At 41.6% G+C, this 119,422-nt stretch overlaps 1 protein-coding gene across 2 annotated transcripts; it reads left to right on the top strand.

The window, feature by feature from the left end:
- Positions 1-37,867: 37,867 nt before the first annotated feature.
- cblb (Cbl proto-oncogene B, E3 ubiquitin protein ligase) lies at positions 37,868-117,512 on the top strand. 2 transcript variants are annotated; one of them, XM_058412679.1, is made up of 19 exons: positions 37,868-38,279; positions 38,765-38,942; positions 40,203-40,453; positions 76,044-76,190; positions 83,049-83,205; positions 86,417-86,538; positions 97,092-97,229; positions 99,559-99,646; positions 99,783-99,914; positions 103,010-103,210; positions 104,082-104,267; positions 104,959-105,324; positions 106,645-106,739; positions 109,540-109,680; positions 111,009-111,070; positions 112,213-112,320; positions 112,843-113,004; positions 113,744-113,857; positions 114,769-117,512. In XM_058412679.1, the coding sequence occupies exons 1-19, from the start codon at positions 38,257-38,259 to the stop codon at positions 115,020-115,022; spliced, it is 2,925 nt and encodes a 974-aa protein (XP_058268662.1). In that variant the 5' UTR covers positions 37,868-38,256; the 3' UTR covers positions 115,023-117,512. The 2 variants fall into 2 exon arrangements, with proteins under 2 accessions (XP_058268662.1, XP_058268663.1); XM_058412680.1 differs by having other exon boundaries at positions 37,869-38,165.
- Positions 117,513-119,422: the final 1,910 nt, after the last annotated feature.

Genomic DNA, 119,422 nt, shown 5'->3' with positions numbered 1-119,422 from the left:
ATCTCTCTTTTTTTGTTATTTTGAGTTGCCATTTCGTGTAGAAGACAAACAATAGCAACTTGCTGGCTCACTTTAAACTGTGTGTTCAGTTTAATTTGTCCTTTATGTTGGAGTTAAGTGCTTCTATTAAAATTATGTAAGTCAGAGATTATAAGCCAAATTTCCGATGTACATAATACAGACTGGTCACAAAATACTTGGCAACAGAAAAGTGGGTGAAAAACAATCACTAGCACAGGTTTGTGGAATAAGCAGTTTGTGTCTCGGCTGTAAGGTTTGCCTGATAGACAAAGTTAGGAGATGTTATTAATAGCAATATGGCAGGATTTTGAGAAAGCGTTTACCAGCCTCTATTCTCCTGCCTACTTATACCGATTTTCACAATTTGTTTTTTACCTATATTTCCATGATGAAGTGACACATTTACTAGTGTGCACTACTTGCATCAAGTAAGCATGCATTCTTGTCATTGGTAGGTGGTACGTGAATAAAGGAAATGGTGACCTTTTGTTGAACCTGAGCAAAATACAGAACAGCAAATTGGAAAATGATCACACATCTCTGCTTACAGCATGTCAGGCATGAATAAAGACACAGCAAACACATTGGGTTTTATTTAGCAAGCTGGATACAAACAGATTCAGTCGTAAATCACTCATTTAAACAATAAATTCTGTGCTCATGCCATTTTGGAAAGAATGTTCATATCCTACTAATGCTCGTGAGTGTTTTGTGTGAATTGTGCTTAAGATGACTATTCATATTCACCGATCAGCCAAAACATTATGACCACCTGCCTAATATTGTGTTGGTTCCCCTTTTGCGGTCAAAACAGCCCTGACCTGTCAAGGCATGGACTCTGCTAGATCCCTGAAGGTGTGCTGTGGTATCTGGCACCAAGATGTTAGCAGCAGATCCTTTAAATCCTGTAAGTTGCTCCATGTTTGGACTTGTTTGTCCAGCACATCCCACAGATGCTGGATTGGATTGAGATCTGGGGAATTTGGAGGCCAAGTCAACACCTTAGACTGATTGTTGTGCTCATCAAACCATTCCTGAACCATTTCTGCTTTGTGGCACGGCGCATTATCCTGCTGAAAGAGGCCGCAGCCATCAGGGAATACCGTTTCCATGAAAGGGGGTACGTGGTCTGCAACAATGCTTAGGTAGGTGGTACGTGTCAAAGTAACATCCACATGGATGGCAGGACCCAAGGTTTCCCAGCAGAACATTGCTCAAAGCATGACACTGCCTCTAACAGCTTGCTTTCTTCCCATAGTGCATCCTGGTGCCATGTGTTCCCCAGGTAAGAGACGCACACGCACGTGATGCAAAAGAAAATGTGATTTATCAGATCAGGCCACCATCTTCCAGTTCTGATGCTTACGTGCCCATTGTTGGCTCTTTCACCGGTGTACAGGGGTCAGCTTTGGCACCCTGACTGGTCTGCAGCTATGCAGCCCCATATGCAACAAACTGTGATGCACTGTATATTCTGTCACCTTTCTATCAGAACCAGCATTAACTTCTTCAGCAATTTGAGCAACAGTAGCTCGTCTGTTGGATTGGATCACACGGGCCAGCCTTCACTCCCCACGTGCATCAATAAGCCTTGGCCACCCATGACCCTGTCTCTGGTTCACCTCTCTTTCTTCCTTGGACCACTTTTGATAGATACTGACCACTGCAGAACGGGAACACCCCACAAGAGCTGCAGTTTTGGAGATGCTCTGATCCAGTTGTCTGTCCGCCATCACATTTGGCCCTTGTCAAACTCGTTCAAATCCTTACGCTTGTCCATTTTTCCTGCTTCTAACACATCAACTTTGAGGACAAAATGTTCAATTGCTGCCTAATATATCCCACCCACTAACAGGTGCCATGATGAGGAGATCATCAGTCTTATTCACTTCACCTGGCAGTGCTCATAATGTTTTGCCTGATTGATGTATGAACATGTATATAGTATTATTATATGTTGTTAGGTGAAAGTTAGGTGTTTCATATTAATGGCATTATCTAAAGAAAATTTAAATATGAAAAATAAAATAGAGAAACCAAGCCAACACAAAACCATTCAGATAAGATAAATAACAGGTATAAAAACACTTCATTAAGAGCCAGCACTCCGTCACCAATAGCTGACGAAACAGAAATATCTCAAGCTGCGTGTAATGTGCCGTATACTTCTTATTGTGCTGTGTAGAAGAAAATGACCTCCTCTAGGATCTCTGGTTTCCTTTCACTGCTGAAAAAATGCTAAGAAAAATGACCTCACGTGTGAATTCATTTATAAAATCATATGTGATATTATAGCAAACAGCTGAGTTGTGAAATACCTGAACAAGTACGGCAAGTGCTTTATGATGAATGATCACACACCAAATTTGCAAGATCTTGAAACCATTACGAAGTAAAAAAAATTTTTGTTACCCCAGTCTTACTGGTGAATCTTGATTGGAGAGATGACGTCAAGCAAAAAGAAATAAGGCAGTTTTGAAGGTCTTCCATCTTAGATGCAGAATGGTTTACTCAGCAGCAGTGTTTGAGACAGAAGAATCAGATAAGCATCTCTGGCCATATGTATCAGCTATCTTTAGTTTTCTATTAAGGAAACAGCTTATTAATGATCTGTGAACTAATAAGGAATGAGTTATGTGAACCACCTATGAAATGTGTTGCCATTTTACAGCACAACATCCATCCTATGGAAACATGTACAGGTTACATGTACAGCCATCAGCTAGCTAAATGTAGCTGTCTAGCTAGTGAGATGTTTTGATTTTGAGTTCAGCAGTATGAAGGCTCTGTAGAAAATATCTAGAAAATTTCTAAATGCTGCAACAGTCTGTTATTTAGGTTAATGTGTTAGGGGCACCTTTGACAGAAATATCTATTTAGAAACATGTATTAAGACATGTTAGCTAGCTAGCTAGCTAGCTGATAAACCTTACAAGCAACTGAGATTTGGCAAAGTTAGCCCACCAGCTAATGTTACATTTCTTTATATTTGTTGTTGTTCATTTCAGTTATAGCTCGCTTTGTCTACACCGATCAGGCATAACATAAGAGCACTATGAATAAGACTGATGATCTCCTCATGGCACCTGTTAGTGGGTGGGATATATTAGGCAGCAAGTGAACATTTTGTCCTCAAAGTTGATGTGAAGGAAGGGACAGTGGTGAACCGGCGACAGGGTCATGATCGGCCAAGGCTCATTGATGCACGTGGGGAGCGAAGGCTGGCCCGTGTGATCCGATCCAACAGACGAGCTACTGTTGCTCAGATTGCTGAAGAAGTTAATGCTGGTTCTGATAGAAAGGTGTCAGAATACACGGTGCATTGCAGTTTGTTGCATATGGGGCTGCATAGCCACAGACCAGTCAGGGTCCCCATGGTGACCTCTGTACACTGCTAAAAGCGCCAAATTAAGCGCCAGAAAGAAAATGAACACTTTCAGGTTAGTTGTGTCAGATAGTCAGTAACATGGAAAATGAATTTTCAAGTAGTTTTTCACCAGAAAAATGATTAACTCTTAACTCAAATAAACTAGCAGCAATACTTTTACTCATGCTAGTTATATTATGTACTATTATCGCTAATGAATGGTGTCGAAAGCGGAGAACGGTTTCTGACACTGTAATGTTGCTAATATTTTCGTTTTAATTCAGCTGTAAGGGTGCAAGAAGAGAAGATACTCTCTCACATTTGTGGAATCTTTTGACCTTCACTACTTGAAGATGAATCTATAGTCCGGGATCTGTCGAGCACATCAGAAAGCCGGGGCTTAAAAGAGAACATGTGCACTGATTAGGATTACAGAGTACAGAGGCTATCAAGGCAAATGGTTGATAGAGAGCAAAGCGTGACTGGATTTGTTTACTTTAAGAGAAAAGAACTTCTCAGGAAGCGGAAGGTGTAAAGAAATCAGGGAGGAGAAGTAGGTTTGTAGAATGGGAACTGAGCTTACGTTGGATTGAAACATGTAGAGGGGAGTTTTTTTTACGGCTTGACAACAGGAGGATAGTTAAATGAATGTAAAAGCATTCAAATATGTGTGTGGGAAGGTGAAATAAACTGAAATCAGGTGTGTTGGCCCTCTGACAAATTTCATTGTGGTTTTAAATCCATGTAGCTGGTCATGTATTTTTTTTCCTGTTGTTATATAAGCATTATGTATATTTACATATATATATAATGCATATACACTGATCAGGCATAACATTATGTCCACCTGCCCCTTTTGCTGCCAAAACAGCCCTGACCCATCAAGGCATGGACTCCACTAGATCCCTGAAGGTGTGCTGTGGTATCAAACTCGTTGTTGTGCTCATCAAACCATTCCTGAAACATTTTTGCTTTGTGGCACGGCACATTATCCTGCTGAAAGAGGCCACAGCCATCAGGGAATAGCGTTGCCCATCTTTCCTGCTTCTAACACATCAACTTTGAGGACAAAATGTTCCCTTGCTGTTTAATATATCCCACCCACTAAAAGGTGCCATGATGAGGAAGATCATCAGTTTTTTAACTTCACCTCTCAGTACTCATAATGTTATGGCTGATCTGCGTATAACTATGTACAACACTTTGGTCAGTTTATGTTGCTGATAACAACAAGAGCACAAACCTTTCATTATATGATTCATCCTAACAGAACTGGTGTAACTCAGTCAGGTCTGTGGGCCTCCTTGCTTAGACCACAGATGATCAATGGGCTTCCTGTGAGTATTCTGTGATGGTCAGTCCAATACTGTCACTCTGTAATCTTTTAAGCCTTTTTGTAACTTCATTGGGGGACACTGTGTCTTAGTGGTTAGCATGTTTGCCTCACACCTTCATGGTTGGTGGTTTGATTCATGCCTCTGCTATGTGTATGGAGGTTGCATGTTCTCCCTGTGCCTCAGGGGCTTCCTCCATGTACTCTGGTTTTCACCCCTTTCCAAAGACATGCATTGCGGGTTGATTGGCATCTCTAAATTGTTCGTACCGTGTGAACGTCTGTGTGATGGTGCCTTGTAATAAACTGGCATCCTGTCCAGGGTGTACCCTGCCTTCTTCCCTTCAACCCAGTAGGATTAAGCGGTGTTGAGAATGGTTGGATGGATGACAAACTTAGGAAGGATGCTTAGGATCATTATCCTGCTGTAAGATCCAGATATGACTGAGTTTTAACGTTTTTTCTACTTAACATTTGTTTTTGATTTGTGGCCCTGACAGTTCCTCAGCCTTATATCAATCAAGAGCTGTGATATGGAATCATAATCCTAATGGTCTCATCTCAGGTCTCAAAAAGATGCCGCTGTAAACTGCAGTTTGTTCTTTTATCATTTGTTAAGAGCATGCTTCTGAATGGCATTTTCCAATCTGCTGGACATTTTTTTTTAAAGACTATTTGCATTTCTTGCTATTCTGAGAATTAAAAAAAAAAAACAGTCCCTGAAAGGCATTCCTCTATTCATTTTTAAGGGCATCAAAAATCTCGATACAGTCATCCCTAATAAATATGGATAGAGAACTCTGGGCAATAAAATGCTTTGTTAGGTTTATTGAGCAAAACAATTAACTGGACAGGTACACTGGAAACATCCATAAAATTACTACTTGCACCTTTAGAGTGCCATTTGTTTATGCAGATGTTTATTTCCTCCACATTTTCCCCCAGCCCTGAATTATATATAGAGTATTATGTACCCTGAATCATGCAAAACCTTTGTCCAAAAAACATCCATTAGAAACGTATAGACGCTCAATCAAGCTTGACAGTGCAACTCTTTCCATCCCGGAGATACTACATAAAATTCCATGTTCACAACTAATGAAACTTAACAAAACGAAAACTTCTGAAAAAATTTAGATATGTGTGATAATTTTTCGTAACATCCTAAGAATTTCACCGATCATGAGAACGTCATAGACCATGCCATGGCCAGAGTTATTAACACTATTAGATGGTAGACTAGATGCTCTGACTTCTACAGAATCCGCCTCTAGGACAGAGAGAATCCCTTTTTATCATCCTATCAGAAATAAAAAGCTCCCAGATGATTCTGATACTACTTTCATTTTTAAGGAACCTCCACTCGTTTCCTACAGACAGGATAAAAACGTCAAAGGCGTACTTGTCAAGAGTGAATTAAATCAGCCTATGAGTAACTGCTCTGCTTCTGCATGCAGCCATGCATGTTCCACTTGCAAATCTATTGTCACAGCTATCAAAATCACAGGCCCTGAAAGATTAGACTTTGTCACCCATCACATCTCATGCATCGCTGCAGGAACTTGGTTATTGTCTTCCATGTAATAAGTTCAATCAGCTGTACACCGAAGGGAAAAAAAAGGAGACTGGATGATCTTTTCTTTCCTTTACTTTTTCGCAGTTTGTGTGACTTGTTGCTGATATGGGAGCAAGGAAGTGAAGTAAAAGAGAAAAAGAGATCAACTACGCTCTCAGAAACCCATGAAATGAATGTCATGTCTTTTCTAAACAGAAACATATACAGATACCCAGAGGTTGAATCTGAGGTGTAGGATCCTGCTGGTTTGGCTGGTTATTTAAGTTGAAGTATCCTTCTTGTGGTAGTTGTGGGGCAGTGGTAGCTTAAGTGGTTAAGGATCTGTGTTGTTTATCAGAAGATCAGGGTTCAAACACCAGTACTGCCAAGCTCCACTGTTGGGCAATTGAGCAAGGCCCTTAACCCTCTCTGCTCCAGGGGTGCTGTATCATAGCTGCCCCTGCACTCTGACCCCAACTTTCTCAGCTGGGATATGTGAAGAAAAGAATTCCACTGTGCTGTAATGTATGTGTGGTGATAATAAAGGTTTCTTCTTCTCTTCTTGTAAGATCGAGCCATTTTTTCCTGATTTCTGTCATTAACCAGGTGTTTCTAACGTTTGCTGCTCAGTGGACGTGGTTTGTGAAACACATGAATCTGACTGTCTTGCAGCAGCTTTCATGCCATGTCCAAATTTATTCTGATTTCCCATTCTGATGTTTGATTTGAACCAAACAGGACGTTTCACGGAAGTGTCCTTCATCAGCTTCATCAACATCTTATAGTGTTAATAACGCTGGCCATGGTATGGTCTATGATGTTCTCATGATCGGTGAAATTCTTAGGACGTTACAAACATTATCACACATACCTGGAAATTTTTCAGAAGACGTTTTTGTCGCATTTAAGTCTCATTAGATGTGAATAAGGAATTTTATGTAGTATCTGGGATGGGAAGAGTTGCACTGTCAAGCTGTTAGGATTGAGAATCTGTACATTTTTAATGGATGTTGGATGACGATTAAGAATTTTTGGACAAAGATTTTGCATGATTCAGGGTACATAATACTTTATATATAATTCAGGGCTGGAGGGAAATGTGGAGAAGGAGTAAATAAACATCTGCATAAACATATGGCACTCCAAATGTGCAAGTAGTAATTTCATGGATGTTTCCAGTGTACCTAAGGAATAATACAGATACATGTCCAGTTAATTGTTTTGCTCAATAAGCCCAACAAAGCAAGGCCCCATTTTATTGCCCAAAACATTCAAGCTAAAGGTGTTAAAACAGATCATCTTTCTCTGTCCATATTTATTAGTGATGACTGTATAGAGATTTTTGATGCCCTTTTTAATTCGCAGAATAGCAAGAAATGCTAATAGTCTTTAACAAATAATAACTGGGGGGAAAAAAATTGGAAAATGTCATTCAGTAACAGATACTATGTAATGAATGATAAACGAACAAACTGCAGTTTACAGCAGCATCTTTTTGTGACAAGTAACTGTTAAGGAGGCAAGTGGGTAAAAATGAGGTAAAACGGTACTTGGAGTAAATTACTGTGTGCAAATTACTGACTATTGAGCAACCTGGTGACTAGTTTCTGGATCTTCAGGCCCACATGCTTTGCACCTTCTGCCATAAATAATAATACACAAGAAAACAGTGCATGTACTTCCAGATGTGTGTCCCCTTACTGCTGTAAATAAAGTACTGATCGTCCTCTATTGTCAGAAGTTCTGATGATTTTTTGGGCCATGCTCCTTCCCCTGTCTGCAGAGCAGTTGTAAACTCAGTGTGTGGTGCCTTTCTCCCGAAAGGAGAGACTCCATGTACAAGTTTGTGAACACTGTTCATGAAGAACATCACTGCATTCTGCATAGCACCATAATGAAATTTTTTCCCCAAACCAAGACTTTTATACTTATTTTTATTATCAGGAGACAATTGCTTTCATATGCGCTTGAATCCAATAATCCTAGTTTGTTACAAATAACTCTATCTATAAAAAATCCATTAAATGAAATCAAATGGTAACACATGTTCTTTATAATAGGAATAAGACAACAGTGCAAAGTGTCTCTCAACCTGAAAATAAGTATTGGAGGCAGCCTACATTGAGCTACAACAGATATAACAGATATAACATTATGAGCACTGTCAGGTGAAGCATCTCCAAAATTGAAGAGGTGAAGTGAATTTCTCTGATGATCTCCTCATCATGGCACCTGTTAGTGGGTGGGATATAGTAGGCAGCAAGTGAACATTTTGTCCTCAAAGTTGTTGTTAGAAGCAGGAAAAATGGACAAGAGTAAGGATTTGATGAAGGGCCAAATTGTGATGGCTAGACCACTGGATCAGAGCATCTCCAAAACTGCAGCTCTTGTGGGGTGTTCCCGGTCTGCAGTGGTCAGTATCTATCAACAGTGGTGAATCGGCGACAGGGTCATGGGCGGCTCAAGGCTGGCCCATGTGATATGATCCAACAGACGAGCTACTGTTGATCAAATTGCTGAAGAAGTTAATGCTGGTTCTGATAGAAAGGTGTCAGAATACACAGTGAATGATGGGTCAGGGCTGACCACCTTGTTTATATGCACACTGATGTTCATGTCAGTTGTTGACCTGGATGGTGATGTTTTCTGTTGTCTGTGTGTGTGTGTGTGTATTATTATATATTCTACTTTCTAGCATATAGAATTCATGCTAATTCCCGATGGTAATTTCTTGACTGAAATAAGCCACCATTTTGTACAAAACACTAGAGTCAGGAATTCAAATTTCTTTGGAGTACACAAGAATAATATCAGGCCTGTGTGATCTCAGGCTTCATGTGCAGCCTCTGGACTTACAGAATGGTGGCACTATTGACCAGTCTGGGGAGTAATGAAGACTTAAATGTATGGCATACAAAATTACTCAAGAAAATCATAGCCTACAAACACACTTGTCAGGTTGTATAGTACACATTTACAATATTTTACAGCACACAGAGTATTTCTAGTATATTAAATGAACCCCTTGAACTATGACAGCTCTTGGCAGTGACAATAAAACTTGAATCCAGCTTTGCATTTAAATTTGGGATTATCTTTGGCATGTTTACTTTGTTGTTAGGGGCCTTTGTGAGAAGGAACCTTTTTCTAACCCCTCCCTTCCTAATTGAATTAATTACTGAGTGTTGTATTAGCGGTCACACCTTTGTTAAGCATTATCACACTGATTAGAAATGGGATTTTCTTCTTTGACAGGCTTTTGTATAAAAAGTGTGACCTCGGGTTGTCATCCTAAAGCAAACACGGGGCCATCATTTGGTACCGGGCCGCAAAGAAACAATAAACTTATAACTTTTTATATATGACTTAAAATTATATGTATTTTATTTTTTTTTAAATTGCCACCTCTGCCCATGCATTACTCCCACATTTGACACAGTCATGAGTTTTTCCATACATCAGTAAGTCTGCAAGCTAACCCATGCTAAAATGACCCAAAGCAAATGTCATTACAGAGCTCCCCATCAATCAATAATCCCCCGCCCCAGTGGTTAGAATGCTAGACCCTTTAGCAAGACCCTTAACCTCAACTGATTAGTTGTATAAATGAGATATATGTAAGTAACTCTGGATAAAAGCATCTGCCAAATGCCTTAAATGTAAGAGTATGATTTGGGAAAGATAAAGAAAGAGTGCAACGGCAAGATATATTAGAACACATGTTTTCAAACATTTTAAAATGGATATAAAGAGTATAGCAAGTAATGGAATACTCTGTGTAAACTCTTTGTACCTTTTGGCATTAGTATCAGAACAGGGTTAGAAAACAAATTTAAACCCTATACTTTCCAGATAACCTGGAAAGAAGCTGTGACCGGTTTGTTTACAGCTTTTTAGCTTTGAGGGGGAGCGGTTGTGGTATCTTAGTGGCCAAGGCGTTGGATTACTTATTCGAAGGTTGTAAGCTTAAATCCCAGGTCCACCAAGCTGCCACTGCTTGGCCCTTGAGCAAGGCCCTTAAACCTCAATTGCTCAGCTGTATAAAATGAGTCGCCCTGGATAAGGGAAACCAGCCAAATGCTGTAAATGTAAATCTTTATTTTCTAGGAGTATGCAGATCAGTGCAAAAATCTTCTCTTTGCCTTTAGATTGGAAGAGCAGGAAACTGAAGAGGTCCTTCATCTCCGCCTGATTCAGGGAGACCCCATGTGGTGCATCTACGCCGTCAATGCTGAGAGAGCTGATGTGTTCTTCACCTCAGTGAAAGGTACTCACGGGTGTGTTGGCACTCTCTAGTGTGGGCTTCTGAAACAGGCTTTCAGGGCTGCTCCACTCTACAGCCCCCTACTGGTTCATCTGGGTAATTGCGCCTGCTTGAGCATAGTGGTCATTTTGAGGAACTGACAATCTAAGCTATGAAATAGATACTGTACATTCTGTACATGCAGAAGGGAAAATTCATTGCGCCATTCAATTTTGGACATTGAGAAACATGGGGAGAGCATGCAAAACTAAAGATCACCCTCTGAGACCCTGGAGCTATGAGGTATCAATGCTACCTGCTGAACCACCGTGCTAATATACCAATTAGCATAAAATGACATGCTGAGCAAAACATCAATTAAGCATATAAAATGATCCATATTAGAGCAGCTTGTTATTCAAGACCCTTTCAGAATCTCCAGACAGATAAAGATAAAGATAAAGATAAAGCGAAGCAGCTAAAGGAAAAAAAGTGTAAAGAAGCAATATAGGAGAAGAAGAGAAGGATTTGACACAGTTAAAAAAGCACTGCAAGAGGTGAATGTATCTGTGTGTCTGTGTGTGATTGGTTGGCTGGGGATTTCTAGGTTAGTGCTCTAGGCTCAGAAAGCTCTGAGACGGTGAAAGATAGAGAGCGGGAGAGTGAGATGACAGAGCGTCATGGCTCTTATAGGCTACAGAGATAATCCATATAAGCCATCCTCAGACAACTAAACCCCAGAGCAAGGATGTATATAACTGGGTATACTGGAATACTGGGACACCACTTAAAATGTGCCTCATCCTGCCTGATAGTTATTATAACTGCATGATAATGACTCGGACTAAATGACTCCGTGATTCCCTCATTGTGCCAAATCTCTCTGGCATGTCCCTTAGGCCAAGTAACGGATGGAGCAGGCACACCAGGAGTGGCATGCCTCATTAGCGTGAAAAAGAGAGGATTACATGTTAATTGTCTTAGTGCGATAAAAAGCAGGCTAATTTAGCAGAGGGGAGAAGGGTCAATTTTCCGGGTTCATACGATGCTGCATTTTCTGTTAATGAGCGAAGTGGAGCCTTTGCACAGGAACATCATCAATCACAGCAGGATGCTGCTGGCATTTGGAGTCAGTATTTCATTTCTGTCTCTTTCTCTCCCTTCATCTCTTCATCTGTCTTTCTCTCTCTTGTCACCATCTCCCGTGCACTCATTTATTTCAACTAATGAGCTACAAGTCAGGATGTCAGTAACAGTAACAGCGAACAACACTGTGTTTAAAGCAGGGCTTAAGCAGCATCAGAGCAATACTGACACTTTATTATTAGAAGGGTATTAGGGGTTGACTTATTATTTTCAATTTATTTTACATGTGAAAACAAGCTTGGGCTGATGAGCTACCAGCAGAAACCCAGATTGAGCTGGTCAAACTGGTAAACAACTCATGTTTATTTATGCTGCTAGACATGTTCTTAATTAGCGCTATTAAAGCTGAACAGTCAATCATAAAATCTCAAATATTTTTTATTAAATTAACCATCCAATTAGGAAGCTGAAAAAACAAATTCCCAGCTGGAGAAGATGGTCTACCAGTTTGACAAGCTCGGCTTGCCTTTTGAAAGTTACCAAGTTGTTATCAATGTTACCGAGTGAAGCAATCTTGAATATAGGGAACTTATCTAAAATTTCTCATTATAACATGATTATGTAACTATTTACTAGTTTCTTATTCTATAATTTTGCTTCTTTCTCGAAATAAATGCTGGATATAATCTAATGGGAAATGGAAATATTAGCTAAAAGGATTGAGATTTGGGTCAGAGCACAGGGTCAGAGCACAGGGTCAGTAGAGAGGGTTAAAAATCTTGCTCAAGGGCCTAACAGAGGCAGCTTGGCAGTGCTGGAGCTTGAACCCTGAACTTCCGATCAACAACCCAACTTAAAATCAGTCGACCCAAACCTTCATTAAAATGTGATTAGAATATAAGCATTTTGTTATATTAAGGGCTAAGCATTCGTGGGTTGAATCCAGAGCTCAGGTTACTGTCTATGTGGAATTTCTGTGCACGTTTTTCCCTTGGCTCTGTGGGTTTCCTATTGGTTTCCTCACCTCCCAAAAACATACCTGACCAGGATAAAGCTGTTCCTGAAGAATAAATGAATGATGATGACCTACTCATAGCCAAAGCTACACTATATTGCTAAAAGTTTTGGGACACCCCTCCAAATCATTGAATTCAGGTGTTGTTTTTCAGGTGTTGGGCTCGGCCCTTTAGTTCCAGTGAAAGGAACTCTTAATGCTTCAGCTTCATACCAAGACATTTTGGACAATTTCATGCTCCCAGCTTTGTGGGAACTGTTTGGGGATGACCCCTTCCTGTTCCAGCATGACTGCTCAGTGAACAAAGCAAGGTCCATAAAGACATGGATGAGTGAGTTTGGTGTGGAGGAACTTAACTGAGTCCTGACCTCAACCTGATAGGACACCTTTGGGATGAATTAGAGTGGAGATTGTGACCCAGGCCTTCTCATTCGACATCAGTGCTTGACCTCACAAATGTGCTTCTTTTAGAGGAATGGTCAAAAAGTCCCATAAACACACTCCTAAACCTTGTGGAAAGCCTTCCCAGAAGAGTTGTAGCTGTTATAGCTGCAAAGGGAGGGCCAACTCCATATTAATTTCATGTATGCATGTAAAGGCAGACATCCCAGTTTTGGCCTGGCTTGTAGTCTCCACTCTAATTCATCCCAAAGGTGTTGAGGTTGAGGTCAGGACTCTGTGCAGGCCAGTCAAGTTCCTCCACACCAAACTCACTCATCCATGTCTTTATGACCTTGCTTTGTGCACTGGTGAATTCACTAAATTCAATGATTTGGAGGGGTGTCCCAAAACTTTTGGCAATTTAGTGTAACTATTGGCTACTCTGAATACACATGAACAAGAACATGCGAGTGTGTGAATGTGTATGCACTATCGCTTCAGCGCAAGATGTGGCCAAGCTTCCCGCAGAGTAAACTATCACAAGCCGACCGCAAATCTGACCCGGCTGCCCTGCTGCAAGCGACACCAGTGTGTAATGAGAAGATATACAGCTTATGCATAAAAGGTTTTGTCCACAAGGAGGCAGTAGGCACCAGGTTTTGAGTAATCACAGGCTTAGATCAAGCAAGATTTCCAGCATATATACACTTTAGGTGAAATGCAGTGTAAGATTGAGAACCTGTCACATTTACTCACTTTAAGGATTTTTCAAGCAAAGTTTAGATTCTGGTGAAAGCAGGAATGCATGCCATATGACATTTAGCTCAAATGCACCAATGCACCTGCATTCTCTCTCTCTCTCTCTCTCTCTCTCTCTCTCTGTGTGAGATGGATGTCCCGGCAGGCAGGCTGGAACAGTGAGCGCCCCAGGCCTGATGGAAATGGAGAGATAATATGTTTAGCATCAGATCTTATGGGGAGGAAGAGCTGCATCAGGCCAATTCGATTAGACATTTCCTAAACAATCCCATTGATCAGAGTCATTATCTTAACTCTGATTTATGTTAACCAACAGGAAGCCATTACGTTAGATCAGTGGTGTGTGCCCAGTGAGATTTGGCACTGTCTCATATCCTATTCCTGATGATGAAAAGACAGTGAGCACATGAACAAGGCTATAGGGATGGCTTGATCAGCTCACCCCTGTGTTGTCAGGTAGCAATTGAAGACCACAGTTACAGCAGCAATAGAGAATTATAAAAATATATAACATATATATAAAATATATATGATTAAAAACTACTGTCACTCAAATGGTACACATAGATTTTTTTTTTAGAATGTTTAATGTCTACTTATTTCTAGGCTTATTTCTAGGTTCTGCATCACATCTTAACCCAAAGGTAGGACCTGTATTACATACGCCATATTAAAGGTGGCGTCTTCTGTCATCTTTAAGATTAATAAGAATATATTTTTTTAATATTTGATATTTAATTCTGCTCATAGGTCAGGATGGTGGTTACTATCTATGCAGTGTTTCTACATGTTCTCTTACTGTCAGCATGGATTTCCTGCAGGTTCTCCAGTTTCCATCTTTTCTCAAAAACATGTCAGTAGGTGGACTGACTGGAATAAATTACCCGTAGCTGTGAATGAGAGTGTGAATGTGTATATGCAATGATGGAATAGTGTCCTGTCCAGGGTCTACTCCCACCTAATACTATGTTCACACGTACAGTGATTTTATTGCCAGTCGCTGTATTTTGAAGTCTCCAGTAGGCGTTGCTACTACTGGTTGCTATAGTAATAACATTTATTAGTCAGTGGTGCAACCAGCATTCAAAAACAATTTTCTTGCCACTAACATGTAACATTCTGAAGGAAGAGTTTGTATATAAAAATCACCAGTGTATACCTGCATCATATACTATGAGATGGAGGAGAAGGAGTGTGTGCTCTTTGCCACATTCACTCTACTGTCTTCACTCCTACTGGTAGTCGCTGCACCAAGTCGCTTCATATTTGCATAAATTTAAACTTTTCTCTAGTTTGTTGCGTCACTGGACACGCCCACATTCAGTCGCCAACCGTCGCCAGAAGTCACTAGGTTTCTTTGAAAATGAATGGCCTCCAATCGCTTGTGTGCACGACCCTTCACAACCCAGTCTTCCCAAGATAGGATCCAGCTCCAGCGCCACCCTGATCGTGATAAAGCTGTTACTGAGATTGACTGAGTGAGTTCTCTTCACATTCCAGAAACTGTCAATAAAATATCTGCTCCTAGAATAATCACCAACCTCGGCGGCTGTCACAGGCCGTGCAAACAGAAGAAAGACAAATGGCCAGCAACAATCTACTAGGAGGCAATGAGGCGTCTATAGTTGCCTTGTCAGTCATGTTACCTGCATGTTTAGGAATGAACTCTTTTTGCACTAGCATACAGATGCAGTAACCTTGCAAGCTATATTGTGGGTGTGGCTATAGGGGAAACAATAAAGGAAGAAGGAGATTTATTTAATTAATTATGACATTGATTGCAATTGCACTGTTTTGAGGTATTCCCTATATACTGTGTATATATATACCGATCAGGTATAACATTCTGAGCAGTGCCAGATGAAGTGGATAACTCTGATGGTCTCCTTATCATGGCACCTGTTAGTGGGTGGGATATATTAGGCAGCAAGTGAACATTTTGTCCTCAAAGTTGTTGTTAGAAGCAGGAAAAATGGGCAAGAGTAAGGATTTGATGAAGGGCCAAATTGAGATGGTTAGACCACTGGATCAGAGCATCTCCAAAACTGCAGCTCTTGTGGGGTGTTCCTGGTCTGCAGTGGTCAGTATCTATCAACAGTGGTGAATCGGCGACAGGGTCATGGGTGGCTCAAGGCTGGCCCATGTGATATGATCCAACAGACGAGCTACTGTTGATCAAATTCCTGAAGAAGTTAATGCTGGTTCTGCTAGAAAGGTGTCAGAATACACAGTGAATGATGGGTCAGGGCTGTTTTGGCAGCAAAAGGGCAGGTGGTCGTAAGCACAGCATATTTTGAGGTGATCACTGTTATACACCTTGGATGGTGGTGCACTGCCTTACAGTTCTAAAATCCTTGGTTTCTGCCTTTGTGGAGTTTCACAAGTTCCAGCATCTGGAACTAGGGTGTATTCCTGCTTCGTGACCAGTGTTCACTATGACCCTGTCACCCTCCAAAATGAGAACTTCCTCTGGAGCATTTAAATATTTCCTCAAGTACCATTAAGCTGCCTGCTCTGTGTGTCGTGTATGCACATGTGTTTTCAGATAACGATCCAAGCCCTAGATTTGGTTGCAAATCATCTCCTTACAAGAGCAACTGATACAACAGCTGTTTTTGTTTTCCAACATTATAATTATTGCAGTGTGTAATTTCACTTCAAGTATCAGTCATTGTTCATGCCTGCATTTGTAAGTTTCATTTAAGCAGTTGACAAAAGGCTAATGCAAAAATTAGACCATACTGTCAACTCTAGCATTATTGGCATTCTTCATGTAATAAAATTAAAACGATTAAAGATAAATGAATAATGCATATAAATTAGTTACATTTAAGGCTTAAACATATGGTGGTGCTGTGTAGTTTAATATTAATATATGTTTTCAAACAAATGAGGTTTTTGCTTCTTGACTTCTGGGGGGTTAACTGGCACGAATAAATCAGGCGATGCACAGAATAAATCAGCATTTGAACAATTGTTAAAATGCATGGTCCTCATTCATAACTCTACAATTTAAATTCTATTTTCAGTGATCAGCAAGAAAGAAAATTAATAAACTGGCATAAACTGATGTTTAACTAGATGTTTTGCAATAGCAATTTAGTTTTCTAGTTATTTTTGCCCCAAGTGGTCGAAATGGGAACTGCAACAAATGCTAAAAAAGGCCCACTGGGGCAAGAATTCAGCTGGCCCATGTTTAGTGGAGGAGCAGAAAACAGTACAGTTGAAACAGGGCATATTTACTATACAATGTACAATGTACAGAAGCATATACAGAAAGGAAATTAATGAATGGATCATGTCTGCACATCAGAAATCCATGTGCACCATGGTGACTTTATTTCCCTCGCAAAAGCTACCTAAAAGGAAGAAAAATAGGTCTAGCTTCAGGTCTTTTGTGTGGTATTGGACTGGAAATGTTACTGAAACCTGCTGACCCTAGTTAATGATATTAGCTCTTCTATGTGCTCCTCGAGAAACACACCTGCTGCATCAAACATCTTAAACCTCTATAAATTCACTAGATAGTAGTCTCTGGCATAGTATATGTGTGATAGGCTCTCAAATTTAGCTTGAGGCCATTGCCAGAGGTTCACATGGTTCAAGAGCTTTACTTCTGTTGAAGATACATAAAAAGAGGTTTAGGAAACGTTGTAGCTTTCAGAACCATGTATACATGATAGACAATGTTGACATTTCACCATGACAAGGGTTTTCCCAGGCCACCGCACATGTATTCAGACAAACTTCTGGAATTTTTGTGGGCCCCTAGAATTCTGTGTTATGATATGTTATGGTAGAGTAACGTGAAAACTGGCATGTTTTAGTGCGGTGAGAGAATATCCTGGGGGAGAGGAAAAAGTGTGTGGGTGTAAGATGACCATTCATGCTGGCAGCTCTGGGGTCAGTTGGTCTGTGAGACTTCACATTTGGTGTGTGTGTGTGTGTGTTTGTGTGTTGGTTGAGTCACCAAGTCATTACTCACTGTGGCCAGCTTTGATGGCTGACATGTCTGGGACGGGTGATGTGCACAGGAAATGCAGCCTGGAGGAGCCTTTGTTGTCCCACAGCAAGTGGGCAGGCTGAATCATGTTTAACTGTAGAGGAATCCCCTTACACACACACACACACACACTACACTACACAGTATACACCTTAGATTCTACTGAATATCAGCAATGTTTGAGTCAGACGCAGATGTGGGATCTACATCCTGTGATTCTAGAAATCTAGGCCCACTTACTCACAACACACACACACACACACATTGTTGCCTTAGTATCTTTTTGAGAACCTTTCTAATATAATTATTAATTATTTAAATATTCATTAACTATTACTACTACACCTAAATCTAGCCCTAATTGCCCACCACAAACACAGACACACACAAACACATATATACACACAATATTCTAATGGACAACACAGAATACATGGAATGGCATAATATTGTGACCAGAAATGCAGCAAAACGCAGTAATTTGTATTTAAATCCGTGGCCCATAATGGACAGTACATTATATATTATATATTTTGTCCAAGCTTTAGGTAATAATATTACTGATGTGTAATGGCATTTCCTCTGGGTTCGATCCTGAGATTGGGTTACTATCTGTCTAGAGTCACACAACACCTCCTCTGGGTTCTCCGGTTTCCTCCCATCTCGCTACTAGGTGTGAATAAGCATGTAATCCTATAATCCCTGGTAATCTCAGCATTTCTAGGATTCACTGTAACCCTGACCACACTTTACAACAGACTGACTGAACAAATTCCATTCTCATTTAGATCTAATTCGTGAACTACATGCTGTATGTTCACAAACACGTGAAACGTCCACTAAGCATTTCAAAACCCATGAATAAGAAATGGTAGCACTGTTAGCGCGGCTGAGGAGAACGAGCGCACGCTCTTTTGTTCAGTATGACCTCCTGACACCCTTAAAGATATCTGATGCTTCAGGCAACACCTACAGCTTTAACCAGACAACACGCAGTTTCTGCCGTTTCCCATCAGTGCAGTCTGTTACGATCTTACTAGACTCGTAAATTAAAAAGGTTCTCAAGAGAAGAGATGCATTTCAAGTGAAGGGGAAAAATTACAGATCAGCAGATAAACGAAACAGAAGGACAGAGACAGCACGTTGAAACTCTTTCGACTGAAGATCATATTTTTCCTTAACACATCACTTGGGGCTTCAGACAGATTAATAACCCATTAAATCTTTAAAATTAGTATGCGCTAATAAATTTCACGCACTAATTGCTGGATTCTGCAGGAATGTGTCAGATTGTACTGCGGAATGAAATTAAACTACTGAAGTGTGACTGGAAGAAAATGTCCCGGCGTATTTACCCTACATGCCCATTCTGAGACATATTTATCCCTCATATTCAGTCACTGCTATACTCTAATGCCCCATAGATGGCAATATTGTAAAAGTGAGTGAAATCATATTCACACACGTACACAAATACACAGATCGCAGTGTGTGCGCAAGAGAAACTATTTAGCAGATTAAACTAATGTGTTCTTGACTTTTCATAGGAAAACTACTCCTTCGCTGTAGAAGTGTTAAACTCTGGAAAGTAGTTTCTTAATGTGGCAGGTTTCTTTAGACATTTCTTTTCTTTCTTTTTTTTTCTTTCTTGTGAATAAAAGGCTGAGTGGGTGAGAGGGAAAGAGAGCAGTGATATCTGATCGCAGAAGACAGTTATCGGTCAGCTTCTGGTCTTCTGTCTTTCATTTCCCTCCCCCATTTTCTAATTACCTGCCTCTTTTCCATGTCACAGGCCTGCTTTCATCTTCGCAAAGGGTCAGGGGTCGTGTGTTGTAATCCTGAGCTGGATGTATGTTCCTGTCTTCTTTGCTCTGTGTATGTAAGTGTGTGTGTGTGTGTGTGAGAAAGAGAGAGAGAGAGAGAGAGAGGTAGATATGAAGGCAGTATCTGCGGTTTGTTGGCAACCGCCATCTCCCCTTTCAGCCTTGCAGCACTCGAGTCTTTGGCCACTCAGCAAAAATGGCAGAAAAATGTCACCTTGTGGAAATTCTGACGAATCACAATGACTCAGGCAGATTCCCAGGGCTGTTATTGGGCCTTGATCAAGACCAGGATGAGCAGGAAAAGAGAAAAGATTATGACTGATCTGTTTCCATCAAAATCCCTTTTATAAGCTTCCTTATATGCTTTTAGAGTATGATGAATGTGACGTGCTTAAATCCTCCTGCAGTGCTCTTGCTCTTGCTGGAGCCATTATTATTTCTTTTGCAGAACTCTGCGATACTGTTTCCTGTGTAGGAGCCTGGTCTGAAACTTGCATTTTATGGATCAATAAACTGTAACCATAACCAAACGTCCATTGTGTCCCTTCAGCTCTAATGTAACAGTCTACTTCCTCATCTGCTGCATTGATGAGCGTTTGCACGATGAAAGCATCATCATTTACACCATGATGCATGGAAAAGGGCTGCGTGATGATTATTTATTTTTTTGTACAACAATCACAATTGAGTTCTTGGAGCTATTACACAGTTTACACAGTCAGCTGAATGATGGGTTTAATCACTTGCTAGCACTCGGTCTATAAATATTGTCAACTTGTGTCCACTGTCAATAAAATAAAATGACAGCATAGGAAAATATCTTGAATATAATCAAATATGTCTAGTATTTTCTATTATAGGGATGCAGGAAACCACAGGTAGGATTCTAAGTAATATTTATAGCATGGATTTAGCTAACTCCAGACTGTACAGTCATTTTCAGTATGTACTGCTGCACAGTTAAATTCCTATGATAGATGAGGGTCTGGTGATTTTACTACACACACACACACACACACACTTGGGCAAGAGGCCAAGGTCACCTTCGATACAAAAAACATGAAAACACATGTTCAGTGTTAATCAACACAACGGATGGCCAGGGTCAGATACAGTAGCCAAGAGGAAATCCAGCTGAATGGCACAGTCTGATTTCACAACACTGAGCTTTAGGGCCAGGGGTATTTTTAAAAATGCAAGGAAAATTTCCACTCATCCCATTTCCTGTAGTGAAAACATAACCTATTTTAATAGCGCTTCTTCTTTTTTTTTTCCAAAGCTTCTAAATGTAGAGCTCATGGCCTCGTGGCAGAGTGCCTCCCGGCCTCTATCATCTAATTATTCTTATTTTCTAGATGGAAGGAGAGAGCCAAGGGAAATTTTTAAATGGGCCCCTTTTGACATTTGGGCATAACCTCAATAACAGAAGTGAAATGAGTGTACAAGATAGTGAATGAAGTGTTTATTGTAATGCATTCGCAATTAATTGTGTGTGTAGAAAATAAACAAAGCCGATCGTACAGCAAGCCTTGATTTCATTACACTGTACAGTCTGATTACATTACTAGACTACCACAGGATAAAGCGTAGTATTTTAAGTCAGACTTCTATTTATCGCTAGAATTTAGTAGTCTTTAAACACGACTGATAAACGTTTACTTCCACATAAATGAAAAAGATATTTTATTGCTATTATTGGATTGTTGATACATGTGGCACGATATGCTAAAAACAAAAAACAGACCTGAATTTAGCTACAGCCTTGCACAGGAGTCAATAGACTGCTTGTGGGCCTCAGTATTGATAGAGACCCTGTAAGATAATCACTTTAATCCACTGAAGTTAAATGTCAGATATCGCAATCTCCATCAAACCTCTCAGGAAACCCCTCTAAAAGGGCGCCATCTTGTTAGCACAGGTTTGTTCAATAATGTGTGTGGTTTCATGATGGAAGAAGAGTATTAGCTCTCAGCAAGCCAAGAGTAACTGAGTAGAAAAGGAAAAGAGGAAGAGGTATAGTAGTAAATGTTGTGTGGAGATAAGTATAGATGATAATAATTAATAGTTTAGCTTTCTTGTCAGAATTTGTTTTTTTGCCAACAGTTCCCCAGGTTGTCTTGTTTACTCAGATCAGTAGAGTGTGTTTAGTATTACAAAAAAATGAGTTAAAAGCTAAAACATTTTAATAATAATAATAAAAAATAACAGTACTAGTTTGCTAGTTTTCCTCAGTGGCTAGTCAACTTGCTATCACTAGCCTTATTTGTTCGCTATCGCTATCATGGACTAGAGATACATTACAATAGCACTAAATGTGCTAATAATTAGTAGCATCATATGTGACTGATATATATATATATATATATGTCTGATGTCGTCAAACTTCAGAAAGGGGGAAAAATGTGATCTCGGTGACTTTGGTTATAGCATAGTGTTTTAGAAACCGATGATCATCTGGGGATTTTTGTGAAAACGGTTTGAACAGTTCTACCGGCAGAAAAGTCTGGTCTTTTTTCTAGCACAGTTTCACTGAGTTTGTGTCCACTGTAGACTCAGATTTATGTTTTTGTCTGACAGATGTAGAACCCAATGTGGTCTTATGTTGTTGTGTGTTTTTAGATGCTTTTCTGCTCACTACGGTTTGTAACGAGTGATACTAGAGACTTCCTGTCTGCTTGGACCAGTCTGGACATTCTTCTCTGACATCTCTCATCAACATGTTTCTGCCTGCAGATGTGTCTTTCGCTGGATGTTTCTTATTTATTTTTATTGTTATTTTGAACACCATTCTATGTAAATTCATCAGTTCCAGCAACGAAAACTGCAGGAGATCAGCAGTTTCTGAAAAGTACTGCAGCCCATCTGGCACCAACACTCCTACCACAGTGAAAGTTATAGAGATCACATTCCCTCCCCCCGTTCTGATGTAAGCTTGTACCGAAGTTCTTGATCTGTATCTTCATGATTTTATGCATAGTGCTTTCAACACTACTGACAATTATTACTATTATTAATACAAGAATTGGAACATAATGGAAATGAAAAATCTGTCACAGGCCACCAGCATTTTTATTGCTCCGTGTCTCAGAAAGTGCCAGAATGATCCTTTTTATTGCAGTGACTATATCTCACTCTAAAGCATAGTCATAATTTATGCTGTGGGCCTTGGAGACTTGTCACCACCACTTTTTGTAAAGTGGAGCTGCTGAAATGTTTATATATAAGAGGTTATGCCAGAAAATGATAAAAAACGGTTTCTAGAAATATTAATTTTGCCCTTTTCATGCTATGGGTGTTGTTTGTAATAAAACAGCTCTTCTGTGATAAAAAAAAAACCCCTTACGTTCAGACAGCAATAAATTAACAGTATGTGCAAGGTTTCTCTTCTTGCATTACATACTTGGGACATATACAGCAACAAGTTCTCATAAATCTATTTGCAGAAATCCACAATCATGATACTGTTGCATTTGTGAATAAGACTGTCATTATAATGGCCAAGTGAATCAACCTAACTTTTTTTTTTCTCCTAACATACTCCTAGATCACAACACTGTGGATGATGTAAAACAGTGCAACTAAAATTTCAAAGAATTTGAACTCCCTCCATCATGCTTTTTTGAAAAAGCTGTGGATTTAATGACGCTTTTACATGAAAGACACGTGAAAAGGCTTTTCAGAAACACTTTCTGCTTGATCACATGCATCATCATCATCATCATCATCATCAGTTTTATCCCACAGGCCCTTTTCAAAAGAACATGTTGCCCATGCTCTGAAAAAAATATGGTGCGTAAAAAATTGACTTCCTGTTTGAGTTCTTTACTGACACAAGGAGGTGTTAACGGCCAATCGATCTATAACTGACACTGTTCTCAGAGCTATGTATAGCATAAAGTGTACAGTATATTCATATCATATAATATATGGTCCAGGGGCAGAGCATGTGAGGCTGAAGCAGGGTTTAGTGCTGTCTGATTACAACTATTTTTAAAATGTATTACTTGACACACCGTATTAGATGAGCCCAATGAAAATCTTGGCCGGATTTTAAAACAGACTGCGATGACGTGTTTTCCATGACAGATTATATGATGAAAAGCCTCTAATGATAGACCACGATTAAAGAAAATGACTACATTCTGCTTACATCATCATTTAGCGTAATTCGGACTTGTGCAGAAAACGCTGCTGCATAAACATTCTTGCCGCTTCTGTATTCGTAGCTGTCCTGTGAGTTTTGGGTAATCTCATGCCATCTTCCTTGCGGTGGCTTTTAGCTCTGGCGCTGTCAGAATTTGCTTGTCAAATGTTTTTTGTTAAAATGGCACTAAATCTGTCGTGAATTTTCTCCTCTCTGGCTACTATAATCCCTGCTTTTATGTTCTGCTTTAAGTTTGTTTAAGAGTCTCTGACCCTGGCCCTGTTCTGTGATTAGTCGTTTCTCCCATTGTGTTCACCTGTGCTGGGTTTAGTTCCTGATTAATCTTTAATTTCTTGTGTATTTAAACCCTGCTGTTTCACTATCTCGCTGATGTTTTTGTATCTTAATGTGCTTTTGTTTCCCGTATTGCTAGTTACTTCCTGGTTTTAAACCTTCGCCTGCCTTGTCATCTTTGATTACGGATTATTCTGGTCGGATACATTGTACAATGGCTCACCTGTGTGTGACAGGTGATAACACTTTCACATTGCACTACTACAACATATAAAATTTTGCATTTTATATTTTTGTGTGTGTGTGCGTGTTGTGTCTTGTAAAACCCTGGCTTAAGTCCAGATTCACGTGAATTTATTAGTATAGATTTACATCTAAACAATGCACATAAGTTACTTTGCTGTAAAAGCAATTTCCATTTCAAATTAGTTACCTGCTGCACCCATGACGCAGCAAACAAACATAGTGAGAAACCTTTGTCTCTTTGCAAACTACAGCACCATGCACCAACCAAACATCTCCGGCGCAGTACAGCATTACGTTCTCTTCCATTGCCTCTGTAAACCCCTGATTGCTCACTTTTACCATGACCTATTAGTTTGCCATTAAGTTAAAGAAATAAATGATATAAGGACAAATTAAAAGAGTCAAGGCCAACACTTTCCATCAACCATCTGAGTAACAAGCCAGGTTTTTGATGTGGTCTGGGGATGTGTTCTGCTCTGTCAAGCAGACGTTCGTAATACCACCATCTCCTAAAATTTCTCAGCACTCCCTGTTCCATTAGACTAAACTCCACAGAAGTCGTCAGCGCCAGGATTGCTCACAACCGAAGCCACCTAAAAGCTCCCCGTTTCCCACTAGCCTTATTAATCATCCCTGGCTTAGCCAAATATTACACTCTTTGTGTATCACGTGTTCCCAGAGTCTGTTTGGACGACTGACACTTTGTTTAAAAAGAATATACTTATTAATGTTTAATGTGTGTTGCGGTGATTATAAGTGGAGAGCTGTGCCGTTTTCATGACATTTTCATTACGGCTGAAGAAACGAGAAGAGATTTGGCTGCGCTTGGAAAGTTTGGTGCAGAATGCGTGGTTAAGTGTAGGTGGAGAGAGAGAGAGAGAGAGAGAGAGAGAGAGAGAGTGTTAAGGCGACAGGCATGAAAAAAGGAGCTGTCAGAACCAAATAACACCCACATCCCACCCAGTCTCTGCACTTTACAGAAATGCAGACATAGCACAGATGAAACGATATGACAAAAAAACGGCATTTAATCTACAGATATTCTAATCAGCTAATCAAATGAATACAAACCCAAAGAGAATCAGTCGTTTTATTAAATACTAGCTTGAAACATATGTAGATCTCTGCAAAGATGCTATGCTGCTTTATACTTTATTTCATGGTTTTTATTTATATTTAGATTCCATGTTTCTGTCTGAAGACTGTGCAGTATTTCTCCAGACTATGGTTCCAACCATCCAAACTTTTCCATGCCACAGACCGCCCCCAGTGTCTGACCCCCTTCCTTTTGGCCTTACGGAACAATGCATCATTCAGCGGGAGCACGCTAGCTTCGTCTGGCCAGCGCAACATTGTTCTTCTGGAAAATCCGGAAAGCGCACATGCCACTCTGAGATTTTAAAGTTTTTTTTCCTTTTAACCTCACCTTTCTCCCCATCCCCATATCTCTAGGTGCTGATGTGGCACCTGTACATGTTCCAGAGAAGGAACATTAAACATCTGTTTCCCGGGTACACGTTCCCTGACACTAATCCTAATATCACCATACTCCTGGATATTTTTCCAATGTCTTTTCCGATAGTGCCTCTTACATCAGCGTAAAGAATGGACATCTCACACACCATTTGAGCAACTGACCAGATCTTCCATTTTATGCTTGCGGTCAATGGTGCCAGAAATTAACTTCAGGGAGAATACATGTTAAATGAAATCGCTGCATGATCTGTACAAATAAATTGAAGCATGCACTGTGCTCGGGGTATTTCGAGTGGATGCCAGACAGTAGCAGAAGCACGAGCTACCATCAACCAGTCCTGCCATATTAATAACGTTAACAGGCCTATGAAATAAAATGTCTGACAGTTCTGACACTTACACTGAAAATCCTTATAAGTAATATGCTGGTCATAGTGGAAAATGACATCTTACTTCTTTCTCTCTTGCTGCGGTAGACCTTCAGTATTTTACTGGCTGTCACTTTGATCACTTTGTTCCCTAGGCTCAGAGTCTGGCCAGCTGGCTAGTAGGTTTCAGCCAGTAATGGAAAAAAGGCATGATGCTGATTGGCTGATCCTGTTTCTTACCATAGCAGCTGGTATACAATTAAATGTGATGAAACAAAGCAAGGGAAGTGTCCATTTTGCATCTGGTGTGCCTAAATACAGACATTTATGTACAGAGCTATAGCCCAATTATTGTGCAAACATGTCATTTGATGTGTATATGTCTTTTATATAACATTAACCACCCACCTATAAGCACCTGGAAAGTTTGAAAACCTGAAATCCAGCCCCAGCTACATGTTTACATGTCCTCTTTGTCCATAGTGCTGTTTCTTTTTAAAAAGGTGTGCAGTTTCTGGCTATTCTGAAACTAGAGAAATTGCACTGAGCAGTGAGCCATATTGGGATATTTTGTTTGGTGTAAATTTGGTGATGTTAGGATCTTTTGGTAGGTTGAATCCAGGGTGTATTCAAGTATTCAATAACATTCGTATGAGTCAACAGTGCAGATTCATATTCAAATCTTATTTGTCACATACACAACCATAAACAATTCAACATGTAGAGAAATGCAAGAATAAAAGTAGAATAAAAAAGAGGGACTCAAGCTTGAGGAAGTGATGACCCACTGAAGGGGTGTGCATGTGTTTTTCTGATAGGAAACTCAAATTTTAAAGGAAAAGCTTGGTGGAATGATGTCCTTTCATCTGCAAAGCACTTTCATGGCAGGAAATAAACATCTGCCATTCAACATTTATGTAGCGGAGGTTTGTCACTGATAAAGATTCAGCGTTCAAAGAAATACAGGAGTTGTGATGTAGGATTAAAAAAGATAGACATTGTCATTTCTTTCTACAGCCTGTGTCATGACAGGCGTTTTTGCGTTTCTGAGGAATTATTCATTCATTCCCTGTACACCGATCTGAGCGTGCTTATATTCTGAACTGAATTCTTTCAAGGCTACAATAAAAAGTAGCTGTTGCTTACCGAAACACATTCAGTTATTCAGAAGTGCCACTCTGAGGGGAAAAAATGCCTGTGTTGCTGTTGATGACCTTCCTCGGCTAATTCAGAACACAATCGCTGGTGTTTCAAATCAAGACATAGAGAAAAGGGACAGAAACCTTACTAGCCTTGGGTCCCTCTTTCATCTCATACACAGCTTTTCTAAATCATCCCTTCCCCATAAAGTACGAGTTAACGTAGCAATGCTGATGTGAGGTCGCTGTGGGACTTTCATGTCGCCAATCCATGGCTGACTTTTAGTTCAAAGCTCGTTCTTCTGCCTTCTTTTTCGGGGAACTTACTTCTATATAATGAAAACCAGGACCCCTCATTTTCAGCCTCACTCTGTTACATGCCTTTGTAGTTAAACCCAGACTGATCTTATGTATATATTTTTTTGCAATAAAATGAACTTGTTAAAGTTAATTAACAGAGGATCGGTTAATTAATAGTATAAGGTCCATTAGCAATGCCAAGTAATGCATAGCGAAATCATAGCAGGACTCATGTGTGACTTCATATGATCAGTCACTGCTTCAGGCAGGTTTTTTGCACGATATTTATATTATCGTATATTTATCCAGTTACAGGAATTGTGAATGACCTGCATGATATTTTTCATGTCTTTATTGCGAACAATGAGGAATTAATAATAGTCCAGGCTATGTAAACCCGTGTACTTAATAACTGGTAGAGCAGCAATAACCTGCAACAACCTGCATTTCATTATAATCTGAATTTTCTATCTTTCCTCCAGGAAACAAATTTCAGCTCATCCTTGCATGAAACGACTCATTGGAAATCATTTACTGATTTACTCCTGATCATTATCTCATTGTGCAGTCAAACATTTATTGATCTCTATGTGATGGACCACTACTGTGACATTTTCATGAAGGTTTCATGAATTTGTTGTTCCTTGGATTATTTGAAGCCTTCCAAACCCTGAGGCATTAAAGCAGCTTCACACTTTAATGCTCTCTCCACCATGCTTCACAGATGGAAAGAGGTCATTCGAAGTGCTTCCAAACTTTTCCTTCAGACTATATTCGCCCCAGATCTTTAGATGCCTACGGGGGGGGTGGCTGTTTATTGACAGGAATCTGATCGGTTGAAATGAATGTCAGATTTTTTTGTTTATGCTGTTTTGTTCTAAAAGTAGTAAAAGGGATCTTGTTAGTAAAGGGATCTTGTTAACGTTGCATCCTGTCACAGACATACACATACACATACACACATCAACAACCTTAAAATCCCAGTGGGGTTTGGAGAACGTCAATTATACCATCAGATTAGAGTTCTAGATGTCTGTCAGATTTAAGCCGTGATTTGCAGGGTGGGGTCAAGCAAGTGTCAGGTTTCACAACAAAGCCAGAGGCCATGTTTGGGAATGCCGGAATAAAGCGCTGCTTCCTTTTAAGGCTGACAAAGACACACGACCGACAAGCCCCCACTACCCCTCCTGCTCCTGCTCCTGCTCCTCCTCCTCCTCTTCACAAGACGTTTTTTCCTGAGAGCTCACATTCCTCTGGCTTCTGATTCAGAAAGGATTAAATACGAAACCAATGATGCAAGGGCCTGCAGTCTGCACATCCTCTCAGTATCAGTACCATTTCCTCTGGCCCTAAGGACAGGAGGAACCGGAGGTTAAAGCGTAGTTAAAGCCTTGAATAGTATAAGCCCTGACTACTGTTAACACTTTATACAGATCAGGGTCATGGTGGATCTGAAGCCTATTCAAGGAACACAGAGAATAAGGCAGGAAAACAATCTGAATTGAACACCAGTCCATTGCTGAGTGCCATGCACACATAGGGGCAACTTCACATAGCCAATCCACCTCTTGATATGTGTTTGGGAGGTAGGAGGAAACTGGTGGAAAAATATATGGGCATGGGGGCAAAATGTACAACACAGACTCGGGATAAAATCGGGTATCCTGGTGCTGGGAGGTTTCAAGGTTGCTCACTGCCCTGACCAAGTGTTGGCACAGTTTCTGCTATTAATTTTTCACAGGGTCTTTAACAGTCCTTTTATGTCATGTCTCCCTCTTCCTCTGGGTGATTTATATAAGTTTTATGTGAGCTATGATCTTTAAACGAACCCTTTTTCAACCTCAGGCTTTGTGCTTGTGACAGAATACTGATTCACAAAGGCATTTTTCACGAACTTATATACATTAACGCCTGCTGATCATCGCTGAGAAAGATTACTGCACTGACAAGCTCCGGAAGATAAAGGTGCAGAAAGGGGGGAGGCCGAGAAAGAGAGAGGGAATATGTAATCTGTGTGTGTGTGTGTGTTGCCTCAAAACCAGCTGCAGCTCAGATTAACTGTGGTGTGGCTTTTCTTTTCGGCTGGATTGTTTCTCATCTTCAGCAGCTTCCTCTCTGACAACTCTTAAGCATTATCAGAGTGCCACACACTTTTCCGAACTCTTTATATAGCCCCGTTGCCATGGCCGTCGCTCTGGATACGTAATGGAGGGAACAAGAGTGAGCGAGGGCAGTATAAGAAAGACTAAATGTGTGAGTGAAAGCATCTGAGAGAAAAAAATTCCCTCATGCCTTTTTTTTTTTTTTATCTAATATTAAAAGGCCATATCCATTACTGTGCATGCTTTAGAGCAAATGCACATAGATTGCTTTAAGGGGAAGCAAGTTGTACCATGACTGCTGATTGTGGCCTCAGGAAACTCTATTGTCATGGTGAATACAGCAGGGTAGTGGTCAGACTCCCCTCTCCGGGCCTGTAGGCTGTATGGCCGGATATTTGTGTTTGTTTGCTGGCCTTTTGTTTACTCAGCAGCACCCGCACATACATGCCTACCATAGCGTGGGACCCTTTCAGAACCACAATAAAAGAAAAATGTAGATCCAACCTATATTACATCCTCTATGTCATGAAGAAAAAAAAATTCTGTTATTAAGGTTGGTTAAGACGTCTGGGAAGCTGGGTAGAGAGAAGCACAGCACTCTTAGTATAGTGCTTAGTATACAGCCTAGGATGAAGGATGAGTTGGACACCTTCCAGATGTTTGATAGAATGCTGAATGGACACAGAGAGAGGTAGTATTATCCACTTCTCGCCCCAGTGCTATTCTCTGTAGGGATTAACACTAATTCACCAAACACATCCAATCATGTTACCTCATATTCCTACTCCTCAACTTGGGTTTCTTTCTTTTTAATTGTTATTAATACATCCTTTTGAGAGAGTTTGTGAAAATGTTTTTCAACACAGATCCTTTATTATTATTATTATTATTATTATTATTATTATTATTATTATTATTATTGTTTTATTTTTAAATTAGTTAATTAATTTATTAATTAATTTATTTATTTATTTATTTACTTACTTACTTACTTACTTACTTATTTTTTAGCAATAGAGGTCTTACCGGAAAATCTTATTACTGAATACATGATGTTTTCTTGAGTCATAACATATTACTGTATATCATGTTCCAATATGCAAATTCACCTATTTTACCCCGTGTTAGGGGGGAAGGGGGTGAGCATGTGTCACATAAATGGGGCTTTTTTACATGAAAAACATTTTCATATTAATACAATATGCAGTATGTATATCAGTATGTATGTATATCAGTATATATATACACATATATATATATATATATATATATATATATATATATATATGTGTGTGTATATATATACATACATATATATATATATATATATATGTGTATATATATACATATATATATATATATATATATATATATATATATATATATATATATATATATATATATATGTATACTGATATGTATATCCTAATAAATTCAATAAATTTTATTTATATAAAAAAGAAACAGAATAGGTTTGAACGCAACCACGTTTTGTGTAACTTTAAATGCAAAAAAACACAAATATAAATCAGCAAGATTTTTCTGAAGCCATTTTGTGAAATCGGCAAAACTTTCTGTTTTGAGATGTTTTGAGAAACTTTTTTTTTAACTGCATTTCCCCAGAGCTTGTGGTTCATCCCCCAACTCCACTGATACCTATCTGCCCTACTTATGTTATATGAGAAATGTTTTTAAACCTTGTTAGATTAATAATAATAATAATAATAATAATAATTATTATTATTATTATTATTATTATTATTATTATTATTATAAAAATCAATGTTGTTGTTTCTTAAAAAAATATTTTTAATAATACATTTCATGCTTCAATACAAATGCTTGCTAATAAAGATGACTTTAACCTATTACTTTATTACTTAGTAATATTTATTTCTTTATTTTTAATTACATTTTTTAATTTTAATTTATTTTTTAATTTTTAATTACACTGTAATAGATTAGATTAGATTAGATTCAACTTTATTGTCACCAATAACCAATATATACCATCGTTTTGTTTTTAATAGAAACCTTGACCAAAACTTCTCATTAAATTTTCACCCGTTCTATGCGTTTTTGTTGTTTGGTTAACCTTTAGTGAATGTAAACTGATGTACTTAGCTGGCGTCATGGAATGTTATTTATCATATGATTGTTATTTATGCCTGTCACTCGCTTCCAAAAATACGATCAGCTCATTTCCATGACCGGTTGGTAAGTCGGAATCATAACGCACTCATGCTATCAGTCAGGTTATCATGTGCTTGTGCATCATGGATAAAAAGGCAGAAAGAGGCAGCTGATTCTGCAGTCTTAAATTAGTAAGCAAGTGTAATGGCGCAGAACAAGAAGCTAAAAAATGCAAGGTGGGTGTTTTTCTGTTTTTGAAACTTGTCGACCCACCACTAACCAAATTCAACCTAGTGTGCATTTTTTTTTATTTCTAAACAACACCAAACTGCTATAGATGAGCAGAGCAAAGCACAGCAAGCAAAGGCTGTAAGTTCAAGACGGTTGTCTTTGAAGTGGTTTGGATAATTAGGCAAACTTTTTTCACTGATATCAGTATTTATGCTGTTATATGCAGTCGAAAGGATATGATGTACTTTTGAAGACAGCAACTTTTTAAACTGTTTGTCATAAGATTGCAATCACTCATTCAAGATTCAAAGCGATTTTTTGTCATGTGCACAGTGAGGAAAACAAGTTTCCCTGTACAATGAAATTTATTCTTTGCTATAAAACTATGCTGCAGAACTAGAAATATAGACTATGTAAAAAATAAAAAAATATAGACTGTGTATATCTGTGCAAAACAATAGTACAGGAACATGTGCAAGCTACTTGATAATAATAGCAGCAGTAACATTAATAAATGTCCAAAATGAGAAAGAGCGATTTAATCCAACTAATCTATGAGATGAAACTAGTCTATGACCTCTGACTACCTGTTTAAAAGTCTAAAGTCCCTTAATCTGGAAGTCAAAATAAAACAGCAGCAAGCAAGCTCAGGGTTTGTCCTCTGGATCACTGAAGCATTCCGACACCAGCAGCCTCTTCACTTTGCGGGCTGCAAAGACCAACCCAGCGAGCAATGAGGGGGTATAAGCACCCGAGGACCCTGGACCCTCAGATTAAAAGAATGATACTCTACCGACTGAGCTATCCGGGCTCAATGGTATAAGCATCGTTGTTATCATACCAAATAGCTTTCTGATCTAATTCAAGACTGCTGAAACCCTTTGAGTCTAGTTACTGTGTCTACATTCTAGGACCTTTCCCCTCCCTGTTCTCTTGCCGGCTCAACCCTCTGTGTTGTCGGGTGACAAGTTCAAATGAATCACTTTTTCTGTCTTGCAGGTTTAATTACGCCTTGCTGTTTGCTATTCGGAGTCATTTTTCAAACTCGCGCTTACTGCTTTGTCTTAGTCAGGGGCGCAGTGTATCCAGAGTCTGTCCTAGGTGGCTCTGTGTGGACAGCCTGGAGATACATGGGATTGCTGTGGATAGAACCACTTGGAGACCATGGCGGTGGCTTTGAAATGCTCTGTTGCTGTGGTCAGTTTCGCGCTCGAGTCTCCATCATTGAAGATTTGATTGCTTCTGCAGGAACTTGACTGAATTCAGAAACTACACTGATGCTGCACAAAAGCTCCTGGTTACACAACTGTGTAGTAATATGTGGTGTTGTTCTTTCGGCTGCTCCCTGTTTGGGGTCGCCACAGCAGATCATTTGGTCCATATGTTTCGATTTGGCACAGGTTTTACCCCGGATGCCCTTCCTGACGCAACCCTCCCATTTAATCAGGGCTTGGGACTGGCACTGGGAGCGCCAACAGGAGGCGTATATGCTATATAAAAAAAGTAACTATATATTATATAGTGTACAGTTATAGAAAAGAACATAATTAGAATCACACTATTCGGTGTCACCCAGATGAGCCTGGTTCCTCTCAAGGTTTCTTCCTCTTATCATCTCAAGGAGTTTTTCCTTGCCACATTAATGGCAAGGAATTATATGACTGGGTAATTATAGCATGGCCAATCCAGCTATGAGCATGGTGACCAGAGAACTGGACAGAAATCCACACTGACATGAGGAGAACATGCATAGAAACTGCAGCTGTGAGACGGCAGTACTGCCCATTGCCACCCACATTATTCATTAAGCATAAGCGATTCACTAGCTACACTGAAACTAATAGATAATGAGTGAGGAATGAAGTTTGGACCTGCTGACAGGTTCTGTACACAACTTACTAGCAGAAAAAAAAAATCTTCTGTAGGACAACGTTTATAGGGAAAGTGCTGACATGTTGCCTGAAAGTTTCCGTGTATTACCAGAAAACACGTGTCGCTCGGTAGATCTTGAATCATCACAAACATTGAGCTTTTTTTTTTCGCAGTAACAGGAATTCAGTTTGGCGAAACATGTCATAGGAATGATGCTTTCTAAACTCTGCAAAGCTTCACTCTAAAAAAGCTCTATTGACATTGTTTGCATACCCAATGCATACTCAGAGTGGTTCCCAAACAGACAAATAGCCTCAAACTTCCTGTCAAATGCTTTAAAAGCACCATTTGCCCCTGTTAAACACTGAGCTTAGTCATTGCAGCTACACATGACTCATAGCAATGTCAGCGATACTGATCATCACATTTCAGAGTACAGCTGAAGCCTCGCTTCTTCTCCATGCACCATGCAGGGGCAAGAAAAGTGGTTAAATTCTTACATTTCAACCATCTTTTAAATAGTCCAGCATATACATGCAACATTAAATCCTGCTTGTATGAGAGATGTGAAACTTTTGTGGTTTATCTAGATCAACACATTTACCACAGCTCTTATTCCTCACTCGTTTACTGTAACATGGCAGCAGCATTTACCTTAAAAGTCCTGCAGAATGCAAAACCACACCTAGAGACCTTTATGCTCTTTATCTGTGATTTTCTCTCTCTCTCTCTCTCTCTCTCTCTCTCTCTTCATCTCTCTCTCTGAGCCTTTACAATATGCTTGACCTCTGCAAGAAAAGGGGAAGGAGCATCACATGCCAGTGGAGAAGAAACATACGCATTCTGCTGATTATCTCGTCATTATATAGCAAATCAGCAGTTCCTAACTATCTCAAATCAGCAGTTCTTTCTGACCTCTCTGCCTCTTTTGTTCCTTATGGATTTCCTTCCTTAATAATATTTGTAGTTCTGTTAAGCTTTGCAGCAGCGCAACTCCTTTTGTATATAACACAAAACCCAAAGCAAGCCAAGCCTCACACCTTCTCAGTCAATCTCTCTCTCTCTCTCTCTCTCTCTCTCTATTCTTTCTTTGATGAAAGCCATGCACACAAGGCCCCGGAGCACATGGATCCGTTGGTGTGCTTGAATGTGAGGGCGGAGAGCTTGAGTTAGTTTAATAAGATCAGATGACCTACTGGTCAAGTCCTGTGAGGCTTCGGTTCAATGCCAGCATCATGACTGTTACATGGATGTATACAAAGCTCACTGTACCGACTGAGGATTCAAACTGAAATCACTCATGAATTCGATGAGTAACAAATATTGTGGCTTCAAATATTCCAAATTATCCATCAAGTCAGAGAAGCTGGATATGAACCAAATGATCTGCTAGCAGTATTTCGAAACAAGCCATGACTATGTTCAACATGGCTCTGATTTTGGATGAATCAGGGCTCTTGTGGCCAAAAGTGTTGCACAGTATCAAGGCTGATGATGTATTGGCAAACATACCACCTGAGGTATAAGGTGAACCTTAAAGGTGTGTTTTATTATCTGCATACTTGAGACCGACCTTTCTGGTTAACTTAATGCTGTAAAAGGCTCCAATAAATAGCCAAATTTTAGTGTACGCATTTAATCAATGACTGATTGTGAAATAAAGCTGTACTAAGGGAATCTGTGAAATTTATTTAACGGGCTGAAGAAAGTATTTTTTAGTCAAGGAATTATATTCCGAGGATTTTTCAACCTAATGGGTCGATAGTGATATATCATCCTTTATAAGAACCACTCTCGCACCACGATGTATTTGACGACATGTTTCCATAGACTTGAAATGTTAAAATGTTTTTAGTCACGTTTGTTCTGTCTGTGATAAACTTCTCTATTTCATAAACCGCTGTGTTGATGTGCAGGAATAGTGTGGCAATAGACAAATTGAAAATAAATGTTATGTCTTGGCATGAGAACCTGAGCAGGAGAAAAGAGGAATTAACATTACAGTGAGTTTGGAAGCATTTCTCTCAAATGCACCCTCGTTTACAAAGTAGCTTGCCCTGCTGAAATAAAAAACATGGAATTTCTAATGGTTTTCTCGTTGGAAATCATCAGCTGTTATCCATTTTACCAAATGTTTTCCATTATGTAGTGTGTTTTAAGCCATATTCCCTTGTATAACATGTTTGTTGCTGTTCATCATTAAATAAAATCATTATCATCAAACAAAAAAATCATTGTAGAAACTTATTAGAATCTGGATCCTTAATGATGCCCTAATGGTCCTTACTGGTGTCCAGTAGATAACATGACAGCAATAGGAAGCACAAAATTACCAGGCCCTTAAGGACTGGTACAGTTTCAATTAAAACCAATAAATTTCAATTTACAGCATTAAAACCATTACAATTTGGAGGGAAGCAGATGTAGTTGCTAAGATAATAAACATTGTTGAAGAACAATTATTAGTTTGATCCTGATACCAAAAAAATAATAAATAAAGTGCACAAAGTGCAAAATGACAATTGTGTGAATTCTCTTCCTGTCATTTAAGAGATCTCGTTAAATGTATATGGAACATTATGAAGATACACAAAGCTTAGAAGGAAAATAGCAGAGATTACTGGTGCCTTTTGTGTATGTACACCGATCAGGCATAACATTATGAACACTTACAGGTGAAGTGATTAAGACTGATGATCTTCTCATCATGGCACCTGTTAGTGGGTGGGATATATTAGGTAGCAAGTGAACATTTTGTCCTCAATGTTGATGTGTTAGAAGCAGGAAAAATGGGCAAGTGTAAGGATTTGAGCTTTGAGCTAGACCACTGGATCAGAGCATCTCCAAAACTGCAGCTCTTGTGGGGTGTTCCCGGGCTGCAGTGGTCGGTATCTATTAAAAGTGGTCCTACGAAGGAACAGTGGTGAACCGGTGACAGGGTCATGGATGGCCCAAGACTCATTGATGCACGTGGGGAGTGAAGGCTGCTCCATGTGATCTGATCCAATAGACGAGTTGCTGTTGCTGAAATTTCTGAAGAAGTTAATGCTAGTTCTGAGAGAAAGCTGTCATGTGCATGATAGGTCAGCAAAAGTGGACCAAACACAATATTAGGCACCTGATCAGTGTATGTAAAGTTAACTTGCTTGACTCATGAGCCAATGTCCCCTAAGACAACAAATACAGGACAAGGACTAGGGCTTGGTCTTTTTAAAGACTTTTCTACACAATACAGGCTACCTCATCAGATTTTTTGCATAATTGTATTAAGAACTGAACTGAGGGCATGAAGCCTTTATTATCACCACACATGCATTACAGCACAGTGGAATTCTATTCTTCTTATATCCCAGTTTAGGATCTTGGGGTCAGAGCATAGGGGCAGCTATGATACAGTGCCCCTGGAGCAGAGAGGGCTGAGGGCCTTGCTCAGTTGCCCAACACTGGTGGTGCTGGGTCTTGAACCCCAATTCTGCGATCAACAACACAGACCCTTAACCACTTGAGACCCCACTGCCCTTATCTCCCTTTGCTTACCCAGATAATACTATTTCTATTTTTATTCTCCTTTTTCATTTCCTTTTATGACTTTTTATGATACTCAAAAAGCATTTCACTGAACAAGAGGGAAAAAGATAAATAATTCAAAATCTGATTTTGCAATGATTATCAAGCCTATTCCGAGTAAGACACCCATCAATCAAGGTCAGTTATTTGTTAATGCGAACGTATGTTAAATCTGACTCATCAGTTAATTAATCTCCTGTGTCGTCTGAAGACACGCAACATCATTTGTTTCCACTGGAAAAATGATCTACATATCCACGCACACAACCACCCATTTCATTAGTCATGGTATGAATATTAAACATATGCTTTATTACCCGGCTGCGATTGGCTAGAAATGAGCTTTACATTTCCATAATCCCACCCACCCTGGCGTAGCTCCGCCCCGTGCTGGTGTTGGGAGGGAGCGGAGCGGGACGCAGCCCGTGCACGGCTTTTAAAGCGTACTGATTTGGTAACGAGCTGTGTTAGCTAACCTCCATATCGAGAAAAAACAGGATTTAAACTACCTTTTTTTTATTTATAAAATTTCTATTTAGGAAGGATTTCCGGAATAATGTGGTTTGCTGACACGACAGTGGGATAGATGTGTTCGCGTTGTTTTTGTCGCCTTTTTATTTAGTCGCTTGGGGATCTCTGTGCTCCAGGAACTCGGGAAGTCTGCTCTGACATTCCCTCTCTCCTGCTCTTCCTCTGCTTTTGCCGCAGTAAGTCTGGAGTTTATGGGAAGAACCCTGAAAACACAATGTACCAGTTCAGGAACAGTGAACGCGCCCCTGCTAGTCGTTTCGCGCACAGATGTTGCTGAAGGTTGCGTCGAGGTTTGGTGGTGTTTTTTATAAATACTGAAACACAAGCAAAGCTGGAAGTTTAACATCGTAAAGCAAAAGTCTTCTCAATGTCATGACTGTTAAGAAAGCTGAAAGGGGGGGGGGAGAAGGAATGAAACTTTTATTGTGTATTTACATGCATATTTACAACATATGTGTTATATTGTACGGTATTACCGAAAGTAGCGTTTAGATGAGATACAAAGTTTGTGTAGCTGGTTAGTTAAGAAAAGTGGTGTTTTTTTTGTAGCCCAGTGTTCCTCTGAAGTCAGAGGAAATCGTCCTAGTACTAAAACACGATACAGTGTGTCAAAATAGTGGCGTATATGTGCGTTTTTTTGTTGCCGGACCTTGTTATTTAGTAGTGTGTGTGTGTGTGTGTTTTCGGATCTAGCCAGTGTGTAGCTCGCCCCTTTTTATTATGATGAAGCAGCTAGTCCCTTTCCTTGCGCTAAAAGCTTTTCCCTCTTTTACAGTGAGGAGGAAATGGCAACCGCACTCGGTGGCCGGAGTGTGGGCGCGCGCGCCCCGAACCCCAGGAAAGGGCGCATTTTGGGAATAATCGACGCCATTCACGACGCGGTGGGACCCCCGAAACAGGCCGCGGCTGACCGGCGAGCTGTTGAAAAAACATGGAAACTCATGGACAAAGTGGTAAAAGCGTGTGGCTCGTGCTTCCGGCTCCACTCACGATGACGCAATGCCTTTTTAATCCTCCCCTAACTAAACCCAAAGTAGTTTACACAGTCGCCAGCTAGTATCCTATTTCCATCCCAGTAGCGGTTAAACGCCGCAAATAAATCATAAACTAATCCTAAAAAGTCCAAATTCCGACCTCAGGAAATTTTTTTCCATAAGCTAAAAACAAAAAAAGGCGCAAAACAGTCCAATCTGGCAACACAAGCCCTCATAAGAGGTTCGTGGATGTAGTTTAGCACAGCCTATCAATAAACAAATGCCTTCTCGAAGTAGGATTATTGCGTAAGTCTAGAAAGCCTGGAATTTCAAGGCAAATTAAAGCATGATTTGGAAAACTGTTGTTTCAGTAACTTAGAAAGAAGACATATTGTGGATATGACAGCAACAGCGTTTAAGACAGTCGTGCACGTCACATTTATTCAGTAAAGTAGTCTGAACCTTGTGATTAAAGTCCAACATTCTTCTCTACATAAGGAGCTATATGCAATACGCTCAGAAAGAAAAGTGTGTCTTTTTCCCCGTTGCTGGCGAAACTCATCGTTTCTACCTTGGAATGAAACCTTCCACCTTGCGCTAAAATAACTTTTAAAGGTAGATTATTGGGCCGCATCCCAATTCACCTAGTTATACTGTGCACTAAAAGTTACGAAGGTAAAGTAGTGAAAGAGTAAAGGGGAGACGTCCTGTAAGGGGGTGAGATCGGTGTTGCCTAGTTACGCACACTGTCGCTATGAGCAACCTCCTCCTTGCGTGTCAGCTTTTCTTCATTTGTTAATCCTTATATCATTTTATACTATTTAATTTACCATTCCCTTGATTTATTTTTCCACCTTTCCTGAGGAGATGGGTAATATCAACATATTAAGTAGCTGAAGGATCCATATTTTGAAAATCTACCTGTGATAGCAGGTTATCCGGGTGATTTTGTGATACTATGATTTGGGACACACACTAATTCTAATCTTGGGTACTGTTTAATACAGTTACTAGGCAAACTGGGATGCAGCATATGTTCACGGTTCCAGTTGAAAGATTGAGTGTGACTTCCTTTTGTGCAAACTTTTGCTAAGCCTGGTGGAATGTGCGCATGCTGAATGTTTTAAGCTTAAGATTAACCATTTAATGTGTAGCTTTTTCCCTAGCTGTTGTCACTGAGGTGTGAACACACATGATGTGAATCAGATGCCCCAAAATCAGATTGTGCTTTTCTTCTAGGTGAGGCTGTGTCAGAATCCCAGGCTGCAGCTGAAAAACAGCCCTCCTTACATCCTGGATATCCTGCCAGACACGTACCAGCACCTGAGGATGATCCTGTGCAAATACGAGGAGAACCAGAAGCTCGCACAGCTCAGCGAGAACGACTACTTTAAAGTCTACATCGACAGCCTGATGAAGAAATCGAAAAGGGCAATCCGTCTCTTTAAAGAGGGCAAGGAGAGGATGTATGAGGAGCAGTCCCAGGACAGGTAAGCTCTCAGCTTGGCATCTTTTTCCCCCTCCCTCATGCGTGAACGTTAACGGAAACAAAGTTTTACCCCTCGGATTCATTTCAGCTGGCTTGAATACTAAGAGGATTGTTCTCAGACCGTGGTGTGTGTGTGTATGCAGTTGTGTTTGGACAGTCTCATACGCTTTGCACTTCCTCTTTGGGTTGAGTGTTTTGATGCTGACATATACCTGGGTGTTAACGTGGGTTTCATATCTAATACCTGGATGATCCTGTTCCTTTTTTGCTGGTGCCTCCAGGAGGAAGGAGGTTAAAACGGGGTCAGATCATGTGACTTATTCTCATTCTATACGTTAACTGTGCTCTGGTGTTTAATGCTAGTGTGAAGAATGGTTAATTACCTTCACAATCCAGGTCTGATGTCCAAAGAAAATCCACACTGAATTTGTTTTTCTGGTTTTTGGATGTATATAGGATCAGGGGTCAAAAGGCACTTCCTTCCCAGAGCTCATGCTCCTTGATAAGAAGGTTTTCTTTGAAGGAAGTCATTCTTTTATTCCTCTTATGAAGTGAATTATGGCTTATTTGTGCACTTTGCATTGTTGAGGAGAGTTTATAGATCTGTAAGGATTATTGTTTTACACAGAAAAGCATTTAACTCATTTAAACTTCTGGATAGTTTTATAGGCTTCTGTTTTCATTATGAGCTCTTTAACCATGCAGAACAAGGTCGCTTAGCCATTTTTCTGAAAAGCCAACCCCCAGAGCAGCTGAAAGGAAGAAAGCTTGTCAGAATCGTCACTGCTCTCGCAGCTCACCCAAACCTGACAAACCATTTCTGTAACCCGAAAGGCAGAATCTGTTTTTTTTTTTGTTTTGTTTTGTTTTGTTTTGTTGTTTATTTTTGGTAGTCAGCCGTAATTTCCAGTATCTGTTTTAAAGAACAGCGTCCTATTTAGAGTTGTTCTTCATTTTGGCCCTGTTTGGAAAAAGTCCTCAGACGTTGCCAGGAAACACTGGCATTTTTGGTTGTTGGTTCATTTCCCAGTATTTTCTCCGTGTGGATGTTTGATGAGGATTGTGGAAAAGCTCTTGGCAGAGGTGTTACAATGTGGGTGAATTGACAGCTCCGATCCTTCACCCTGACCTCACAGTCCTCAGTGTGTGCGTGTGTTTGTGCGTGTGTGTTTGTGCGTGTGTGTGTGGGGGGGGGGGGGTCTGAGATGATGGAGAAAACAGGCTTGCGGGTGAGTGTGTTTAAAGTGATGGTAAGAAAGAAAGAAAAAAAAACAGGCATGTGTGTTGGGGTTGAGGAAGAGGAGCATTTGCTAGCCTGAGGTCCCTGGCTGACAGGCTGTCAAGACAAACTGCTGTACTCGGTATCTGTGACACTCAGCGTGTTCACAGCAGAGGTTTTTGCTGAAGGTCTGTCACTCTTGCAGTGTGTGTGTGTGTGTGTGTGTGTGTGTGTGTTAACCCCCCCACCCGAAGTGGGAGATGCAGTCCGCTGCCCTCCAGGCCTCACTGCACAAAGGGAACGCCTCCCACTGGAGACAAAAGAAGATGAGAGGACAGTAGACACACATGCTCTTTACCATGTCTGTACTTAAGGAGAAAATTAAAAATCTGGCAATTTAAGTGAGGAGATGATGCGGCACTGCCACCTTCTTCCTCCATGCACCATATTCTTTTATTCCTATGTTGTTAGCTGTCAGCTCTTTGTATCCACTTCTGTCCATCTGGCTTGCGTATAATTCATTGTGAAGCATACTTTGATTTGCTATATGAATGAAAATTATTAGTAAGAGCAACGACGCTGCGCTGGAACGCATCACCAATGCTGCAGAGGCCCTCGCATGTGCTTTTGTAATTACGCTACACCTCCTGATCCCAACCATGTGTGTGTGTGCGCGTGTGTGTGTGTGCTGTAAATATCATTCCTGCCATGCAGCCTCACAGTCATTTCATTCGGAGAAACGGTGAAACAGCAACAGACAGCGGGGAAACGTTCGTAGTTCTCTGCATACACATAGCAACCCTTGTGTTTTACACAGACTCTAACTTTTACAAGTTGGGGGAAATGAATAGGTTTCAGAAAAATGTAATGTTTTATTCACAAAAACTTTTCCACATGATAGTGACAGCTAGTTCTTTGTGAACACACACGGGGAGTCATCTCTCCCACTCATGATGAACTCGTGTTCACACGTCGGAACGTTTCTCACGTATGTAACTGCTCCACTTTTTGTAAACCCGTTCCTTTACATGATCTTCGCGATGAAACTACATCATGGCGTTTACAAGTGGACTTCATTTCAGTGTACTACTCGGTGTATTTGTATTTATGTCACTGCATATGCACTGAAATTGTCCCAGGCATATTAGTAACCTGTCATTTATTTTAGAAAAATATCAAATAAAATCCGATTTAATGTCATTTGCACTCGCCAAGTAGCTTCCTGCCCTGGAGAGTGTTTCATTAATCCTACCTAATGCTAATTAATTTTATAGTAGCCTAGTTTCTATGCACAGACGAGTGAAATGAGGCGCATGAGCACGGATTGTGTTGGTTTGTTTTTTTTAGCTTTTTACAATCAACCCAAAGGAAACGTGATTATTTTATGCTAAGAGAGGTGCCGGTTTGTTTTTTTCTGTCTCAGTGTTTGATGCGATCAGTCTCACAGTGTGTTAGCTATTATTGGCTGATGTTTCACACGCCTGTCTGACTGAGACGGTTTACATACATTAGCAAAAAACGAGTCCTAAAACAGAGCGCCGATCGAACAGCGCTCACAGCTAGAGACTGATGAAGACAGCCGGATTTATCGGATAAACACGTAGCTTTCAGGATTACGCGCAATTCTCAGTTCATGCTTGGTTTTTCATCCCCCTCCCCATTCCCCAGTGACTTCTCTTTGTCATTCCGGTTCTAATCTGGGCACTGCATAGGAAAGACACGTCTCTGCTGATGTCAGGGGCAGCACACCGACTACAAGACTCGACAGGAAACGTACTAATCCAGTTTGCCGCTGCCCACTTCAGCTCAGTTCCATGAATTAAATCTGACTTTTGACTTTTAATCAGCATCGGGCGCACACTGATATCTATCAAGTTTAGTTTGTCAAGCCGGACGTGCAAACACGTAGGTAAGAGCAAAGTTGTTAGACTCAGGAAAACAAGCTTGTTTACTTGCTCGTAGTAGCTTGCTGTGAAGAATGTGCTGAGGAATGCATAAAGGTCGCTGTGGCTTTGAGGTGAGCTCGGCTGAGAGAAGCCGAATATTCAGAGATACAAAAGTTCATCCTTACACTTGAGCTCATGCAGTCGAACGATTGCTATCTCTGTCTTTCTTAAAAGCCAAACCTCAGGGAATTGGCTCTGTTTTGCACCTGGGTCACAGATATACACTTGAGGGCAGATAATGGATGGACCGACCTGTCCAGGTCCTCACTCTGTCAGCAGGTCAAGCGCAGAGGGAGGATGGGATTAGAAGATCTGCCACCAAGATGGCTAATGTACAGTGGTACATCCATTTCAGCCGGCTTTGCTGTGAATTTCACCTGCTTCACTTAAGACTGATTAGATATGTGCTCGCTGAGGCCCTGTACGTCTTTTGTGAAAGATTTTTTTTTTTTTCTTCCGTTGTTCCTTTAAATAAGTTCTCTGTGAGGTTGAAAAGTAGATGACGGTTGAAATAATTTTTTGTAGGTACTTTTGCAGACAACAGCTTTGAAATACACGCTCAACATACAACGCTTCACGGCTGATCATAGCATTTCGTCGGCTTGTCTGTGCGAGTGGGCGTGTGTTAAGTGAGCTCGAGGCAGGCTCGGGCCCTGTCAGCGCAGATAAACACGGTGCAGCGGCTGGTTAGAGCCACCCGCCTCCTAGCTCTCAACCATCTGCTGTGAGTAAACAGTAAAGGTTTGGACACGTTGCAAAACTCTGTGCATCATCGTCATCATCATCACCCACCACCTCGCAGCATACACCGACTCAAGCACATTAAACCGTGGAGGAGGATTGACCCGAGGTTCATACTGATGTAGTTATTATGGTGGCTTAATAACTAGATGTCGCAGCCGATTATGTAAAAACGTATGAAAGCCCAGTCTGCTGTTAGAAGGGTGTTAGAAGTGTCCACTTATACTACACAGAGTCACAGTGGAGCCGGGAGCCTGTCCCAGGGGATTTGGGGCACGAGGCAGGGGACACCGTGTAGGGGGCGCCAATCCGTAGCAGGGCACACACTTACTCACTCACACACACTTACACTCTCACACTTAGACACACTCGTACACATTCACGCACACTCACTCTCTCATACACTTGCACACACTTACATTCATTCATTCAGTCACTCACTCACACACGCACACATTTACACTCACTCGCTCACACACGTACACACTCACTCGCACACTTACACTTGCACTCGTACATGCTTTATACACTTACACACTCACACTCGCACAGTACCCCGTGGAAACCCCCGAAGCCCACCGAGAACACGCAGGTTCGGCCCCGATGATTTATTCTTTCTTTTTATTCTTTTTCCAACCCCCCCCCCCCCCAATAATTTGAAATAATTATGCATGATTTTATTTTAACAACTATTACTTCTAGTAAAAAGGAAAAAAAGATATTTACTGAGTAAATAAAGAAAAGTTTCGGCGTTCAGTGGTTTATTTTATACAGGGTGTCCTGTTAATTAGAGATGTTATTCACTCAAATTAATTAAAAATAAATAAATAAATAAGTCCAAAAAAATAAACACAATAATGAGGCACTTGCAGCAAACTCACCCTTATTTCCTGTTTTGTTAACTGTTTTGTTCAGCAATCGGTGATCTCTGTTGTAGCCTTTTATTGAACAATGCAACGTAATTTCAGTTAATTCATAGCAGATAATCAGTAATAATAATAATAATAATACAAAAAGACTCCTAACTGCTCTTTTACTACTAGTACATCCATTTTTTCTTAGTATGTGTGTGTGCTTGAGTAAAAAAAAAAATATTTCCAAATTTATGCTGTAAAATAAAAATAAAAAAAATTATTTTTGTTAATTTAAATATTTAATGTATAAATATTAATTATAAAATAAATATTATTACAAATTATTATTAGCGTGCTAAAACATTACAGTTTCCACTCGACAGTAACACTACAGCCAGGTTTTCAACCTCGGGAGCAGGCAGAGCTTTACACAACCGTTCCTAATTAACTGAATTATTCTGCTAAGGAGCAATTAGTGCACAGCCAACTACTCCCATTCGCCTCCGAGGAACTGGGATTGCATTATTGAAATAGTTTTCTTGCTATTATGCATGCAAACACCCCAGCCATTTCAGCCTCAGGATTTGAGAGTGTGTGTAGGACGACGTTGCGTTTTCTTCTGCTGAACAGGACTAGGAGCTAGGTGTACGGAAATGTGAAGGGATCAGGAAAGCGTTATGAGAACCGATTAAGAGACAATTCGAAATTTTTTTTCGTGGTTTAAACAAGTGTCACATTTACCACAGGATCAAAAATCTGACCCCGCCTTTTTTTTTTTTTTTTTTTTCTTTTTTAATTTCCCATTGTCTGTGAACATTCATTTTAATTATTTGTACGTTTTTTTTTTTTTTTTTTTTTTTTAGCCTTTCTTCTCTTCCTTTTCTGTCTGACTCAATGCTGAATATGAAACGAAAGTGCAGATAGGACTGGAAAAAGAAAGTGGTGGATGTGAAACCATACATATAAGGTGCTTGGAGAGATGTGCCTTTTTTTTTCTTTTTTTTTTTTTCCTTTTCCTTTTCCTCTGACCTTGAGAAACAAAGAGTCGAAAGGGACGAGAGCACAATAACTAAATGTCATAGACCTGAATGCTGTTGAATAAGGAGTACACACTGATCTGAACGGCTTGTTAGCGGTCACACACGCAGTGTGAACTCGTACCATGATCGTACAGCATCAGAGTGTTCATTGTGAAACCTTATTACTAGAATTAATTTTAAATCCCTGACATTTATGTTGACTAGAATGCATCAGTAATGATACTAGTATCTGTCCAATATCATGCTCGTTTACTCATAGCTGTACAATCGCTATGAAAGCAAAGTCAATGCCCTCGTGATACTTTGTGACGAGCTTAGTGTAGTGTCATGCAAATGAAATGACTGAGAGAGAGAGAGAGAGAGAGATAAAGAATACTTTATTAATCCTCTAGAGGAAACCTGGTGTCTCAATACAAGAGCAACAATGAGGAGACTTTAAAAAGCGCACAATAAACTCAGAGAGAATAAAAAATATATTCATAGAAATACCTCCACTTCTGTACAGGTTAACTGGAGTTAAATGTATTACAGGTTGTCAGGTTTAATTCTGTGCGTGCAAAAAAAAAAAAGTACAGACGTCATAAGCCATGTATAATGTTGGCATGTGTGTGTAAGACTGTGCAGCAGCTCTATGTAAATAAGTTGTCGTGCAATATTCAGTGTAGTAGCTGGGCATGCAAAATCAGGAGAGAAGTCTATCGTCTCCAGTGTCCACAAAGCACTCACTTGCTGTAGAGTCGGATAGCGTTGGAAAAGAATGACTTAAACTATGTTGGCAAAAGTTTTGGGACACCCCTCCATATCATTGAATTCAGGGGTTGGGCTCGGACCCTTAGTTCCAGTGAAAGGAACTCTTAATGCTTCAGCTTCATACCAAGACATTTTGGACAATTTCATGCTCCCAACTTTGTGGGAACAGTTTGGGGATGACCCCTTCCTGTTCCAACATGACTGCACACCAGTGCACAAAGCAAGGTCCATAAAGACATGGATGAGTGAGTTTGGTGTGGAGGAACTTCACAGAGTCCTGACCTCAACCTGATAGAACGCCATTGGGATGAATTAGAGCGGAGACTGCGAGCCAGACCTTCTCGTCCAACATCAGTGCCTGACCTCACATATCTAGAGGAATGGTCAAAAATTCCCATAAACACTCCTAAACCTTGTGGAAAGCCTTCCCTGAACAGTTGTTATAGCTGAAAAGTGTGAGCTAACTCCATTTTTAAATTCAATGTGCATGTAAAGGCAGATGTCCCAAAACGTTTGGCAATATAGTGTATCTTAACCGGATATGTACGCACCATACTGTGTGGCTAAATATTCGTGGACATCTGAGCATCGCCCATACGAGTTACTTCCTCAAAAAGTCGGAAGCACACAATTCTATAGGATTTGCATGTTATATCTGAGCTTCATCATTTTTCTTCCCTGGAACTAATAGGATTGAACCTGTTCCAGCATAATGGTGTCTCTGTACACAAAGCAAGCGTGCCAAGGCTGGAGTGGAAGAGCTCTGACCTCAACCCCAATAAACACATTAACATATACTTGCAATAAAACCCTGCAACCCTTTTCAATTTCACGTACCTAACGTCGCTAGCAAATGCATTTAGTTTAAAAACAAATGACTGAAGATATAAAGAACGGGCCTAGTAGCATGTGTGTGGGGCCCCTATTTATTTCACGGCCCCTATTTAGACTGGTGCAAACAGAAACAAAGCTGCATAAAATGTTCCATGCCTCCCCTGATTGCTTGATACTCAGAAGGTTATGTATTTCTGTATCGTTATCGGTGATGTATTTATACTCTGTGGTGAAAAAATGTCCGGATCCACCCTTTTTTTTTTTTTTTTTTTTTCCAGGGAGCTAAACTGCTCTGATTGTTGCTCATTTGAGTTATTTACAGACTAAAGTCCCAATGCCTCCAAAGTTAATGACCTCAGAAGGGATGAAAGGAAAGTATGTCCTTCTTCATCTATGGGCCTGTGTCCCAAATGGGCCCTCTCACTCCTATTTACCCTTCTCCACCCCCACCCCCTTCACACAACCCCACCCCCCCATTACAGCTGCATTTAACACACACACACACACCAGCTAAGTGAAGTTCAAACGACACCGGAGCAGGGGCCCGGTGACCAGATGTTCCAGTCTATAAGGGGCTCTGCCCTGTCCTATTTTTCGCCTTTCTTTGTCTCTGAAGGTTTTCAGTCATCCAGATCATGTTGAACATAGTGTCTTAGTGACCGGAGTTGTGTTTCAGACATCAAAGCTGTTTCAGCATTCGAGTTCAACACTTCTTCAGTTCAACCGAATGGATGGAAAATCAGTTGAAACGCTGTCTGTGATTAACACTCGGGGCATCGTGAGACCAGTGTGACACCAGGCTCTGGAGCTGTGAATTAACATAAAACCGCCCGGGTAAACATGTCAGAACGGAATTATCAGTGTGTCATAAGTGGCGTCTCCGAGACAACTTGTTTTCACCGATCACAACGTGTACAATATGTCCTTAAAAGGGGGGGCCCTTTCGAATTCCTAAAATAATTCTCTCTCTTCACTTTACATGTTTGTTTCCTGTTTAACTAATTCTATAATTAACATTTAGTTAACTTACGATCAGCTGACACACATGACGAATTCTCTTTGCTGTCTACTCTTTCTAAATGTTACTCTCCACTTCCTGTTTGAACAGTGAAAAAAACAAAACATTACACGTTTCGACTCGTTTAGAAAGATAGAAAATTCATGTAAATTTTCTTGAGTCTATAAGAGAGCAGAATTAGCTGCGTTCTTGCAGGGTGGGAAGACTGGCTGCTTGGTTTCTTGCTTCTCACTATTAGTCCAGCGTGGTTCTAGAAAATGTGGGCGGCTGTAGGACATAAATTGAGAATAAAAGCAGCTGTATACTTCAGTCATAAGTCAAAGTTTCCATCTATCACACTGAAGGCTTCTTTTGGTTTGACCATCTGCCGAAACATCTTAAAGGTTTTTATTTAGAAACCTACACGAGAAGGTTTTGTCTTCAGCAAAGCAGAACCAATTTGTGAAAAGTCTTTATATTTAAGAAGAAGTTGCTGGTTTTTCTAGCGCTCTTCACACTACTACGGGTGCAGAATGGGTTTTCCGAATGGCTGCGAGTTAGTTTGTTGAGGTCTCAAAACAAAAGTTGTGATTCAAGCATGAAGCGTGTCTTTAACCGAACCTTGCTCTTTTTGGTGGTTTTGAATTGAACTCTGGTGTTTTCCTCTGTGATGTGGCTCCTTTGTGCAGGTGAAAACCCAGCAGTTACACCCCAGTGTGGACCAGCGCAGCCCCCGAGATCGTCTAAGCGAGGTGGTGTTGGGCTGGCCCCAAGTAAACCCTAGAGTGATTTGGGTCGCGGCAAAAAAAAAAAATTTAATGCACGAATCGGACCCGGCCTACAGGAAGTGAAGCAAACCTTGCAGCGTTTTTCTGTAGATGGAAGCTGCTAAGTGAGCCATCTATGGGGATCTGCTAGTGCTAGTGCTGTGAACCAAAACCAAACCAACTTTTAGTCAAGCCAAACGAATCTAGTGCCCTGATTTAGGACTCTTAGGAGTTTGCTTTACATATTATTGCTCTTTTAACCCTCACATTTCCATTTTGACTGTTCATGCTGTGTAATATCTGCTTATAAAAAAAAAAAAGCCTGAGTGATGATGCTGATCAGGTATTAGACATGAGGAACTGGGTGTGTTCTCGTTATCCTTTAGACCTCAGTGCAGGCTCAGATCTGAGCGTGGGGGTCAAAGATCAGCAGGTGAAAGCCGCTCTGATATCTGAGTCTCTTTACAATATTAGAGCAAGTTGCTCCTTGCTCTCGGCCGGAGGTTAAGTGTTCTGGGAACAGAGAGAGTAAACGCAGGGAGGGGGAAAAACCCAGTTACATCCTGTTCATGTGCTTCCTTTCTACTTATACCCTCTTATTATCACCACACACTTGCTCTCAGAGGCACAAACATACAAACCCAAGCGCGCGCACACACACACACACACACACACACGCATCATATCCTTAAATCAGCTATACAGCATTGCTCAGTCCTCTTAGGGCCACCTATCACCTGAAACACAGACACGTAAACGCACACAGACTCACAAACACACGCGTCCGTCCACTTTAAGTCACATATACAAAGATATACTCGCTACTCTGCTTTTCCGACAAATATCCCCACGAGTAAACTCAGGTCCTGCCATTTCCCCAAACAGCCGGGGTGGGGGAGGTTTCTCCTCGGCTGAGGTCATGTGGAAAAGCCATGGCATCAAACCCCGAACGCATGCAGTCTCACAAACTTGGCTGAATACACAGTGCAGCACTTTCCTAATCACAGAGGGGCTTTTATTTGTCTCTGCGTTAAACATCACAACATCTGGTTTCCTCGTTGCGTAGTTTCAGGGTCAAGTCGTGTCTCTAATGTTCTTAAGTTTTGACTCGCAGCAGTGAGAATACGCAGCAGTGTGTCTGATACCGGCGTTCCACCCGGACACCCGTCTGTCCCGGAGCGTCTCTGCTGCTTCTCGCTAGCGTCAGTGGAGCAGGTGAGGCATCAAGTCTGATTTGGATTGCCAAGGGCAAAAATCAATAATAATCATGGCAGCCAGAGCTTGAAGTATAAAATTATATTTGAGACAGAGAAAAGGGAAGGGGGTGAAGAAAAGGGGTCTTTGTATTTTTTTTTTTTTTTTTTTTTTTAAATTAGCTCACTATTTCATGTCAGTGCTTGTGATGTAGGTTGGCTCAGTTCCTGCTGGCAGATGTGCATGTCAGAGTGGGAGTGTTTTTTAAGAAGCGGGGGGCGTGAAGATCGTCTGGAGATGTTTTGTCCGTAAGTGATGTGCCTTTGTGGCCCTGGTCCATTGGGAGTCTGGCTGACATGGTTGATTCATTGTGTGTGTGTGTGTGTGTGTGTGTGTGTGTGTGTGTGTGTCTATGAACACGTCTGTGCGCCTACTTTTATGCCTTCAGGCTCCTATGGCCCCCTCAATAACCACATGAAGCACGCACACACATACACACACGTCAGTCCCAAGTGTGTAGGCTGAACCACATGCACGAACACACACATACACACACATACACACACACACACACACTTACACAATCAGCAAGGCTCAGCTGAGCAACTCTCAGGGCTGTGGATTAAAAAAAACAGAGACGGAGCAGAGCAGTTAATCATGCAGATGATGGACAGAATCACATATTCGCACCCTATTCTCATGCATCATGCCCACCCTGCTTATAAAAGCACTCCTTTGCTTTCCAGTTACAGTCTGGACGTATCTCGTCATGCGCTGTGGGAAAGTCTGGCGATGAATAGGTGATGATGCAAGTACTGTGGAAACCAGCCTTTTGCGATCCTGCTACAACCACATACGAGATAGTTTGTGCACACACCAGAGAGTGACACTGAGTTCTCCACAGCCTCTGAGCAGGGAGAAATTCTGCTGAACACATGACTGTCACATCAGCCTAACTGTTGCTTGTCACTCAAAATGAAAGTTAGGGCACCAACTGTGAGGTGTGATGTTCACCTCCCATACTGCTAAACCACACAAACACAAACGCAGCACATATGTCTTCCTATCCTTACGAGGACCTTCCAATGAATATGCACCTATATCTAAGCCTAAACTTAACCTTAGTATCTAAATAGAAATCATGTGACTCAAAGATAATGAAATAAAAAAGCAGTTCTAGTTTAGTAAAAGTTGTTTCTATGCTAGTTTGAACAATAGGATTTAAAAACGGCACGCGTACACATGCATGAAAAAGTAAAGTACTAAAATGACCTCATGCCCCCAAACTGTTCTATTTCCTGTTGCAGCTATTGACGATCTAAAATGTGCCTGTGTGTGTTTATCTTTAGATTCATCAAAATCCTTTGTGAGGCCTGTACGATTTTGTCTCTAATTAGCCAGCTATATGCCACAGATGCATTTACTTAAGCTACAGTGCGGAAGTGCTCGCGCTCACCCCTCCCTTTTTCTGATAGAGGGAGAGAGATCCTGGAGTAGATCCTTAAGCAGCTCCACTCTGCTGGAGCACATATCGATCTGGGAGCGGCACGCCATAAACAGTTTCATTACCGGAACTGAGAGAATGGAGGAAGAGAAACGGGAGGAGAGATCAGCTCCTCTCACTTTTTTTCTAAGACTCGAATCTCCTCACAGCAGGACGAGTCGGAGAAGAGAAAGACTCCCTGCTTTAGCCCTCATGTTTGGCCCACATGTTTGCTCCAGGCACTGTCTGGCTATAGAGCTGGGCCCTGTAAAAATAATCTTTCTAAAGGCTGTGGCAGTGTGCCAGCTCAAGAAGTCAGTAGATATGTCGCAGACCGATTTTGCATATTCATTTATTCATCTCGATCATCTGCATGTCAAATTACAGGCTTTACACACAGCAAACCTGCTCTCTCAACTCGGATCTCGGCAGCCGCAAGACGGTTGTGGAAAACAAAGTCGCTCAATGCAAACGTGAATCTGCTCGGCACAACAGTGCTTACCTGCACAGGACGTAGCTGGCAGTGAAACTACTATTAACGTGCAAGTTATTCATTGTATAAGGTTCAAGAGATGTATTGTCATATGGAAATGGTCGGTTACACAAGACAATGAGATTCTTACGCTGAGACTCCTCCAGCAACCATAAATTAAACAGGACATAAAGAAGATACAAAATAGGAGGAAGGAGACATGGAGAGAAAATATGGTCCATATTTGTATCTTCTTCTTCTTCTTTCGGCTTTTCCCTTCAGGGGTCGCCACAGCGAATCATCTCCCTCCACCTATCCCTATCTTCTGCGTCCCACTAGATGGTCCATATTTGTATGAGGGTGAGAAATGTGTGCATTAAAACTCATGATCGTTAGATAGCATTGTTTCGCACGGGTACACGTCTTACTGCGTCTCTCTTAATCTATCAGCTGTTTCAGACTGTAGGAAGTGGAGTGGTGTGAAGATGATAAATAGATCTTTATCCTCATACAACGATGAGAGCAGAGACCTGCTGGCTTTCTTTTATTAATTTAGACAGCTAAAGCTTGTACTCAGAAAATCTGTACTCAGAAATGTAGTTTCTGATAGTTGCTGATTTGTCAACAGATGTTTCATTTTCAGACAAGTGTGACAGTATTGTTTTAGAGGCCTTTATAGGTTTTATGGGTATTATAGATTTATATTAAAGTGCTGAATACATTTTCACAGATCTGATGTAACTGAGGGAAGGTAGGAAGGCTGCTGAGGGAACTGGAAGTGTTGGAAAGAGTAGTAGTATGCTTCACATAATCCATTGTTTAATGAGAAGAAATGATTTCTTATACATGTACATACTAGGAACTGGCACTGCTGGCCAAAGAGGCCTGTTTTTTGGCATTTGTTGCAGTATTAATACATTATACACACGATCAGGCATAACATTATGAGCAGTGACGGGTGAAGTGAATAAGACTGATGATCTCCTCATCATGGCACCTGTTAGTGGGTGGGATATATTAGGCAGCAAGTGAACATTTTGGCCTCAAAGTTGATGTGTTAGAAGCAGGAAAAATGGACAAGCGTAAGGATTTGAGCGAGTTTGACCATAAGGGCCAGATTGTGATGGCTGGACCACTGGATCAGAGCATCTCTAAAACTGCAGCTCTTGTGGGGTGTTCCCAGTCTGCAGTGGTCAGTATCTATCAAAAGTGGTCCAAGGAAGGAACAGTGGTGAACCAAGTGGTGACCAAGGCTCATTGATGCACGCGGGGAGCTAGCTCTGGCCTGTGTGATCCGATCCAACAGTAGGTAATGCTGGTCCTGATAGAAAGGTGTCAGAATACACAGTGTGTGACGGGTCAGGGCTGTTTTGGCAGCAAAAGGGGAACCAACAAAATATTAGGCGGGTGGTCATAATGTTATGCTGGCTCGGTGTATAATATAATATGTAATATAATGCAATATAATATAATTACCCTTTTTAATGTAGATATCAGAAGAGCCCTCTACCATTATATTGTTTCTTTACCATAACATCCGTGTGTGAGGCCTCATGCATCTCATTGTGGAGGTGTTCGTACACAATCATGAGAACAGAGTGCAGCTGCTGCCGCTGTAACCGACTCCTTTTTATTTCTGCTTCCTAAAGCGATCAGTGCACAATCAGCCTGCGTTAACAGCACCGTGCCAGGAAACAGGATGCAGCCCTAACAAAGTTATCCATCCCTTTGTTTACTGCTCGCTGTAAATGAACACAAGGCTCTCGCTATATGTTTGCAGTAGACCTGTACCGTGTTTTGGTTTTTTTTTTTTTGTTTTTTTTTTTAATTGGAAACATATTAAGTCTCATATTAAGAGACACATCCTGTCATGTGATTGAGACCGTTCAGTTCTTTATATGCCGTGCTTGTTTTTCTGTGTTTGTTGATCATGGCAATGCTAGCTGGTTTTGTACTAGAACAGTCACTTCTTTGTAAAGCGAGCCGTATTAACCTCACGGAGCTGGAAATAATGATGCAGTTGACCAAATTGCTTCACAAGATCAAAACTGTAAAATATTTTTAACCATGTGGGGATATTTGGTAGATATAAAAAGGTGTTCATACTCATATACAAACACACACACACACACACACATACACAAGTTATTCTGCATGGCATGCAGAAAGTAGTTTCCTCCCAGTGAAATCTTACACACACCTCTCTCTGAGCGTGTGCAGATTTTATCGCCATGGACACTGACACTTGTACAGGAAGTAACCATGTCGCAGTGTCCTTCACACGACTGTGATGTCACTCTGCTTCCTCGACTTCCTGGCATAAGTGTGTGTGTGTGTCTGAGCTCTGTCTGAGACCACAACCCACCGACTCAGCCTTTTTTTTCCCCTCCCTCCTTATTTGCGAATATCAGATTCGATTACGTTCTTCGCAGGGTGATGACCTCAGTCAGTGCTGGCTTTAGGCGCTTATAACATAAACATAAAGGCTATGTAGTGAAAATTTGGACACGATCCTAGCGCATGAGTAGCGGTGAAACAGGGTCAGGGAAAACCCTTTGTTCTCTGGATATTTTCCAACACACACACAGGAAGTGTGTCATTGGTCAAACATTGCTGATGTTGGGGGCAGGAGATGATGATGATGATGATGATGATAATGATGATCACCGGGAAAAGTGATGCTACATATTGCACAGATGAGAAAATATGACAGAAAATAAAAGACTTTCCTCTAGAGTGCTCTCCTCTGATCCACTGAATAGACAACATCCGTCTCCAGCAACCTTGTGCAGAGTTTCATCATCGAAGACAGCTTTCCCCAAATGCACGTAGTGTCACTGCCTCGCAACTCCAGGATCCCCCGTTCGATCCTGAGCTCGGGTTACTGACTGCGTGCAGTTTCACATGTACTCAGTGTGTGTGTGTGTGGATGGGTTTCCACTGGTTTAATCCTACCTCCTAAAAACGCTACTCTGCATTTCCCCTAGGTATTTCCCAGCATCTGGCTCTGGATCCACTGCAAACCTGCCCTGAATGAAGCACTCATTCAAGATGATTCATTTAATATTTCAGATATTTTACAGTCCTTGCCAGTGTCTAGTTATTTCTCATTTTCTAACAGTCTAAATAAGTGGCGGGCAAACCCCAACCCCAAGAATTAATCGGGACAACTGTGTGTCCCGAAGAACACTGCTTGATTTTACCACAGAAAACTTTACCACTGACAATGTAGGAGTAAAACTTTGTCATTGCTAGCTAAAAGACAAAAGAGTTTGGTCTTTTATGCATTTGCCAGAGATGTGGTGCTTTGCCAAATTGGGCTTTGGAAAAAAGGTTGCGGGTGAAAAGAGGAAGTCCGTGGGTGGCAATTTTTTGGGTTGGTTCAAAAAATAGTCCTCTATGTTTTAAAAAAAAAAAAAAAAAAAAAAAAAAAAAGCTCTTGCAAATAAACGCACAAAGTTTATCTAAGATATATAGAACCTACAACTTGCTGAATGATATAGTGTATATTGGATATGATTGGGATAGGGAGAAGTGGTTTGTGGAAGCAAATTGCCAAGAAATGTGTGCACACCACAGTGACCTTGTATTTTAATGCACAGACAAAAAAAAAAAAAAATCTGCGTCTTAGTCAGCTCCCTAGTTTAACATTCAGGGCACTGATCAGGGAGTCGGCCATTTTAAGCGATGTTTTAATCAAGAAAACCCTTACAGTGCACCACAGAAACCAGCGAGCGTTGATGCCCACCATGTTCCCTTACTGGAAATGATGTTAAATTTTCTGAACATTGTGCCGGTTGAACTCTCAGCCAACATCACCTAGTTTGAGTCATTAAGTGTTCAGTGGTTTTTAGAAAATCCACTAGCATGAAGTGCTTTGTGACATATAAAGCAAATGCAAATAATGTTTTTTTTTATGAGGCGATTGTGTAGTCATGCCATCAGAAACTGAGTCATGAATCCCAGTGTGTAATGAACCAGGGCCCAGTTCCCAAACTTCCAATGTCTGGGCTAGCTTCTGGTCTTTTTGAGAGTTTTGGAGAATTTTACAGACACCTGGCAACCCTGGTTATCATTGTCATTTGAAGAGAATTATAGGCTCATACAAAGAGCACAGATCATTTCCAGCAGCTAACTTCTTAACGTTTAGTCTGGACACCTCCTTTCAGGCAACTAACTTCTGATCTATTAGTTAACGTCCTGACTATGTTACAAATCCTGATCCAGCATTATAAATCGTTTCTGACTATATGTTGATATGTGGAGTGTTTGTTAACCACAGAGGCCATGTTTGCTTAGGCTAGTCTTCATAATCAGATACTGAGGCTAGGGTGATAACATGGTGTCATAGGGGATGGGCCATATGCCTCTCCTTCAGCTAATTTCCCACGAGCTGTGACTCTTCTGACAGCAATCAGGTTCACACGCAGAGAGCGTCAGTAACGCAAGACATCTGTTAAGGAAGTGAGTGAGTGAGGGCTGTTCATGCACAGTGAGTAAAGTTGTATGAGATACGTGATGGGAATGAAGGAGTGAGAGAGGCTCAAGGAATGAAGAGATGAGCGACTCCTAGCAGTAAACTGTTACTCAGAGAACAACCAGCTTTTACCCATGACACAGTCGGGGATCACCCAGGAAGCCCCGATTACGCATTTACTTATACAAAGGCAAACGCACAGCTGTATGGCATCTATGAAGCAGCTCCCAACCCACATCCACCCCCACTCTCTCCCCACCATCATCCTTCTTAAGTGCTCATGCTGGAAAGCTTTGCCCTGTGGTTTCCCTTCTCCTGTCTCGTTCAGATCATGCACTCGTTAAGAATTTACGGTTCTCTTACGTGTTAAGCACCACATGGACAAGTGCCAGACTCACAAAAGCGTTTGGCTGCAGGTGCGCCGGCAGTGCACTACAGGAAATTCAGCTCAGCAGATCAGCACAGTTTCCTGTACATCCCCTCCTCTCATTTCTTTAGGAGTCTGGAGTCCATGTGCTAGGCCGTGACGGAGCGGAAGTGAGCATTGTTGTTGAGGCAGCAGTTCTGGTGATAATGTATCCTTTGTATGTTCCAAGCAGTGCTGGAGAGCGCGTCTGCTCTGTGTGGGCGGCATCGAGCCTGTTCTATTGGAGGGTTTTGGAAGTGAAGCAGATACAAATGACTGACTTAAATGCATTTCTGAGCTGGTAATGCGTTCAGAGTCTTTTCATTCCTATGCTCATCTTTACGAAATGGTCTACTAGTTTATTCTGAGCTTGCTCCAATACACTATGTACATAACAATGCTTAATTTGGTTAGCAATGAGTGAAACAAAATAATGCAGAGGTGATTAATTCTTTGTCTGGCTCATAGTCCTGTGTGCTCACTACACATATGGCTAAACTAATGTAACAAGGTATTTGTGAGTTATCTAGTTACTCTGTTAATATATTAATTCTTTCTCATGTCCTGTTAAAGTGTAGTGTAGTTCACTAATAGTTTCAGCTATGAGCTGCAGTCTCTCAGTACAGTTCAAGCAAAAAATATTATACGAGTCCGGCTAGCGTCTTTATTATCTCTCAATATGTTTCACTGTGAAGAGATTTATTGTGCTATTTTTATCAGGGTTTTTTACATCTTTGCAGAAAATCAATCTACCGACAGACAGATTGTGGCCTGGCTGATGAGTGTAGTACAGCAGGGAGCAGGATTAGGAAGTGTGGCTGTGTCACACTGCTGTGAAGTTTGCATTCGGTATGTTTAAGGGGATATACAGGAAACTATGAATAAAAAAACTATCCCGACTTGAAAGCTGTTTTTCCCAGGCACCCAGGTTGACAATTTGTCCAAACCATTTTTTTTTGTAGTACTCTTATCGCGGTTAAAAGGGCCCTGGAGGCTCAGTGGTAGGTTTCTCGACCTACCATGCGGAAGCCCCGGGTTCGATTCCCAGTCAGTGGTCAAACCCCAGCCACTGGATGCAGTGCCAGTCCCAAGCCCGGATAAAAATGGGAGGCTTGCGTCAGGAAAGGCATCCGGGGTAAAACCTGTGCCAAGTTGATATGCAGACCGGTTGGTCCGCTGTGGCGACCCCTCACACATGTACGGAGCAGCAACAACTCTTCTTGCAGTTAATGCTACCAGTCGTGCCATTGTGCTTTGTGGTAAAGATTCTAGCTACATATTTAACGCTGATGTTCTGAAAGGTAGCAGCTGACATTTAAAGTGGTATTGTTGTGCGTGTTAACTGTTATGTTACTGGTGTGGGAATGTCCTGGGCTGCTTTTAGGTTACAAGACATGGTAGATATTTAACATGGAAGAAAGCTTGTATTATAAAAAACTACCAAACTGTATAACTGGCCTTGTTACCATATTAACTTATTGTAACTTCAGTGTTATTTAGTAAGTCTGTTTATACATTACACAATAAACTTTCAAATGCCTCTGCAGCTCAGCTCCATTCAAACTTTAGCCAGGTTTAGAGGTAACTATTGTAAAGGCAGGCTTGCTTTAATTATTTTCCAACTCTGCTTTTCTATTGTGCTGTAAAACCCTTGTGTGTGTGTGTGTGTGTGTGTACCTTCATGGTCCCGAGCAGATTTATGGGCGGAATGTGTTGTATAAAACATAGAGCACTGCTGCTACACAAACATGATCGCGCACTTTCTATTGTATTTTATTGTGTATTTGGTTCATGTGAGCTGATGCCGTCCTGGATTCGAGGAGTTGACAGAAGGCTGTGAATATCATTTCCAGTTAATTTCCTGCAGCGCTTCCTCTCTCTGTGGGAGGGTGAAGAATCACACTGTCTGTTCCCAGTGAATTAGGGATTATACCTTCTCTCTCTCTCTCTCTCTCTCTCTCTCTCTCTCTCCCCCTCCCTAATGCACATCCGCCTGCTGCTATATTATTCCTGTTTGCTGGGGTGGAAAAAGTGCAGATGTGACAGGACCTGGCAAAGCCGTCAAGGAAACGATGATGATAGAGCGGTGATGAAGCAACGAGCACCTTTCTTTTGGTCATCAGTGTGAAACCTGACTTGCTGATTGACACTTTATTATTAGGGAGTGTCTCATGCGTGCACTCAGGCACCGATAAGGCTGCTCTGTATGCATTTCATGTAATATTAATAACAATAATCATAATACTGCTGGTGACAATTTGATAAGTATAGACATTTAAAACGCTTCATATCTAAACATATTTCCAAAAAAGCCAGATGTAATAAATGCTGAGACTCTATCCAAGGGAGATGCAACGATATGAAAGTTCATGCTTGAATATTTTAGCTTGTAAGAAATTACAGACTGCCTCTAATCAGATTCTACACTAAAAGTCGGTGTTCAAACAAGCTCCTCCCCCAAAAAGGCTTCTTTATTATTATTATTATTATTATTATTATTATTATTATTAGGACAATCATTAATATGTGGATAATTCCACATGAAGTGAGAGCAGCATGGACATCAAGAGCCATCCCCGAACAAAAGGGTACGTGACCCTAATCACCGGTGATTCAGAACTTCTGTTTGGACAGTTGTATCCCCACCATTTGTGTGGTCACACCTGTAAACTACATCACTAACGTGAGATCAGCTGTTGTCCTTCATTTACGTACACAGTGAGACTTCATTTAACCTTACAGCAGGAATCGCTTGTGAAGTGCAGATGTCTGGGCCGATACCGTTCGAGGTTCGCTTTGATGCAGATGAATTCAAAGTGCTTTGTCGCTTTAACACCACAATAAAGTTGTTCTGCATTTGAGGTCTTCGACGTTCTCCCCCCCCCCCCCCCCATCTCTTGGTGTTCGCTTTATGCACTTAGATTCTTCTAAGGATTATAAATTTGGTTTGCTGGCCAAGTTTTCAATCCAGTCTCCCAAACAAACATTGTCTAGCTCATTAGATTGGATTATTTGACCAGTTTTGTTTAAGTAAGAAAGACAGCTTGGACGTATTGGAGTCATGATTACTTTTTCCATACATTTCCAAAGTGTTCACTGCAGAAAACATGGAAGATGGAGGCAGCTATGTGATGTTGTGTTGATAATAACATCATCATGCAGGTTGAATATGCTGGCATGTTGCAGAAGTAAATATCAGCACATCTCTGGAGCAGACAGATGGTCTCTCCCTGGAGTGGTAAGTGGTGTTGGCTCAGGGAGAGACAGATTGTATCTGTGTGCGTCGCAGTCCTGCTCCTACCACCGAGAGGTGCCAGACCCTGTACCCCTTTTAACCCCTTCACACACCAACAACAACAAACAATAAACAAGCACCCTGCCAGATATTCACAAAACCTTGTATTAATACGAGGTTTGCATGCAGCATAAATAATCCCTGTTTCTAGCATTTCCTGCATGATGAGATTTAAGCTCATAAATAATTTAGCGTTGTTTTTGCATTTGGTTTGACAATGCCTTTCAACTGTATAAAGACTTCGGAATCGGAAGACATATTTTCCCTCTGGGCCAATGTTGAATGAGAAAGTGTGAGTAATGCAATGGTTACGGTATTTTTAGTAATGAAGTTAATCTACTCGTTGAAAGGATACGGTCCTGTGAGTACTTTTTGAGACGCAGCAGAAATGCCGCATGTGTTTGGCTATATGAAGGATCCGAGATGTTTCTGCAGTTGATTTGACGGTAAATTCAGCACTCGTTTTAAAGACCTGTATTTATTTCGGGGCTGGATGATAAATTGCACTTCCTCAAATTGGGGGGTGGTGCAAGAGCGTCTAGACTTTCACTGATTAGGCAATTCAAATGATATATATATGCAAATAGGAAACACCCCCAACCCATCACGCTTTGCCTCGTCTGCTGGTAAACACGCATGGCTAGTGCTGTCAAAGATCCTTCAGCTTCTGAACAAAAGATATGTGTTCATTACAACGATTTTCCAGTGAGATGATTCGATTCGTTGTTTATTAAAATGATAACAAACTGCTGCAGTGACAACGTTGATATTTTGACCAGTCTGAATTCCCCCTGCAGGATAAAATCATAAAAAGTCATAACATTCCGTGTGATAAGACATGCGTAGAAATGTATTTTGGTCCACTAGCAGGGCAAGGGTTTTGTCACATGCAGTGGCTGATTCATATCAGTTTCACTTCACATCAGTGTCGGTTTATTCGAAAATAAAAAGACAAACCACTCACGTTTGTCATGCTATGCTTATGATGACTTTTTATAACTAACATAATTATTAATTCATAACCCTAAACTAAACTTTAAGTAATCAAAAGGAAATGTGGCATTTCGGTTCTTCCCCAGAGCACCTTGTGGGGACCGGTCCTCATAAGGTGAAAATACTGTCAGTTATTCCAGCGCTTGTGGGAAACTTGGTTTTAAGAAAAACATTAACGCCCATTAAGAGCCATGTGGAATTTTAAAAATGTTGGTCAGATATGGCGTGTGGGTGCGTGGGTGGGCACACCTTACTCATGGCTGTTAATAACAAGGTAGCAATTGATTAGTAATATCAAGAGTTGCTGACAACACACACACACACACACACGTCTCTGTCAGCACAGCCTGAAGAATGTCTGATGAGCTAATTAGCACAGGCGTTATAACAGTGTAGCACATGGGCATTTATTCCAGATTGAAAGTGGCAGCCTCTCTCTTTCTATCTCACATAAATATTTATTTGGTCTTTCTGGTGACAAGCCCTGATAAACAGTCTGCTGGGCTGATTAGAGCTTGTCAAATGATCTTCAGCACAGAGCAAATTAGAATCAATAAATCCATGTGGTGGGAACAAAGAGATTGATTTTATACAGCACGTCTCTACTACATCTGTCTCTCAGTTTTTGTGTGTGTGTGTGAACGGGCGTGCAAGCGTGAGGAAACTGTGTGTTCAGTTAATGTGGCGCAGTAGCTGCCAGGGCATGGCACTGAAGTGAAGTGGGGCTGGTGGGGAGCATACACAATCCATTTGACATTGTGAACAGTTGCGTAATGAGAGAGAGAGAGAGGTGGCAGGCGAGCAGGGAAAAGAGGAGAGAAAGCCAATTTATCAATTTAGACAGGGATGAAGGGACTCCCAACACCTCCTCCTCCCAAATGGCTCCATGTCTTTCTTCCCCCGGCTCCGTCCTTTGGGATGGAGCTTAATCATGCTGGGGGCCAATGAGGCAGAAGTGTCCACAGTCTGCTGGAACAGGATGAGCCACACACACACACCAGGGGATGTACTCAAAATATTTATAATGGCTAATGGCACTAATTGGAGGACATTTTTTCCTCCTTAAAGTTTTTTTATTATTATTATCATTATTATTATCATTATCATCAGAACTTGTTGAAACTAATCTACATTTATTGTATAACCCTTCCTTTTGATATTTGATGGTAGCATCAAATAACTGACACCGTATTCATTGCCTGTACAAGTGACCTCCATACCTTCTGCTTTTCCCTCGAAACTGAATAGTTCATGCTTAAGAGCATAACACATGAAGAAATTCATAATGAAGTACACGTTTAATCAGTTTGTCATCTCCTGCGCTCCATTTGACTTCATTTTGAGATCCAAAACTTTAATTGCACGTCAAAAAAATCCAGTTTTTAGATGATTAATCCCTAATGGCACGATTTTAACCCGGTTTCTATTTTAAATGCAGAAGAAATGCAACGTTGAGCGTTATGGTATTATGATGCATCCGTCAAGATTCAGAACACACACACACACACACACACACACACACACACACACAGCATGACTGCTGACTGAATCTCAGAAGGACTAGGCTGACTTTAATACATGTAGTACTGCAGCTTCAAAGGGAATAGACTCTCTCTGATTTCTCTGTGGCTCTGTGTATGTTTATTAGAGGTGTGAGTTCTCCTCAGTTCTCTGTGGAATGGATGTGTGATGCCACTGAAATATTCACACCAGAGCTTGTGTGTTTGGGGTTGAACTGAACTGGACTGGATCTTGTATTCGCTCTTCCACTGATAGTAAAGCAAAAAAATGTGTGTCTGTGTGGGTGTATGTATGTATGTATATGTTATGTCTGTGTGTCTGTTTGTGTGTGTATATGTATGTATGGCTGTGTATGTGTTTATGTATGAGTATATATGTGTGTGTGTGTGTGTGTGTGTGTGTATGTATGTGTGTGTGTGTGTGTGTGTGTGTGTGTGTATGGCTGTGTATGTGTTTGTGTGTGTGTTTGCATATATATATATATGCAAACATAGTGTGTGTTGTGTGTGTGTGTGGGGGGGGGGGTGGCGGCATTTCATGTCATTCATATTCTTTTTGAACTTGTGGGTCTTCACAGGTTTTCTCGAAAACTGAAACCAAAACTGTAAAATGAAAGATTGGAAGGTCTTGCGTGTGTGTGAGAGAGAGAGAGAGACAGACATTGTTGATCCCACATGGGCTGAGACTATACCCACTGGTATAGATGTCGTAACTGTTGTGATTGCTGCGTGACTCTGATTTGCACCTTTCACACTGCGAGCGCTGCACTGATTCCTGCGATCTCTCTCTACAGACACATCACTCCCGGATCACAGGGCCTGAGCTTCTCAGTCTCTGTGTTTGAGCTTGACAGTAATCACTGTCCAATGTTATTGTTATCTCTGCTATTCAGCTGCTTTCTGTCTATCTACAAATAGCACATAAAGCTTAGATGGAATCTCCACCCCCCCTCCCCCCCCCCACACACACACACGCATCAAGTGTGAGAATACAGCAGTGAGGAAATCAAACGCTCGGTTGGACCGAAGGGATTTGCATGTTAAATTCTTTGGCGTGGATAAAAAAAAAAGACATTTGAATGGATTCATTTCCATAGATTGTCCAAGTTGCAAATGTTTTTTTTTCTGGCATGTTGGTCAAACTCCAGATCTAATAAAAATCATACGAAGCGTTGTGAACATATTTGATCAAAGTCTCACTGTGTCAGAGAAGCCTCTTTGCCATGGACCGACTCAAGGAAGTGCTAGCAGATAAAATGTGAAGAGACAGATAAGATTTAAAGACATCTCATGTCTTCAAAGTCACCAGCCTTTGCTTTGAAATCTTTTTTTTTTTTTTTGTCTTTGAGTTGAAGCTGGTTTTAGTTTCTAACTGGTGTGTGTGTGTGTGTGTGTGTGTGTGTGTGTGTGTGTGTGAGTGAGCGTTTGTGTGACAGTTTGAAAGGATTTTGGAAATGCGAGCGATAAACCGTGTCTTTCTCACTGACGCCAGTTTCCTTTGGAGTGTACCATTTGTGATTTGCTGTGGAATGAAGTTAAACGTATAGAGAAATGTCCTCTATGACAGCTAGACATTGCGCTTAAATCAGTCAGCAGCTTCCTCTCCAGAACTCAGTGGCTTTATTTAGCTCAGTGGTTAAAGTTTCTGCTTCTAACCCTAAAACCAACAAAACCCCAAACAGGAAAAGTCATTCTGTTTGTGATGATTGTCACAAGTCCAGGGTGTGTTGGTTTTGTCACCGAATGACTTGTCTTTAGCAGGGTTTTGTGTTTTCTGAGTGCTTCCTGTTTAAAAAAAAAAAAAAAAAAGTCTTTGTCACTCTCGTTCATCAGGGACGTTTATCATGTGACGCCGATGCAGCAGTTGCCTGTCAGGATGGACAATTGGACATACATGCGCCTGACAGCATGATTCATTTGTCAGTGTGTTAGTCGCAATTAAGGCAGGAATTAAATCTGGCTTGGAAACAATTCATTGTGTCCAAGGCAGGCCTAATAATGTGCTGTTGCTGTTTGTGTCGGATAGAGAGGGAGAGAGAGATTGGCATTCCTGCCGCCTCATCCTCCTCTCTCGTTCTTTGTTAAATGAGTACATCAAGGTTTAGCCGACAAGGGAGGTGTGTGTGTGTGTGAGAGAGAGAGAGAGAGAGAGAGAGAGAGACTGCTGACTGTAGGGGGTTGGAACCTCATCTGTTCTGTGGCCCTGTTTTGTTTGTGTGTGTGTGTGTGTGTGTGTGTGTGTGTGTGTGTATGCTTGTCAGTAGATCAGCTGGCTCACCATGCCATGTAACAGTCTGGCTGACACCCTTGCTGGCTCTTATCTCTCTCTCTCTCTCTCTCTCTCTCGCTCTCTCTCTCTCTCTCGCTCTCTCTCTCTCTCTCTCACTCACACACACACTGAGCTTGGCTAACAGAGCGTTGCTGTCTGCCAGGTGTTTCACTGAGGAGTTCCGCCCCTCCCCATTCGGGCCAGGTCCTCCTGGGAGCACGCTGGTGAAGAAGGAAACAGCACAGCAGCAGAGCTAACCCTGATGACCTCACGTTACCCTGGACCGATGCCGATCTCTGTCTATTCGCTTGCTCCTCCCCCGGATTATGTGGCTACATACATGAATTCATGTATTTTCAGAACCTCACTTTTAAAATATTTATATTTTTAATAAATATCAAATATCCGTTTCACCGATGATCCAGAAGCGTTTCCCGAAAAACACTCCTCGCTCGCTTCATTTTGAATCGGAACTACACAGGTCCTATCAGCTGATCTTTGTTAGTGTCTGTAAGCGTCACCTGCCAAGTTATGCGACATTTCAGAGGCATGACGCTGCCATGCTTTAAAAAACAAGTTGGATCCTGTGGTTGTGAGCAAAAACGGTTAGCAGGTCAACATACCACTAGCCACACATTCACTGAAGTTAACTTTCATATGAAGCTCTTTACTTTGAAGGAACTAGACAAGCACAGACCTTCTACTGGTCACCCATGCAGGTTTATCATCACTACATGCTTCAAACAATCCCTTTAATAACTTTATTAGGGTAGGAGTCCATGAATTTTTCTTCTAGAACAGGTCCTGGATCTTCCAGGTCCTGATGAATGAATGAATGAATGGTCTTACTGAAAAATCTCATTATGTCGCAGTGTTTGAAGAAAAAACGCAGATTTCAAGCGCCAAAATTCTGAAGCTCGAAAAACATTTGTTCTATCTGAGCAATTCACAGACCTGAAATATTTCAGATGAACAGATTAGTCCTAGGAATTCGCAGGGATCCTGTTCACATTTCAAGGTCTTGTCATGAAAGTAAACAAAAACAGGCTCTGATGTGTAAATTCGAACCTACACGAGCAATATCTACATGTCCGGATCAGTGCTGTGTTCCACTTTAGCAGTTCTCAAACCTCACATTTTGCAGAAATGATGCTGGTGAACCGTACATCATTTATTGTTTTCTTTTTTTAGGTCTGTTGGGCAGCAATGACTCGTGACCATAGATATTAGTGGGGCAGAGTGATATTAATAACAACATAGCTTCAAACAAGATTCATTTGTGGTTATCACACTTTTAAACCTCCTAATAAACAATGGTCATCCAAGACGAAGCTCATTTTGTGCAGTAGAAGTTTTAGCAACTTTGTTTAGCTGTGTACAACACCGCAGGTGTGTTTCTCATCGCCAGTGTATGAGGCGCACACAGAAGAGCTAATATCATTGACCCGGGTCGGCAGGTTGCAGAAAAATGTCCAGTCAAACTATTTAAAAAAAACCACATATAAATATGTCACAAGAACAAGGAAAAATCACTGGCATGGGAAAAAGGGAGAACAGTTTTCTTCTTCTTTTTTCCCCCCCCTCTCTGTCCTTGAGCTTGGTCTGGAGAAGCAGGTCACTGTAGTGCACGTGCATTTCTGATGTACGCCAATGAGGCATAACATTATGACCACCTGCCTAATATTGTGTTGGTCCCCCTTTTGCTGCCAAAACAGCCCTGACCCGTCGGGACATGGACTGCACTAGATCCCTGAGGTGTGCTGTGGTATCTTGCACCAACAAGAACACCCCACAGGAGCTGCAGTTTTGGAGATGCTCTGATCCAGTGGTCTAGCCATCACAATTTGCTCCTTCATCAAACTCGCTCAAATCCTTACGCTTGCCCATTTTTCCTGCTTCCAACATGTAAAGTGAGCAAAATGTTGACTTGCCGCCTAATATATCCCACCCACTAACAGGTACCATGATGAGGAGATAAGTCTTATTCACGTCACCTCTCACTGCTCATAATGCACATTATCCACTATAATTACACTCTCCCAATTTTTGCATTCGAAATGATTTCTGTACATCATAGATACAGTTTTTGCACTTCAACTTTTAGATTTAATTGCAATTAATTACCGTCCAACACTTAACATGGAGGAGCATGAGTCCTGCCACAGCGGCGCTCTGTTACCGCTTTATACAGTTCCTATTTTTGACTAGATCCAGTAATAATTCTATAGCGATAAATATGTGCTGTGCCATGATGGCGTGCCATCTAGAAAGATGAACAAAGTAAAGACCATTCAGAAAGAGGGAATAAGAGTATAATAATGTATGGAGTTATAAATATTAACATTTGCTCAAGGCTAATAAATCGACGAGACGCTACTGCTAAATAAAAACCCCTACAATCATCGTTTTAGAACTAATGTCACTGCAGCTGTCTGGATTAATTTTGGACGGAATCCAAATGATCGAAGAGAACGAGAGAACGGTGGCGAGGCCCATCTGCCGTATTAGCAAATTATGGAAATTAGTCCAGTCTGTGTGATCGTTCTGAAATCTATGGTGTGAATACAGATTAATTTATTTAAAAAAATATTATATGTCTCTTTAGCTGTGTGTGTGTGTGTGTGTGTGTGTGTGTGTGTGTGTGTAATCATGGTTCCAAAAAGAAGAGCAATGGATATTGATTTTTTTTTTTTTATTATTGTCCATTATACATCCATCTGCTGAAGTGTTTACACACGATTCATTGATACGGCACTTTTAATTCAAGTGGTCAAACTTTTTTTTATTTTTATTTGTTTCTGGTGCCTGCAGGAGCAGATCTATCTCATGCAGGCTTCTTGCATCATCTACAGCAGTACTGTACTTTCTCCGGCACCCAGACACTGTAATAATACTCTCCACATAATCTTTACGATGGCCTACGTGTACATTATTGCTGTGTGTGTGTGTGTGTGTGTGTTTGTTTATCAGAAGTTATATTATAGGAGAATGAGAGAGCACAGGTGTACAGGAAACCATGTGCACGTCACCCAGTCCGTTACCCTCAGTAAACAGGTGCCACACACACACACACACACCCCTTGGAGAATTGTGGGTTAAAGATGAGATCTGTGCTTTCTCCATTTTTGCTATTAAAAGCTGATTATTTTGCTCAGAAAGGATTAATACAAACGCACACATCCCGTATCACATGATATCAGTCTATAGACACTACTTTCCTGTTGTCTCAAGGTGTTGACAGGAAAACTGGCTTTTACTGTAGCTTCAGTAGTGCAAGAGTATGTGTTAGTAGGGCAACATATGCTTTCGTCATTCTAACAGCACACTGCTTTTTTTCTTTTTCTTATAACAAAACCAGGTTTTGAGAAAGTTCATACAGTCACATGCTACATGTAGTGGTGTATATGTAACAGAGCAGAGGGCTGTGTCTGGAGAAGAGATTCTCTCTCTCTCTCTTTGTGGCTAAATGGTCCAGCTATTAATCAAATCAGTGGTTGCTCTCTGCTGTCTCCGCTGGGATAGACAGCATATGCTGCAGCGATACTGAAACCAGAGTATTGTGGTGAGTTCAGTCCAGCAACCTCACGCTTGCACAATCCAGCATTTAGTGCTCTTTACGTGGCTCAGAAAGTCTTCATCTTCCAGGCGGATGCTCCTGGCTTGCAACGTGGAGATAGAATTACGAGGACTGGAAATGATTAGACTGTAAAATAAAAATGTTCTACAACACAGCTGAGAACGAGAGCATTTCAGAAATCGGTCATTTTTTTTTTGTGCCATACCAGGGGTCACCAGCTGGGGGACCTCACTCCTGATGTAAACAAAGTGTTTCAGGGAATCTGTAGCGCTGCAGATCAAGTTTGATAGTTTTTAAACATCACAGCTTCATGAACCATAGCAGATCCAGTTGTTTAGGCTAAATGCATGCTTTTATGTCATTTCTGTTCACCTGAAGGCAGCTTGTGGTAACAGGAAGCAGCACTGCAAAAGAAAACCCCTTCAAACTAATGCAGTGAACTGTATCACCAATAGTTAAGTATTAAAAGCTACCTTGCAGATGGATCACAAATTCTAATGGAACTATACTATCTCTGGTACTATACTAGGATAAAAAATTGTGGTTTAATAGCACCCCCTATTTTGCCTGATTAGCATGTTGGTGTATTTGAGACCCTTCCCTCTAAGACAGATCATTAGCTTCTGTGTGTGTGTGTCTAATTATCGCAAGTGGCACTTGCACCCTTACAAGCCATTCAGCCAACTTTCTGAAACTTTATCCTCGTATGTCATTTTAACAAGCTGCCCCTGAGCGCATTCTGTAACGTTTCAGTCGTCGCTTGGGCCTCCCGCTCTTTCATGAGATTTCTGCTGCCGGTTTTGAATTAACACCAAGACCATTTTTTGCACCAAAACACTGAAACTCAGCAGCATTGTGCACTGACCTTTTTCCCTTTTCTTTTCTTTTCTTTTCTTTTCTTTTCTTTTCTTTTCTTTTCTTTTCTTTTCTTTTCTTTTCTTTTCTTTTCTTTTCTTTTCTTTTCTTTTCTTTTCTTTTCTTTTCTTTTCTTTTCTTTTCTTTTCTTTTCTTTTCTTTTCTCACCAACATCATTATGGTTTGAAGCTGCAATGTGGTGTATCTGATTAGCAGCTATGTACAGAGGGCATTTATTTATGGAGCATGTTTTGCATGGCTAAAATGTCTTACTATTCTCCAGTCCACTGTTGGACGTGTGATTTAGAATGGTTGATATGGGGGATTTGGGATTTTTGCTTGTCGTTGCTTCGTAGTTGTTGCGAAAACCTAAAGGGGGTGCTACACATAAATACCGCTACCCAGAGCATATAGAAGCCACGTGGCAGGGACTGCACACTGACCACATCCCAAATGAACATATATGCTTATGTATGTGTATGAGAGAGAGAGAGAGAGAGAGAGAGAGAGAGAGAGAGAGAGAACACTTCTGTGTTGTAGAGATGGATGTATATTGGATGTTGAAACCGGAAAACCACGTAATTGATGGTGGGGGAATCCAGGCAGTGCAGTGTAATTTCATGAAGTCTCCATTTCCTCTGGAGATGAGAGGAAAGGACACCTTAACCCTCTACTCTGCCCTGACCAGCTATTATCATAAAATAACCCATGCTTCAACACGACACTCCTCCCTTCTTTGCTGATAATTATAATAAAAGATGACCGCTTCGGCCGGTCCTCTGCAGAAAAAGCACAATAAGCAACGAGACTTGTAGACGTCTGGCCCTTCCCCTGAGAGCTTAACGCGCCCTATCCGTCATGTTTCATTTAGACTCCAGTAGATTTCCACCATGATGATATGCTAATGAGGAGCCAGGAAGTCGTGCTTTTATTGCATCACAGATCTTTTTCACTCTAATGAAAAACCATCAAGTGCTGACTTAGATTTAGCTGTTCGGCCGAGTCATACAGTTAATACTTATATGTAGGTGTGTGCTTAGCAACCAAATGGCTATGAAGAGTGTATAAATGATGCACAGTGGTGTGACGTCTCTCAGCATATACTGTTCCACTAAACATTACACCGATCAGGCATAACATTATGAGCAGAGCCAGGTGAAGCACTGGGTATCTCCTCATCATGGCACCTGTTAGTGGGTGGGATATATTAGGCAGCAAGTGAACATTTTGTCCTCAAAGTTGATGTGTTAGAAGCAGGAAAAATGGACAAGTGTAAGGATTTGAGCGAGTTTGACGAAGGGCCAAATTGTTATGGCTAGACCACTGGATCTCCAAAACTGCAGCTCTTGTGGGGTGTTCCTGCTCTGCAGTGGTCAGTATCTGTCAAAAGTGGTCCAAGGAAGGAACAGTGGTCTATCAAAAAGAATCCTTTAAGTATCTTTTAAGTTCTTTAAGTTGTGAGGCGGGGATCTGCTGCTAACATCTTGGTGCCAGATAGCACAGCACAGAGGCTCCAGATAAGGTCTGTAGCTTAGAAAGCTAGAACCCCTAAAAAGCTTCTTTTTTTTCCTGCCAATTATATGTCTTCTAGGTGGTATCAGCTTCCTGATGCTTCCAGTTGAAAAAAAAAAATCTATAGTGTGTGTGAAAGGAGGAAAGTTTTGCTTATTTGAAAGAGTATTCGACTAAACAGTTACGAAAGTAACTGTTACACACACACACACACGTAACTGTTAAACCCACTCACACAGGAACATTGACTCACAGAGCGATCAATAGCCACATGTGCGCTTTAATGACTCACGGATTTTGTGTGACGCGAGAGTGGTGTGTGTGTGTGTGTTTGCATTTGTGCAAATAGTAAGCTTTTACCAGGCTTGGCTCCAGAGTCTTTCACTGCAGCACGAGTTTGGTATAGGTATAGAGTGAGCCGTGTGTGTGTGTGTGTGTGTTGAGCTTGGTTTACTGTCTCTCTGGAGCTTCACATGTTCTCCGTGTGTCGGCTTCATCAGGGTTCTCCAGTTTCTTCCGTCTGTAGGCAGAAATGAATTGAATGAATTCTCGTTCCAAGGATCCACACTGACCCTGAGTAGAGGTTACCGAAGATGAATGAATGCACCGTCACATGATAGCATTAAAGGAGAAGCGAGTGGTCACCTGCTGCTGAATGAGCTGTGAGTCACGCACACATGCGAGTTTCCGACCACCCAGCATGCACTGGTGCTACATCACAGACATGGAAACACACACAGCTCAGACCTGCTTGAGTCATGGTAAACCGGGCGAGTGGTGCATCTGTTAAGGCACATGGCACAGCTCTGACCAGAGTGTGAGAGATGCACAGAGGAGGAGCAGTACACCCTAGCATTATTCAGTATAATGTTTACCGACCACACCCGTAGTGTAAACGTCAACATGTTTGACGAAATTAGAAATCCTCTTGATTCAATACGCATGCAAATTCAGAACAGTTAATGTTCCCATCAATTTGTCTTTGACTGAGGCATGGATGTTGAGGCAGGCTGGTTTGAATATTTCAGAAGCTGCTTGTTTTCTGGGATTTTCACGCTCAACAATTTACATAGAATTGCATAAAGGACAACCGCTGAGAAGTCGGAGGACAGTGATTTGAGCTGAGAGCAAAGCTAGAGAACGTCAAATAACTACTCTTTACAGCCGTGGTGCGCGGAAAAGCAGGACAGAACATGCAGTGCGGAAACTGAAGTAACTCCATGTTAACTTGAGCTGTTTAATTCAGCAGGCAATGGTAGGTGTGTGTGTTCATGTGTGTCTGTGACCAACAGAATTAATATATAGGATATGCCTGTGTACTGCCCCTATTGCTAGGGTTTTAATGCAATTTCTCCTTTTTCAGGATTAAAGCTTTGTTGTAGGATTAAAACACACACACACACACACACACACACAGTCTTCAAAGGATCTTCTGCATATTATCAGTGCATGTCAGGTTTATAGGATTATATAGTAGGTGTGTGTGTGTGAATACTGTTGTAAAAGCACTGATTTTAAAGCATCGAAATTCATGCATTAGCTTCCACGTATCTCCCATAATGTCGGTTTTGTCCGATAATGCCCGCTTGTATCCACACTCACGATATCTCTCCTGTACAGACCGGACAGAGGGCGGGTGAGTAAGCGTGAGCGTGACTACGACATGGCTGTCATCACAGAATTTTCCTTAAGTAGCTGCCGCAGCACGTGCCCTGTTTGCGCCGAGCCGTGCCAGAAGCCTCGCTCACACGTTCTTGAACCTCATCCATCACTTGCTTGCGTATTTGAGCAGTCTGTTCACAGAGCGCATTATATAAACCCTCAAGCTGCTCAAACCTCCGAGTTTGAGGACACTTCCTCAATCTGTCCTTGAATACTTGGGACTGTGTATGTGTGTGAAGCTGCCTCAGGAGATTTGGAGTTCAGGATCTTTAGCTGATTTGTCCTGATTGTTAGACTGAGCGAGGTTTGATCCCTACACCAGTCCAGAGCATTGAGAAGCGAGCGCATGTCCACCGAGATTAAAGCCAAGCAAAGTGCCGGAGCATTTAGGGAGCGATGAACATGATGTGTAAGGAAGGAATGTGCTCTTGTTGCTCCAGCAGATGCCTGTAACAAGATAAGAGGCTGATGTGATGGCTGGAGCCGTGATCTACATGTGGCTTGCTTGGAGAGCCACAGCAGTTAACTGTTAACAAACCTACCAGTAGATTAACCCGAGCAGAATTGTTTTAATCGAGTACCTTTAGTATAAATGTTCACATGAAACATTACCATGACATCACATAGCATCTCTTTACTTCAGTAAATTAGCTGCTGAAATGTTCTTCACACATTTTAGTTCCTAGCCTGAGAAATACCAACATACATATTCAATTCCAAATTATTATTATTCTTTTTGCCGTTGTTCTGATATCTAAGTGTTCAGTATAGTCACAGAGGCTGTACTCCAGCTGCTGCCGCACCCACCACAGCCACAGACGTAATTAAAAGCTACAAGCTAAAAATGTGACCATGAAATCTTCTTAGAGCTAATAAAAGGTCATGGTATTTTTGTTTGTTTGTTTTTGTAGAATCTGCTTGAATACGAATGAAGGAAGTTATAGTAATTTATGGACTTTACAGCATGCACAGGTTTAGATGAAGGTTGTTGATTAATGCAGGTCATGTACCTTATCCTAGAACCCTACTGGGTGTGTGTGTGTGTGTCAGATAGTGAGAGAGATTTTATGGAGTGATGGGAGAGGGTGAATTTCTCTTGGGATGTTCAGGTGTCTTGGACTTCGTTGTTCTAAAAAAATGGCTGTGTGTGTGTGTGTGTGTGTGTGTGTGTGTGTGTGTGTGTGTGTGTGTGAGACACAACACTTTGAGGAGCTACTTATGTGCCATGTGCAGTTCGGCTCCTAGCGGCTCTGTGCCCCAGGCATAGTAACCCTTACTAATTGGGTGCCACCCGTGGGAGAGAGAGTGAGAATGAGTGAGGGGGAGATAGATGGGTAGATATGTAGATAGTGAGACAGAGAGAGATAGAGAGAGAGATTTGTAGATAGATATATAGACAGACAGACAGATAGATAGACAGATAGATGGATAGATAGAGAGAGAGCGAGAGAAGGAGAGAGAGACAGCAGTGGAAAGAGAGAGATATTAGTTATTAGTGGGCTAGCTGCTGAGCTGAGGTGCCATTATGAGCTAAAAATGCCACAGGGACCAAAGTACTCCAAAAGTTTGAGGTCTGTGGTGTTAGTGATGTAATAAATACTTTTTATATTGCCTGTAAGTGCTGGTGTGTGTGTGTGTGTGTGTGTCAGTGTCACTCCCTGTTACAGTGCTCTGTAAGCCTGCAGTCGTATGAGGCGAGGCGAGGCGAGTCTGTGAATAAGTGATAAACTAGCTCCAGCTTTAGCGTTTATTGTACCAGTGAGGGTGGTTTAGTGTGGCTTTATGGTAACACTGAGCTCATCTTCAATCTGGGACACTGTTATTCTTTGGTTTCTGTTTCTTTGGGCCCTTTTCCACAGCACTGCATTGTAAAAGGTCCTGAAGCTGTTTTTTCTTTTTCTTCTTTTCTTTTCTTTGCTCATCACTTACTGGTCTAAAGATTCCAGATGTGTGCAATTTGGTACCTGCTCGGGATCAGAACAATAAGAAACTTATTGTACTTAAAGGCGTGGCTGGAAATGCTGTTGTTTGTTGAACGGTTGCGTTGGCCATGTGTGGCATCATTTCGTATATCCAAACAAATGCGGCAGCTAAAAATAATATTAAAAAAAAAAAAAAAGGAATAAGTAATGATTTATTTTTATTTATAGCTTAATAGGCGTTTATAGCTTAATGACACAATTAGAATATTTTTATATTGGCATAATTGTCATTGTGCCATAAACCTGTGCAGGTTGAGAAATAAAATAGAACAAACCAGTTGTGACATTTTATAGCATCACAGATCAACTGAAATATATATTATAGTCTTATTTTGTATTATTTTCCATAAATCATGCACTACAAATCCATCAATACTAATATATAACTCTATAGGCAGGACTGCTTCCTTCCCTCTTCTCTCCTGTGACTGAACTCATGGCTGGGATTTAGCGAGGGGGAGGGGGGGGGGAGGGGGTTAGTGTTTATATTGTCATTGTTAAATGCCCTTCACACACAGGTTTAGCTTATTAGCGCATTATTTACACTCCTGTTTAAAGGCCGTGCAATTCCTGCACACGACAGGTTCAAGGACAAGCGGCTCAAGTCCTCCTTTTGCCCCCTCCATCTGTCTGCCTGTGTGCACGTGTGAACATTTTTGTGTGTGTGTGCAGAATACAGAGTACTGATAACAAATCTTTTTACTGACCTCGTTGCTACCCTGTCTGTTTTTTTTTTTTTCTTCTAGACGAAACCTCACCAAGCTGTCACTCATCTTCAGCCACATGCTGGCCGAGATTAAGGCCATCTTCCCCGAAGGCCAGTTTCAGGGAGACACGTTTCGCATCACCAAGGCCGACGCAGCCGAGTTCTGGAGGAGGTTTTTCAGTGAAAAGTAAGTCAGTGTTAATGTCAAAGTCACCGCAAATGATTACAATAAAATCATTTTTTGGATGCTTTATTCAGGTATATCCAAACAGACTTATAGATGATATAGAAATTAGTGGTGTGTGTGTGTGTTGTGAGCAATTACTCAGGAGTCATACACACACTGTAATAGCTACAGCAACTTTTGTGCATGGACACTAGAGGAACCAAGTTCAGTTTGTGCAGCCGAGGTCATCCTTCGCTACAGCACCAGCGTAATATGTGGGCGGAGTTTTCTATACTAAACAGCGTTAAATCCGGCCTTACAGAATGAACGACTTTCTCACCGCTCATCGTATAAGCCTTTTTTTTTTTTTTTATCTCACAGCTTTGGCCTTCCCTATGCGTCTCTTTTAAACACCGCAGCAGTGATTGTCATGGACACACAGACACCTCTCACAACTTTCATTAGAAAGATCAGTGTTTGTATATTAATGAAGTATGACACACACAAAATGCAGCTTGTTACTGAGATGCTTTACGTTTGCCTGTTCCAAAGCATTGTAAAGCTTAAACGCACATCACCGTATCATATTATTATTTAAATAACTGTTTATTAAATGACAAATTATTAAATCTGTTGGTCATACGTCATGTTGAGCATCCATATAATTCATGATACCATCCGGGCCAATCAGATTTGAGAATTCAAGGGAGGTTTGGTTTTCTAAAAAAATAAACATCATATTCACAAGAAAGTGAAGCAATAAAGCAATCCCAAAGCAAAGTGTCCTTCATGTTGGTGCCTCTCTGAAAAGTGCTGTGACGTCTCATGTGCCGCACTGTTTGGGTCACTTCTGTTATGTTGGTCTGCAGTGTGGTGAGAAATCAAACATTCATCAACCAGCAACAGATTTTTCGTTCCTTTAGAAGTTCACAGAAAGAAGAAAAACATGTATATTTTCAGACTTCTGGAAGTGTGAGGTGTCGTAAAAGTGCTGTATACCGAAGAACAGTTTACGAAACTACAAACCTGATACCGAAGCCCACAATTTGCTGAACCTTTAAACTGATTGTTCATAAATCTGCAGATCAGATCAAATGCAAAGTTGAGTCAAATACGCTATATTGCCAAAAGTTTTGGGACACCCCTGATGGTTGAATTCAGGTGTTGTTTTTCAGGAGCCCCTGTTCCAGTGAAAGGAACTCTTAATGCTTCAGCATACCAAGACATTTTGGACAATTTCGTGCTCCCAACTTTGTGGGATGGCCCCTTCCTGGTTCAACATGACAAAGCAAGGTCCATGAAAACATGGATGAGCGAGTTTGGTGTGGAGGAATTTGATTGTCCTGACCTCAACCCAGTAGAACACCTTTTGGACTCTGAACCATTCCAAAACTGGGACGTCTGCCTTTACATGCACATGAACGTAATATGGAGTTGTCCCGCCCTTTACAGCTATAACAGCTTCAAGTCTTCTGGGAAGGCTTTCCACAAGGTTTAGGAGTGTGTTTATGGGAATTTTTGACCTGTCCTCTAGAAGCTCATTTGTGAGGTCAGGCACTGATGTTGGACGAGAAGGTCTGGCTCACAGTCTCCGCTCTAATTCATCCCAAAGGTGTTCTACCAGGTTGAGGTCAGGACTCTGTGAAGTTCCTCTACACCAAACTCACTCATCCATGTCTTTATGGACCTTGCTTTGTGCACTGGTGTGCAGTCATGCTGGAACAGGATGGGTTATTTGCAAAGACCAAAATGTCGTGAAAGCCGTGTGCTGTTTGATGAAGAACTGCTCTTTATCCACCCCCTGTGAGTGCAGAGCATCTGAATGAGTGAGATGAGGAGGTCAGTCAAGCGTACGGGAGTGAGGGGTTCGATTCAGAGACAGGTTTTACATACAGCTGCAGACATAACAGTCAGAATATGACTATGCATGGTGTGATTGCAGGGTGTGTGTTATAGGGCTTTTTTTTTTTTTTTTTTTGTCACGCAATTCATTTGAATATGTTGGAATACCCCCAAAAAGGGGCGTCAAGAGCATCAATGTCGTACATCACCACAGAATAATATGCAGTCGTATGAGCTACCTTGTGGCCAGTCAGTGGGTAAGCCTGAAGATTCATTTTCTTGGAGGAGCAAGCTGCTTTTAACAAAGTCGACAAACCACACACTGCTTTCTAGTTGATTTGGGGTCGTAAACGTCCGCCCAAGGCAGCTCGGCTACTTGGTTATCTTCCATTTTCATTTCATTAGCTTAATTTACTGATGGGTCAAAACTTTTAGTGCACCAACTGCTGGATCAGATGCGAAACAACGAAATGAAAAGCTGTCTAATGTGTTTAAGCTGCACATTAATATTCGTATAGGAATTTTTCACGTCATGTTCGAACAGATGCTTGAATATCGGTTAAAAAATGACAGCCCCGTGTGTGTGTGTGTGTGTGTGTGTGTGTGTGTGTGTGTGGGGCTCCTCTGCTTTGTTTTATTTCATTTCTCTTTGTTTGCTGCTTGTGGTTTGTTATCTGTTATCTATATCTGTCTCGTGCTTTCTGCTGCTGCTTTTTTTATGATGAAGCACAACAAATATAAAGTTCTGAGAGTTTACAACACATTAACAGTTACAAAGGCTAGGAGTCATCTATAATTTTCAATCTGCATCCAGTGTAAGCAGTTAAAGAGCGGACACACACACACGTACAGGTTAGCATGTGAGGTCTCTCTTTTTTCACTGTCTCTCTCTCTCTCTCTCTCTCTCCCCCCCGTGTCTCTCTCTCTCTCTTCCCCGTCTCTCTCTCTCTCCCCCTGTCTCTCTCTCTCTCTCTCTCTCTCTCTCTCTCTCCCCTGTCTCTATCTCCTCATCTCTAATTTTGTTTATGTAGAATATACCACAGTGTTTTTTTTTTAGCAGTATCATCAGTATGGTTTAACTTTATGTACTTGTGAATATGTGCTTCCTTCCTTTCTTCCTCTCTCTCTCCCCTGTCTCTATCTCCTTATCTCTAATTTTGTTTATGTAGAATATACCAGTGTTTTTTTTTTGGATCAGTATCATCAGTATGGTTTAACTTTATGTACTTGTGAATATGTGCTTTCCCCCCCCCTCTCTCTCTCTGTCTCTCTCTCTCTCTGTGCGTGTGTATGTTAGCATAACTGGCTGTAGACAGAGAAATTTGAATAATTAATGCATAGTTTCTTAACTCTGCTCTTGGCCAGTCCCTTCCCTGCACCGTTTTTCCTACCCTCAGTGCATCATGCTGAACTCATTATAGCCTTAATAATGATCTGATCATCTGAATCAAGTATGTTAGCTGTATGGCCTTCTTCCTTCCAAAGGCAGGGGTTCCCCAAGACTGGAGTAAAGAACCTCCGGTTTATAGTGACATCCCTACAACATGGATGGGTTAGATAGTGTTACTGATTGATTATCTTTGTTAACCAGGGTATTAAGATATTAAGTCTTTATTTGTCACATATACGTTACTGCACAGTGAAATTCTTTCCCATCCTTGGGGGTTGGGGTCAGGGCACAGGGTCAGCCATGATGCAGCACCCCTGGAGCCCCCGGTGGCAGCTTGGTGGTGCTGGGGCTGGAACCCTGATCTTCCAGTCAACAACCCAGAGCCTTAATACCTCCTCTTGCTCTGTTTGCTCTTATGATTTATTAATAAATCTTTTATCATGCTTTTCTAATGAAACATATAATGCTTATTGTTAGAAATTTCAGAGTCAGCAGTCAAACATTTGTCACATTTGTGTGCAAAAGTCTAGCGAGTTTCTCTTCCTCTTTTTTTTTTTTTTGACTGGAAATGGTCACTTTTCCGAATCCATTGTTCTCTCTTTTCTGCTGTGTCGTGTCGTGTCGTGTCGTGTTTGTTTATAGATTCTTCCGGCTTGTTAAACAGTCCGCCTCAGTGAGAAGCACTAAGCTTAGCTTTGAGCACTTTGATCACCGAGCTCATCTTCTTGCCGCTGAGATGTTTCAGAATCGCCGTCCTTTCTTTAATCTCATCCCAGCATTTGACAGCTCCTTCTCCCGAGTCTGATGTTATCCTTGAGCTCCTGACTTGACTTTATGATTGTGAGCGACACTGCAGAACATGCCTGCCTGCAAGGGTAACAGTATTTAAACGTAAATAGTCGTGCCGTCACACTTTTTGTCTGCGGACGCCGACGTCAGTTACCATGCAAGACGTCCAACACGTATGTTCAACACTACCATCAGTACGACAATGAAGGAAGTCGTGAGTGAAAACCTGATCAACATTTTCCTCACACTTTGGCTTTACGTGGATGCACCAACCAAATTGAACTTCCTGGATATTATGTTGTGGTGATATTCTGCTGAAGATTGCTGTTCTGTCTGGTTCAGTAGAGAAGCAGTGAGTGCATTGTTAGCATCCCCTCAGATCCTAGGTCGGTACCCCTGGCAAGAAGGATACTTGAGTAGGAACAGTAGGATGCTTGGGCCTCTTGACAATATAAATTAAGGCAAAATATTGATTATGGATTTGTTCCTCTGCCCTGTCTCACTGTTGGGTGGACTTTCATCAGCACCTTTTTACCTTCCTCCTGTTCCAGTACCTATAAAGAAAGTAGTTCTCAGTAGGGGGTTTGAGTAGCAGAGTCACAAGGGCCTGCAATTTTCTTACTTCAGTTACACCGTTGGAAATAACAACCCACCATTTTCTAAGTTCTCTTTATGATTATAGTTATTATTATTATTATTAACTTTTTAACTGGTCAAATATAGTGAATAGGTTTAATCCAAACGTTGGTCGTTAAATAATGTCAACTCTGATATTATCATACTGCCCCTAACCCACCCCACCACACACACACACAAACACACACAACCTTTACTCCGCATCACCTCTTTTCACAGAACAGCGTGTGTCTGTGGGCAATAGCGTGCTCTCAGCCTCACACACAGCACTTTCGGATCCTTACACTACTTCTGCCTGTACTGCTGACTGTGGCCTGCTGCGCTTCTGCCTCAAAAACCGAGGAAATGATTTCCGGAGAGAGTGAGAGAGACAGTGACAAGAGATATAGAGAGAGAGAGACAGGGAGCAAGAGAGACAGATGGGGGAGAGAGGCAGAGAGAGTGATGGGGGGGGATGGGGGGAGAGCGAGAGAGAGAGAGATGGGGGAGAGACAGGGAGAGAGAGGGAGTGGGTGACAGGGGTAGAGACAAGGGGAGATAGAGAGAGACAGGGAAGAGAAACAAGGTGAGAGAGAGACAGGGAACAAGACAGGGAGAGAGACTGAGGAGAGATGGGAAAGAAAGAGACAAGTGGGGGAGAGACAGGGAGCAAGAGAGACAGATGGGGGAGAGAGGCAGAGAGAGTGATGGGGGGGTGGGGGGAGAGCGAGAGAGAGAGAGATGGGGGAGAGACGGAGAGAGAGGGAGTGGGTGACAGGGGTAGAGACAAGGGGAGATAGAGAGAGACAGGGAAGAGAAACAAGGCGAGAGAGAGACAGGGAACAAGACAGGGAGAGAGACTGAGGAGAGATGGGAAAGAAAGAGACAAGTGGGGGAGAGACAGGGAATGAGAGAGACAGGTGGGGGAGAGAGAGAGGGAGAGAGAATGATGGGAGAGAGACAGGAAAGACAGGGAGATAGAACAAGAGACAGGGAGAGAGAGAGAGAGAGAGAGACACTTTTGTTGAACTCAGGCTATCCTGTGCTTGTAGGTTAGAGGTGTCTGGTGCTAATAGGAGGCTGTTAGCCAAGTGCTTAAGGGGATGAGTGTGTGAGAGTTTAAAATTCTGAAAGCACAAAGCACAGCACATGTGATAAGTGTGAGCGATGAGCTTCGGATGTGTTCAGAGAGGGGTTTAGGTATTTAATGGCTGCTAATTCATCTTTATGATTTATAAAGATGGCAAGGTAATAAAGGTGGGGAGTTATCTTAGGTCCTTATAAAGATAGGAGCGCATGACCCGGGTGGAGACATCTGACTCGGCAAAGGAAGGAAACAAAAATAGGAACAAAGTACCTGAGGTTAAGTCTGGAGTTTGGGCGTAGTGTTATGTACATACTCTAATACTGCAATCAATGCAAATACCCCAGAGCTAGTAATACAAGTGCTCAAGCAGTCATGCACGGAGTTACACCCTTTTACTAATTGGTCTCTTATTTGGCAAGTAATCTAATAATAATAGGCAAATAAAAATATTTAGTAATAGTAAAAGGTAACATTTTCCATCCGCATGATGCAGGCTACAGGACTGATAATTTAGTTTCTCAATGATTGTTTCATTTGATTTAACAATCGTCTTCCTGAATAGAATTCTTCACCTGTATTTTTATACAGATGAATTATTTTATTTTTTCTCAGGGTGTGTATGCGCAACCTGAGGAACTTGATCCAATACAGGACTTGGCTTTATTGGTCTCGTCTTACCCAAATATGAGCACTCATACTATGTTATATTGTTATATTGGCCATGAAGCATTACTTTGTACACACGGTCACATCCTCTCTGTCAACATCGGCTGATGTTGCTTTGACCTTTATTTATTCATCATGACTGGTTTGGGTTGGTGTAAGTTTCACACCTTAGTCTCTCACTTTTTGACTGTCGTGTGTGTGTGTTAGTAAGGTAACCTCAATAGCTGTGTGGGAGAGATGTTTTTGTCTCGGCTTCTCTCACTTTCTCGGTCACTCTTTCATTCTTCAGTTTATTTTTCGAGTTTTGTCTGTTAAAATGTCAGACCGCCCTGCACTCTGTCAGAGCTACATGCATCACTCATATGTCAACTTTAAAAATACTTTATACTCCTTTAGAAGAATAGCATGTTGCTAGAAAAGGGTAAAGCCATGCTGCATGGCTTATCAGTCTAGTAAAGTGTTTGTGTGTTTGTGTGTGTGTGATCCGCAGGACAATAGTGCCATGGAAAGTGTTTCGTCAGTGCCTTCACGAGATGCATCCCATCAGCTCAGGCTTGGAGGCCATGGCCCTCAAATCCACCATCGACCTCACCTGCAACGACTACATCTCAGTCTTCGAGTTTGACATTTTTACACGTCTATTCCAGGTACTCTTCTTAACCAGCATGCTTTGTCCCACGCTCTTCTTCTTCTTCTTCTTCTTCTTCTTCTTTTCTTTTACAGGGAATAATACACATACAGGGTTCCGTATCATATTTCCATATCAAAGAGCAGATGGTATCTGGGTAATATTTAAATGTCAGTTAAAATGTCAGAGGCTCGTCTCAGAGTTGCAGTCAGAGCGAAAGTGAAACTAAGGGATCTCCTCCCCTTTTCTGTCATCCTCTTTCCCTCTTTCGGTCCCCCCCTCCCCCACGTGGGGGTGGATTAAAAAAGTAGTAAAAAGGACTCTCAGATCCATCACAACATGTACCCCAGGGGTGTTGCTGTATGAGTCAGTGAACACAGAGCTGATGGAAAGTGGGGAGCACCTCTGATGATATTGCTCACGTCCTCTCTTGCATTTCATGTTCTCTCTCTCTCTCCGCTGTGGGTGGCTTACCGAGGAATCCCTCTGTCACACACACATTAATCACCTTTACAGTAAAAACAGGTTGCACTGATTACCTGCGAGCTTGTAAAACACCACGGAACGTGCTGTTGTGTGGAAAAGATACATGACGCAATATCCCCGTGATGTACGTTATTTTCCTGTAATAGCAAGTGCTTTTTTTTTCTTTTTTTTCTTCTAACACAGAAAGTATTTAACATATGAACCGTGTAATCACAGTCAAATCACTTCCCGTACATTAGATCAGCTTCAAACACTCACTTTTTCTTATTTTTCTCCTCTCCTATGAGGTTTGTAAGACAAGTTGACACTCTAGCAAGAAATGCAACAATGCTGGCACTTTAGACTCCTTCCACAGTTAACACAGCTATGCTTTGTTTACTTCCTGTGGCAGCTTACCTATGACCTACGTTATATTGGCGAAAAGTTTTGGGACACCCCTCCAAATCATTGAATTCAGGTGTTGGGCTCGGCCCCTTAGTTCCAGTGAAAGGAACTCTGAGACATTTTGGACAATTTCATGCTCCCAACTTTGTGGGAACAGTTTTGGGGATGACCCCTTGCTGTTCCAACATGACTGTACACCAGCGCACAAAGCAAGGTCCATAAAGACATGGATGAGTCCTGACCTCAACCTGATAGAACACATTTGGGATGAATTAAAGCGGAGACTGTGAGCCAGACCTTCTCATCCTACATCAGTGCCTGACCTCACAAATGATCTTCTAGAGAAATGGTCAAAAATTCCCCTAAACACACTCCTAAACCTTGTGGAAAGCCTTCCCAGAAGAGTTGAAGCTGTTATAGCTATAAAGGACGGGACAACTCCATATTACATTCATGTGCATGTAAAGGCAGACGTCCCAAAACTTTCACCAATGTAGTGTATGACCTATGACTTGCGACAGGAAGTGGACAGTTTTACATTAAATATTTGCTGTAAAGATATTTGGAGACAACCAGTGAACCAGACTGCAAAGTTGAATTCTATCAACACTGACGTAATTAGCCTTTGATGCATCACCTTAAAGGAAAAGTCTACTGAAGCCTTGGTGATCTATATTACAGGAGGGCAGGACTCGTGGATAAATAATAAAATCTGTAAGTGAGATGGTATCTAATGCTTTGGCTAATTAGAAAGGAAAGAAACCTGCTGCCTAATGCACATGCGAGATCCCGGTCAGTTCTGAGGCTTTGATGAGTTTTTTGGAGATCTGTTGTTCACAGGAGAGAGCCTGTGTTTAAAAAAGGAAGACGATGTTAAACAATATTATGTGAATTCAAGGATACTTCCTTTTATGGTGATTTTATATTAATTCTGTGATTTTTACATTCAGTATCCTTTATTATAAGCTTTAGAGTGAAGGAAAAAAAAGCAATTCATTTTGATTAATCACAGGACAAAGTGTACGACTGATTTATCAATATTTTCTAATCGATCGACAGCATGGCATGAATATCGAGAAAATACTGAGGAAATAATTTAAACAGTCAGATTTGAGAATTCTACTTCGCTGCACCCCCCCCCTTTATCTCTGTCTCTCTCTCTCTCTCTCTCTCTTTTTTTTGCTTGCTGTGTGGTAATGACGAGGCACACGTTGTGGTCAGAGTTCAGCTCCTTTTACTGAAGATTCTTGTAAATTGACGCCGCAGAGAAACATGTCTCTAAGCCATGGTATTGATTTCCGTTGTGTTAGAAATCTCGCATCATGCTCATCAGAGGTTGCTGTTCTCACCAACGTTGGGCTCTTTAAGCCATTTCTGGCTCTGGCTGGCCTCATGTCCTCACATGACCTCGGCTGTGCCCAGTCTCTGGAGTTGGTAGACGCCACAGTTGACCTACGACCTTCAGTACCGCTATAATTTTCAATGCTGTTTTTTGTTTTCTTTTCCTTTTCCCACGTTGGCGAATTCAGACCCACACAATCCTGTATCTATCGTCCATCCTGCCTGTAAATGGTTTCTGATTTCTTCACATCACTCCCAGGCATGGCAAAAAATAATATTACGCAATAATGTTGAATTTTTCACTTCTCTTCTGTGAAACCCTCATCATTTAACAAAAAATTCAGCGGACCAAAACGGTTTTCTTCTGCCATTTTATCAGTTATTAAACTAAATATTATCATGTTTTTTTTTTTTTTAATGTAGCCCAATCCCATTTAAAATCATTCTGTAGCTTTATATTTCCAGCCGAATGAATAGGTTTTTTCCTCTTCTCCTTGGCTTTTAGCTTGGTTCCACTTTTTTGGTTTAAGGTCAAATGTAAATTATAGCCTGGAGGAGAAAGATACACTAGTCTGGTTTCAAACTCTTGAAACGAACGGTGGCATTTTCTTTTCGTTTTTTCTTTTATTTAAATAAGCGTTTTGTGGTTGCTTATTGATCAGCAGGCAGCAGGATGGTGAATGGTGTGGATTTGATGAGTCAGCACAGTTGGAGGTCTGTGGCAGGGAACACTAGTCATTATACGAGTTCTGCTCGAGGAGTCTGTGGTGCTGACCGATCATTACTGCTGGGCCTTGCTTTTCCACTGATAAACGGTTCAGATATTCCCGAATAAATATGGCTCTAAGTTTGCCGCACTTGCATGACCTTGTTCGACTCGTTCATCACTCAGCATAGGATTCCAGCACCGTGTGCAACGGCAGATTTCGCTTAGCCAGACGTCGCCGTCTCTCTCTCTCTCTCTCTCTCTCTCTCTCTCTCTCTCTGCGCTTACATGTTCACTTCCTTTCTCTTTCCAGCCCTGGGGATCAATCCTAAGGAACTGGAACTTCTTGGCAGTGACTCACCCGGGCTACATGGCGTTCCTGACGTACGACGAGGTGAAGGCGCGTCTGCAAAAGTACATCAACAAGCCGGGCAGGTAAGTCCAGCTATCCGCTTTCAATCACACTTGAAAGCATTACTTTCAACACAACACATCTCGATCCTTCACCATTGTTCAGGCACAACAGGGTCGATTCATCAGCCCTGTGATGAGGAGCTTGAGTGAATCAGAAGTGTGAGAGCAGTGGAGACCTAAAAACACATTCACTACAAGATTTGAGAAACACACGCTGCTAGGGCTTACTCTGCAGGGTTTCGTGGAGGATCTGTGGGGAAATAACTGTGTGTGTGTGTGTGCATGTGTGTGTGCATGCGTGTGTGTTAAAGTTGGAAGCTGTAATCGATGTGCCATCTGCTGTGTAGCATGCTGTTCAAGCAGCTGTTTTTTCATTCTCTCTGGCAGACGGCTGCTGAGCGAAAGGGCTGGGCTGAACCGTTAGCTAATTACAGGGGGTAAAGAGATGAACAGAAACAGATCCTCCACTCTCTCTGTCTCTCTCTCCTCTTCTCTCTCTCCTCCTCCTCCTCCTCCTCTGTTTCTCTCTCTCCTCCCTTTTTCACTGCACTCTTTTTGTCTCGTCTCGTGCCATCTCTTCTCGTCTCGTCTCGCGTCACCTCTTCCCTTTTCTCGTCTCGTCTCGTCAGGTCTCGTCTCTCTGTCCTCTCCTTTCCTCTCCCCTCTTCTCTTCTCTTCTCTTCTCTTCTCTTCTCTTCTCTTCTCTTCTCTTCTCTTCTCTTCTCCCTCTGTCTGTCCTCTCCATCTCTCCTCTCATCTCCTCTCTGTCTCTCCTCTCCTCTCCTCTCACTCTCTCCTCTCTGTCTCTCCTCTCCTTCCCTCCCCCTCTCCGTCTCTCCTCTCCTCGTCTCTCCTCTCCTCTCCTCTCTGTCTCTCCTCTCCTCTCCTCTCCTCTCCTCTCCTCTCCTCCCCTCTCCTCTCCTCTCCTCTCTGTCTCTCCTCTCCTCTCTGTCTCTCCTCTCCTCTCTGTCTCTCCTCTCTGCCTCTCCTCTCCTCTCCTCTCTCCTCTCCATCTCTCCTCTCTCCTCTATAGTATGTATGATTACCACAGACAAACATTTCAGCATGCTTCACTGAACTGAATAACAAACATGTCCACTAGAAACCCAACAATCATGCAGGTCTAATGCTAACAGTCCAATGCTAAACTTTCACTACACTAACAGTGACGATCCTAGAATCAGACAGTCGTGAGAGATTCCACGTCTTGGAATGCTAAAGCTGCGTGTATGTAGTTGAAGGCAGCGTTTAAATACTGGAGCAGTACAGTAAAAAAAAAAAAAAAGCAGAAGCAATTGTGGTTATTTAAGCTTTCCCCAGGGTTTTCTGGTATCCGTGCATCAGCAAGCAGAAAAAGAATCATTTCCGTATTTATGTCTCATGTTACCGAAAAACAAAATGGTCCCAACGATGCCATAAAATAAAACGATTGCCTGAAAATCCATTCCTGTTCTATAGAAATTGGTTTCTCACAATCTTTATTTACTTCCCCAACAAGGATTCTTCTTTTTTCTTTTTACTACTAGATTTGATTTTTTTTGCTAATCTGTGCTAATCAGATGCACACGCTACTGTAGATGAAGTTGAGGTTGAATATTTCTTTAATGAGGCAAACAGAAATGGATTTTATTTTATTTTTGTCTTTGTGTGAACATGGCCACGGAATTGGTTAATAACAGAGCAATGGAAGAAATAGACTGGGGGTAACGGTGGAGACAGCTTCTGTCTGATTTGCAGCGGGAAACTTGAGGTGCGTGTTTGCTCTCGGCTGAGAAAGACAAACAGAAGAAAATGGAAGACAGCAGGTGGTCATGCTGTACTGTTTTCGATTCACTACATGCATATACTAAACTACTGAAGAGAAACAGCAGCTGTGTGTGTGTGTGTGTGTGTCAGACTGTGTGTGTGTGTCAGACTGTGTGTGTGTGTCAGACTGTGTGTGTGTGTCAGACTGTGTGTGTGTGTCAGACTGTGTGTGTGTGTCAGACTGTGTGTATATGCGTGTCTCTGTGTGTATGTGTCTCTCTGTGTGTTTGTGTCTCTCTGTGTGTTTGTGTCTCTGTGTATGTGTCTGTGTGTCTCTGTCTGAGTGTATATGCGTGTCTCTGTGTGTATGTGTCTCTCTGTGTGTTTGTGTCTCTGTGTATGTGTCTGTGTGTCTCTGTCTGAGTGTATATGCGTGTCTCTGTGTGTCTGTATGTGTGTGTATGTGTGTCTCTGTGTATGTCTGTCTGTGTGTGTCTCCGTTTGTATGTGTCTCTGTGTATGTGTGTCTCTGTGTATGTGTCTGTGTGTGTATGTGTGTCTCTGTGTATGTGTCAGTGTGTGTGTAAATGTGTTTCTCTGTGTGTATGTGTGTATATGTGTGTCTCTGTGTATGTGTCAATGTGTGTGTAAATGTGTTTCTCTGTGTGTAAATGTGTCTCTCTGTATGTGTGTCTCTCTGTGTGTTTGTGTCTCTGTGTATGTGTCTGTGTGTCTGTCTGAGTGTATATGCGTGTCTCTGTGTGTCTGTATGTGTGTGTATGTGTGTCTCTGTGTATGTCTGTCTGTGTGTGTCTCCGTTTGTATGTGTCTCTGTGTATGTGTGTCTCTGTGTATGTGTCTGTGTGTGTATGTGTGTCTCTGTGTATGTGTCAGTGTGTGTGTAAATGTGTTTCTCTGTGTGTATGTGTGTATATGTGTGTCTCTGTGTATGTGTCAATGTGTGTGTAAATGTGTTTCTCTGTGTGTAAATGTGTCTCTCTGTATGTGTGTCTCTCTGTGTGTTTGTGTCTCTGTGTACGTGTCTGTGTGTCTGTCTGAGTGTATATGTGTGTCTCTGTGTGTATCTGTGTCTCTGTGTATGTGTCTCTGTGTCTGTTTGAGTGTATATGTGTGTATATCTTGTCTTGTATGTCTCTGTGTGTGTCTGTCTGTGTGTATGTGTGTATATGTGTGTCTCTGTGTGTATGTGTGTATATGTGTGTCTCTGTGTGTCTCTTTGTATGTGTTTGTGTGTGTCCCCATATGTGTTTGTGTGTGTCCCCATATGTGTTTGTGTGTGTCCCCATATGTTTGTGTGTGTCCCCATATGTGTTTGTGTGTGTCCCCATATGTGTTTGTGTGTGTCCCCATATGTGTTTGTGTGTGTCCCCATATGTGTTTGTGTGTGTCCCCATATGTGTTTGTGTGTGTCCCCATATGTTTGTGTGTGTCCCCATATGTGTTTGTGTGTGTCCCCATATGTGTTTGTGTGTGTCCCCATATGTTTGTGTGTGTCCCCATATGTGTTTGTGTGTGTCCCCATATGTGTTTGTGTGTGTCCCCATATGTGTTTGTGTGTGTCCCCATATGTGTTTGTGTGTGTCCCCATATGTGTTTGTGTGTGTCCCCATATGTGTTTCTGTCTGTGTCTCTTGGTGTTTCAGTCTTTGTCTCTGTGTATGTGTATCTCAAAATCTAGACCTTTCTCTCAGTCTGCATGTGTCTCTGTAAGAGAGAGAGAGAGGAGACAGGAGGGCTGTCGCTTGGCTTAAGGGAGATTGAAGGGGCACGAGAGAAGCCTCCATCAGAAGGGATGAGACTCAGGAGGATGGACAGTTCTTCTGTGATGTTTCTTGGGGAGTCATGTGGATGATGGATAACAGCAAGAAGAAGATTTACAGCATGAAATTCAAAGGATGAGATGTAATGAGACAGGCTAAGAGGTGTGAAGCACCATTTCTGGGACGAAAGCAAGCCTGTCTCACTGCTCCTGACAGTTTTTCATGGAGAATAATAGAGAAAGTGCAGACAGAGGACAGAGAAACCGGTGTCACTAAATTTGTTGGGATTAAAGGAAGTCGAGAGAAGTGAAGTGGAAATGAATTCAGCTTTCTGGAGAGCAGACTGTCACTTCCTTTCCTTTCCTTTCCTTTCCTTGCCTTCCCTTCCCTTCCCTTCCCTTCCCTTCCCTTCCCTTCCCTTACTTCTCTGTGCCTAGCATCCTGATACAAGTGTGAGTGTGTCAGTGTTGTGTTGCTTGGACAAGCCTTATGTCCATTTACGTTGGTCCAGTTGCTCAGTCTTTTGACGCTGCACAATAAGGTCCCAAAAATGTGTAGGTTTTTTTCTTTTTTGTTGATGTTTAGAGGAGATCCCGGAAACAGGTTGAAATTTGTACATGTGCTACTTTACATAGGTCTGAAACATGTGTCTCGCTTCCATGACTCTCAACTAGGAGAAAAGTTACCTTCATTTTAAAAGTTTGCTCACAACGAAAGTGTCATCTGCGGCACATGAGCATTAAAGACATTTTGACAGTGGATTTGATTTGGGTTGGGTCTGTTTCACTTTGTCATGTAGCTACAAAAATACTCACTGTGTAAGGACTTGCAACTCACTCGCAATCCTAGCGATGTTTCTTGACGTATTTCGGATGACTGATTTGCTGTCGCTTGCAGTATTTGTTAAACTGGCTCCTTACCAAACATCATCTTAGCAGGAAGACGGCTTAACAAGGTTATAAAATATATATATATATATATATATATATATATATATATATATATATATATATATATATATATATATATATATATATATATATATATATAATATATGCAATGAAACTTGATGTTGCGGTGTCAAAGAGTATTATAGTCAGGAACCTGATTTCATTTTTTATTTATTCAGCCAGAGCAACATCCAGCATCTTGGTTTTATTTTGAATAATCTGCTGCTTTTTAAATATCTTGTTCGACATTACTGCGATGATGCAATCCTAGACCAATGTTTGCTGCAGATCACACGACACACAACAAAGTGAGCCCTCCGACCCATGGCTGTTTACTGCCTCACTTCCTCGTTTGATGGACAGTCTGCAAATATCTAACAGACTCCTACTGAGTGTTCCAGACTTCCAGAAATTAATTTCTGCTCTTTCTGAGAAGCATGTCTGACGAGGCTTTAGGGAATGGGCTTATTAACCTGCGCTGGTTAGTCCCAGCTCTTAGATCTCCTCGTACCTCCTGAAGCTTCAGCTCTCCTGCTGTCCACAGTGCCACACGAACCCAGCTCTTTTAATTAAGCCAAAATCATCCATCCTGCACAATATATAGAGAGCTAATGATCATTGTCCTTCCTTCCTCCCTCCCTTCCTTCTATCCTTTCCTCCCTCCTTCCTTCTATCCTTTCCTCCCTCCCTCCTTCCCTCCCTCCTTCCCTCCCTCCTTCCCTCCCTCCTTCCTCCTTCCCTCCCTCCTTCTATCCTTTCCTCCCTCCCTCCCTCCTTCTATCCTTTCCTCCCTCCCTCCTTCCCTCCTTCCTTCTATCCTTTCCTCCCTCCCTCCTTCCTTCTATCCTTTCCTCCCTCCCTCCCTCCTTCCTTCTATCCTTTCCTCCCTCCCTCCCTCCTTCCTTCTATCCTTTCCTCCCTCCCTCCCTCCTTCCTTCTATCCTTTCCTCTCTCCCTCCCTCCTTCCTTCTATCCTCTCCTCCCTCCCTCCTTCCCTCCTTCCTTCTATCCTTTCCTCCCTCCTTCTCTCCTTCCTTCTGTCCTTTCCTCCCTCCTTCCTTCCTTCCTCCCTCCCTCCCTCCCTCCTTCTATCCTTTCCTCCCTCCTTCCTTCTATCCTTTCCTTCCTTCCTTCCTTCTTTCCTTCCTTTCCTCCCTCCCTCCTTCTCTCCTTCCTTCTATCCTTTCCTCCCTCCTTCCCTCCTTCCTTCTATAGTTTCCTCCCTCCTTCCCTCCTTCCTTCTATCCTTTCCTCCCTCCTTCCCTAAGACACTTGTAGCGGTCTGAAGAACAAGACACATCTCGGAAACTGAATTATAGATTACAGAGCAAGCGAGTGAAAACATATTCATGTACACATTTGGGATTCCGTTTCCATTCAGATTCATTGCTTACTCACTCACGCTGCTGTCAAAAGCCGTGCTTAATGGACCATTTCCCCGTGTCTCCGTTTGCACGGCCCGTCTTCACTGCTTAAGTGAAACCTCATTCAAATCCGAAATAATTCAAGTAAAGGAACATGCAGATAACCAGATAAAATGAAGATGATAAATAAATGAGCGACGTCTAAGCACGCAGCGTGCGGTGCGTATAAGATGTTATTAGCTCTGAGCTTTCTTCACACAGGGAGAACAGAGGCAGGCTCAGTACGGGCTGCGCTCCTCAAGACGGGAGTCTGTGAGGAGCGAAAATAAAATGCGAAGGTTAAAAAGCAGCAGACGAGATTAAAGTGTGGCACATAAGCACTAATCAAATTATCCCGAATCTCCTGCGGTGTCCCACTGAGGCTCATTGTCAGACTGAAAGTTGAGACATCTCCTTATTAAGCCTACGTCTAACAATTCGCGTGTAATAGCGAATCAGAATCATTTTCATAGTAAATCATAAGGTGCTATATAATTGTCGATGCGGTGTTGTATGATCTCTGGTGTAAAGAAAACCAGGATTAGACAGGTTTATACACCGAACAAATCAAATTGGGATTTTAAATAGCACAAGACTGCCTGATAGAAACAGCATGTAACTAAATCACGTGCCAGAGAATCGAGCAAATTCTGGAGGCTGCGTTGATTGAATAGAGACAAGCTGTCGAAAAAACCTCGTATTGTGTTCAACAATATAACAGAGAGCGAGATTTCTCCAAAGACTGTACAGCTACTGAGCCCTAGGCTACAACAGAGTGCTTACAAACTGTATAGTGCAGATAAATCTAAATAAAATCTAAATAAAAGCAAGGCCATTGGGTCATCCAAAAACAGTTTTGTTTCAGGGTAACAATCTTTTAATTGTGAATATAAAGCAATTCTTTATCTACAGCCCACATACTGGATTTGTTCAGCGTTCCGTTAAGCACAAAGAACACATAATTAGTGTTAAATCATTTATTCGGTTAGCATTTAATTTCTTTTTTAATGGTCTTCGGGCTGTTGCTGCTCTCCGGCTCTATCCTCTGGCGCCGTTTGCTCCTCGTGTTCATTTAGCAGCTTGCGTCTAAGCAAATGACCTCCTGCCACCCAGAACACACAGTATGTTAGATTGAATCAGGGCCATGTTATGTTATTACTGCACTACGCTTCACTTGGACTTTGACTTGGTCAGAGCGGATGATTTGGTCCATGCCCAGCTGTGATTCATGTCTACACTTAACTTCTGCCTAAACAAAAGTTTCAAGAGCGTTCATTCAAGCAAACTAAGTTGACTTTAGCGGTCAAACAACATTGAGTACAACATGCAGTAACATGGAAAAGTTTCAGATCAGGGCCCAAGAGCTGTTTAGAAGCTTTTTTTTTTTTTTTAAGTCACCTGCCAATTCCAATCCACCACCTAGCTCTTCCAGCTCCCAACTGGATGAAGGCTAACATGTGCTTCTTCCGAGACCTGTGAAGCCAGCCGACTGCAACCTTCTCAAACTGCTGCTCATTCATGAGTGAAATCCATGATTGACTAGTGTCTCTGTGATTGACAGGGGAGTGAGTGAGAGAACATGCCGGCCCTCTCACCGTGTCCATTTTTACTCCCTTGATTCCTGGCTGTGGCTAGCTGTGGCATCTTCAGGCTTCAAAATTGCTATTCGAATACACCGAACACAAAAACGGCTAGCCTCATTCACCAGGTCAGCATTTTCTAGGCAGTGTTTTAGGAGCTGTTTGCTTAAAGAGTGAGCCACATTTCTTGTATCTCTGTAGCGTAGACCAGTTTGGGTTAAAGTGTTTGTTTGGGTGGATGAATTAGATTACAGCCTGCATTTGAGTTTTTCTCTTTTGCCAGCCATTGTTGGCGACAGCTGTTTATTATCCTGGCATAGCAGACAGTCTGCTTGGATAAACAAAGGATTAGATAATTATGTTAAAAGAAAGAAAACCACATTGAGGTCATTGTCATGTAGGCCGATCATTCGGGCTACATTAGATCTTCTGCTTTCAACAAGGGTTCTTAGCTTTGGGTGAACATAGACGCATCTCTCTCTCTCTCTCTCTCTCTCTCTCTTTTCCTGAGAGCCAGTCTAAGTTTGATAATGCATCTAGTGTTGTTCATATATGGATAACCTCTTGTCCATTTCTGAGTCAACTGTCAAAACAAGTATATGACTGTTGTGGTGTACTTAAACACGTCATGTATTTCTTCCTGATAAACAATGGACTATTTTGGACATAATTTGGTTCACTGGTTAGACCAAGTGGAGCTCTACAATGGCTGGACGAGGCGCTAAACTAAGCCCAAGGCAGAGCGCAATTCAAAATCTGACTAAAACCAGCTAAATAGAAGCTTAATCTACCGGATGTGGTTTTCTCATTTAATTAATAATCGAATGTTGTATGAGACGATGATTTTTTTTCCAAGGTTGCTTTTCAAGATGCTTTTCTGCTCACTACCGTCGTAAAGAGTGGTTATTTAAGTTCCTTCCTGTTATCGCCAACCATCCTGACCATTCTCTTTTGACTACTCTCACCAACTGTTGCTAAGCAGGATCTTGCGCTTTTTGTTTTCCGTATCATTCTGTGTACTAGAGGCTGCTGTGTGTGAAAATCCTCGAACATAACATAGCTAATTTGTATTGGCACGGTTATTTCATTGCGCTGCTGCCACAATATTGGACAGTGAGAGAGAGTGTGTGTGTGTGTGTGTGTACAAATGTAATTGACCTGTGTATACTGTGTTGTAGCTGTGAGTAAGAAACATTTGTTACAGAGTTTGAGTTGTAATTGAAAACCTTTTTCATTTTAAGTCTGTAAACGTACATGCCACTCTTTGTATGAAGCACTTAAAACCCACAAGCGCTATTATTTCACACTGATTCATTGTTGGTTTATGGCTTTAGTCATGCAAACTGTCTACTGCTGGAAACAGGCCATGGTTTGTCAAGCACTTGCTTGCTCCTTATTCTGTCCCTGTTCTTTGGAATCAAGAGATTTTTTTTGTCATCCGTATATAGCGTTTCATTCCTCTGAATGGCTCAGTCATGCCATGATGCGCCCTCACATGCCTGACATTCAGCACAGTGAAATGGAGTGTTTGTTGCTAGGTGATTGAGAGGAGTCTTTAAATAGCTCAGAGCTCAGAAGCACAATACATTTTCTCTCAATTTGCAGTTTTGCACCACATAATACGACAAATTGTCAGGTGGGCTCGAATAGCTTGGGTGTAGTTTTGGTTGTCTTTGGCTTGTGTATACACAGCTGCTCATGCATTTATTTTATTAAGGATATAGGTTATAGAAACATGAAATTGCGTATGGGTTTGGGTTTGTTTTGTTTTTTTTGTTTTTTTTTACCTGTATAGGCTTTTAATCATTGTAGGTATGTAAGATGTTAGGGCTTTTAAACCGATTTCCTTACTTGACACCAGGGAAACTATGTTGTTAAGGCCGTTAAGTACTCAGGATGTGTACTCACTTACCGTGCACTTAGACGTGAATTGATATTGAGCAAAACTGATGAATGAAGCTTTACAACAAACACTTTAACATTTAAACTTCCCTGAACTGACATTTATACCAAAGAGTTGCTCAGTTGTCAGATGGTCAGAAGGTGTTGCTTAATTTTCTGTAAAAGTACAGCTCTCTCAGTGGCTCCGGCTGTAACAACTCATTCACAGGCTCACGTGTAAAGGTTAACGAAAAAACAAAACACAACAATGTATTGCTCTTTAACAGCAGAGATAAAACAAGAAAACGGGTAACCAGCTAACTAGCAGCTCTTCAGTTGAAGTGAGTGTGTGAGAGCAAGGAAAGCACTAAAAGCACAGGACCGTAGGTTCTCCAGGTTGGGAACCTGTGATTTAAGTGACAACAGGAACTTTGGGATGTCTCCTGATACAGGAGAAGGTGGAGTTACTGGTACTACTACAGTCTGTTTTATTCCCTACTTATTTAGCATGAGTTGATCTAAATACACAACGTGTACATCATTATTACACTATCGTAATACTAACATTGCATAACAGTACCATCTAACCCATCATTCCGCACACCTACTAGTCTTGTTATCCCTAAACTGGACTCCTGCAGCACACTACTCCCAGTTTTCCCAGTCAACTCTATCAAACACCTTCAGACGGTTCAGAATGCAGCAGCACGCCTCGTTTTCCTCCAGTCCAAAAGAACCAACATCACAACTCTCTTCTTCTCCATCCACTGGCGTCCCTTTGGCCCGCTGAATTAAATTCAAAGCCCTGATGCCCTCCCCCTACATCAACACTCTCCTTGAGGTTTATGTTCCCGCTCACAACCTGCGATAAGTTAACCGCCGATGCTTGGTAGTCTCTATGCTGCAAGGCATGAGGTTCCCTTTCCTGAAAATGATTGTCCCTTAGTGGTCCCTCAATCCAGATAGCAGAATCCATCTTCAAAAGAACGTCTGAAGACCCACCTTCCACGAATACACTAGCTTTTACAACTTTACTCCATGCCCTTTGCTCCTTGAGCACTCAATTAAAAATCTTGTATGCTATTGTATTGCCCTTTGCTTGATATGTTGCTTTGCTAGCGCTAGTCTGCTAAACGAATAACTGTAAATGTACCAATGTAGGAGGAATAAGTTCTGTCAAAGGAATAAACTGGCTCCATCTCTCTCTCTCTCTCTCTCTCTCTCTCTCTGTAGTTACATCTTTCGGCTGAGCTGCACACGTCTGGGCCAGTGGGCCATCGGCTATGTCACTGGTGATGGGAACATCCTGCAGACCATCCCCCACAACAAACCGCTCTTCCAGGCACTCATCGATGGCTGCCGGGAAGGCTTGTAAGTGCTGCATCACACACACACACAACACTCTAGAGAGAATATTATAAAGTCTGAGTACAAACGAATGAGTTAGTGTTAGGACAGAGTTCTAATTTGTGTGTGCAAATAAATCCTGCGTATGATTTGTGTAGCGTGAATGATTGAAGATTTTATGTGCAGGGCAGGAAATGATCATTAAATGTGTTTTTAAGTGAGTATGGTGGGTTTGGGTCCCAAAAGAATAAACTGTTATGGTTGTGTATGTGACTGTTGTAATGTAGACCAACGATTAAGATCTAAGTATGATGTAATATAAATACAAAATATGGGAGGAAATGAGTGTGTTCTCTTTACGGTTATAAGACGTATAGACTCTGTTGGACTTGCACAAATGTAATACCTTTATGTAATAACTTACATAGCTCTGTATTTTGCGAATATGTGTAGAAATGACTGCAGTAAGCAGTTTATCCTGGTCAGGTTAGCGGTAGATCCTGATTCTAACCCAGGAACAGTGGGTGTAAAGAGAGGACATAGGGCACAGGGCACAGGGCACAATACACACACGTAGGGCAATTTAGCGTGCATGAAGGACCCAGAGAAAACCCACACCAGCACGCACAGCTATTAACTCGAGCTCGGGCTCAAACCTGAGTCTCCGCGAGGTAGCAACACTTTGTGCTTTGCATTGTCATTATGGTAAACATGCAGCCTTTGTACTGACAACACAAGATGCTAATTTAAAACTGTACTTCAGCTTGCATGCTTTTGAGGCTGCTATCATGTTAACATGCTTTCACAACCACAAACCTTCTTTCTGGAGATCTCTGTGGAATTTCCGACAGGTGTTTTTTCCTTTCGATGTCAGATGAAGGCATCACTGTCAGGTTCACCGCTGGTGAACCGTCAGTCCCGCCTGTATGAACATCTCTATTCTTGACTGTATTCTGACACCGAGATCACATCTTGCATCAGTTGGATCATGTGATCAGTCTGGTGTTATGACGAACCCAAGTTTTTATTTGCTTCACTGAATTTTGCCACAGTTTTGCAATAGACTTATGACTTGGGTCTCACAATTTCCTTTGTCACTGGTAACAAAACAACAGTGCATCATGGCCATAGATTCTGACGACGTTAATAATGACACAGACTCAATGAAATTAAGATTATTATGCTTGAGTATTATCACAAGAGATTAAGATACTAGATGGTGAACTTTACCCTGTAGTCATGCAGCACACGGTGGAGCTACTCATTTTTGAGACCATTGTTCAGCATTCTTCCTGAAGAACTAATATCAGTAACCAGGGTTGCCAGGTCTCTAACCCACAATAATAAAGTTGAGCTTTAGAAAAGGGAAACATGCTTTTCTTTTTCATTTTTTGGTGTCATATAGGAAACAAGGTCCTCGTGGTGCACATGCAATTTGTGAAAATGATCCGCTCCATAATCCTGCTTTTCCTCCCCCATTCTTTGATCTTACAATGTAAACAGTACAGTACAATGTTTGCACTTTCACATTGCTTTTGTTTGCACATTTTATTTCATTCAAATTATTTGCTATAAAACAGGAACATGATGGCTGCTGAGTATTTTTTTTATTTTATTTTAAACTATCGCAAATGGCAACCTTGTCATTAATTGTCCTGTTTGCTGATCTTCCCCCGGAGCAATAGAGATGGCATGATTCCTGCCCTCATGTGCCCCTATTAGCGCTTGTTGCGGTGCTAATATGTGCTATGATAACTCTGTGGAGCTAAATGGGGCACTGAGATTAACATCTAGAAAGGCAATCAGTGAACATTGGCATTTCAAATAAGGTTTTTTTAAAGAATTGTAGGTCACTCAAAAGATGTAATTAGTGTTACAAATGAGGATTTTTACCAAGCTTAACGTTTGTTAAAAAGGCTGATAACCATGAATATGTTTTCCCTCTAAATAATGACATATTTTGAAAAGGTACACAATGGTAAACAGCCGTAGCAATGCTTTCTCAGATGGATGTTGATGTTGGTAAAACAGACACGTTTGCCTCCTCCTCCTTGTCTGATGTGTGATTTTCAAGCCTGCCCTGGCTGATTGGGTGTATAACTGTGGCTAATGCAGTGTGACTGCTCCTCTCTCCCTTCACCGGCTATAGCTGGCTTTAGTGATCAGATGGGAGAGGTAAAGAGAGAGGTCACTGTAATGTGAATTGGCAGGGGGAAAAAAAAAAAATAAAGATCCTATCTGCACACTTGGTTAGGAGTGCTGCAGACTTAAAGTGCTACACACTGAACATAGTGAGTGGATTTTGTTCATTTGTGCTGCGTGCAATGACCTCATGCCGTCTGTTCCTCTGCAGTTATCTGTTTCCTGACGGTCGCAGTTATAACCCAGACCTGACTGGCCTCTGTGAACCCACCCCACATGACCACATTAAAGTCACACAGGTGAGGAGCTGATTTGGGTGGGTGGGGTCAGGTTTTTTTGCACACTGGTCCTCATGCATTCATGCACATCAAAATGCAAATATATCTGTGTATGGGTTTAGACTGACGTGACTGCTGTGCCACTCTTTCTCCACAGGAGCAGTACGAGCTGTACTGTGAGATGGGCTCTACGTTTCAGCTGTGCAAAATCTGTGCAGAGAATGATAAAGACGTGAAGATCGAGCCATGCGGGCACCTGATGTGCACTTCCTGTCTCACAGCGTGGCAGGTACATCCACTTAGCCCTCCTGAGATGTGTATTTCAGCCAAGCAAGACCGGTCTTTTGTGAGTCAGCATTGTCGGACACGGAGCGCTCAAGAGCTTAATCTGAGCTTCTCTGACTTCGGGTCTTGATGGTTCATGTTGAATCTTATCAGCAGGTCAGCATGTATTCTCAAGTCGAGCTTCACTGAACTGCAAAAGCAGAAACGAAAGGCAGCTGGGGATGTGCTGCACATTGTGAGATTATTTATTCTCAGGGCAGAAAAACACAAATGATCACACTTTCTGCCATTTCAGCAATGCACGGCTCTCGAGTCTAGCAATTCTTGAGCAATTTCTCATATTCTATTTATGTACTGCATCTGTAAGAGGAAGCAATTGTAACAAACAACAAGTTCCACACATTTCCCCACACTGTAAGACAATTTGGTTACTCAAAACTTTCTAATTTGGATTTGAAGGACAATTTAAAAAAAAAGAAAAGAAAAAAAAGTATAGTTGATATTTATAACAGGAAACAAATGCTGAAAACATTGCTCAATAAAAATGATTCTTGTACTTCATATTATACCACGATATGTATCAATACATTAATACTTTATTTCAAATGAGATATATCAGGGTATATATATATATATATATATATATATATATATATATATATATATATATATATATATATATACACATACACATACACACATACATACATACATACATACATACATACATACATACATACATACATACATACATACATACATACATACACACACACACACATACTAACCCATGTGTATATATATATTTGTGTGTGTGTGCTGTAACCCTAGAGTATATCTCATTTTGCTGGACTATTACAAGATCTTAACAGCTTGGGAATTGGGACAGTATGTCCCTCCTGTCCCTTTGCTGACCTTCTTTGTGTATGATAAAACAGCAGGGAAGTGAATGACCCACAAATTTGAGGGAAAGTATGTGTCAGATTGCATACATGTGTGTTAGTTTTTCTGTGTGTGTGTGCGCGCCTGTGTGTGTGTGGATGTAATTGGACATGTGCACGTGTTTGAGTTAAACGTTTTGGGATTAAAATAAAAGACGACTCTGAGATATGACTTTATGGAGTGCTTTTCAGCACCAGATTGTCACTGAAGTGTCAGTTCAGCTCTGCAAGGAGGAAACGTATCATAAGGCAAACAGCTTCAGTTTGATTTAGATTTAGTTAGGAGTGTGTGGTAGCTCATATATCAGCTGGCCCACACCATAGCGTGTGTGACAGGTAGAGAAATAGGTTGAGTTTGCATATCCAGATCTAGAAATGACTACAGTGTTGATCTGTTTGATTTCACAGCTTTACATCATGTCCTCCTATGCTCTGTTGCCGAGTTTGATTTTTGTGTAGGCATGGACCTCTTTCACTGTAAAATAACTTCCATGAACCTTCTCAGCACATTTATTTTATGAACCTAATCCAACTATTTAAATATTAAACACGTCATTTAAGTGTATACATTAGTAACCTGGAGCAAGAGCTTTTTATTCCGTAATCTGTCGGTTATTATGTTTTTCAATTCCGCACTTCGGATTAAAGGAGGAGTTTACTTACAGACCCAGTGTTTACAAAGCGAACGTGCAAAGACCAAGGAAGTGCAAATAAGTCAAACGCTCTTTACTAACAAAACGGTACATATAACTTTGTGTCATTCCACACGGAACAACTTCGGAGCGCTCCTCCTTCTCCACACTAGTAAACACTGGGTCTTTAGCTCTGCCTATGTCACGCGTGACCTTACGTGACCTGATGATGTAGTACGTAGCGTCGCGGACGCGCATCCCAGAGCTAGTGCTAGACGAGCTTTTGTGGTTAAAAAGTATACAATTTTTATTTTTCTAAGAAAATGGCTGTTTTGGTTAGATAAGAGCCTTCTTCCTGGGCTGGGATCGAGGTTTAGAGCTTTTTGAAGCTGCATTTAAACTGCATTCTGGAAGGTCAAACTCGTGGGCACCATTGAAGTCCACTATATGGAGAAAAATCCTCAAAAAACATCATTTCTTTATGACTGAAGAAAGAAAGACATGAGCATCTTGGATGACAAGGGGATGAGTAAATTATTTGTGGATTTTTGTTCTGGAAGTGAACTTCTCCTTTAAACCCATTCAATCTGTTGATTAGTCTAATAACTCAGTCACGACTGTAAACATGTTTGGTAATGGTGGTGTTGTGGTTTCCAAATAAACTTTCTCGAAATAAATAAATAAATAATATATAAATATAATAAATAAATCACAGGCCCCTGGACTCTGGGGCTCCCCGACCTCCAGATTAAGAACCCCTGTCTTAAGGCATTTCCCCTTCTCGTTCTGAACAGCTTTAATAGCACTCGATAATAGAGAGCTCTCATTCTCTCTTCCCGCAATTCTAATTAGTATTAGCTTTCAGCCGGTGCTTTGATGTGTCGCGCAAGTCCCCGTCCAGATGGCCTTCATAATCATCTTTTGTTCTTGTAAATATTGACACTCTTTGATTCGCCAAGTTTAAGTAGAGGAAATGAAAGATGAATGTTCTGTTTTTCCTGCCATGTGCAATCTGTCACCAGGCATGGAAGCCCATGAGATTATAAATTCCTGGTTGGTGAGTGTCCAATCCATCCAGCAAGGGGGTTATATCAAAGAGTAGCAAGGTAATCGGTCTGCAAAACGAAGCAAGGAGTGCCGGGGTTCGTGGATCAGGGCTGAACTAGAGCATGTGCTGTGCAGCTGGTGGTGATTGCTGCTCTTGTCGCCTCCGATTCAGCAAGTAAAGCACTTCCTTGTGTAGTCGCACTCTTTCCACAGCAGGACCCTGTTTACAGCTTTAGACAAATAAGCAAGCTCGAGCTGCTGGGATAGGCTTCACCAGAGGCGCTTGAGTTCATGTGTGATTGTGTCCGTGCGTCAGTGCATGCCTGTGTCTGTTTCTCTTAAAAGAGATGCAGACTATATAAGGCACTTTGATTTGTATTGGAATTGTGTGTGTGTATATGTATATTTATACATATATATGTGCATGCATGCGTGTGTTGTTGTTCAGAGTTAATTTCTAACATTCCTCCCTCCTGCAGGAGTCAGATGGTCAGGGCTGTCCCTTCTGTCGCTGTGAGATCAAGGGCACAGAGCCAATTATCGTGGACCCGTTTGACCCCAGGAATGAAGGCGCCAAGTGCTTCTTTTTGGAGCAGTTTAACTCACCCATGCTAGATCTGGACGACGACGACGATCGAGATGATTCTTTAGTGATGAATGGCCTGACCTCCATCAGAAAGGTAAATGTGTGAAAGTATCATTTATTCTTATATGCATTATATTTCATTGCTAAATAATGTGACATTTTAAAAATACTTATTAGTATTAGATCATGTACAAGTCCCTGTTGAATGAGCTGTTAGAGTAGATATGATACGCTAGACACGAGCATGTCAATGTAGCCCGCAGTCAGAGCTACAGTAAGAGCCGATCTGTTATAGAAAATTAATCAACACCTTCTGACCAGTCATGTTGGTAAAGCCTAGCTATAGACTTGGAGCATAACAGGTCCAGATTTCCTTCAGATATTTAAAGCAAGAGTTTCTCGGTGTGAAAAAGAGCCAGTTAGCTCCTTATTATCCCATCTTTCATACCTCTTACTACAGTTTTTAACATGTGTAGGACGTGTGAAGTCCATTTGTATTAGCACTGGCAGAGGACAGCGTCTTTATCCACTGTGCTTGCTACAGATCCTGTCCTATTTCTCTGTCCTTCTCCCATGCTCCTCTTCAAAACAAATCTTTCACTCAGACCTGGTGAGCAGTTCTGAACATGGTCTATGTTCTACAGAAGGCTTTTGAGAGAAGGTGTTCTGTATTTCTCTGGTATAAATGTCAGCCAGAGAAAGAAATCTGCAGACTCGTGGATCCCCGCTCGGCATTATTGAGTCTGTTTTTATTTCTGTTAGCAGTTTAAAGAACACATTGAACTGGGGCTATTTTCATGTAGCTAGATGACACTTTTATTGAGTGGACCGGACACTGTAGAATTCAAAATAAAAACGGCTTCTATAATCTAAAATTGATTAATTCCTCCGTACATTTGGACCGGTTTATGGATTTTACCTTCTGTGGTCAATAGCGTATTTTTCCTCTCCTTTATCCCCGGCAGTGCACAGAGCTTCAGAACTCCCCCATCATTTCTCCCAGCTCTTCTCCTGTAAGCCAGCGTAGGAAACCCATGGCAGATCATGCAGGTGTTCAGCATCTGGGTCTGCCTCCAGTACCACCCCGCCTCGACCTCATCCAGAAGGGCGTGATCCGCTCACCTGCTGCCAGCCCCACCGGCTCACCTAAGGTGTGTGTGGTGTGTGTGTTTGTTCTCTGTGTGTTTTCTATATTTGGGGACAATATTTTATATTATTAGACGTATGAACACATGTGCTCTAGGTTAGAAATAGAAACACAGAACTAAACATTCTCTCCAGATTTGAGATCTGTGTTTCTGTCTGTGCGTCTCTGTCTATGTCCCTCTGTCTGTGTTTGTCTCTCTGTCTGTGGCTCTCTGTGTGTCTTTGTCTGTGTCCCACTGTCTGTGTCTCTCTGTGTTTGTGTGTCTCTGTGTCTCTCTGTCTGTGTGTCAATCTCTGTGTCTGTGTGTATTTGTCTGTGTCTCACTGTCTGTGTGTCTCTTTGTTTGTGTGTTTGTGTCTCTCTGTGTGTATTTGTCTGTGTGTCTCTCTGTGTGTCTCTCTGTGTCTCACTGTCTGTGTGTCTCTGTCTCTGTGTGCACATTCGTGTGTGTGTGTAAAAGATAGAGAGAATGTGATTAAAACATGTTTTTACTTTATATTCCTCAAAGCAGGAATTGATTTCCTCAGAGTGAGTGAGTGTATGATGTAGTGCTCTATGATGAACTTGTGTCCCGTCCAGAACATATTCCTGTCCTGTGTCCTGTGTCCAGTGACCCTAACCAGGACAAAGTGGTTACTCAAGATGAACACATGGATGTCATTATATTAAACCATTCTGCTATCTTCTTCCTCCAGGGCTCACCAGGTGCATCCAGGAAACAGGACAAGCCGTTACCGCCTCCTCCACCTCCTCAGAGAGACCCTCCTCCTCCACCTCCTCCTGAACGCCCTCCTCCCATCCCTCCCGAGAGCAGAGCCGCCTGGCTGGCAGTGCCTTCCTCCTCCTCCTCCTCCTCCTCCTCCTCCTCAGGGCTTCCCCGTGACTTGTCTCTGCCCTCAGACGCCTGGAGCCCAAAAGACTGCAGTCACCTGGCAGAGAGCAGAGCAGGAGTAGAGCGTTCACCCAAACTCGCCCACGTTGCTCCTTCTCACCTCAACGGGAGACCCCTGAGCTGCGGTGCTATTGGCTATAGACCAGATACACACACGGACTGTAGCAAGGTGAGACACCGGAACACCTTCCCTTCTTTATTATACAACCGGCAGATACACATCAAAATAATATATTGTATTTACAGATTCCAGCCAGTTTTTGGCATATTTTTGTTCTTGCCATTTTTGGATGTTTGTCCAAATTCAGGCACAGCAACAGTTGCTTTGACTTTCCAAGATCACCACACACACGGACATATTGATGAACGTGAATTTCACTATACGGTCTTGTCATTTTTCACTGCAAGCATTGTAATTAGTTTACTCTTATCTGAAATTTTCCTATCAGCAATTATGCAATAGTTGGGTCTGTCCATGCACTGGAGTATATAGAAATCTGACCAATACAAAACACCCGTGTTACAAAGAACTGCAGATCTTAACTAACTCCAGTACCAAAAAGGTTAGGACCATGTTGTACCTTTCGGTTGGTAGCTCTCTTGCTCGTGTATTTTAAGCAGACAATAGTCAGGATTGTCTAAATCTGTTACTAAGCAACAGGAATGAAATATTCGCTCCTGCAGGCTGTTTGGGCCATGTGTGGTGTGTAGAAGAACAAAGCCTGGCACTGGAGCAAGAGATGTCATCATGTATTTAAAAACAAAACTTATCCCCCTTGCTATAGTTCACTTTTTATTTCTCTTACAGAAGTATCAAAAGCACCGTTGAATGACAAATTTGGCCGTGGCGTGCCAGCATGTGTTGCGTTCTGTGGGCTCATGATTTAACTAGACCGAATCGGACACACACACACACTGAGCTCAGTGGGATTTGGGGATTATATGTTAAATAGAGACTCTAGTGCCCATCATCCTGAGGGAGGAAGTGTGTGTGTGGGTGAGGGGGTGGAAGAGAGAGCAAACCAGAGATGGCCACATGTTCTCTTTTGAGTGGTGTCTTCTTCCTGCCAGGGTGACATTTGAAGGCAGAGCTTCATCAGGACTCATTAAATATCACCACAGGACCACAATCGTGTGATTTCAGCATGGGGGATGTTGTGTGTGTGTGTGTGTGTGTCAGAAAAGAAAGGTAGAGTCAGCATCCGCTAAGGTGACACAAACAGCAAAACATCAAACTTTCATATTTATTAAAAGCAAAAACTAATTTTAATACAAATCCAGTTTTCAGATCGCCCTGGGACTGAGCTACAGAAATGTACGCTACATGAAATAGAGCAGTGCTCGCTACTCACTCACTCACTCACACTGGCCTGTAGGGGGAGCTGTGGCACTGCGGCTTTCTCACAGGAGAGGTGTGTGTGAGAGAGAGAGACTGGCTAAGAAGCTCTGTGAAAATTCCGTGTCTGACTTTGGCCTTGTCTGTCTGTAGCTCACTAACGGCCTGCTAACCTCTGAGAGGTATGATGTTCCCCCACAACGACATTCCCCTCCTCCACCTTCCCTCTCTAGCACAAACAACCAGAGGTAAGTATCTCTCTCTTTATCTCTTACACACACACACACACACACACACAGTCACTGCAAAACCTAATCTCATTCAGTTCTGTGCTTCGGTACCGGTTCTCAGACAACAAAATCAATTTAATATTCGAAAAGCATGGAGGCAGAAAGCAACAGCGCACCCACCATAACTGCACATCTTGTAAACACTCCTCCATTACACTACCAGATTTATAGTGCTATCTTAATGCATTTCTGCATGAAATCAAGACGAAATAAAGATAAAAAAAATAAGAGAGAATGATTCAGAGCTCTTTGGCGGAAGGAGTTTTCACCCAAAAGTTAAATTCCCATTTCTTTAATGTGGTCTCATGTAAGCACCATCTCCTCATTGTGTTTTTCATCCTCAGTGAAACAGTTGTTTAGTTGTGTGTGTGTGTGTGTGTGTGTGTGTGTGTGTGTGTGTGTGTGGAGGTGCTGGCAGGTTTAGGTCTACTGTGTGAGTGTGTCGAGTCTGGGAGGCTCTCTGTCAGTGCCAGTCGTGCCTTTGTTTGGACACGTGCTACAATTATGTAAAAAACAACAGGCTCTGTTGTTTGTGTTCATGGCACACACACACACACTTGTATACACACACGGCGTACAGAAGGCTCAGGGAGAGCTTTCAGTGTATAGATTTAATTATAGCCACGGCCACCCGTGCTTTCTGTATTGTTAAAGCAGGCAGTGACATTTAGGTGCCATTATATGTGTGAAATAATAGTTATATTAGGCAACTAATAGTGACATATGGTTTCAGTCCCCATGGTGGTGTGTTTGTGTGAGTGTGCGTGAGAGAGAGGGGTTTATATTGTTAACATTATCAGTGAATATAGTACAGGGTGGCAGAGAGTTTCTGAATCCTGTGAGGCTGCTGCTTGTGTGTGTGTGTGTGTGTGTGTGTGTGTGTGTATGTGTGTGTGTGTGTGTGTGTCTTTGCCTCTGTGTGCTTTGTTCAGTAGCTAGAGGCTAAAGTGCAGCTGTGCACACTGATCTGCTGGCTCAGGGCATAGTAGATTCTTTGTAATGAGCAGCTCACATACCCGGCACTGTTGATGTAATTTTCCACCTTAGGGAAAAAACACACACACAGACACGTGCTCTCACACACACACACACACACACACACACAGTCACTGTTTTAACAGTACTCTGGCTCAATGATGCTGAAGAGGTGGAAAATACAATTCCATAAACGCCTTAGTGTTGCTGAGAAATGAACCATGCCCACTCTGTTCTGATTCGCAGCTGAAGTGTGCAGCAGTCTGGTTATTAACATTGTGTTTACTTTGCCCTCTAGTGGCCATGGAAGTAAAAGCAAGTTGTGTGTAAGTGTGTCTTTTTGTGTCTGTGTTTGTGTGTGCATGTGGTGCTTGTGCCAGGAGACTGTAATCTTCCTCTTATCTGAGTTCAGAAGTGCGGCGCTTCTAGTGTGTGTGTGTGTGTGTGTGTGTGTGTGTGTGTGTGTGTGTGTGTGTGTGTGTGTGTGTCTATGTGTGTGTGTGAGAATGCTCATCTGTCTGTTCATCTCTGATTTTTGATGAGGTGACTGTGTGCTAAACCTCTGAGGCCTGGGTTGATCTTCAGTGTGGTCGAGGAGCGTAGAGAAGGTGTGCGTGTAACCGGTTATGACTGAGAATCCACCGTTTAATGCGTCGCTAAGACCTTTTTGTCGCCGGTGAATGATGGTGTTCGAGCACCACAGACACTGATTTATCGTCGCTTTTCCTTTCTGTGCTGTTTTGTACTGTATTCCTGCGGTTTATGTGATGGTGATGTACTACAGCTGTCGCATGTCTTCACATTACGTTCAGGTTTTAATTACCGGAAAGAGTTAGCGCTTCTTCGCTTTGTTCTGACTCAGACACGGAAGCTGAGTGTTGCATCACACCGTCACAGAGAGGAAAATATCATCATTTTCTCATGAACCGAGAATCGTGTTTTTATTTATTATCCCACAGCGCTGTTATTTAATCTGATTTCTGGGCATAATAATCGTCCATCATCCACGCAGCCATCGTTTTGTAACCTCATCCAACAATGGTTTCTTATTCACTATGTGCTCACTGCATAGGCTGTAGCATGCATTCATTCATCAACTCATCTGAGACACCAGTCCATTACAGCCACATTCACACACTTACTCAAACCTAGTGGCAGTGCTTGTTTTTTTTAGGAGGTGAACATGCGAAACCCAACACCTGAGCTCAGGATCGAAGGCTGTAACAAAATCAAATCTATGTAGCGCACTATATCTCTTTTCAAGCTGCAGCTACAGACATAATGCCTCCAGTACATACTTATGAAGTCAAATCTTTTTAATACTTTCTTCCTTTATAGATATTCAATATATTTGGGCTAAAGGGTAAGGATACGTGTCTTAATTGCACAACTAAAAGTAAAACAGTATATCTTTTTTTTTATTTTTTTTAATTTATTTATTGTTATTTTTAAATGTGTTTTGTGTCACTGAAATCACGATTATTGTGAACATCTGGGTGGAATTAGAGAAGTAGGTTTTTTTCAGGTTAATGAACATACTTGTATTACATTTAGGGGTGTGTGTGATAGAGAGAGAGAGATAGGGGGGGGAGATAGAGAAGGAGGGAGGGAGAGAGAGGCGTATATTTGCTACTAATGAGGTTGTATGAGGAGCTTATGATACGCTGTTCAAGTCTGATAGCACTGTGCTGGGTACTGACATTTGTAGGAACTAATGATGTGTAGTGTTTTCATGGTATTGTGTTTGGTAATTCGTGTGTGTGTGTGTGTGTGCGCATGGCAGGTTTTCGAACCCATTCAGCAGCATGTGCTTGGAGAGATCTCGGGTAACAGACAGGATGGAGGATGAGTATCAGATTCCCTCCTCGCACCCTGTGTGCATCACACAACCTCCTGTGTGCATCTCTGTCCACATTCCTAACAGGTACACACACACACACACACACACACACACGCTTCCGCCCACACAGTAAAACACCCATTTAAAGCAAAGCACAATGCACACAGCAGTCAGTGCCTAAAACTCACAGAGCCATATGAGCAGTAACTAACTCGCAGCTCAGTTTGTGTTCACTACTTATAAATAGATGCTTCTCTTGCCTCATTCTCGTTTATCTTTATGGAAGTGCACCTCATTTTAAAGACATCGCTGGACTTGCAGAAGAAACTCAACAAGAAAAAGCTCTTTTTGGTATTTGGTATCTTAATGCTGAGAGTGATTCAAACTACAGCACATTGCTACCAGGAGTGTAACAAAACACATCGAGCAATACTCTACATGTTCGACGCTGTCGTCAATCAAGACTTCTTTTAACGGATACCTTTTAAGGCAAAAAATTTGGTTGAGAAATATCTGAGATGTTGGTATTTACATTTAAAATAAAATGGCAAATATAAAGGGAGGTGAATATAAAGGCTTGGGTGGACATTGCCAAGCTTTGAGACAAATGGACATTGTCTCAAAGCAGCTTTACAGAAGTGTAGAAACAGAGAAGGAAAAAAAATATATACATGAAGTTTAAAGTTAAGTAACTATTTTATCCATAATCTACAGTAATAAACACCACCTACCTAGTGAACAACTTTTGGCTAAAAAAAAAAAACCCACCCAGTTTATTCTAATGACAGGCTGCTTGGTTACTTGCCACCATTTCCTTCATAACAGTGTGTGTGTGGTTTTAACAAGAACAAAACAAGTGCTTGGGGTATTTGTTTGGCGTACTTCTGACTAGCGTTTAAGCTAAAGAAAGGAGCATGTGTGTTCATTTTATAGAGTGCAGGTTTTCTTTGGAGCAGATTCATTAGCAGCCAGTAATTTTGCACCAACCAAATGACAAGAAAATGTCATTAATACAAATTTGATGTAAGGAAAATATATATAGATGAAAAAAATGTTATTATAGCATCTATCAGTTCCTCCTGATAAGAACTGTTTTGTTTTTGAAATAGCAGTAGAAGCTGCTCTCCTCGTGTTCAGAAAATTCATCAGTTTTTAGCATTAAAAAAGAGCATGCCTAATGTTCTCCAGATGGCACGTGTTCATACACTTCAGTAAATATATGTTGAAGGGAACTAAAATCATCGTTTTGTCTCGTTTCTCTAATCCTAAAAAGATGTTAGAAAAGTTTTCTGTTCTTAGCAGTGTCAAGCGCAGTAAACATTTGTCTTGGACGGTGATGTTCAGTGTGGTTCCATGTAAATGAAGAAAGAACCGTTGGTTTTAAACAAACACACCCCTGTCTTTTTGTGTAGGGCTTCAGAGAACTCGTCAGATCTGAGCTCAGAAGAGAAGAGGCTGAAAGCTCCAGACCACGGTAAACACTAACGTTATTCCTGCTGCACTTAAAGGAGAAGTTCCACTTCCAGAACTAAAATCCACATATAATTTACTCATCCTCTTGTCATTCAAGATGTTCATGTCTTTCTTTCTTCAGTCGTAAAGAAACTATGTTTTTATAGGTAAACATTGTAGTATTTTTCTTCATATAGTGGACTTCAATGGTGCCCACGAGTTTGTCCTTCCAGAATGCAGATTAAATGCAGCTTCAAGGAGCTCTAAACCTCGATCCCAGCCCAGGAAGAAGGGTCTTATCGAGAGAAAGGATCGCTCATTTTCTTAGAAAAATAAAAATTGTATACTTTTTAACCACAAAAGCTCGTCTAGCACTAGCTCTGAGATGCACATATATGATGCTACGTACTACATAATCACATCGAAAGGTCACGTGTGATGTAGGCGGAGCTACAGACCCAGTGTTTACAAAGCGAATGTGCAAAGACCAAGGAAGTACAAATAAGTCAAATGCTCTTTACTCACAAAAAGGTATAACGATGTTGGACGATTTTGAAGTTGTAGGAGGAAGTGAAATGGAGTTTTTCCGCCATACCCTACCTTAATTATAAGTAACTAGTAAACACAATATGTGACACCTGACCTACCGATGTGATTACGTAGTACGTAGCGTCGCGGACGCACATCTCAGAGCTAGTGCTAGACGAGCTTTTGTGGTTAAAAAGTATACCATTTTAATTTTTCTAAGAAAATGACCGATGGTGTGGCTAGATAAGGGCCTTCTTTCTGGTCTGGGATCATTTAGAGCTCCTTGAAGCTGCATTTAAACTGCATTTAGGAAGGTCAAACCCAGGGGCACCACTGAAGTCATGGAGAAAAATCCTGAAATGTTTTCCTCTAAAAACATCACTTCTTTACGACTGAAGAAAGAAAGACATGAACATCTTGGATGACAAGAGGATGAGTAAAGTATTTGTAGATTTTAGTTTTGGAAGTGAACTTCTCTTTTAAGTGAGCTCACAGAAAGTGTGTGTGTGGAACACTACGAGGCTGGAAAATAAAAGCAGGTGGTGGGTGTGTTGTTTAAAAGTGTGTGAGCTCATTGCGCTGTCTCTTTAGTGTATGGAGCAGTAAACGAGTGTAACGCTACATTATCTCTATCAGGTGGGTTTGACTCGGGTGTGTCCGTTTCGGGTGTGGTTCCCGCCACACATTGTCCCCTCCACAACAACCGGACTCCCGCAGACTACGACATCCTTCTACCCCCACAAGGTAACACTCACAGACTCCTCTCACAGAAATGCATGCTGACTACCTGCTTTTTTTTTTGGTTTATTTGCATTTCCTATCTAGCGTGGTGTTTCGATTCTCAGCAGAAGTCTATATGATGATAAAAATGTTCATTTCTATTGAAGAGATTCCTTTACTAGGATCTGGGTCTGGTGCCTTCATTAATGTTTAGTTAGATGATTTGCTGATCAAAAGCAAATAGAAGTTCATCCGGCCCGTTTCCATTTCTCATGAAAGTTTGATGTTAGGTTGTGATTGCTCATTAATGATTGATGTTTGAGTGTTCATTCAGAAAGAAAAATTGCATAGAATATTTAAATGTATTGAATGATAGAAAGAAAAATCTCTTCATAACCATATCAACATTTTGCTGAATGTAATCAATCTTGCATTCGAACATGACCTTTGCCGCTGTAGTTGCACTTTGGTGTCGCCATCTGGTGGTGGAATATTTAAAATGCAGTTGAGTTTAAATATTTATTTTTCCTGTTGTGTTCTGTCCAGCCTTGCCAGCAGAAGATCCTTTTAACACAGCACCTCCATCACAGCCTCCTCCTCCACCCCCTGTTAGACACAGCTTCCCAGATGCCTCCTGCTCCTCCTCATCGTCTCCATCCTGCCCCAGAGCGGCTCGGCCCTCATCCGGACACTTCCTCCTCAGCTCAGGTAACTTCACTGCACATCATACCACAACCTATGTTAAACAAAAATAAAATAAAAATGCTATTATATTTTTTTTCTGCTCGTCAGCAGCAGGTGTATGGTTTTGCTTCTCTGCTGAAGTGTGACACTGGTGTGTTGGTGCTGTTTTATTTCACAACCTGCACACACTTCAGTTTAAAATGTACAAGTCTAAACTGTAGCAGCTGATCAGCTACAGGGTGGTGTGATGCAGCCTGATAGTCATCGTTTATTCCTTTAGAGGTTTTTCTATAACGGCACCCAATGTGTTTTATTCACCTTATACCACAGCAAAAATCAACAAAAGTTATTTTTTACTATTTATTTAATTAAATACACATTCGTTTAATGTTACGAATTGTCTATCATCTATAACATCATCAGGTATGACATTGAGCAGTGAGAGGTGAAGTGAATAAGACTGATGATCTCCTCATCATGGCACCTGTTAGTGGGTGGGATATATTAGGCAGCAAGTGAACATTTTGTCCTTAAAGTTGATGTGTTAGAAGCAGGAAAAGTGTAAGGATTTGAGCGAGTTTGACCAAAAGGGCCAAATTGTGCTGGCTAGACCACTGGACCAGAGCATCTCCAAAACTGCAGCTCATGCTCTTGATCTGAGAAAAAGAATGTCACTAAAACCTAATCATTTTTAATTGTGGTATAGTGGTTATATCACAACGGTACTTTAAAAATGTCCCACTTTATTTGTTTAACATTTTAGATGCTTTCCTGGACGTTCTGAGCAGTTCTGCCCCTCTCCCACCTGTTCGGAGACAGACAGGGGAAAGTGCTGTCCGAAACTCGCAAGAATACGACCAGCTTCCTCCTACATCACGTATGTTGTATTATATTATACAGTCTTGGGGCGTTTTCACACTCGGGAGTACTCAAGTTCCAACCCTGATTTATTTGGGGTTTGTTAGCATAGCAGGGTTTGTTTTAACACAGGCAAGTTCTTCTGAATTGCAAATTGTTTTAGACAAACAATAACTGCGGGACGTTTTGAGGTTCTTATTCATGTTTATTTTAATAATATTATTATGTAACATGAAAAGTAAAGTAGGTTGCATGGTTGCTTGCAGCAAGCTGTCTCACAGCTCACATGTTCTTCCTGTATACAACTGGTTTTCGTCTGGGTTCTCCAGTTTCCTCTCACCTTTCAAGAACATGCCAGTAGGTGGACTGACTATGCTGAATTGCCCCTAGAAGTGAAAATGCATTTCGGTGGATGGAGATAGACTGTAGGTTCCCTAGATACTTGATGACTTTTAAGAAAAGTTCTTTGTTTACGTACAACAGTTAAAAAAAAAAAAGAAAAGAAAGAAATAGTAGCATAGCCAGTATAACCACTTAATGGCTGGGGTGTTTTTGCCTTAAAGTGTGAAAACACCCTCATGTAGCATGGACATCTACGGAATCCTGAAGAGATGTTCTCTCCCCTCATACGTGGTGCTTCATCAGTTCGGTGACACGTCTTCAGAATGAACCCAGGTCTAATTTGGAAGCTTATTAACTTCATGAACATACATGACGTATACAATACAAGTGCTGCCAGAGGTCCTGTAATGTCCTTGTACTATATCGTGTTAGGGTGTTAGTTCAGCCATTAGCGAGAGATAAGTGCAGTCTTTCTGAATTATTAACCATGACTCGGCATCTCTCTTGGCGTGTCTGTGAGTTTAAGATGAGTCTGAGCTGATTGGCCTCATTTATTCTTTATGACCTAGCTTTGTTTCTGTCCACCAGTGGCCGGAGATGGTCTGCAGGCACCCGCGAGACCGCCTAAGCCCTTTCCTCGCAAGACCCCTCCAGAGATCCTGCATCGGAGACCCCCCGAGTACTCGCACGAGAACGTGGACGCCAAAATCGCCAAGCTGATGGGCGAGGGCTACTCGTTCGACGATGTCAAGAGAGCGCTGATGATAGCTCAGAATAAAGTGGACGTAGCGCGCAACATTTTGCGCGAGTTTGCCCTGGTGGCACCAAGACTGAACCTGTAGCCAAATGCCCTCCGTCCTCCGTCTGACTCAACATAGGCGCCAGACGGGCAGCATGCAGGGTGACTCCCCTACTGACCTGGCTCATATTACAGGCATCCGGCAGAGTCTGGGACTTGGAGAGAGAGAGAGAGACATTGGGCATGGTGCCCAGCCAGGCTCGGGGAGGAAAGTAAAGGGGTCAGAACGTGGAACCTGTGAAAAAAAAAAAAAAAAAAAAAAAAGCCTTGTGTTTACAGTGCTGTGCCGCGTGGTGGCTTTAATGCTGCTGCTACTCTCTGCTCAGTGCCACTCTGTTTTGCTCCGTTTAGTAGAGGAGCTGCAAATCTGTTCATACAGCTCATATTTTGCTGCAGACTGCTGCATATCCCAGTAGGACTGGAATCGACTGAATTAAAATTGAAATTGAATTGAACTCTGTCCTGACTGTTGATGTTGCCAGTTTGTTGCAGGCTGTTGTTGCCTCTCCTGCCAGCTGTGCTGTTGCTGCTGCAAGCCTTAGTCTAACACACACACACACACACACACACACACATGCACCTTTGTAGTTCGGTCTAAATCGTCTGTTGTTTTCATGGTGATCAGTTGAATCTTAAATTGCACCTCGTGGGGTGTGTGTGTGTGTGTGTGTGTGTGTGTGTGTGTGCTTTGCTTTTACGACTGCTCCCTCCCTCTGAGTGAAGAACTGTGAGAAAGACAAACTCTACTAGTGAGAACAGTAGAGTGCATCCTTTACAGTGACACATTATCTCCCTTTTTGCAGTTTAATGAAGTCCATTTCATCCATGAGAGAGAGAGAGAGAGAGAGAGAGAGAGAGAGTGAGATGACTGCAATGGATTATAGCTGATGCACCACAATGATTTTTTTTTTTTTTTTTTTTTTACGATCAACTCAAATCAAGTCCTGAGCATAAGAAGGCTAAGCATTTACTATATGGTTTATAATGCTATATGACGATTTTAAAGATTCAGCATGCTTGCATAATGTGGAATATCGATTTACTCTCAGCCGGAGGAAGTGCCTCTAAGCCTCCATCCGCTCACAGAATATTTCTTTTTAACCGTCGGCAACTCCCGACGCAGCGAGGAGTCACTGACGGCGGGTTTACTCTTTCTAGTAGTTTGACTCAGCAGGACCGCTCTACCCATTTCACTTCTCTCTCTTTCTCTCGATTAAATAAGCCGTTTTTACAGACCAACAATGCAGGATTGAGTATAAAACACTGGGGAAAAAGCTTTCTTCTGCCTCTGACAGTAGCAACAATGTGCTGCTAAAAATGAACCTGTATATAAAGGATTGCCAAAACATGGCGCCGCCCATTTCCTACAATAAAGCACGGTTAGTTATGCCTTAAAGGTGCCCTAGATAGTGGAGAGAACCATACAGGGTCCTAATTGCAGCAATTCCTTATCAAGGCTTGAATCTCATTGTAACATACTGTACATCAGCACATCTCTTTCGCTTTAATGTGCCACATTTTTCCTCTTTGGCTGCCAAACAAAAAAGGCCTCTGAATGTATTTGTTCCTGTTGAGCTTCATTTCCAGACGAAGGCTTTTGTATAAATGAGTGCAGTTTCATAGCCATGCATCCTGTTTGTAAAAGCCCCGAGGTCATAACCAGGACTGATCAGCGATCAGCAGCTACGTCTCTCAGCTGCTCTGCTATGCTTCCTTTAAAAATCAAGATCATGAAAACAGCATTTCCTTCACGCTCCAACAGTTACATTGCGAAGGCTATCAGGTTGCAGCCACCGGCGCTAGACGTCTGGATAAGAGAGAGAACATTTCCTCGGGTTTGACTTTTGAACATCGCGATGTTATTTCAGAATAAGGAAGTCGTGTGGTGGTGTATGGTGTAAAGCTTGTAGTAGCCAGAGTTGAGTAGTGAGACGCGAGTTAACAGCGACTAATGGAACGCTCTGTCTAACGATTTAAACTATTGATTGAGACGTTAAACCCGATCAGAGCAGTGATGTGATATTTTTTATTATAATTTTTTTAGTTCCTCATCAGATTAGATTTGCTTCTCACCCACTTCAAGCTTTGTTCTTGCACTGGTCCTTCTCTCCCGCCCTGCTTCATCTCCTCACCGGAGCTCACCCCTCTTTCGGACTCACAAACAAAGTGGCCTTTTGATAGGATTGCAGAGGGTGGGACAGTTTCTTTTCCTTTTTCTTTCTTTCTTTTTTTTTTTTTTTATGATGACTTTTTTTTTTTTTTAATGATTTTTTTTTTCCTTCAGTGAATAATCCTTTGTGGATCATGTAATGTGTGCAATTTATTTATACTTTGTTTAAAAACAAAAAAATCCTGAGATTATTTTCATTGTTCAGTAATGATGTTAACTTGCGATCTGTTCTTGTGAAAATGTTTTATAAAAGCCAGTATTAACATTAATGCTGTGTGTTTTGGTGCGTGAGTGATCCGAGACCGAGGGTTCGGATAAAAAAAAAAAAAAAAAACCTAGAGAAGTGACCAAAATTTTGATCGAAGCACAATAAATGCTTTATAATTCACATTTAAAATAGTGCTGGATTATTTAGCTAGTAAATATGTCTAAACAATAGCTCCTATAACAGGAGTGTGTCCAGTCTTATCCTGAAAAGGGTCTGGTGTGAAAGCAGGTTTTAATTCCAACCAAGCAGAAGCCACACCTGATGGCTGAAGTGGTGGCCGAAGTGGTTAAGGATCTGGGTTGTTCGGGTTCAAGCCCCAGTACTGCCAAGCTGCCATTGTTGGGCAATTGAGCAAGGCCCTTAACCCTCTCTAGTCCAGTGGCGCGGCATCATATCAACTCCTGTGCTCTGACCTCAGCTGGGATATGCGAAGAAAAGGATTCCACTGAGCTGAAATGTATGTTTGGTGATGATAAAAGCTTCTTCTTCTTCTTCAGGTCAGCTGTTTAAACAGGCGCAGTCATGTGTTGCTGCTTGATTCAGATTTACACCTACACCCACACCGGCCCTTTGCGGATAAGTTTGCACACTCCTGCTGTATGCTAATATAAGAAAACGAAAGCGAACACTGAAACAAAGCGGACCTTGGATACTATAAACCAAAACAAGGAGCAGTTATTCGCTTGAAGCACGTCTGTCAATCTCATGTTGGTTAATGGGGCATTAAAAAAAACAAACAAAGACTTAATAGACTAACAACTCATTAACACGTTTCCTTTTAAATGTGGCTTTTAAATCAGCATTTCTATGAAGTCTTGCTGTGAAATCCCTAAATTAGTAATAAGACATGTTTTACAGTGTCGAATGTATCAACACATTTTGTCAGTTGCTCAGTTTCTTGCTTCATTTTATCCTGTGTGTAAAAAAAAAAAAATTCAATTACAGTCTACATGACAATATTTTAGAGCACGGGTTCCAAAATTCATTTAGTGGACTGAGTGCATTCATATCATTTAATGTACAGGAAGCAATATACACTGTGTAGCCAAAAGTACACTATATCACCAAAAGTTTTGGGACGCCACAGTAAAAGGAATTCTTAATGTGCTTCAGCATACCAAGACATTTTGGACAATTTCATTGCTCAGACATTGGTCTATTCGGGGACGGCCCCTTCCTGTTCCAACATGACTGCACACCAGTGCACAAAGCAAGGTCCTTAAAGACACAGATGAGCGAGTTTGGTGTGGAGGAACTGACCTCAACCTGATAGAACACCTTTGGGATGAATTAGAGTGGAGACTGTGAGCCAGGCCAAAACTGGGACACCTGCCTTTACATGCACATGACTGTAACAACTTCATCTCTTCTGGGAAGGCTTTCTACAAGGTTTAGGGAATGTTTGACCATTTCTCTAGATGCGCATTTGTGAGGTCAGGCACTGGACGAGAAGGCCTGTCTCACAGTCTCCGCTCTAATTCATCCCAAAGGTGTTCTATCAGGTTGTGGTCAGGACTCTGTGCAGGTCAGTCAAGTTCCTCCACTCCAAACTCACTCATCCATGTCTTTATGGACCTTGCTTTGTACTTTGGTGTGCAGTCATGTTGGAACAGGAAGGGGTCATCCCCAAACTGTTCCCACAAAGTTGGGAGCATGAAATTGTCTTTGGTATGCTGAAGCATTAAGTGTTCCTTTCACTGGAACTAAGGGTCCGAGCCCAACCCCTGAATTCAATAATTTGGAGGGGTGTCCCAAAACTTTTGGCAATATAAGTGTATGTGGACAACTGAACATTACACACTGCCACAAAGTTTGATGCATTGGAACTCACTGGAAGTAAGAGGATTGAACCTGTTCCAGTATGACAATGCCCCCGTGCACAAAGTGAGCTCCATGAAGACAGTGTACCAAGTATGGAGTGGATGAACTGAAGACCTCGACCCCACTGAACACATATGGGAGGAACAAGAACACTGACTCCGCCCCAAGCCTCTTTACCTGATAT

This window comes from Hemibagrus wyckioides, linkage group LG16, assembly GCF_019097595.1.
Source record: "Hemibagrus wyckioides isolate EC202008001 linkage group LG16, SWU_Hwy_1.0, whole genome shotgun sequence".
Lineage (NCBI taxonomy): Eukaryota > Metazoa > Chordata > Actinopteri > Siluriformes > Bagridae > Hemibagrus > Hemibagrus wyckioides.
This window is presented reverse-complemented; position numbering and strand designations above follow the sequence as displayed.

Coding starts and splice junctions, on each gene's coding strand:
- cblb (XM_058412679.1), top strand. CDS start 38,257: ATGTTGCTGAAGGTTGCGTCGAG. Junction 38,943..40,202: donor GGAAACTCATGGACAAAGTG/GTAAAAGCGTGT, acceptor CTTTTCTTCTAG/GTGAGGCTGTGTCAGAATCC. Junction 103,211..104,081: donor GCCTGACCTCCATCAGAAAG/GTAAATGTGTGA, acceptor TATCCCCGGCAG/TGCACAGAGCTTCAGAACTC.